The 140,344-nt window shown below is 44.3% G+C and overlaps 11 protein-coding genes and 1 long non-coding RNA gene across 28 annotated transcripts in view; 6 read left to right on the top strand and 6 right to left on the bottom strand.

Annotated features, from left to right (window-relative positions):
- Positions 1-4,735: 4,735 nt before the first annotated feature.
- LOC110537149 (serine/threonine-protein kinase SBK2) lies at positions 4,736-18,337 on the bottom strand. Of its 2 annotated transcripts, XM_036968716.2 has the most exons (5): positions 17,719-18,333; positions 17,421-17,596; positions 9,804-9,948; positions 7,024-7,226; positions 4,736-5,949 (listed from the first exon to the last, which is right to left on the bottom strand). In XM_036968716.2, the coding sequence occupies exons 2-5, from the start codon at positions 17,424-17,426 to the stop codon at positions 5,149-5,151; spliced, it is 1,155 nt and encodes a 384-aa protein (XP_036824611.1). In that variant the 5' UTR covers positions 17,427-17,596; positions 17,719-18,333; the 3' UTR covers positions 4,736-5,148. The 2 variants fall into 2 exon arrangements, with proteins under 2 accessions (XP_036824611.1, XP_090081193.1); XM_090225067.1 differs by having other exon boundaries at positions 17,421-18,337.
- A 13,739-nt stretch (positions 18,338-32,076) lies between these two features.
- epn1a (epsin 1a) lies at positions 32,077-50,475 on the top strand. 6 transcript variants are annotated; one of them, XM_036968682.2, is made up of 12 exons: positions 32,077-32,167; positions 35,433-35,542; positions 37,496-37,654; positions 43,165-43,293; positions 43,644-43,764; positions 44,022-44,182; positions 44,456-44,527; positions 45,644-45,727; positions 46,309-46,603; positions 47,155-47,313; positions 47,526-47,759; positions 47,867-50,475. In XM_036968682.2, the coding sequence occupies exons 2-12, from the start codon at positions 35,474-35,476 to the stop codon at positions 48,322-48,324; spliced, it is 1,941 nt and encodes a 646-aa protein (XP_036824577.1). In that variant the 5' UTR covers positions 32,077-32,167; positions 35,433-35,473; the 3' UTR covers positions 48,325-50,475. The 6 variants fall into 6 exon arrangements, with proteins under 6 accessions (XP_036824577.1, XP_090081169.1, XP_036824573.1 ...); XM_036968678.2 differs by having other exon boundaries at positions 32,114-32,559; XM_036968693.2 differs by having other exon boundaries at positions 32,117-32,406.
- A 90-nt stretch (positions 50,476-50,565) lies between these two features.
- foxj2 (forkhead box J2) lies at positions 50,566-54,973 on the bottom strand. 5 transcript variants are annotated; one of them, XR_016492743.1, is made up of 9 exons: positions 54,706-54,971; positions 54,065-54,468; positions 53,880-53,954; positions 53,323-53,634; positions 52,600-53,230; positions 52,289-52,491; positions 52,099-52,200; positions 51,614-51,964; positions 50,566-51,108 (listed from the first exon to the last, which is right to left on the bottom strand). XR_016492743.1 is itself a non-coding variant. In XM_090225019.1 (9 exons), exons 2-9 carry the CDS (start codon positions 54,386-54,388, stop codon positions 51,005-51,007), a joined length of 2,040 nt encoding a protein of 679 aa, XP_090081145.1. In that variant the 5' UTR covers positions 54,389-54,468; positions 54,706-54,973; the 3' UTR covers positions 50,566-51,004. The 5 variants fall into 5 exon arrangements, 4 of the variants coding, with proteins under 4 accessions (XP_090081145.1, XP_090081138.1, XP_090081135.1 ...); XM_090225019.1 differs by having other exon boundaries at positions 52,351-52,491; positions 54,706-54,973; XM_090225012.1 differs by having other exon boundaries at positions 52,351-52,491; positions 53,539-53,634; positions 54,706-54,969.
- Positions 54,974-56,488: 1,515 nt separating this feature from the next.
- isoc2 (isochorismatase domain containing 2) lies at positions 56,489-58,838 on the bottom strand. Of its 2 annotated transcripts, none has more exons than XM_021623027.3 (7): positions 58,646-58,838; positions 58,364-58,468; positions 57,675-57,799; positions 57,357-57,569; positions 57,111-57,181; positions 56,860-56,977; positions 56,489-56,652 (listed from the first exon to the last, which is right to left on the bottom strand). In XM_021623027.3, coding segments are annotated over exons 2-7 (594 nt in total). In that variant the 5' UTR covers positions 58,365-58,468; positions 58,646-58,838; the 3' UTR covers positions 56,489-56,586. The 2 variants fall into 2 exon arrangements, with proteins under 2 accessions (XP_021478702.1, XP_090081176.1); XM_090225050.1 differs by having other exon boundaries at positions 57,675-57,740; positions 58,646-58,779.
- LOC110537203 (ATG12 autophagy related 12 homolog (S. cerevisiae)) lies at positions 58,830-63,168 on the top strand. The gene is made up of 4 exons (XM_036968666.2): positions 58,830-58,965; positions 59,832-59,968; positions 62,138-62,200; positions 62,960-63,168. Exons 1-4 carry the CDS (start codon positions 58,863-58,865, stop codon positions 63,017-63,019), a joined length of 363 nt encoding a protein of 120 aa, XP_036824561.1. The 5' UTR covers positions 58,830-58,862; the 3' UTR covers positions 63,020-63,168.
- Positions 63,169-63,535: 367 nt separating this feature from the next.
- Positions 63,536-73,347, top strand: LOC110509008 (germ cell-specific gene 1-like protein). Its single transcript, XM_036968647.2, has 7 exons — positions 63,536-63,615; positions 64,646-66,043; positions 70,527-70,709; positions 70,793-70,840; positions 71,211-71,363; positions 71,547-71,658; positions 71,762-73,347. Exons 2-7 carry the CDS (start codon positions 65,848-65,850, stop codon positions 72,138-72,140), a joined length of 1,071 nt encoding a protein of 356 aa, XP_036824542.1. The 5' UTR covers positions 63,536-63,615; positions 64,646-65,847; the 3' UTR covers positions 72,141-73,347.
- A 1,534-nt stretch (positions 73,348-74,881) lies between these two features.
- Positions 74,882-87,638, bottom strand: LOC110509020 (recoverin). Its single transcript, XM_036968638.2, has 3 exons — positions 86,936-87,638; positions 78,853-78,964; positions 74,882-75,732 (listed from the first exon to the last, which is right to left on the bottom strand). Exons 1-3 carry the CDS (start codon positions 87,314-87,316, stop codon positions 75,644-75,646), a joined length of 582 nt encoding a protein of 193 aa, XP_036824533.1. The 5' UTR covers positions 87,317-87,638; the 3' UTR covers positions 74,882-75,643.
- Positions 87,639-106,135: 18,497 nt separating this feature from the next.
- On the top strand, positions 106,136-123,452 carry LOC110508973 (C-Jun-amino-terminal kinase-interacting protein 4). 4 transcript variants are annotated; one of them, XR_016492732.1, is made up of 29 exons: positions 106,190-106,345; positions 108,914-109,084; positions 109,173-109,281; positions 109,439-109,633; positions 109,815-109,935; positions 110,409-110,479; positions 110,644-110,711; positions 110,871-110,940; positions 111,034-111,209; positions 111,478-111,743; positions 112,076-112,133; positions 112,379-112,531; positions 112,648-112,687; positions 112,808-112,935; positions 113,056-113,109; positions 113,455-113,595; positions 113,809-113,944; positions 115,528-115,614; positions 115,718-115,765; positions 116,265-116,406; positions 116,613-116,655; positions 116,761-116,841; positions 116,996-117,053; positions 120,040-120,188; positions 120,287-120,458; positions 120,673-120,786; positions 120,889-120,987; positions 122,009-122,113; positions 122,187-123,452. XR_016492732.1 is itself a non-coding variant. In XM_090224970.1 (29 exons), exons 3-29 carry the CDS (start codon positions 109,183-109,185, stop codon positions 122,294-122,296), a joined length of 2,994 nt encoding a protein of 997 aa, XP_090081096.1. In that variant the 5' UTR covers positions 106,190-106,345; positions 108,914-109,084; positions 109,173-109,182; the 3' UTR covers positions 122,297-123,452. The 4 variants fall into 4 exon arrangements, 2 of the variants coding, with proteins under 2 accessions (XP_090081096.1, XP_090081092.1); XM_090224970.1 differs by having other exon boundaries at positions 116,986-117,053; XM_090224966.1 differs by having other exon boundaries at positions 113,455-113,667; positions 116,986-117,053.
- A 64-nt stretch (positions 123,453-123,516) lies between these two features.
- On the bottom strand, positions 123,517-125,771 carry LOC110508993 (transmembrane protein 238). 2 transcript variants are annotated; one of them, XM_090224996.1, is made up of 3 exons: positions 125,671-125,771; positions 125,365-125,448; positions 123,517-124,735 (listed from the first exon to the last, which is right to left on the bottom strand). In XM_090224996.1, the coding sequence occupies exon 3, from the start codon at positions 124,723-124,725 to the stop codon at positions 124,399-124,401; it is 327 nt and encodes a 108-aa protein (XP_090081122.1). In that variant the 5' UTR covers positions 124,726-124,735; positions 125,365-125,448; positions 125,671-125,771; the 3' UTR covers positions 123,517-124,398. The 2 variants fall into 2 exon arrangements, with proteins under 2 accessions (XP_090081122.1, XP_021445603.1); XM_021589928.3 differs by having other exon boundaries at positions 125,223-125,448; positions 125,671-125,758.
- LOC110508957 (coiled-coil domain-containing protein 106) lies at positions 125,665-138,648 on the top strand. The gene is made up of 9 exons (XM_036968625.2): positions 125,665-126,174; positions 126,723-126,802; positions 126,926-127,024; positions 127,214-127,444; positions 128,266-128,322; positions 128,477-128,719; positions 135,691-135,861; positions 135,985-136,288; positions 137,397-138,648. The coding sequence occupies exons 2-9, from the start codon at positions 126,733-126,735 to the stop codon at positions 137,452-137,454; spliced, it is 1,233 nt and encodes a 410-aa protein (XP_036824520.1). The 5' UTR covers positions 125,665-126,174; positions 126,723-126,732; the 3' UTR covers positions 137,455-138,648.
- LOC149984454 (uncharacterized) lies at positions 129,190-129,531 on the bottom strand. Its single transcript, XR_016492739.1, has 3 exons — positions 129,412-129,531; positions 129,327-129,377; positions 129,190-129,280 (listed from the first exon to the last, which is right to left on the bottom strand). It is a non-coding gene; the product is annotated as an uncharacterized LOC149984454 (long non-coding RNA).
- A 114-nt stretch (positions 138,649-138,762) lies between the features above and the next one.
- The window catches only part of u2af2a (U2 small nuclear RNA auxiliary factor 2a), an 11,916-nt gene continuing 10,334 nt past the window's right edge, over positions 138,763-140,344 (top strand). Inside the window, exons 1-2 of one of the 2 annotated variants that reach the window (XM_036968615.2) lie at positions 138,763-139,507; positions 140,136-140,277. In XM_036968615.2, the coding sequence (XP_036824510.1) occupies positions 139,459-139,507; positions 140,136-140,277 (191 nt within the window). In that variant the 5' untranslated portion in view covers positions 138,763-139,458. The remainder of the gene's footprint in view (positions 139,508-140,135; positions 140,278-140,344) is intronic. The other variant, XM_036968611.2, reaches the window with a different exon arrangement.

The following is a 140,344-nucleotide window of genomic DNA, read 5'->3' as shown; positions in this document are numbered from 1 at the left end:
TTTTAGAGAAGTTACCCTTTAATTCAAGTGTGCAGGCACCTAGCACTATTGTTTGGTGTTTCTGTAGCACATGAGATGGAATTTGTCAAATAAATGGCCACTGGATTGACGCAAATAACATCATGGTATCATTCTGCAGTGGGGTAAAGTACTTAGGTAGTAATACTTGAAGCTACTACTTAAGTAGTTTTGGGGGGCATCTGTACTTTACTATTTATATTTTTGACAACTTTTACTTTTACTTCACTACATTCTTAAAGAAAAGTATGTACTTTTTACTCCATACATTTTCCCGGACACGAAAAAGTACTCGTTACATTTTCAATCCTTAGCAGAACAGAAAAATGGTCCAATTCACACAGTTATTAAGAGAAAATCGCTGGTCATGCCTACTGCCTCTGATCTGGCAGACTCACTGAACACACATACTTTGTTTATTTTTTATTTATTAGAGAACAAGTTGCTTGTTTTGACAGTTGTAAATGGTTTGCTTGAAATTATGTATATACTTTTACTTTAGATACTTAAGTATATTTTAGCAATTACATTTACTTTTGATATTTAAGTATATTTTAAACCAAATACTTTCAGACTTTTACTCAAGTAGGATTTTACCGGGTGACTTTCACTTTTACTTGAGTCATTTTCGGGTATCTTTACTTTTACTCAAGTATGACAATTGGGTACTTTTTCCACCACCGTCATTCTGACAGGTAGGCTTCTTCGTAGCTAGTTAACATTTCATCTACCAGAATATGGTTAGACCTATGGTTAGACCTATTAGCATCGCTGTCATTAGTAAACCTGGACGTTTTATTTCATATTATGACGCATGTCTTACCTTGATTCAAACTAGCCTATAGCCAAAATCCCACCACAGAAAGGTGGAGGCAATTATTATTATTCTAGCAGCTAAATGCATTATCCTAATCATATTAGCAACTCATGATAGTTGTTGCATATTTAAATCCCCCCTCTTTCTAATGGATATTTCCATATCTGTCAATGAAATCTCTTGCGTGTGCGGTGCACATTTCAGAACGGTGTTTCCAGCAAATGCATTTTGGAACATTCATGGGTAGGCCTACTGCCGTGTGTACATTGCTGCTCCTAAAATGTGAATAAGTAAAAGTTTATCAACATAAGCTAAACATTCCGATCTTTTCCATCAGCGCTATAAATTGATACGATGTATAGCTCCACTACACTACTTTAATAAGTATCAGTAGGGATTAGTGCCGCGTTCAAAACTGGGAACTCTGGGGGGAAAAGAACTTCAACTGGGAAAAATCGTTTTGAACGGTCATCCAAGTCGGAATTCCAACTCGGGAACTCGAGCCTCTTTCTGGAGGTCTGACTTTCCGACCTGAAGATCACTGACGTCATTCCCAGTTGTTTTGAACTGGGAAATGTCGGGATGAAAACCTCACACCATCATAAGACACCCCTCAGAGCGCCACCCACAGGAACAGCAGAGGACCAGAAAGGTCCGTTAGACCATCAACTTGACCCCGCCCTTATACATCAAAATCAAATATTACATCACGTTATTCACAGCCTACCACAGAGAAGAGAAGCGTTTTCCCCCGCTTTTTTATGGAAACTCAAAGGAGTCATGCCTCTCTCGATACCTCCTGCTGTATAGGTAACCTCCTGCTGTACCAGTACCTCCTGTATACAGCCTCTCACGATACCTCCTGCTGTACCAGTACCTCCTGTATACAGCCTCTCACGATACCTCCTGCTGTACCAGTACCTCCTGTATACAGCCTCTCACGATACCTCCTGCTGTACCTGTACCTCCTGTATACAGCCTCTCACGATACCTCCTGCTGTACCTGTACCTCCTGTATACAGCCTCTCACGATACCTCCTGCTGTACCTGTACCTCCTGTATACAGCCTCTCACGATACCTCCTGCTGTACCTGTACCTCCTGTATACAGCCTCTCACGATACCTCCTGCTGTACCTGTACCTCCTGTATACAGCCTCTCACGATACCTCCTGCTGTACCTGTACCTCCTGTATACAGCCTCTCACGATACCTCCTGCTGTACCTGTACCTCCTGTATACAGCCTCTCACGATACCTCCTGCTGTACCAGTACCTCCTGTATACAGCCTCTCTAATAATATTTTACTGCTGCTTTTTAATTCTTTGCTATTTGCATTTTTTACTTATTTATTTTTTTACTTATCACTGATTTTTCTTAAAACCGCATTGTTGGTTTTAAGGGCTTTTAAGTAAGCATTTCACTGTAAGGTCTACCTACACCTGTTGTATTCAGCATTTCACTGTAAGGTCTACCTACACCTGTTGTATTCAGCATTTCACTGTAAGGTCTACCTACACCTGTTGTATTCAGCATTTCACTGTAAGGTCTACCTACACCTGTTGTATTCAGCATTTCACTGTAAGGTCTACCTACACCTGTTGTATTCAGCATTTCACTGTAAGGTCTACCTACACCTGTTGTATTCAGCATTTCACTGTAAGGTCTACCTACACCTGTTGTATTCAGCATTTCACTGTAAGGTCTACCTACACCTGTTGTATTCAGCATTTCACTGTAAGGTCTACCTACACCTGTTGTATTCAGCATTTCACTGTAAGGTCTACCTACACCTGTTGTATTCAGCATTTCACTGTAAGGTCTACCTACACCTGTTGTATTCAGCATTTCACTGTAAGGTCTACCTACACCTGTTGTATTCAGCATTTCACTGTAAGGTCTACCTACACCTGTTGTATTCAGCATTTCACTGTAAGGTCTACCTACACCTGTTGTATTCAGCATTTCACTGTAAGGTCTACCTACACCTGTTGTATTCAGCATTTCACTGTAAGGTCTACCTACACCTGTTGTATTCAGCATTTCACTGTAAGGTCTACCTACACCTGTTGTATTCAGCATTTCACTGTAAGGTCTACCTACACCTGTTGTATTCAGCATTTCACTGTAAGGTCTACCTACACCTGTTGTATTCAGCATTTCACTGTAAGGTCTACCTACACCTGTTGTATTAAGCATTTCACTGTAAGGTCTACCTACACCTGTTGTATTCAGCATTTCACTGTAAGGTCTACCTACACCTGTTGTATTCAGCATTTCACTGTAAGGTCTACCTACACCTGTTGTATTCAGCATTTCACTGTAAGGTCTACCTACACCTGTTGTATTCAGCATTTCACTGTAAGGTCTACCTACACCTGTTGTATTCAGCATTTCACTGTAAGGTCTACCTACACCTGTTGTATTAAGCATTTCACTGTAAGGTCTACCTACACCTGTTGTATTCAGCATTTCACTGTAAGGTCTACCTACACCTGTTGTATTCAGCATTTCACTGTAAGGTCTACCTACACCTGTTGTATTCAGCATTTCACTGTAAGGTCTACCTACACCTGTTGTATTCAGCATTTCACTGTGAGGTCTACTACACCTGTTGTATTCAGCATTTCACTGTAAGGTCTACCTACACCTGTTGTATTCAGCATTTCACTGTAAGGTCTACCTACACCTGTTGTATTCAGCATTTCACTGTAAGGTCTACCTACACCTGTTGTATTCAGCATTTCACTGTAAGGTCTACCTACACCTGTTGTATTCAGCATTTCACTGTAAGGTCTACCTACACCTGTTGTATTCAGCATTTCACTGTAAGGTCTACCTACACCTGTTGTATTCAGCATTTCACTGTAAGGTCTACCTACACCTGTTGTATTCAGCATTTCACTGTAAGGTCTACCTACACCTGTTGTATTCAGCATTTCACTGTAAGGTCTACCTACACCTGTTGTATTCAGCATTTCACTGTAAGGTCTACCTACACCTGTTGTATTCAGCATTTCACTGTAAGGTCTACCTACACCTGTTGTATTCAGCATTTCACTGTAAGGTCTACCTACACCTGTTGTATTCAGCATTTCACTGTAAGGTCTACCTACACCTGTTGTATTCAGCATTTCACTGTAAGGTCTACCTACACCTGTTGTATTCAGCATTTCACTGTAAGGTCTACCTACACCTGTTGTATTCAGCATTTCACTGTAAGGTCTACCTACACCTGTTGTATTCAGCATTTCACTGTAAGGTCTACCTACACCTGTTGTATTCAGCATTTCACTGTAAGGTCTACCTACACCTGTTGTATTCAGCATTTCACTGTAAGGTCTACCTACACCTGTTGTATTCAGCATTTCACTGTAAGGTCTACCTACACCTGTTGTATTCAGCATTTCACTGTAAGGTCTACCTACACCTGTTGTATTCAGCATTTCACTGTAAGGTCTACCTACACCTGTTGTATTCAGCATTTCACTGTAAGGTCTACCTACACCTGTTGTATTCAGCATTTCACTGTAAGGTCTACCTACACCTGTTGTATTCAGCATTTCACTGCAAGGTCTACACCTGTTGTATTCTGCGCATAAAATAGGATTGGATTTGATTTAACCGCCCCAATAGCTTTCCATAGCCCCATACACACACTGCTTGTAACTTTTTTGCTATTTTTATATAGTGACTTAAAATGAAAACTGAGTTGGCTAAAGTTTGAACTGAGGGGACTAAGCCCCCTTTAGTGCCCTCGTGGAGCCAGGTACACGTGTGGATAACCTAGTTGTTTTGCTGATTTTTGACAAAATCCCTAGGTTTGCATATTGGAAAATGTATTATTTAAAAATAACACAAGAAAAAATGTATTAGACATACATAGAGAAGCAAGACGTATATAAATACAAACTGGTTTATTCAGATATTTTTACAACATAAAGTGTCATAGAGTGATCATTATAATACTGCCTTTGTGTTGAAGGATAACTAATTCATGTATTCTCTTAAGAGGCTAGCTGCCCCTAAGCCCACATGCACACTCACGATCATGTTCAAGCACGCACATACACAGGCAGGTATGGCACATGCACGCTCACACACACACATTATATTAAGTTGCATTACACTGTAGAGAACTATTACAAGGTAAAACATACAGCAATATCAAAATACAGTTGTCTCAATTCTATCAATACAGAGTAAGAAATGTTCAGAAAAATATTCAGAATATCAACCTCTATAAAGCAAATATTGTCTTCCAAAATGTACAGTACATCTTAAAAATTCTCAAAACTGTCTAGTATGAAACACTTTATCTCTCCCCTCTTCCCTCCCTCTCCCTCCCTTCCTCCACCGTTCCTGCCTCTCTTATTTTCCTGGCCTCCTTCTCTACCTCCTCTGCTTTCCTCTTCTCCTCTCTCTCCGTCTCAATCAACCAGGGCCCACCCAGGTAGCTGAGGATCTCATCAGGGCCTCCTCGAAGCCTAGGCTGTGGGTTAAGCAGCTCCCTGAAAAGAGACATCAACAGTGGGCTGAAGCCTTCAAACTGTGGGGCCACAGGGTTCGACTTCTGATTCATCTCCAGGCTCAGGATATTGTCCTTTTCCCTTTCACCTTCACACCAAATTACTTCCTGCTCCCCTCTCAGTCCCTTGTTCCTTTCCTCCCTCTCCGTCTCGCGGTCATACCACTCCTTGTACCTCCTGTAGGCGGGGTCGTTGTGCGTGGTCTCTTCCCAGGGAAAGCATCCCGTCAGCAGGCAGTAGACCAGCACGCCCAGGGCCCAGCTGTCTATAGTGGTCTCCACTGTGATCCAAATGTTCTCCTCCTCCTCTCCATTCTCCTCTCTCTGCTCCCTCACTTTCTCAGACTCTTTGGCCTGCTCCACCTCAGGCGTGCAGAAGGGTGAGTCGTACCAGACGGCGCGGATAGTGCAGCCAGTGGGGCGGGCCAGGCCGAAGTCACCCAGTTTGACCCAGCGACAGGTGTGGTCACACAGGAAGATGTTCTCTGGTTTGATGTCCCGGTGGACGAAGCCAATGGAGTGGAGGTGTGAGACGGCACCACTCAGCTGAGACATCACACTCTGGACACACTCTTCATCTACACCCACCTGGAGACAGAGAGAGAAACAACATTATACTGTATATCATTGTTTCATAAATGGTATGACCTGGATTCCTTTTGGGTCATGGTTCAACATAGACGGCTGCTAGGTTCAGTTTACTAGTTAGGTCACACAAAAAGCTTTATGTGGGTCACGATGCAAAAATGTTTGGGAACTACTGTTCTATCACGTTGTCCTCGTCCCACCCAAAGATGCTAAATGGATCTGGGACAGCAAACACTTTGTAATTTTTCACATTTACAAGTTAGACATTTAGCAGATGCTCTTCTTCAGGGCGTCTTACAATTAGTGCTGAAGATACAGTATCTAGGTGAGACAACAACACATCACAATCGTATCAAGGACATTTTCCCTCGACAAAGCATTTACCAGCAAAGTCAGTGCTAGGGTGAAAATAGGTGGGGGGAGGGGGCACCGTGAGAGATATTTAAGATACTCTTCAAAGAGGTAGGGTTTCAGACTATAGGGTAAAAGTTGTTCCACCATTGGGATGCCAGGACAGAGAAGAGCTTTGACTGGGCTGAGCAGGACCTGCCCTCCTGTAGGGGTGGGAGGCCCAAGAGACCAGAGGTGGCAGAACGAAGTGCTCAGGTTGGGATGTAGGGTTTGAACATAGCCTGAAGGTAAGGAGGTGCAGTTCCCCTTGCTGCTCTGTCGGCAAGCACCAGGAAGGTAAGGAGGTGCAGTTCCCCTTGCTGTTCCTTGCTGTTCTGTCGGCAAGCACCAGGGTTTTGAAGAGGATGCAAGCTTATCATCCACTGTAGGTTACTGGCATAGACCGACACAAACAAAGAGTTACTAGATGGGACGAGGTGGAGGCCACTGGAGAGATTCCATTGAAGTCTTTATCATGTACTCACTGACAGAGGAAGAGGGCAACTGGGACCAGGGCAATATGGAACAGTAGAGGTGTTGGCAGACAGAGGTCAGACAGAGGAGGAATTACAATACTGGGTCTGTGTTGTGCACTTAGCTTTAGTGCTTTGACATTGAAATGAAACACCTCTCATGTATGACTGACTCAGAGATTGTATGATCAGATGTATGATTCTAACTGACCTCTGACACGATGACACTGTAGAGGTCTCCATAGAGACCAGCCTGCTGGGCGAAGACGTAGTAGCAGGGGGTGGAGAAGAAGATACCCAGGGCCCGGGTGAGAGAGGGATGAGTGCAATAAGAAAGGGAGAGGTTGTATTCACGCAGGAAAGAGAAGAGGGATGTGGACTGGCGGGGGAAGAACTTCAGAGCCATGGGAGTGCCTGATGGAGAGGAGGAGAGGCCCAAGAAATTATTTAGACATTAAAATCAAGTCAAGTACTGTCAAATACTGTCAAAGTCAAATACTGCACCAAAACATCAATAGATCAATTATAGAGTAAATCATGTTGTCATCACTGTGACCACATTGATAACATAAAAACATCCTGTCAGATTCCATATAGCCCCGGGGATGTCTAATTACATTACTTCCCTATTCCCTGGGGTTTAGATAGAGGAAATCTAATGACTGTTTATGAATGGACAAAGCCATCGATCAAGTGACAAAGTTTTTTATTTACACAAAGATACACCACGAAGATTGACAATTTTCCATTCACTATCATGGGGATCCCATTTTTTGCTAACAATGCCTGCAGTAATGTGGTCGGCCTTCAACTTCCGGGGTTTCAGGGTTGCGGAGAACTGGTTAAAAAAACTAACTAAGAAATTACATTGCCTGCAAAAATATTGTAATCAGAATACATATATTTTGAAAAACTAGATGATTACTTCTTGGATTACTTTTCAATTCAGAAAGGATGCTTGCGATAAAATACAATATGACACCTTTCTGTTTTGTCAATGACATAGCCTAGTGGTTAGAGTGTTGGGCTAGTAACTGAAAAGTTGCAAGTTCGAATCCCTGAGCTGACAAGGTACACATCTGTCCTTCTGCCCCTGAACAAGGCAGTTAACCCACTGTTCCTAGGCCATCATTGAAAATAAGAATTTGTTCTTAACTGACTTGCCTAGTTAAATAAAGGTAAAAAAATTCAGCACCCAATGAGTCTGACCTCAAGTCAGAGACCTCTATGATGACACATAAAATAAGTTTGATGGATAGTTAGTCTTCTTTTAACGCCTCTTTAGGGGAAAGTAATCAGATTACTGAGTTTGGGTAATCCAAAAGTTACAGATTACAATTTTGGACAGGTAACTAGTAACTGTTACGTATGACATTTAGAAAGTAACCCACTCAACCCTGCGTGGCTTCAATGAGAAGGGGCATTCATTCTCCCCTGAGGAAACCCCACAGCAACTCTATCCCCAAGAATGTAGCAAAGCACTTCGTAACAGCAACACTCATGCTAACGGTTGAGTTGACACTATTTAAAGACACCTCTACCCTCACTGTTCACGTGTAGTTTTATCCTCTGAACTGTAACCCCAGACCCCTTCAGACTTATATTTCACTAGAAGCAGAAATAAAATGTTATTAGTCACATGCGCCGAATACAACAGGTATATATATACCATGTGTATCCCGTACTGTGAAATGCTTACTTACTAGCCCCTAGCCAACAGGGCAGTAAAAAAAATATATATAAGAATAAGAGATAAAAGTAACAGGTAATTAAAGAGCAGCAGTATAAAATAACAATATATACAGGGGGTGCCGGTACAGAGTCAATGTGCGGGCGGGGGCACCGGTTAGTTGAGGTAGTTTGTACATGTAGGTAGAGTTATTAAAGGGACTATGGATAGATGACAACAGTGGCAGTGGTGTGGAGAGGGGAAGGGGGGGCAATGCAAATAGTCTGGGTTCATGTTCATGAGTCTTATGGCTTGGGGGTAGAAGCTGTTTAGAAGCCTCTTGGACCTAGACTTGGCGCTCCGGTACCACTTGCCGTGCGGTAGCAGAGAGAACAGTCTATGACTTGGGTGGCCGGAGTCTGACAATGTTTTACCTTTATAACAAGCCATTATACGTGTGTCGTGGACACTAACAAGCCATTATAGGTGTGTTGTGGACACTAACAAGCCATTATAGGTGTGTCGTGGACACTAACAAGCCATTATAGGTGTGTGGTGGACACTAACAAGCCATTATAGGTGTGTCGTGGACACTAACAAGTTTCACGTTTTATTAGCTGTCTGGACGGGATACACATGGTTTATACCGTCCAGCTAAATGCTTACTGCCAGGTTCATTCTCGACAACGCAACAACAATGAGAAATTATAGGAGATAAGAATACGAACATAAAGTAAGTGGCTCAACGGCCTCCCGGGTGGCGCAGTGGTTAAGGGCGCTGTACTGCAGCTCCAGCTGTGCCACCAGAGACTCTCTGTGTCTCTGACTCGCACAATTGGCCTAGTGTCGTTAGGGAGGGGTTGGCCGGTAGGGATATCCTTGTCTCATAGTGCACCAGCGACTCCTGTGGCGGGCTGGGCGCAGTGCGTGCTAACCAAGGTTGCCAGGTGCACTGTGTTTCCTCCGACACATTGGTGCCGCTGGCTTCCGGGTTGGATGTGCCCTGTGTTAAGAAGCAGTGCGGCTTGGTTGGGTTGTGTATCGGAGGACGCATGACTTTCAACCTTTGTCTCTCCTGAGACCATACAGGTGTTGCAGCGATGAGACACGATAGTAGCTACCAAAACAATTGGATACCATGAAATTGGGGAGAAAAACGGGGTAAAATTCAAAAAAAAAAAAGTAAGTGGCTCAGTAGAACAGAATAAATGTTTTAGCATAAGTATAATATCGGAAGGCATCATTTATAACGCCTGCCCACCCCATAACTCTCCAGGACCAGGGTCAGGGACCACCACAGTGACCTCTGGTGCTTTACTGACCTCTCTTCTTGTGGACGGCCAGCATGACCTTGCCGTAGGATCCCTCTCCCAGCAGCTTGACCATCTGGAAGTGGTCGGAGGTCTCCAGAGTGGACATGGACTGGGCTGAGAGGAAACATAGCTCGTCCAGTTCCTGAGCTGCAGCCTGACAGAGAAAACAAGGAAACATGGTCAAATAGGGGGAACATTTTTCTAAGGAGTTGATGTTTCATTTCCAATATCTTGTTACACTCGCAGGAATTGACTAGGTTTATAAGCTACCGCGTTGCATGGTGAATAAAAAAACAACACTGAAAATGGTCAACGAGCAGTGGGAGTAAATACTAAACACATTATGACAAATGCAATATAAATACATTTTGATTTATCAACTTGCTGATACATGTATGCTTGGGTGGATATGGTTCAGTGTCACCATAAAATGTACTGTTACAGGATGTCCATCGACCTCAGGGATTACCATAAAATGTACTGTTACAGGATGTCCAGCGACCTCAGGGATTACCATAAAATGTACTGTTACAGGATGTCCATCGACCTCAGGGATTACCATAAAATGTACTGTTACAGGATGTCCAGCGACCTCAGGGATTACCATAAAATGTACTCTTACAGGATGTCCAGCGACCTCAGGGATTACCATAAAATGTACTGTTACAGGATGTCCAGTGACCTCAGGGATTACCATAAAATGTACTGTTACAGGATGTCCAGCGACCTCAGAGATTACCATAAAATGTACTGTTACAGGATGTCCAGCAACCTCAGGGATTACCATAAAATGTACTGTTACAGGATGTCAGGCGACCTCAGGGATTACCATAAAATGTACTGTTACAGGATGTCCAGCGACCTCAGGGATTACCATAAAATGTGAGAAAATGATGAGATGAGAGATCGGATGAATGTCACATTGGAGCAACCAGAACATGCTGTATGTACATACCTACTGTCCCCTCAGTCCCCTGTGTCTATCATATCATCAGTATGATCCCCTATATACAGTTGAAGTCGGAAGTTTACATACACCTTAGCCAAATACATTTAAACTCAGTTTTTCACAATTTCTGACATGTGAAATGTCAGAATAATAGCAGAGAGAATTATTCATTTCAGCTTTTAATTCTTTCATCACATTCCCAGTGGGTCAGAAATTTAACATACACTCAATATGCAGCTGCCACCCCTGTGCTTCACGGTTGGGATGGTGTTCTTCGGCTTGCAAGCCTCCCCCCTTTTCCTCCAAACATAACGATGGTCATTATGGCCAAACAGTTCTATTTTTGCTTCATCAGACCAGAGGACATTTCTCCAAAAAGTACGATCTTTGTCCCCATGTGCAGTTGCAAACTGTAGTCTGGCTTTTTTATGGCGGTTTTGGAGCAGTGGCTTCTTCCTTGCTGAGCGACCTTTCAGGTTATGTCGATCGATATAGGACTTGTTTTACTGTAGATATAGATACTTTTCTACCTGTTTTCTCCATCATCTTCACAAGGTCCTTTGCTGTTGTTCTGGGATTGATTTGCGCTTTTCGCACCGAAGTACATTCATCTCTAGGAGACAGAACGTGTCTCCTTCCTGAGTGGTATGATGGCTGCGTGGTCCCATGGTGTTTATACTTGCGTACTATTGTTTGTACAGATGAACGTGGTACATTCAGGCGTTTGAAAATTGCTCCCAAGGAAGAACCAAACTTGTGGAGGTCTACAATTTTTTTTCTGAGGTCTTGACTGATCCAATGACGTTTCCCAATTATCACCAATTGCGTAACTTGTTGCTGCAGCAGGTGGAAGACAGTTGCCCCAGACTCACCCACCTGACATTCACTGTGTCCTTGTAACCTGAGGTGATTATGAATGAATCCCTTATTGGTCAATGAATCCCCCTGTCGATAAGAGCTAGCTGTAATTGAAATATTGGCCTCTATGACAGTATTATGAGCTGTCGGAAGACTAACGCTATTAACAGATTTAAAGACAAGTAAAACCAGTAAAGATATAAACACTGGAAGCTGAAAAGCCTCTCTACTATGTGCTCCTTTCTGGACCCGTGTCCGTGGCAACCACTGACACCCCCAACTGAACGCCCCCATATGAAGACATGTCTATATTACAATGTCACTTCACTATGCAGATACTAGTGTCAGAGTGATGTTACTGTATTTACAGACCCATAAACATTATACCATTGTCCATAGAAGTCCAACGCAACATCTGACAGCAGGTTAAATCAAATCAAAAGCAAATCAAAGTTTATGTTATGGTGAGTGAATGAGGACCCAAAAGCGAACTAACTTAAACAGAGCTTCTTTAATAACAAAACATAAGTAGGCTCAGATAGACCGGCAGATTCCGACAGGACAGGACAAGGTTACAGCAAACATGACGATAGTCTGGCTCAGGCATGAAACACAAACAAACAAGAATCCGACAAGGACAGGAGCAGAAACAGAGGGAGATATAGGGACCTAATCAGAGGGAAAAAGGGAACAGGTGGGGAACGGGGTGAATGGGTAGTTAGGAGGAGACAGGGAACAGCTGGGGGAAAGAAGGGGAGAAAAGGTAACCTGACACGACCAGCAGAGGGAGACAGGGTGAAGGGAAAGGACAGAGACAAGACAACATGACAGTACCCCCCCACTCACCGAGCGCCTCCTGGCGCACTCGAGGAGGAAACCTGGCGGCAACGGAGGAAATCCTCGATCAGCGCACGGTCCAGCACGTCCCGAGAGGGAACCCAACTCCTCTCCTCAGGACCGTACCCCTCCCAATCGACAAGGTACTGGTGACCACGGCCCCGAGGACGCATGTCCAAAATCCTGCGGACCCTGTAGATGGGTGCGCCCTCGACAAGGATGGGGGGGGGGGAAGACGAGCGGGGGCGCGAAGAACGGGCTTAATGCAGGAGACGTGGAAGACCGGGTGGACGCGACGAAGGTATCGCGGAAGAAGAAGTCGAACTGCGACAGGATTAATGACCCGAGAAATACGGAACGGACCAATGAACCGCGGGGTCAACTTGCGAGAAGCCGTCTTAAGGGGAAGGTTCTGAGTGGAGAGCCAAACTCTCTGACCGCGACAATATCTAGGACTCTTAGTTCTACGCTTATTAGCAGCCCTCACAGTCTGCGTCCTATAACGGCAAAGTGCAGACCTGACCCTCTTCCAGGTGCGCTCGCAACGTTGGACAAAAGCCTGAGCGGAGGGGACGCTGGACTCGGCGAACTGAGATGAGAACAGCGGAGGCTGGTACCCGAGGCTACTCTGAAAAGGAGATAGCCCGGTCGCAGACGAAGGAAGCGAGTTGTGGGCGTATTCTGCCCAGGGGAGCTGTTCTGACCAAGACGCAGGGTTGCGAAAAGAAAGACTGCGTAAGATGCGACCAATAGTCTGATTGGCCCGTTCTGCTTGACCGTTAGACTGGGGGTGAAAGCCGGAAGAGAGACTGACGGAAGCCCCAATCAAACGGCAAAACTCCCTCCAAAATTGAGACGTGAATTGCGGACCTCTGTCCGAAACGACGTCTGACGGAAGGCCATGAATTCTGAAAACATTCTCGATGATGATTTGTGCCGTCTCTTTAGCAGAAGGAAGCTTAGCAAGGGGAATGAAATGGGCCGCCTTAGAGAACCTATCGACAACCGTAAGAATAACAGTCTTCCCCGCTGACGAAGGCAGTCCGGTGACAAAATCTAAGGCGATGTGAGACCACGGTCGAGAGGGAATAGGAAGCGGCCTGAGACGGCCGGCAGGAGGAGAGTTACCGGACTTAGTCTGCGCGCAGACCGAACAAGCAGCCACGAAACGACGCGTGTCATGCTCCCGGGTGGGCCACCAAAAACGCTGGCGAATGGAAGCAAGCGTACCCCGAACGCCAGGGTGGCCGGCTAACTTGGCAGAGTGAGCCCACTGAAGAACGGCCAGACGAGTAGGAACGGGAACGAAAAGAAGGTTCCTAGGACAAGCGCGCGGCGACGGAGTGTGAGTGAGCGCTTGTTTTACCTGCCTCTCAATTCCCCAGACAGTCAACCCGACAACACGCCCCTCAGGGAGAATCCCCTCGGGGTCAGTGGAGGCTACTGAAGAACTGAAGAGACGAGACAAAGCATCAGGCTTGGTGTTCTTAGAGCCCGGACGATAAGAAATCACGAACTCGAAACGAGCGAAAAACAGCGCCCAACGCGCCTGACGCGCATTAAGTCGTTTGGCAGAACGGATGTACTCAAGGTTCCTATGGTCAGTCCAAACGACAAAAGGAACGGTCGCCCCCTCCAACCACTGTCGCCATTCGCCTAGGGCTAACCGGATGGCGAGCAGTTCGCGGTTACCCACATCATAGTTACGTTCCGACGGCGACAGGCGATGAGAAAAATACGCGCATGGGTGGACCTTGTCGTCAGAGAGGGAGCGCTGAGAAAGAATGGCTCCCACGCCCACCTCTGACGCGTCAACCTCGACAACGAACTGTCTAGAGACGTCAGGTGTAACAAGGATAGGAGCGGATGTAAAACGATTCTTGAGGAGATCAAAAGCTCCCTGGGCGGAAACGGACCACTTAAAGCACGTCTTGACAGAAGTAAGGGCTGTGAGAGGAGCGGCCACCTGACCGAAATTACGGATGAAACGACGATAGAAGTTCGCGAAGCCGAGAAAGCGCTGCAGCTCGACGCGTGACTTAGGGACGGGCCAATCAATGACAGCTTGGACTTTAGCGGGATCCATCTTAATGCCTTCAGCGGAAATAACAGAACCGAGAAATGTGACGGAGGAGGCATGAAAAGTGCACTTCTCAGCCTTCACAAAAAGACAATTCTCTAAAAGGCGCTGGAGGACACGTCGAACGTGCTGAACATGAATCTGGAGTGACGGTGAAAAAAATCAGGATATCGTCAAGGTAAACGAAAACAAAGATGTTCAGCATGTCTCTCAGGACATCATTGACTAATGCCTGAAAGACAGCTGGAGCGTTAGCGAGGCCGAAAGGAAGAACCCGGTATTCAAAGTGCCCTAACGGAGTGTTAAACGCCGTCTTCCACTCGTCCCCCTCCCTGATGCGCACGAGATGGTAAGCGTTACGAAGGTCCAACTTAGTGAAAAACCTGGCTCCCTGCAGGATCTCGAAGGCTGAAGACATAAGAGGAAGCGGATAACGATTCTTAACTGTTATGTCATTCAGCCCTCGATAATCTATGCAGGGGCGCAGAGACCCGTCCTTCTTCTTGACAAAAAAAAACCCCGCTCCGGCGGGAGAGGAGGAGGGGACTATGGTACCGGCGTCAAGAGCTACAGACAAATAATCCTCGAGAGCCTTACGTTCGGGAGCCGACAGAGAGTATAGTCTACCCCGGGGGGGAGTGGTTCCCGGAAGGAGATCAATACTACAATCATACGACCGGTGTGGAGGAAGAGAGGTGGCCCTGGACCGACTGAACACCGTGCGCAGATCGTGATATTCCTCCGGCACCCCTGTCAAATCACCAGGCTCCTCCTGTGAAGAAGAGACAGAGGAAACAGGAGGGATAGCAGACATTAAACATTTCACATGACAAGAGACGTTCCAGGAGAGGATAGAATTACTAGACCAATTAATGGAAGGATTATGACAAACTAGCCAGGGATGGCCCAAAACAACAGGTGTAAAAGGTGAACGAAAAATCAAAAAAGAAATGGTTTCGCTATGATTACCAGAAACAGTGAGGGTTAAAGGTAGCGTCTCACGCTGAATCCTGGGGAGAGGACTACCATCCAGGGCGAACAAGGCCGTGGACTCCCTTAACTGTCTGAGAGGAATGTCATGTTCCCGAGCCCAGGTCTCGTCCATAAAACAGCCCTCCGCCCCAGAGTCTATTAAGGCACTGCAGGAAGCTGACGAACCGGTCCAGCGTAGATGGACCGACAAGGTAGTGCAGGATCTTGAAGGAGAGACAGGAGTAGTAGCGCTCACCAGTAGCCCTCCGCTTACTGATGAGCTCTGGCTTTTACTGGACATGAAGTGACAAAATGACCAGCAGAACCGCAATAGAGACAGAGGCGGTTGGTGATTCTCCGTTCCCTCTCCTTAGTCGAGATGCGGATACCTCCCAGCTGCATAGGCTCAGCTCCCGAGCCGGCAGAGGAAGATGGTAGTGATGCGGAGAGGGGGGCAACGGAGAACGCGAGCTCCTTTCCACGAGCTCGGTGACGCAGATCAACCCGTCGCTCAATGCGAATAGCGAGTTCAATCAGGGAATCCACGCTGGAAGGGACCTCCCGGGAGAGAATCTCATCCTTTACCTCTGCGCGGAGACCCTCCAGAAAACGAGCGAGCAAAGCCGGCTCGTTCCAGCCACTGGAGGCAGCAAGAGTGCGAAACTCAATAGAGTAGTCTGTTATGGATCGATTACCTTGACATAGGGAAGACAGGGCCCTGGAAGCCTCCTCCCCAAAAACAGATCGATCAAAAACCCGTATCATCTCCTCCTTAAAGTCCTGATACTGGTTAGTACACTCAGCCCTTGCCTCCCAGATTGCCGTGCCCCACTCACGAGCCCGTCCAATAAGGAGAGATATGACGTAGGCGACACGAGCAGTGCTCCTGGAGTAAGTGTTGGGCTGGAGAGAAAACACAATATCACACTGGGTGAGGAACGAGCGGCATTCAGTGGGCTCCCCAGAGTAACACGGCGGGTTATTGATTCTGGGCTCCGGAGATTCGAAAGCCCTGGAAGTGGCCGGTGGATCGAGGCGGAGATGGTGAACCTGTTCTGTGAGGTTGGAGACTTGGGTGGCCAGGGTCTCAACGGCATGTCGAGCAGCAGACACTTCCTGCTCGTGTCTGCCTAGCATCGCTCCCTGGATCCCGACGGCTGAGTGGAGAGGATCCGAAGTCGCTGGGTCCATTCTTGGTCGGATTCTTCTGTTATGGTGAGTGAATGAGGACCCAAAAGCGAACTAACTTAAACAGAGCTTCTTTAATAACAAAACATAAGTAGGCTCAGATAGACCGGCAGATTCCGACAGGACAGGACAAGGTTACAGCAAACATGACGATAGTCTGGCTCAGGCATGAAACACAAACAAACAAGAATCCGACAAGGACAGGAGCAGAAACAGAGGGAGATATAGGGACCTAATCAGAGGGAAAAAGGGAACAGGTGGGGAACGGGGTGAATGGGTAGTTAGGAGGAGACAGGGAACAGCTGGGGGAAAGAAGGGGAGAAAAGGTAACCTGACACGACCAGCAGAGGGAGACAGGGTGAAGGGAAAGGACAGAGACAAGACAACATGACAGTTTATTGGTTGCGTAAAGCGTTCAGCAGATGCTATAGTGGGTGCAGTGAAAGGCTTGACTTGCTAGAGGCTAACGATGCAGTAAAAATGTCAAACAATACACAAATCATGAATCTACTTGTAAAAACAGTGGTTCTATGTTTATATGACTATAGTGCAATGTCATATCAGCCTCCTGTCGATGTAGTGGGGCGAGGAAGACATTGGCTGTATAATTTTTTTTTATTTATGACTATTTTGCGATGGAATTTCTCTGCAGTTGGTATAGAGGAAATTAAAATATATGACACTTTTCATACAATTTGCACAAGGACAACAATAGCTGAATTTTAAAGAAACGTCCACTTACAGTCATTGTAGAGTTTTCTCAAATGGGAACGTCTGTCTCTGTTCAGCTTGTCTGGGTCCTTGTCAGCATCTAAGTAGACTTCAACACCCTCCTGACCATTTGTAGGTCTGCTGTTGGTCTGCTGCTGTTCTGTTCCTAACTATTGTCTTTCACTGGTGATCTACTCTTTAGGAGATCTGTATCGGAGCACAAGTGGCTGTTATTGTTACTTTGTCTCTGCAGGTCCATTCGCTGGTAGTTTTTATAGCAGACACTGAGGTATATCTACCTTCCTATCCCTCAGGACCTTGGTACTTACCGTTTCTCTCTCCCTGAGAGACCACCACTTCACTCACTCTCTGTCTCCTCCCCTCTCTCTATCCCCCTCCTCCTGCTCTCCCGCTCTCCCCCTCCTCCCTCCCTTCCTCTCTGTCTGTCCCGAACACACACTCTCTGTCTCCTCCCCTCTCCCCCTCCCCCTCCTCCCTCCTTCCTCTCTCTCTGTCCCGAACACACTCTCTGTCTCCTCCCCTCTCTCTATCCCCCTCCTCCCACTCTTTGTCTCCTCCCGCTCTCCCTCTATCTCTGTCCCTAACACACACTCTCTCTCACTCTATGTTCCCCCACTTGTTTTTCCAGCAAATATGCATGTACCATAGTTGTAAGGTATTCCAACCCTCTCCCTCTCCTGTCCTTAGCCCGCTCCCTCTCAGCGTCAGTGTTAATGTTCAAATGTGCCCAATCCGACAGTCTGTCTGTCTACATTAACCCTGCAACCTATTCATTGTGCTCTCTCTCTCCCTCTCTCTCTCTCTCTCTCTCTTCTCCCTCTCTCTCTTATTCCCTCCCTGTCTCTCTCCTCCCATACACAACCACCCCCCCTCTCTCTCCCTCTCTCTCTCTCTCTCTCTCTTCTCCCTCTCTCTCTTCTCCCTCTCTCTCTTATTCCCTCCCTGTCTCTCTCCTCCCATACACAACCCCCCCTCTCTCTCTCACTCTTCTCTCTCTCTCTCTTCTCCCTCTCTCTCTTATTCCCTCCCTGTCTCTCTCCTCCCATACACAACCCCCCCCCCCTCTCTCTTTCTCTCTTTTAATTCAATTCAAATCAAGGGCTTTATTGGCATGGGAAGCATATGTTAACATTGCCAAAGCAAGTGAGGTAGATAATATACAAAAGTGAAATAAACAATACAAATTAACCGTAAACATTACACATACAGAAGTTTCAAGACAATAAAGACATTACAAATGTCATATTATAAATATACAGTGTTTTAACAATGTACAAATGGTTAAAGGACACAAGATAAAATAAATAAGCATAAATATGGGTTGTATTTACAATGGTGTTTGTTCTTCACTGGTTGCCATTTTCTTGTGGCAACAGGTCACAAATCTTGCTGCTGTGATGGCACACTGTGGAATTTCACCCAATAGATATGGGAGTTTATCAAAATTGGATTTGTTTTCGAATTCTTTGTGGATCTGTAGTTTATGTGTCGGGGGGCTAGGGTCAGTTTGTTATATCTGGAGTACTTCTCTTGTCCTATTCGGTGTCCTTTGTGAAATTAAGTGTGCTCTCTCTAATTCTCTCTTTCTCTCTTTCTTTCTCTCTCTCGGAGGACCTGAGCCCTAGGACCATGCCTCAGGACTACCTGACATGATGACTCCTTGCTGTCCCCAGTCCACCTGGCCGTGCTGCTGCTCCAGTTTCAACTGTTCTGCCTTATTATTATTGGACCATGCTGGTCATTTATGAACATTTGAACATCTTGGCCATGTTCTGTTATAATCTCCACCCGGCACAGCCAGAAGAGGACTGGCCACCCCACATAGCCTGATTCCTCTCTAAGTTTCTTCCTAGGTTTTGGCCTTTCTAGGGAGTTTTTCCTAGCCACCGTGCTTCTACACCTGCATTGCTTGCTGTTTGGGGTTTTAGGCTGGGTTTCTGTACAGCACTTTGAGATATCAGCTGATGTACGAAGGGCTATATAAATCAATTTGATTTGATTTGATCTGTGTAATCTGAGGGAAATATATCTCTCTAATATGGTCATACATTGGGCAGGAGGTTAGGAAGTGCAGCTCAGTTTCCACCTCATTTTGTGGGCAGTGAGCACATAGCCTGTCTTCTCTTGAGAGCCACATCTGCCTACGGCGGCCTTTCTCAATAGCAAGGCTATGCTCACTGAGTCTGTACATAGTCAAAGCTTTCCTTAATTTTGGGTCAGTCACAGTGGTCAGGTATTCTGCCGCTGTGTACTCTCTGTTTAGGGCCAAATAGCATTCTAGTTTGCTCTGTTTTTTTGTTAATTCTTCCAATGTGTCAAATAATTATCTTTTTGTTTTCTCATGATTTGGTTGGGTCTAATTGTGCTGCTGTCCTGGGGCTCTGCAGGGTGTGTTTGTGTTTGTGAACAGAGCCCCAGGAAAAGCTTGCTTAGGGGACTCTTCTCCAGGTTCATCTCTCTGTAGGTGATGGCTTTGTTATGGAAGGTTTGGGAATCACTTCCTTTTAGGTGGTTATAGAATTTAACGGCTCTTTTCTGGATTTTGATAATTAGTGGGTATCGGCCTAATTCTGCTCTGCATGCATTATTTGGTGTTCTACGTTGTACACGGAGGATATTTTTGCAGAATTCTGCATGCAGAGTCTCAATTTGGTGTTTGTCCCATTTTGTGAAGTCTTGGTTGGTGAGCGGACCCCAGACCTCACAACCATAAAGGGCAATGGGCTCTATGACTGATTCAAGTATTTTTAGCCAAATCCTAATTGGTATGTTGAAATTTATGTTCCTTTTGATGGCATAGAATGCCCTTCTTACCTTGTCTCTCAGATCGTTCACAGCTTTGTGGAAGTTACCTGTGGCGCTGATGTTTAGGCCAAGGTATGTATAGTTTTTTGTGTGCTCTAGGGCAATAGTGTCTAGATGGAATTTGTATTTGTGGTCCTGGTGACTCTTCTCTCTCTCTCTCTTCTCCCTCTTTCTCTTATTCCCTCCCTGTCTCTCTCCTCCCATACACAACCCCACCCCCCCACCCCTCTCTCTCTCTCTCTCTCTTCTCCCTCTTTCTCTTATTCCCTCCCTGTCCCTCTCCTCCCATACATAACCACCCCTCCCCATGCTCTGTTCTCCTCTCTGTCTTTCTCGCCCTCTCGCTCAGTCTTGAATTCCTTCCACAGTGTTTGGATTCCGTATCTAATCAACAGACGTGGTGGATTAGGACAGTCTGAATGAGCTAACAAGCTGTTTCCACCATCACTGTATCTGATGGAGTTTAGCTTCCAATGACTTCTCCTGCCAATCTGCAAGTTTCAGTAGATCCCTAATACTCAACATATCTCTGCTCTCTGGTCTCTCCCTCACTCTCTCTCTTCTTCTCTCTACCTCTCCCTCTCTCTTTCTCTCTCTCTCTCACACACACATACACTCTCTCGTCTCTCCATATCTCTCTGTCTCTCCTTCTCTATCTCACACGCATACATTCTCTTTCTCTCTCTCTCTCTCTCTCTCCATTTCTCTCACTAACAGACACTCTCTCTCCATCTCTATCTCACACACAGACACTCTCTCTCTCTCATTCTCTATCTCACACACAGACACTCTCTCTCCATCTCTATTTCACACACAGACACTCTCCATCTCTCTCTCTCTCTCTCTCTCTCCTTCTCTATCTCACACACATACACACTCTCTCTCTCTATCTCACACACAAACACTCTCTCTCTCTCTCTCTCTCTCACACACAGACACTCTCTCTCCATCTCTATCTCACACACAGACACTCTCTCTCTCTCTCCATCTCTATCTCACACACAGACACTCTCTCTCTCTCCTTCTCTATCTCACACACAGACACGCTCTATCTCTCTCTCTCTCTCTCTCTCTCTCTCTCTCTCTCTCTCTCATTCTCTATCTCACACACATACACTCTCTCTCTCCTTCTCTGGCTCACACACAGACACACTCTGTCTCTCTCTCCTTCTCTATCTCACACACATACACACTCTCTCTCTCTCTCTATCTCACACACAGACACTCTCTCTCCATCTCTATCTCACACACAGACACTCTCTCTCCATCTCTATTTCACACACAGACACTCTCCATCTCTCTCTCTCTCTCTCTCTCTCATCTCTATCTCACACACAGACACTCTCTCTCCATCTCTATTTCACACACAGACACTCTCCATCTCTCTCTCTCTCTCTCTCTCTCCTTCTCTATCTCACACACATACACACTCTCTCTCTCTATCTCACACACAAACACTCTCTCTCTCTCTCTCTCTCTCACACACAGACACTCTCTCTCCATCTCTATCTCACACACAGACACTCTCTCTCTCTCTCCATCTCTATCTCACACACAGACACTCTCTCTCTCTCCTTCTCTATCTTACACACATGCACTCTCTTTCTCTCCCTCCTTATCTATCTCACACACAGACACTCTCTCTCTATCTCACACACAGACACTCTCTATCTCTCTCTTTATCTCTCTCATTCTCTATCTCACACACAGACACTCTCTCTCTCTCTCCTTCTCTATCTCACACAGAGACTCTCTCTATCTCACACACAGACACTCTCTCTCTATCAATTCAATTCAAGGGGCTTTATTGGCATGGGAAACATGTGTTAACATTGCCAAAGCAAGTGAGGTAGATAATATACAAAAGTGAAATAAACAATACAAATTAACAGTAAACATTACATATACAGAAGTTTCAAAACAATAAAGACATTACAAATGTCATATTATATATATACAGTGTTTTAACAATGTACAAATGGTTAAAGGACACAAGATAAAATAAATAAGCATAAATATGGGTTGTATTTACAATGGTGTTTGTTCTTCACTGGTTGCCCTTTTCTCGTGGCATCAGGTCACATATCTTGCTGCTGTGATGGCACACTGTGGAATTTCACCCAGTAGATATGGGAGTTTATCAAAATGGGATTTGTTTTCGAATTCTTTGTGGATCTGTGTAATCTGAGGGAAATATGTCTCTCTAATATGGTCATACATTGGGCAGGAGGTTAGGAAGTGCAGCTCAGTTTCCACCTCATTTTGTGGGCAGTGAGCACATAGCCTGTCTTCTCTTGAGAGCCATGTCTGCCTACGGCAACCTTTCTCAATAGCAAGGCTATGCTCACTGAGTCTGTACATAGTCAAAGCTTTCCTTAATTTTGGGTCAGTCACAGTGGTTAGGTATTCTGCCGCTGTGTACTCTCTGTGTAGGGCCACTCTCTCTCTCCTTCTCTCTCACACACATACACTCTCTCTCTCTCCATCTCTATCTCACACACAGACACTCTCTCTCTCCATTTCGATCTCACACACAGACACTCTCTCCTTCTCTATCTCACACACAGACACTCTCTCTCTCTCCTTCTCTATCTCACACACACACACATACACACAGACTCTCTCTCTCTCTCTCTCTCTCAATTCAATTCAATTCAAGGGGCTTTATTGGCATGGGAAACATGTGTTAACATTGCCAAAGCAAGTGAGGTAGATAATATACAAAAGATAAATAAACAATAAAAATTAACAGTAAACATTACACATACAGAAGTTTCAAAACAATAAAGACATTACAAATATTATATTATATATATATATATACAGTGTTGTAACAATGTACAAATGGTTAAAGTACACACGGGAAAATAAATAAGCATAAATATGGGTTGTCTGTCTCTGTCTCTGTCTCTCTCTGTCTCTCTCTCTCTCTCCCTCCCTCCCTCTCTCTCTCTATCTCACACACAGACACACTCTCTCTCTCTCTCTCTCTCTCTCTCTCCTTCTCTATCTCACACACAGACACTCTCTCTCTCCATCGCTATCTCGCACACAGACACTCTCTTTCTCTCTCTCTCTCTCTCTCTCTCTCTCTCTCTCTCTCTCCCTCTCTCCTTCTGTCTCTCTCTCCCCATCTCTATCTCACACACACTCTCTCTCTCTGTCTCTCTCTCCCCATCTCTATCTCACACACACACTCTCTCTCTCTGTAATGCTCCGGGTGTCGTGGGTGTGGAGTCAGACGCAGGAAACAGAGAGTGCAATGCTGTGCTCTTTAATGCACAAACGCACCACAGGGTGCTCACAATAATAACGGCCCCAAACACGGGGGACGAAAAATGTACAACTGAAATACACGACCAGGAACAAACACGTTCCTCTACTACAGAACCGAAGGTTACAATAATGAATCCCGCACAACAAACAGGCGGGCCGGCTGTCTAATAAAGCCCAACTAATCATTCACCAACAGGTGCTACCAATAAACATACAAGGAGGGGGAGGAAAGACAATCAGTGGCAGCTAGTAGGCCGGTGACGACGACCGCCGAGCGCCACCCGACCGGGAAGGGAAGCCACCCTCGGTCGGACTCGTGACACTCTCTCTCTCTCTCTCTCTCTCCCTCTCTCCCTCCCTGAAGTGAAATCAAGTGTTGTGCATCAAAATCAATTTTTTAAAACCCATGTCCTCTGAACTCTTAGTCAGCTACAAAGTTTAGAAAAGCCTAATGCATTAGTCATCTATTTTTCATCATACAAAACATATATTTTTGGTAAGCTCTCAAAGCTACATTTCTGGCTTTCCCCTTTCTCCCTACATATCTTGAGTGACAAAGCTAACAGCTGAAACTTTACCTTACCAAACAGCTTAATACCACAGTGCCATCTACATGCCAACTCCTTTTCCCTGCTTAGCGCCAATGAACTGGGACCTCTTCTACATCTCTCTCCCCCGACACCCTCCTACTCTTTCTGTCTACTCAGATTTCCCCTGATACTACATACTACTGTACTATTATTGCTGAGGGCTCTCGCTCTCTGTGTGCTGTGTAACTAAAACACGGGCTGTTATAGCAACCACCCATTTACACTCAGGTTACTACAGCTGCTGGGTGGGGGGGGGGGGGTCCGCTCTGTGGGCTCCCCATGCCCCTGCTGTGACAACCTGCCACCACTCCACCAGGAACATGTCTCATCACTACCTATGAATGGACACCCGGCCTATTCTGCTTTAATTTAATTTAATTTCACATACATTTGAAGTCGGAAGTTTACATACACCTTAGCCAAATACATTTGAACTCAGTGTTTCACAACTCCTGACATTTAATCCTAGTAACAATTCCCTGTCTTAGGTCAGTTAGGATCACCACTTTATTTTAAGAATGTGAAATGTCAGAATAATAGTAGAGAGAATTACATATTTCAGCTTTCAATTCTTTCATCACATTCCCAGTGGGTCAGAAGTTTACATACACTCAATTAGTATTTGGTAGCATTGCCTTTAAATTGTTTAACTTGGGTCAAACGTTTCGGGTAGCATTCCACAAGCTTCCCACAATAAGTTGGGTACATTTTGGCCCATTCCTCCTGACAGAGCTGGTGTAACTGAGTCAGGTTTGTAGTCCTCCTTGCTCGCACATGCTTTTTCAGTTCTACCCACACATCTTCTATAGGATTGGAGGTCAGGGCTTTGTGATGGCCACTCCAATACCTTGGCTTTGTTGTCCTTAAGTCATTTTGCTACAACTTTGGAAGTATGCTTGGGGTCATTGTCCATTTGGAAGACCCATTTGCGACGAAGCTTTAACTACCTGACTGCTGTCTTGAGATGTTGCTTCAATATATCCACATCATTTCCCTGCCTCATGATGCCATCTGTTTTGTGAAGTGCACCAGGGATTACTCTGTTGTGGAGGGTGTCCAGAAATGTGGTCAGTGTTGTATGGGCCTAGGATTGCATGATGGTGAAGGACGCTGTTTTGACTAATAGCCACACACATTGTTATGTTTCCAACACGTTGTCCCGGTACGTTGATGATGGCACGGTGTCCGATGATATTTCTGCCGTGGCCCCTTGTTTTTGCAAGGTTGAAACCTGCCTCGTCCACATATATTAGCTCATGATGCACTGCATCTGCTTCTAGCTCCATGACTCTCTGAAAGAGACAAGACACTGTAGCACAGTATGAAAAGACAGGGATCAGTCAATATGATGTAGCACCATCCACGTCTAGATCCAGTACCAATGATAGGAAAGTATAGCTTACCTGCACATATTCATATCTCAGTTGTTTTACACAGTCTGAGTTTCTTTAGAAAGGGACTTTGTACAGCTGCTTCATCTTAATTCTATTGTGTTTCAGTAGACGAGACAGTGCAGAGAGACTCACTCTGTTTCAGTAGACGAGACAGTGCAGAGAGACTCACTCTGTTGACGTTTTGGAATATGGTGTTATCTGACATTATGTGGTCCTGCAGTTCTCTGAGTCTGCATTTATTTCCAATGACCATATTTACTGCTCCTGCTCTGGGGTGAACAGTCCACCTCTTCCACCAGATACTGGTTTTCTTGCAGCTCTGTAAAAACATTTGAATGGTTTTAGTGAGATATCCTTCTCACTATGAAAGTTCAGTACATATTACTGTACCAGTAAGACTACAGCACTTACAGTTACTTACCGGTTCTCATTTCGAAATATCCGGATGATACCTGCAACAGTATAGTGGCTCAGATTTGGTTGAACCCGTTGCCCAGCCTCCCTCATGCTCATCCCATGGTTGACAACATGGTCAACCACAGTCACTCTGATTTCATCTGTAATTGTGTTCCTGACTCCCCTTCCTCTTCCTCTTCCCCATCCTCTCCTTCTCCCCCATCCTACTTCACCTCTTCTTCCTCCTCCTCTTACTTCTTCACCTCCTCGTCCTCCTCTTCCTCCTACTCATCCTCCTCTAGTTCTCACCCCTCTTACTCTCTGTCCAATATTGACCTCCATTGTTGTCCAAACCAAATGTTTACCTGTGGCCTATTTATAGTGCTCAAGCTCTGATTTGTAAGTGAACTCATTATCTAAAAGTGTTTTCACATGTGTTAATGTGGAAAGGCAATTGGCAAAATAGTATAGCAATGTAGAGACCAATATTTACAGTTTTGCTAGAAGAGTGTTATTAAATTACAAACTGAGTGTAAAGCAGAGAACTTGCATTCAGCTTGGCACATTTGGTAAGTATGTTGCCTACAAGTGTTAATGGATTCAGAGAATGTGCATTCAGTTTGGCACACTTGGTAAGTATGTTGCCTACAAGTGTTAATGGATTCAGAGAACGTGCATTCAGCTTGGCACACTTGGTAAGTATGTTGCCTACAAGTGTTAATGGTTTCAGAGAACGTGCATTCCGTTTGGCACACTTGGTAAGTATGTTACCTACAAGTGTTAATGGATTCAGAGAACGTGCATTCAGCTTGGCACACTTGGTAAGTATGTTGCCTACAAGTGTTAATGGATTCAGAGAACGTGCATTCAGTTTGGCACACTTGGTAAGTATGTTGCCTACAAGTGTTAATGGTTTCAGAGAACGTGCATTCAGTTTGGCACACTTGGCAAGTATGTTGCCTACAAGTGTTAATGGTTTCAGAGAACGTGCATTCAGTTTGGCACACTTGGTAAGCATGTTGCCTACAAGTGTTAATGGTTTCAGAGAACGTGCATTCAGTTTGGCACACTTGGTAAGTATGTTGCCTACAAGTGTTAATGGATTCAGAGAACGTGCATTCAGTTTGGCACACTTGGTAAGTATGTTGCCTACAAGTGTTAATGGATTCAGAGAACGTGCATTCAGTTTGGCACACTTGGTAAGTATGTTGCCTACAAGTGTTAATGGTTTCAGAGAACGTGCATTCAGTTTGGCACACTTGGCAAGTATGTTGCCTACAAGTGTTAATGGTTTCAGAGAACGTGCATTCAGTTTGGCACACTTGGTAAGTATGTTGCCTACAAGTGTTAATGGTTTCAGAGAACATGCATTCAGTTTGGCACACTTGGTAAGTATGTTGCCTACAAGTGTTAATGGATTCAGAGAACGTGCATTCAGTTTGGCACACTTGGTAAGTATGTTGCCTACAAGTGTTAATGGTTTCAGAGAACGTGCATTCAGTTTGGCACACTTGGTAAGTATGTTGCCTACAAGTGTTAATGGATTCAGAGAACGTGCATTCAGCTTGGCACACTTGGTAAGTATGTTGCCTACAAGTGTTAATGGATTCAGAGAACGTGCATTCAGTTTGGCACACTTGGTAAGTATGTTGCCTACAAGTGTTAATGGATTCAGAGAACGTGCATTCAGTTTGGCACACTTGGTAAGTATGTTGCCTACAAGTGTTAATGGATTCAGAGAACGTGCATTCAGCTTGGCACACTTGGTAAGTATGTTGCCTACAAGTGTTAATGGATTCAGAGAACGTGCATTCAGTTTGGCACACTTGGTAAGTATGTTGCCTACAAGTGTTAATGGATTCAGAGAACGTGCATTCAGCTTGGCACACTTGGTAAGTATGCTGCCTACAAGTGTTAATGGTTTCAGAGAACGTGCATTCAGTTTGGCACACTTGGTAAGTATGTTGCCTACAAGTGTTAATGGTTTCAGAGAACGTGCATTCAGTTTGGCACACTTGGTAAGTATGTTGCCTACAAGTGTTAATGGTTTCAGAGAACGTGCATTCAGTTTGGCACACTTGGTAAGTACATTGCCTACAAGTGTTAATGGTTTCAGAGAATGTGCTTCAAGAATCATTGTTAGTGTTTAAGCATTCAGAATAAACTGTAATACGTGTAATGACAGCATTGTGGTACCTGTATAACAGGTTCATCTGTCCCCTGTCCTTCTGCAATTCTTGCTACTGGCAGAATAAGAACTATTTTATGTTTGCACTTAATACATTTTGCATTAAAAGGAATGGTTAGCATTTGTTATATATTGTGACCGAACTTGTTTTAACTATCATAAGATCCATCAAATAATGTCAAATAAAATCTCCCTAACACAGTCCAATCTTAGAGCATGACCCAAGGGCAACCTACCATCACTACCCCGACCCACCTTTCAAGAAACACTAATAAGGATTTTACATTGCAACTCAAGCATAAACTATATTTATTTGAAACACCAAAGCATATTTGTGTGTTTTCCTATGTGCCTGTGATCAGTGCGGGACCCACACCCTCTCAAGTGTCCCCAGCAATCCTAACAGAACATAGGGGGAGAGGGAGAGACAGAGAGAGAGCGAGAGAGAGAGAGAGAGAGAGCAAGAGAGAGAGACGGAGAGACGGAGAGACGGAGAGAGAGAGAGAGAGTTTGGTTGTCTGTGACTCCAGTAGTATTTGTGGAAAAAATATAAACGCAAAAATATAAACGCCACATTCAACTATTTCAAACATTTTACTGAGTTACAGTTCATATAAGGAAATCAGTCAATTTAAATAAATTCCTTAGGCGGTAAAATATGGAAACTGGAAATACAGATATGCATGTTTGTCACAGATACCTTAAAAAAGGTAGGGGTGTGGATCAAAAAAACAGTCAGTGTCTCATGCAGCATGACACATCTTCTTCGCAGAGAGTTGATCAGGCTGTTGAGTGTGCCCTGTGGAATGTTGTCCGACTCCTCATCAATGGCTTTGCGAAGTTGCTGGATATTGGCGGGAACTGGAACACATTGTGTTCTGTGACAAAACGGCACATTTTAGAGTGTCCTTTTATTGTCCCCCAGCACCATCTGCATCTGTGTAATGATCATGCTGTTTAATCAGCTTCTTGATATGCCACACCTGTCAGTTGGATGGGTTATCTTGGCAAAGGAGAAATGCTCACTAACAGGGATGTAAACAAAATTGTTCACAAAATGTGAGATAAATAAGCTTTTGGGATCTTTTATTTCAGCTCATGAAACATGGGACCAACACTTTACATGTTGAGTTTATATTTTGATTCAGTGTAGATAGTGGATAAAAGGAGGAGTTGTAACCCACATGTATAGCAGCTCTTATAATGGTTTTCTGATCTGTTGACCTCCATGCATTATCATGGTTCAGCTGGGTTCTGACGCTATACTATATCTCTGTAAAATAGCCTGGAGGTTACCTCTGTGTGGATGCTATATGCTACAGTAGTGTTATTGAGGGCAATTCACACAGCGACCCACAGCAGACATGCACATGTCCCAGACACACGATGTCCCAGGCTCAGAGGTGTCCTGTTGGGTTAGGGTTATTGGTAGAGGTTATGGTGTTAGAAACTGGGAAACGTGATCTCTGGACATTACCGACTGACTGTACCAAGTGTAATTGTAAAAAGAGCTCTACAAATGTGAAGGAAAAATGTGAATGATTGATGCCTGTGGATGTCACAGCGCTTGCGGGATTGTGCCTGTTGAAAGATGATTCTCTTTTATTGTGATCATACTATTCATAATGATATGCACATGAACAGGGACTCATGCCTGAAGAGGACAGGATAGATGTTTGGTGTTGATGGACATTCAGCAGGGAGGGAGTGGAGAGGTGTTAATGATTACTATTCATACCAGCAGAAACCAGAGCAACAATAAAATGACATAACACACTTCTGTGTGAATCTGAATGTGAAGAATGTGGATAAGAGGAATAGTCCCATTCACAACGAGGTGATTTATATGAGCTGATTTTATTTATAGCTCAAAATTTGCCACTGGTTTTGCTGCTAAATTTAGGAAGTGGGCCTGCAGGAACGTCAAGCGACACAACACAAGCCTAACCCTCTTGAAATCAGTGTCAGACAAATCTCAATGATTTGTTGTCTACTGTCCCTTAGTAATATATATATTTGATGATTTGTGTTGGCTAGTATTTTATCCTGTCTTATTTGATAAATGCTTTGAAATATAAGTATTGAAACATGCTTATATTACTAAAGTATATTCATATTTGATCCTTTTTTTATATAAGGGTTTCTAGGCCCGTTTGGGAAACAGTCAGGAGTCAGCTATAAAAAGACAAGCTAAGTTTATTAAGCGATCCAGGCTACGTATAGGTTTTCTTGTTTCAAACAGGATAAACTCAAAGCACATTAACGCAATTACATCCGGCCGTGATTGGGAGTCCCATAGGGTGGCACACAATTGGCCCAGCGTCGTCAGGGTTTGGTTGGGTAGGCCGTTAATTGTAAATAACCATTTGTTCTTAACTGGCTTGCCTAGTTAAATAAAGGTTAAATAAAAAATAAATAAAGAGGAAATCTGCAGTTGTAACAATAACCAAACATATTCCCAAACACTGTTTCTGTAAAAATCATAGACATAGCTATGGATACAGGACTGATCAGGACTGATCATTCAAGCATCCATGATATCAACATTGTAGTTTTATCCATGTTTTGAGGCTATACAGTGTTTGTCTACATTTACTTTGTTTACAAACATTGGAGTAAAACAAGCTTATATTTTTGGTTCTGATGGGTTACTACAGTTCAACTAAGCTCTGTAGGCACAGCAGTCTAAGGCACTGCATCTCAGGGCTTGGCACAGCAGTCTAAGGCACTGCATCTCAGTGCTTGGCACAGCAGTCTAAGGCACTGCATCTCAGTGCTTAGCACAGCAGTCTAAGGCACTGCATCTCAGGGCTTGGCACAGCAGTCTAAGGCACTGCATCTCAGTGCTTGGCACAGCAGTCTAAGGCACTGCATCTCAGTGCTTGGCACAGCAGTCTAAGGCACTGCATCTCAGTGCTTGGCACAGCAGTCTAAGGCACTGCATCTCAGTGCTTGGCACAGCAGTCTAAGGCACTGCATCTCAGGGCTTGGCACAGCAGTCTAAGGCACTGCATCTCAGTGCTTGGCACAGCAGTCTAAGGCACTGCATCTGAGTGCTTGGCACAGCAGTCTAAGGCACTGCATCTCAGTGCTTGGCACAGCAGTCTAAGGCACTGCATCTCAGTGCTTGGCACAGCAGTCTAAGGCACTGCATCTCAGTGCTTGGCACAGCAGTCTAAGGCACTGCATCTCAGTGCTTGGCACAGCAGTCTAAGGCACTGCATCTGAGTTCTTGGCAAGGCAGTCTAAGGCACTGCATCTCAGTGCTTGGCACAGCAGTCTAAGGCACTGCATCTGAGTGCTTGGCACAGCAGTCTAAGGCACTGCATCTCAGTGCTTGGCACAGCAGTCTAAGGCACTGCATCTGAGTGCTTGGCACAGCAGTCTAAGGCACTGCATCTGAGTGCTTGGCACAGCAGTCTAAGGCACTGCATCTCAGTGCTTGGCACAGCAGTCAAAGGCACTGCATCTCAGGGCTTGAGGCATCACTGGCAGCGGGGTTTGGCCGTTGTTGTAAATAAGAATTTGTTCTTAACTGACTGGTTAAATAAATTAATATATATATTTGATTTGAACACATTCGACCACACCACTTACATTTATCTTGGTCCTCAAATGTTTCTTAAACAGACTACGCACAGCACCGACGCCACATATTCTCAACCGACGCCACACATTCTCAACCGACGTCACACATTCTCAACCGACGCCACACATTCTCAACCGACGCCACACATTCTCAACCGACGCCACACATTCTCAACCGACACCCAACTTCAGGTACAATTATAGAGGTCTGACGGGTGTTTTTATAGGCTCCACATGTTCCTGCATAAAAAACAATCAATATCAAGGGTCAGTTTGACATTATGTTACAGTATAAAGCTTATTTACAAGTGTGATAAATAGCGCTACATTCCCATCCAGACAATGAAATAGGTTAGATTGTAGATCAAATGTAAACTATTTAATGCATAATGACTGTGTAGCCTCGCCCAGTTCATAAATATTAAATGATGGGAGCGTGCAAAGGGGTGCGGTCTTTCCTGTATTCGGGAACGGAACCGGAAGTTCCGCCATCTCCTTGTATCATTCGAGCTACAACAGGGTCAGTATAGACTTAATTTAGATGTTAAGTATGGTATATTGTCAACAGTTATTAAATATTATAAGTAATATTGACAGAGTGAACGTTCCATAACCATCAGTTTTATGTTAAGGATGGTGGTGTCACTCGATCAGATCATAAATACCACTCCTATTCTGTTGCCACTTGAACTGCTAGCAACAGGGTTCAACGTTATCTCATCTGTTTTATGCCGTTGGCTACTTCAGCTACCTAGCTAGGTAAATAGCAATGATTCATTCAGTGTCGTGACAGGAATACCTATATTTAGTTAGTCGGGTTTCTCTTTCACGCTTTCCCCTTAACCCCCAACACAACTGTAAAACGTTAAAATTGTTCGTAACTGAGAAAGCCAAGGAGAAGGGGAGTTAACGGTAAGTAGCTAACGTTTTCCAGCTGATAGTTGGGAGGGTGGTACCAGATAGCTAACGTTAGCCAGCCTATAGCTAGCTAACTAATTAGTTAGTGTTCCCTTTTATCTGGTTTGGATGACCTTCTAAGTTTGCCAACCAAGTTCGTTACACTTCCCATTTTGTTCTTTGAAAGTAGTCGTTTCAAGTATTTCCTGTTGTAATGTTTGCATTAGTGTTGAATTGCTGTGTAGACTGCTGTGAGAGACTGGTTAGCATGCTAACTGGGTGGGGGTCTCTGGCTCAGGAGGGTGTGTGACTGTCTGATAGCGACTAGCAAGTGCGAACGAGCGTAGTGGCCACAGTGTCTCTGACATTGTCATGATCGTTACACCGCCCTTGTTTTTCTGGCGTTAACACAAATATGGGTTGGTAGCGCCATAACTTTAAGCTTGCTAGCTAATTCAACAGTTTGGTAGTTAGCTTGCATGTTGGGATTTGATTGCTAATAATGTATCTGCCATTGAATGCACATTGTATGTCTAGTGTCAGTGAAACCAAGGAAGTTCTGATACTTATTCCACTGTAAGCTGTCCTGAATATTTAAATGGCGTTAGCTAAGCTCCTTATCAACAGTTGAACTTGACAGTACAATAACACAGCGACATACAACACCTGGACGTCTCCTGTCCTGTAGCATGTAGCTATGTTGTTGTACCGTCAAGTTCAACTGTTGATAAGGAGCTTAGCTAATGCAGTGCTCCACACTATGATGTGTAGGGTTGAGGTCATTGCCATTTTAAATTCAGCACAGGATATGTCTGTTTCAAGGAAATATCACTTTTTTTTGAAGTATTTCTCAATTCTTGAATTGGAATTTCAGATCTCTTCCTCAATTTACATAGAAGTGGCCTGCACCCTGTTGATGTGTTGAATTGTGAGAGATTTGGGCTAAGCTTGTCCCTTATCTACATTCGGTCTTGGTAGATGCCTTGTATGAACTTTGGAACGTTGCTCCAGTAATCTCTAAACTGACTTCAGGAATGGTTATCTCTCTGTGTTATGCAATCTATTAGTACTGTACAACCTGTCGTCTTCCACTCCTTATTAGTCTGCTCGGCCACACTGCTAGGGTCATTCAGCAGCACTGGAACAATTCTGTCAGAGAAGACAGTTAAATCATATAGGAATATGCTGTACCTACATATTAGATGAGTTTGTTAGTCACATACACAGGCTCACAGATGTAATTGCAGGGCACAGTGAAATTCTTAAGCTCCGTGTCCCACAGCATTGTTAAACAGTCCACATAGTACTAACAGTTCAATGGTGTCAAAATAGTGACACTATTCAAGCCTGCATGCCATGCTCATCTGACAGCATTAAGTGTGTCAGATAGTGAAAGTGAATCAAAGTAAAGTAGGGGCCTGGGAGTTTTTCATAGATGTCAACCATGCCTGTCCTGGAACTGTATGTGTGGACAAGAACATCAAGTCTGCTGCGCCCCTGCCCAAAACACTGTGCCTAATTCCAATTAAACCCTGCCTGGCTTATGTTGTGTTTGTAACAGGTGTGTGTGTGCTGCCTTTCTCTCTCTGTTGACATAAAGGAGCACTATGTCCACTAAAATTGATTGCTGGTTTCATTTCTCTTTCAAGCAATGTTTGCCTATTCATCTTGTCTCTTGATGTCTCTCTCTGATGTCTCTCTCGATCTCTCCCTCTCTCTTGATGTCTCTCTTAAGCTCTCTCTCCCTCTCGATGTCTCTCTTGATGTCTCTCTTGATGTGTCTCTCTTGATGTGTCTCTCTTGATGTGTCTCTCTTGATGTGTCTCTCTTGATGTGTCTCTCTCTCGATGTGTCTCTCTCTCGATGTGTCTCTCTCTCGATGTGTCTCTCTCTCGATGTGTCTCTCTCTTGATGTGTCTCTCTCTCGATCTCCCTCCCTCTCGATGTCCCTGTCTCTCTCTTGATGTGTCTCTCTCTTGATGTGTCTCTCTCTTGATGTGTCTCTCTCTTGATGTGTCTCTCTCTTGATGTGTCTCTCTCTTGATGTGTCTCTCTCTTGATCTCTCCCTCTCGATCTCTCCCTCTCGATCTCTCCCTCTCGATCTCTTCCTCTCGATCTCTTCCTCTCGATCTCTCCCTCTCGATCTCTCCCTCTCGATCTCTCCCTCTCGATCTCTCTCCCTCCCTCTCGATCTCTCTCCCTCCCTCTCGATGTCCCTGTCTCTCTCTTGATGTGTCTCTCTCTTGATGTGTCTCTCTCTTGATGTGTCTCTCTCTTGATGTGTCTCTCTCTTGATGTGTCTCTCTCTTGATGTGTCTCTCTCTTGATGTGTCTCTTGCTTGATGTGTCTCTCTCTTGATGTGTCTCCCTCTCTCTCTCCCTCTCGATCTCTCCCTCTCGATCTCTCCCTCTCCCTCTCGATCTCTCCCTCTCCCTCTTGATGTCCCTGTCCCTCTCTTGATGTCCCTGTCCCTCTCTTGATGTGTCTCTCTCTTGATGTGTCTCTCTCTTGATGTGTCTCTCTCTTGATGTGTCTCTCTCTTGATGTGTCTCTCTCTTGATGTGTCTCTCTTGATGTGTCTCTCTTGATGTGTCTCTCGCTTGATGTGTCTCTCGCTTGATGTGTCTCTCGCTTGATGTGTCTCTCGCTTGATGTGTCTCTCTTGATGTCTCTTGTCTCTCTCTCTTGATGTCTCTTGTCTCTCGATGTCTCTCTCTCTCTTTATGTCTCTCTCTCTGTTGCTGCTTTTCTTTTTGTCTACTTGTTTCTTCTCCTCAGTTTGGCTCCTCTCTGTGTATTAACTCACTGTACACTTTGCCCTGGCTGCTATTTGTTTTGTGTTGTATTAACTGTTTTACAACCCCTCTCTTTCTCTGTGTGGGGCAGATTTTCCGTGGAAACCGACAGCCAGACGGTTGCCAGTTGCCATGTCGACCTCATCGCTACGGCGACAAGTGAAGAACATTGTCCACAACTTCTCGGAGGCAGAGATCAAGGTTCGCTCGTCCTCTTCCCTATTTTCTCTCTTCCTCTCCGACCACTTTTCCACCCACACCTCACACCTCTATTTTTTTATTCTTCTGTTACCCATTGTCCTCTTCCTCCTATCCTCACCACTTCGTTCAAGGCCATCTCACCTCACTCTTCCCCGCCTCTGCTTCCTCCCTCTCCAACTCTTTCTTCCTCTCCTCCCTTATTTCTGTCTTAACTATTGGCACTTACCAAAGAATACATTCCACTGTGTACTCCCTGTATCTCCACCTCTCGCTATCTGGGTTAATGTAATCATGTTATCCATTCATCATGATGGTTCTGTCCAGCCTGTTTATCATCACATCATCTCCACACCCCAGAGAGTAGAAGAGATGATCAGTTAAGGTGACCTACGATCACGGCTGTGGACTTATCAGGGGTTCATTTGATTAAAGTACTTTGCATAATTGTTTTGTCTGTTTTTACATGTTTAGTCAGGAGCTTTGTATCGTAATACATTTTGTTGGCTTGAGCTTGCCAAGGGAATGAATAGTCTGTTGTCGATATAAACTACCAGTTGATTAATCAATTCATTGATCAATAAATCACACCTTTAGATTGTTCAATGTTGAGTGCTTTTGGGGCGTCAGGTAGCCTAGTGGTTAGAGCGTTGGGCAAGTATTACCGAATTACCGAGCTGACAAGGTAAAAATCTGTCCTTCTACCCCTGAACAGTTAACCCACTGTTCCCCTGTAGACCGTCATTGTAAATAAGAATTTGTTCTTAACTGACTTGCCTAATTATTTTTAAAAAAACGTCCCTGGTCTCTCTCTCCCCCCTCTGTCCCTGGTCTCTCTCTCTCTCTCCCCCCCTGTCCCTGGTCTCTCTCTCTCTCCCCCCCTGTCCCTGGTCTCTCTCTCTCCCCCCCTGTCCCTGGTCTCTCTCTCTCCCCCCCTGTCCCTGGTCTCTCTCTCCCCCCCTGTCCCTGGTCTCTCTCTCCCCCCTGTCCCTGGTCTCTCTCTCCCCCCCCTGTCCCTGGTCTCTCTCTCCCCCCCTGTCCCTGGTCTCTCTCCCCCTGCCCCTGGTCTCTTTCTCCCCCCCTGCCCCTGGTCTCTTTCTCCCCCCCTGTCCCTGGTCTCTTTCTCCCCCCCTGTCCCTGGTCTCTCTCTCCCCCCCCCTGTCCCTGGTCTCTCTCTTCCCCCCCCTGTCCCTGGTCTCTCTCTTCCCCCCCCTGTCCCTGGTCTCTCTCTTCCCCCCCCTGTCCCTGGTCTCTCTCTTCCCCCCCCTGTCCCTGGTCTCTCTCTCCCCCCCTGTCCCTGGTCTCTCTCTCCCCCCCTGTCCCTGGTCTCTCTCTCCCCCCCCTGTCCCTGGTCTCTCTCTCCCCCCTGTCCCTGGTCTCTCTCTCCCCCCCTGTCCCTGGTCTCTCTCTCCCCCCCTGTCCCTGGTCTCTCTCTCCCCCCCTGTCCCTGGTCTCTCTCTCCCCCCCTGTCCCTGGTCTCTCTCTCCCCCCCTGTCCCTGGTCTCTCTCTCCCCCCCCTGTCCCTGGTCTCTCTCTCCCCCCCCTGTCCCTGGTCTCCCTCTCCCCCCCTGTCCCTGGTCTCTCTCTCCCCCCCTGTCCCTGGTCTCTCTCTCCCCCCCTGTCCCTGGTCTCTCTCTCCCCCCCGTCCCTGGTATGTCTCTCTCTCCCCCCCGTCCCTGGTATGTCTGTCTCTCTTCCCGTCCCTGGTATGTCTCTCTCTCACCCCTGTCCCTGGTATGTCTCTCTCTCTCACACCCCTGTCCCTGGTCTCTCTCTCTCACACCCCTGTCCCTGGTCTCTCTCTCTCACACCCCTGCCCTTGGTCTCTCTCTCCCCCCCTGTCCCTGGTATGTCTCTCTCCCCCCCTGTCCCTGGTCTCTCTCTCCCCCGTCCCTGGTATGTCTCTCTCCCCCTCCCCCCCGTCCCTGGTCTCTCTTCTATCCCCCTTGTCTCCAGGTGCGGGAAGCGACGTCCAATGACCCATGGGGCCCCAGCAGCTCTCTGATGTCAGAGATTGCAGACCTGACCTACAACGTAGTGGCCTTCTCTGAGATCATGAGCATGGTGTGGAAACGACTCAACGACCACGGCAAGAACTGGAGACACGTCTACAAGGTGAGTGAGTGAGATCTGTTCAAGGTTGAGCATAACAATGGGTGACGTAGTCTGTCTGTCTGGTTTGTCTGCTCACTGTTGTATGTGTGGACATAGGAAATAGAATACTAGAATGGACATGACCAAAGATTTGTATAACTAAACCAAGATAGACCACAGCCTGTCATTTCAAATGGGAACAAATTAGTCATAGTGGGCAGAACAAGCAAGGAGGTGGGCAGAGCCAAGCACGGTCTAGCGAGATCGTATTGGCGCGTTCTAGCATGCATTTGCATATTTTCTAGCATGCGCTAACATTTTAGTTTTGGGAAGAGAACTGTATTAAGATAAATTGTTTTATCGATGAGAAAATGTGCAGAATGTCTGCCAAAATCCATCTTGTTCCATCCACTGCCGGCCACTGGGCTTCCTCTCATTACCATATTTGGTAGTGAGTGGAAATGCCAAACAGATGCTTCACATTTATACATCTGGTGAAATATCTGTCTCATTGTTCTATCTGTGACCTAAGGCTTCATATGACAGTATAAAATATCTGTCATTTTGTCCAGTGACTAGGTCAGCCAGTGATAAGATATCGTGCACATTATGCTTGTTAGCTAGCCAGTCAGTTTCAGTGGAATTAATGATTCCATGAATTTTTCAAATTAACTGCCATAGACGCGTTAAAGATGTAAATGGAACGCAGACTGGGGGATAGAATAAGGACGCCGGATTGGCACACTTTCTTCCAATCTGATCAAACAAAGTGGATATTGGTCAAATCCGTCATGGTTGATATATTGTAACATCCCCACAATGTGGTTACTTAAGTCCCATTTGGCTGTTTTCACTGCATTTAGATGTAGTTCCTTTTCAGCTTTAGAAGAAGTTGACTGCTAAATGCTAACTCATATAAACTGGTAGCATAGCTACACTACATGACCAAAAGTACTGGACACCTGCTTGTCGAACATCTCATTCCAAAATCATGGCCATTAATATCAAATAAAATGTTATTGGTCACATACACATGGTTAGCAGATGTTAATGCGAGTGTAGCGAAATGCTACAATGCATTGATATCCAACGAGTAATCTAACCTAACAATTTCACAACAACTACCTTATACACACAAGTGTAAAGTCCACAATCATCTCCTTTGTTTAGTTGATGTTGAGTGTGAGGTTATTCCACACCAATCTCGACAAACCATTTCTGTATGAACCTCGCTTTGTGCAAGGGGGCATTGTCATGGTGAAATGGGACAGGGCCTTCCCAAACTGTTGCCACGAAGTTGGAAACACAGAATTGTCTAGAATGTCATTGTATGCTGTAGCGTTAAGATTTCCCTTCACTGGAACTAATTGCCCGAACCATGAAAAACAGCCCATGATCATTATTCCATCCCCAACAAACTGGACAGTTGGCACTATGCATTGGGGCAGGTAGCGTTCTCCTGGCATCTTCCCAAACCCAGATTCGTCTGCCAGATGGTGAAGCGTGATTCATCACTCCAGAGAAGACGTTTCCACTGCTCCAGAGTCCAATGGCGGTGAGCTTTACACCACTCCAACCGATGCTTGGCATTGTGCATGGTGATCTTAGGCTTGTGTGCGGCTGCTCTGCCTTGGAAATCCATTTCATCAAGCTCCCGATAAACAGTTATTGTGCAGACGATGCTTCCAGAGGCATTTTGGAACTCTGTAGTGAGTGTTGCAACTGAGGACAGACTTTTTTTTTTTTTTTTTTCACACTACACGCTTCAGCACTCGGCGGTCCCGTTCTGTATGCTTGTGTGGCCTACCACTTCATGGCTGAGCCGTTGTTGCCCCTAGACGTTTCCACTTCACAATAACAGCACTTAGAGTTGGCCGGGTTAGATCCTCCACCAAATTTCACAGTGGGTGCGAGACCTGGAAAGGCCTACAAGCCAGTGTCTCGCACCCACTGTGAAATTTGATGCAGGATCAGTGACGATCTGGGGGTGCTTCAGCAAGGCTGGAATCGGGCAGATTTGTCTTTGTGAAGGACGGATGAATCAAGCCACGTACAAGGTTGTCCTGGAAGTAAACTTGCTTCTTTCTGCTCTGACAATGTCCCCCAACTCTGAGGATTGGTTTTTCCAGCAGAACAATGCTCCATGCCACACAGCCAGGTCAATCAAGGTGTGGATGGAGGACCACCAGATCAAGATTGGCCAGACCTGAACCCCATTGAAAACCTCTGGAATGTGATCAAGAGGAAGATGGATGGCCACAAGCCATCAAACAAAGACGAGCTGCTTGAATTTTTGCGCCAGGAGTGGCATAATGTCACCCAACATCAATGTGAAAGTCTGGTGGCTAGCATGCCAAGACACATGAAAGCTGTGATTGAAAATCAGGGTTATTCCTCTAAATATTGATATCTGAACTCTTCCTAAGTTAAAACATTAGTATTGTGTTGTTTAAAAATGAATATAAACTTGTTTTCTTTGCATTACTCGAGGTCTGACAACACTGCATCTTTTGTTATTTTGACCAGTTGTCATTTTCTGCAAATAAATGCTCTAAATGACAATACTTTTATTTGGAATTTGGGAGAAATGTTGTCAGTAGTTTATTGAATAAAACAAAAATGTTCATTTTACCCAAACACATACCTATAAATAGTAAAACCAGAGAAACTGATAATTTTGCAGTGGTCTCTTCATTTTTTCCAGATATATACAGTGGGGCAAAAAAGTGTTTAGTCAGCCACCAATTGTGCAAGTTCTCCCACTTAAAAAGATGAGAGGCCTGTAATTTTAATCATAGGTACACTTCAACTATGACAGACAAAATGAGAATTTAAAAAATCCAGAAAATCACATTGTAGGATTTTTTTATGAATTTATTTGCAAATTATGGTGGAAAATAAGTATTTGGTCACCTACAAACAAGCAAGATTTCTGGCTCTCACAGACCTGTAACTTTTTCTTTAAGAGGCTCCTCTGTCCTCCACTCGTTACCTGTATTAATGGCCCCTGTTTGAACTTGTTATCAGTATAAAAGACACCTGTCCACAACCTCAAACAGTGACACTCCAAACTCCACTATGGCCAAGACCAAAGAGCTGTCAAATGACACCAGAAACAAAATTGTAGACCTGCACCAGGCTGGGAAGACTGAATCTGCAATAGGTAGGCAGCTTGGTTTGAAGAAATCAACTGTGGGAGCAATTATTAGGAAATGGAATACATACAAGACCACTGATAATCTCCCTCGATCTGGGGCTCCACGCAAGATCTCACCCCGTGGGGTCAAAATGATCACAAGAACGGTGAGCAAAAATCCCAGAACCACACCTAGTGAATGAGCTGCAGAGAGCTGGGACCAAAGTAACAAAGCCTACCATCAGTAACACACTACGCCGCGAGGGACTCAAATCCTGCAGTGCCAGACGTGTCCCCCTGCTTAAGCCAGTAGATGTCCAGGCCCGTCTGAAGTTTGCTAGAGAGCATTTGGATAATCCAGAAGAAGATTGGGAGAATATCATATGGTCAGATGAAACCAAAATATAACTTTTTGGTAAAAACTCAACTCGTCGTGTTTGGAGGACAAAGAATGCTGAGTTGCATCCAAAGAACACCATACCTACTGTGAAGCATGGGGGTGGAAACATCATGCTTTTGGGCTGTTTTTCTGCAAAGGGACCAGGACGACTGATCCGTGTAACGGAAAGAATGAATGGGGCCATGTATCGTGAGATTTTGAGTGAAAACCTCCTTCCATCAGCAAGGGCATTGAAGATAAAACGTGGCTGGGTCTTTCAGCATGACAATGATCCCAAACACACCGCCCGGGCAACGAAGGAGTGGCTTCGTAAGAAGCATTTCAAGGCCCTGGAGTGGCCTAGCCAGTCTCCAGATCTCAACCCCATAGAAAATCTTTGGAGGGAGTTGAAAGTCCGTGTTGCCCAGCAACAGCCCCAAAACATCACTGCTCTAGAGGAGATCTGCATGGGCCAAAATACCAGCAACAGTGTGTGAAAACCTTGTGAAGACTTACAGAAAACGTTTGACCTCTGTTATTGCCAACAAAGGGTATATAACAAAGTATTGAGAAATTTTTGTTATTGACCAAATACTTATTTTCCAAAAAAAGTTACAGGTCTGTGAGAGCCAGAAATCTTGCTTGTTTGTAGGTGACCAAATACTTATTTTCCACCATAATTTGCAAATAAATTCATAAAAAAATCCTACAATGTGATTGTCTGGATTTTTTAAATTCTAATTTTGTCTGTCATAGTTGAAGTGTACCTATGATTAAAATTACAGGCCTCTCTCATCTTTTTAAGTGGGAGAACTTGCACAATTGGTGGCTGACTAAACACTTTTTTGCCCCACTGTATATATCTGGAAAAAATGAAGAGACCACTGCAAAATTATCAGTTTCTCTGGTTTTACTATTTATAGGTATGTGTTTGGGTAAAATGAACATTTTTGTTTTATTCAATGAACTACTGACAACATTTCTCCCAAATTCCAAATAAAAGTATTGTCATTTAGAGCATTTATTTGCAGAAAATGACAACTGGTCAAAATAACAAAAGATGCAGTGTTGTCAGACCTCGAGTAATGCAAAGAAAACAAGTTCATATTCATTTTTAAACAACACAATACTAATGTTTTAACTTAGGAAGAGTTCAGATATCAATATTTAGAGGAATAACCCTGATTTTCAATCACAGCTTTCATGAGTCTTGGCATGCTAGCCACCAGACTTTCACATTGATGTTGGGTGACTTGCACAATTGGTGGCTGACTAATTACTTTTTTGCCCCACTGTAGGTGTATAGAGGCCCATTATCAGCAACCATCACTCCCGTGTTCCAATGGCACGTTGTGTTAGCTAATCCAGGTTTATCATTTTAAAAGGCTAATTGATTATTAGAAAACCCTTTTGCAATTGTTAGCACAGCTGAAAACTGTTGTTTCTGATTAAAGAAGCAATAAAACTGGCCTTCTTTAGACTAGTTGAGTATCTGGAGCATCAGCATTTGTGGGTTTGATTACAGGCTCAAAATGGCCAGTAACAAAGACCTTTCTTCTGAAACTCGTCAGTCTATTCTTGTTCTGAGAAAACAAGGCTATTTCATTTGAGAAATTGCCAAGAAACTGAAGATCTCGTACAACGCTGTGTACTGCTCCCTTCACAGAACAGCGCAAACTGTCTTGGTGATGATGACATGAACCTGTATTGGGGTTAGTATCCATACAAGCATTATACACTGATTTTTACCTCAACATAGTGTGAAATGCACATAAACAATAGCCTAAATGTAGGCTAATTCTGCTGGGGGGAAATGAGGAGATTCGGGATATTCCTTCACTGCACTTTCCTGTACTCTTCCTTGGCAATTCCATTGTTTTGGTCGAGTTCGATTGACCTCTTTACCACATCTATGGCTGCTATTCTCGTCCCGTTCTGGAACTTTGAGGGTTTATGACATAGCATCTCCAGTAATTTAATATCTCTGTGGTTTCTACTGTACTGTGTGTTCTCCAGGCTATGACTCTCATGGAGTACCTCATAAAGACGGGTTCAGAGCGCGTGGCTCAGCAGTGCAGAGAGAACATCTACGCTGTCCAGACTCTCAAGGACTTCCAGTTCATCGACAGAGACGGCAAGGACCAGGTACGACGCGCTCGCACGCACATGCACACACACTGTACACACATTCCCAAACACACACTGGTACTGAATCACTACTCGCCTCTCATTCAAGGACTTTACAATGTTTTACTGTGACCTCTTAAACAAATAGAGTGAAAGCCAACAGTAACATGTTTATGGGCTGGTAAAGGCAATATAGCAGGTCACAGGGAAACACTGATGGAAATGGAACGACTGAAACAGGAATGTAGCACTTAGTTTGCAAGCAAATAACTGACATTTATCAACTATTCAGTGACACAGCTGTGTAGTTAGGAAGGTTATGCACTGAGTTGTATGTACTCATGTGCTTTCAACTGCGTGTGTGTCAGGGGGTGAATGTGCGGGAGAAGGCCAAACAGCTGGTGACACTGCTGAAGGACGAGGAGAGACTACGAGAGGAGAGGATCCATGCCCTCAAGACCAAAGAGAAAATGGCACAGACCACCAGTGGTGAGAGACAACTACATTACCCAGCCTGCACCAGCTACCAGGGGATCTGAAACAGATTGAGGAGAAAAGCAAACCATAGACAGAAATGTAGTTTTAAATTGTCTGCTGTGATACAGAGCTTCCCTGATCCTGGAAAGATGCATGTGGTGTTTGCAGGCTTTTGTTCCTGCCCAGCTCTAACTATGCCCAGATGCAAACTATAACATTTTCTTTCCCCTCCTTTCCCTGTTCTCCGTTCCCCTCATCCTGTCCCCCAGCCTCTTCGGCCCCCTCAGCTCCAGGTCTGGGGGGTGGAGCGCTGTCTCAGGGCTCTCACTCTGGAGGGGCGGACCCAGAGCAGGCGTGGCCACAGAGCTCCGGGGAGGAGGACCTGCAACTGCAGCTGGCCCTGGCCATGAGCAAGGAGGAGGCGGAACAGGTATACAGTACAGCCAGCCTGGAGCTGGTGGAGGGTAGGCAGAGCCCCCGCTGGCCAACCACACTGTTAACCTGAGGTCCTATGGCTTGATAAACGGGTTGATTTGTATAGGATATATGCACTGTACACCCTACAACCACTATACATAGAACACACATATATGGTGACACTTAACTACAGTCTATAACAGAAGTATCCGGGCATAGCAAGGTTAACCCAGGACAATGTGTGTTTCCATTCACTCACCTTTACCCTCTGACCCCTGACCCCCAGACTACTGTGGCCCCTCTGGAGGACGCAGAGCTCCGCTATGCACTCACACTCAGCAAGGAAGTACAAGAACAGGTCAGGGGGCAAAGGTCACCTGACCGGCCGATCATCATCTACCTACCTACCTACCTATCTACCTTTCTGTCTACCCAGCCGGCGGTCACTCCATCGAGTCTTAATCCCAATCAAAATTAATGATATTTATAGGAATGATCTGTTTCATTAATTCCAAACATACACATGTCAATGGGTTAATAATATAAGAGGGTAAGAAGGAAAGAAGTAGTTTTAAAAATAACTGCGCTATGATTTAATCAGTGTAAAATGATGCATGGCAAAGACTTCATAATTTGAATGACTCAATTGAACCCTTTCTGAATGAGTGATTACTCCCTTTTTTTCTTCCATTGCAAATGACTCTGTTCTGAACGCATGCTTCAAACTACACACACAATGACATACTTAAACACACTCAATTAAAGGCATCTTCCAGTGCCCGCACTCTGCAAGTTGGAGGGCAGTATTCAATCAACACCGGTATTCAGAAGTTTAGAGGCTAAGGCAAAACAACACTCTACCTTTATCATAAAGACAAACTGGGTAAAAACAACCCATGTTCTTTTGTCTCACACAGTTCTTAAGTATAGATAAAGCCTCAATGTAATTATATGACCCTGACTTCGTTCTAGAATGTCAACTTCCTTGTAGAAGCACAAGAAGAGGACTTGTTTTGTCTGCCCATTAATATTTCTGGATACAGGCAGTGGTTGAATAGAGAGCCCTGGCAGATAGTCCATGTCCACTATTGCTGGGACCCTGATCAGTTTCTTCAGAAGGTGAAAGAAGAGGAAGCTGCCCATAGCGGCTGGTCTAGAATCAGTTTTTGATTTCCTCAAGGAAGGGAGAATGTTTTCCAACTTCCTAAGTTGGGTTGAGGGGAGCTGATCTGAGAGCAGCCACTAAAGGCAGCATCTCTCCTGAAGCTTTGCATCATGGTCAGATAGTGCTTCCTGGGGGAGTGAAATGAAGTTGCTCCCTAGACACTGATCTAATGTCAGTTTAGCATTTTCTCCCCAAATGGCTTTGGCTACAATTTGGAGGTAGTAAGCTGATCCTAGATCTGTGCCTATGGGCTGGCCTGCCCTAGCGCTTGTCGCAGGTGATGACACCACAGTTGTATGTGATTGGCAGGAGGAGAGGCTGCGCAGGGGGGACGACCTGAGACTGCAGATGGCCATCGAGGAGAGCAGGATGGAGAAGGCCAAGCCAGAGGAGGTGTGTTTGGTGACGTGTGTGTACGCCAGCCATAGGGGAGGGATGGATGGGGGCTACACACACTCTTTAGACAATACCACTCAGTTCCTCTTTCTCTCTCCTGGTGTTACCTGCTGTAGTTGTGTCTCTCACCTGTGCATTCTGTGATTGGAGAGAACTGAAAGCTAAGGTAGTGTAGGCCGACACCAGAAGGGTTTCTGAACCCTATCGGGTAACTAACTGTAAGCTATGATATTTCCTACAGGAACCTTTTAGAATTAAAGTTGTGCTTAAGAACAGAGCGTTTGCCAATTATCTGACTGACATCAACAGACCACATGTTGAGAAACAAGAAACACCCCTCGCTCTCTCCCGTCCCGATACTAGTTGATCTATCCCTTTTTTCATCCTCTGCTTTTATCAAGGCAACTGTGTGTTGCCTGTGTGTCAACATTTGTTTAGTGTGTATGTTAACTGACTGTATGCTCTGATTTTCATGTTGTGTGTATGAGAGACGGACTACTCTAGCCTTGAGCTCATTGACTCTTGGTGTCTGTTCAACATCAGTGTGTTGTTATAACCTGGGTATTATCCTCTCCCAGAGTGCGTTAATGGAGCTGAGTGCTGTGGACCCCTGGGGGGCTCCTGCTGCTGCCTCTGGGGGCTCTGCCGGCCCCTCACCCCCTCCCACAGTCCCCCTCCCAGCCCCCTCTGCCTCTGGCCCCTGGGGCCTGACCCCTGCAGACCCTTGGGGAGCCTCGTCGCCTGCCTCACCCCCCAGCGTAGACCCGTGGGCTAGTGGAGGGACGGCCCCCCCAACGATAGCCCCCCCGCCAGACCCCTGGGGAGAGACAGCCTCCTCAAGAGTCAACTCCGTTGACCCCTGGGGACCCTCAGGTTAGTGACCTCTGACCTTTACTCCCCTGGCCCCGTCTACACCTGTTACCCTCATTCCGTCTCCTTGTCCCACACCCCTACCTCCACACACTGGACATCAATACATTTGGTCTATTTTCCCAATACTCTTCAAATGGCCAGCATGTTTAGATCATTTGGAATGTGACCCTCCATATCTCAGTCAGGGGTATCTCTGGTTTCAATAAAATATCTCTGTCCGTTCTTACCTCCTTTCAGGTAAAAATACTGTCTTTCCAGCTCTTCAATAGCAGTACAGATAAATGAGAGAAATTGGGGAAAGAAAGCCAAATTGGACTATTGGGATCCAGCCCAGCTCCTTGTTCCCTGTATATTGTATGATGTTGTGCAGAGTTGTATTCCATTCCTGTTCAGTTCAAGAGATGAACAATCCTCATTGAAATTAAATTCCACTTTTGAAATCTTAGATGGGAATTCCAATTCATCTTTTGAATTGACTGACTTGAAATGGTATTGACCCGACCCTGGTGTTGTATGTGAGCCAAACCCCTGCCTGTCTCCCTCCCCCATAGCTGTGACCCCCCCCAGTGTCGACCCCTGGGGCCCCTCTGTGCCCCTCTCCACCACCTCCTCTTTTGGGGGGCCAATAGACCCCTGGGCTGGGGACGGGGTTGACCCCATCATCACCTCTGACCCATGGAGCGACTCCGCCAAACACACTAATGGCACAGGTACATCCACACACACACTGACACATAATGGCAAGGACATGTGGATGAGATGCTCATTGAGCACCCCCCCCCCCATTCACCCACAAACACAGTTGTCTTGCATTCCATCCTCCCTCAGTAATACTGGTATAATGCTGTGGTGTCTAATCTGGTTAGTCACTATAAATACAGTACTCCATGTTCACCTTCACTCTCTCTCTCTCGGTCTGTAGGACACCCAGAACTGCGAGGTCAGTTAACGGGCGATAGTGCGGGTTCTCCGGTGCCCTTTGACCTCACATCTCTGTGCTCTTCACTTCCTGTCCGTAAGACCCCCGAGTCGTTCCTGGGGCCCAACGCATCTCTGGTGGACCTGGACTCACTGGTGTCTTCTAAACCCAAACCTAAACAACCTCCTCCTCCATCAATCTCCTCCTCAACACACAACCCCTTCCTCCAGACTACAGGTACTGATAACACACACATAAGCACATAAATACACACACACATTTTTAAGCACTTTGTGTTTGTAATAAATGAAAGTACATTGATTAAAGTATTCTCTCCTCTCCAGCCTCGTCTTCAGCCCCTGGCATGGCAGTCACCCCGGGCAGCACAATCTCCAGCAGGGGGGTTTCCCCGACGCCACCCCCCACCTCCAACCCGTTTGGAGCGGCCGCCCCCATGTCCTCCATCTCCCCACAGCCCTCCACACTGGGCCTCAGCAGCCTCCGCACCAGCCCTGTACCACCCAACCCCATGGCATACCCTGGCATGGGCTTGGGGCCTATGGGTATGGGAGCACCAGGCCTGGGGATGGGTATGATGCAGAGCCCCATGGGAATGTCCCCCTACGGCGGGCTCTCGCCCATGGGTCCTCCTGGGTCCTCTCACTTCATGGGGCCCGGAGGGACCCTGCCCCCACAGCTGAATTTTGGGGGGCCTACGGGGGCAGCTGGAGTGATGGGAGCCGGGGGAGCAGTGGGAGGGGCCGGAGTGACGGGCGCCAGCACCAATCCCTTTCTTCTTTGAGGGCGTTTCGGCACTCCCCGTTCCTCTTCAACACCCAATCCAGGCCCTGCCCCACCCCCTGGCTCATCTACTGCCCCCCCTTTCCCCCCCAGAGCGATCCTCCTTCAACACAAACAATTTATGTTTCCAATAAGAAACGTGTGTACATCTCTATATTTAAAGAAAATCTGAATTTGTTATTTTCTTTCAGAAGCATTTCCATGTATTTTTCTCCTAGCTCAGATGAATTTACATGTATTTATCTCCTAGCTCAGATGAATTTCCATGTATTTTTCTCCTAGCTCAGATGAATATACATGTATTTTTCTCCTAGCTCAGATGAATTTACATGTATTTTTCTCCTAGCTCAGATGAATTTCCATGTATTTTTCTCCTAGCTCAGATGAATTTACATGTATTTATCTCCTAGCTCAGATGAATTTACATGTATTTTTCTCCTAGCTCAGATGAATTTCCATGTATTTATCTCCTAGCTCAGATGAATATACATGTATTTTTCTCCTAGCTCAGATTAATTTACATGTATTTTTCTCCTAGCTCAGATGAATTTACATGTATTTATCTCCTAGCTCAGATGAATATACATGTATTTTTCTCCTAGCTCAGATTAATTTACATGTATTTTTCTCCTAGCTCAGATGAATTTACATGTATTTATCTCCTAGCTCAGATGAATATACATGTATTTTTCTCCTAGCTCAGATGAATTTACATGTATTTATCTCCTAGCTCAGATGAATATACATGTATTTTTCTCCTAGCTCAGATTAATTTACATGTATTTATCTCCTAGCTCAGATGAATATACATGTATTTTTCTCCTAGCTCAGATGAATTTACATGTATTTTTCTCCTAGCTCAGATGAATTTCCATGTATTTTTCTCCTAGCTCAGATGAATATACATGTATTTTTCTCCTAGCTCAGATGAATTTCCATGTATTTATCTCCTAGCTCAGATGAATATACATGTATTTTTCTCCTAGCTCAGATTAATTTACATGTATTTTTCTCCTAGCTCAGATGAATTCCAACAACAAATATTTTGGTTCCTTTCATTTCAGTGGGATGTAGCGGGAGGGAAATAGACGTTTATTTATTTTTATTTTGTTTTAATGCGTTTTGCTCTCTTTCAGTCCTTTCTGAAATAAAGGTGGGTGTTTGAGAGTTAGGCTTCATCAGTTATGTCACACTGATATAATATTGCATTATTGCACTGACAGAGATGGGGAGAGAGATGGGACATGGCCACTAACAAACTGAAACACAAACAAATTCCTGTACTTGCCTCTTCCTTTCTTTGTCTGAAAAGAGGAGGATTGAAGGAGGATTTGATTAAAAAAAACAACTCCTGAACAAGATTTGGACTGAAAAAGCTGGCATTAACATTTCAGCCACAATATAGTCAAATCATTCAATAGCTGTTCTATTTTTTAATTCATGTCATTTATTTCAATTTTTTTCCGCTCCTGGGAATGAATAAACAAGGAGGGAAAATTACGCAATTATGCCATTAAATCAAATGCTTATTTTTTCTTGTCATGGAAATCAAGAGGGCATCTATTGACTTGGTTGAGGAGAGCTGGAATGTGTTTTGTAAATGTGTTGTGTGGAAGAGTGTGTGTGTGTGTCTGTCTCCATTCATCCTGCGTCCTCGCTTATTTCAGCAAGATACAAATCTATTATTTTTGTTTTTAAAAATTGTCACTTGTATCAATGCTATGTAATGTTGGGATTTCAAATGAGGTATTATAAGGATCACATTTTTCTGCCAATTTTATTTCACAAATGTTTTGTATTAATCAGAAGCATTAGTCTTTCTCACTCTTTCATACAGGATGTCTCGTCTCCAGGTGTCTCGTCTCCAGGTGTCTCAACATGACTGGACCCTCTCCTTTCTGACCCTCGCTCCTACGGGGGGAGAGCTACAGATGCTTCTTTTAAAAAGACAATTCAATGAATGAACGAACTTAAACAACAGGGAACTTGATGACATGCTCCATGCTGTTTCTTTTCATTTAGTTTGATGAATTGATTGTTATTTTATATCAACTAAAAGATCTCTTTTATTGGGTAAGGTCACATTTTGTGTGGTGTTAACTGTGAACATTCACATTTGAGAAGTAAAATTTAAAAAAAGAAATAAAATAAATCCACAAAGGGTACGTTTCTTTCCAATACATTTGTCTGGTGCACTGTGTGTTTGATGTTCCAATGCTGTTGGACAGGGAGAAACTGGGACAAGAATGAATTTTCTAGTATTTTATTAACATATGAAGTCTTCTCTGTCAGTTGGAGGATATATGTATGTCCAGAAGCTTCTGTGAAGACTTCCAGATAGGGATACAATTGCAGAAAATAAGTAGGAACCAAAAACCTTTCAACCATTTCACTATAGCAATACTGCATTCAATCATAATGTACCAATGACCATCCTCACTGGCAAGAGTAGCGTGTGTGGTGAGGCAGCTGAATATAGGGTGTAGTGTTTTGTATGGGAGGCCCCTCGGAGTAGGAGGAAGTTTCCCCTAGATACTGATCTATGTTCAGTTTTGCATGTTTCCTCCCAGTGGTCCAGGTTTGTTTGGGGAGTGTAAGCTGATCCTAGATCTGTGCCAGCAGGCAACACTGATCCAGTAGACTTCCTGAATGGAATCGTGGGGCAAACCGAATCCACTCTGTCAAGCGATCAGAGAGTCCCAGTCAAAGTCATCTTGGATCTCCTCGCTGTTGTTATGGAGATGTTTCATAGGGGGACGGGGTTTAGGTTGAAGTTGGATCCCAGCTGTGTGAGAGAGTGGAGAGAAGACACTATCATAAGCCTCCTTTGTTGACAAGGAAACTACTGCACATACCTCAAACTAATACAAGGAGTACAACTTAAGTTCCTTTCAAGGCAGTTTAATATTCACTTCCCTATTAACACTTCCTGTTTCCTCATCTCCTTCACTATGTGATGTCATGATGTGACTGGGGTGGACTTTCTACCTTACCAACCCAACCCAGCTCTGTCATAGTTACATTAGTGGTAATGAGGGCAAGGAAACAGGAAGCAACAAGGAGAGGAAGCCTTTTGATTACATCAGAGTGATACTATATTTGACTAAATAATCCCAACATGTACCATTGAGTGAAGCAAAGCTTTACACTGGTAGAAAATATTACTTGTAAAAAAAAAAAAAGGCTTTGCAATGAAAACACTTGCCAAAACACCACTACTGAGTACTGGAAGTTGTAGAGCTAAAATACTGTCAATAGTTTACAAAGGTGTCTTGTGGCTGAGGTCTCACCATTGGTCTGAGGAGCTCCAGGTTGGGTCAGGTGGGGCCTCTGTACACCCTGAGTTTGGGGGTGGAGGGGCCTCCTGGGGGGCTGCCCACTGCTGGAAGGGGGGACCAGAGGGGGGTAGGCTAGGGGAGAGGGGTGGGTTAGGGTGGCCAGGGTGGGGATGTTGTGAGTAAGGGGTGGGAGGAGCAGAGATTGAGGGGAACCATGGGCCAATGGGGAGTTGTTACCGGAGGACGAGCCAATTAGGCCCTTATGAGTGAAGAAACGGTTCAACGAATCACAGAGCGAAGTGAAGAGCGTCGGCTCCAGCGCCCAATCACAGAGCTCGGCCTGGCGCATGCTCTCCAGTAGATCTGGAGGAGAGAGGGAGGAGGGGAAAAACGAATAGCAGGGAGAAAGAGGAAGATTGTCAATGTGATAACTATTCTTGTCAATAGAAACAATGGGTAGCATTGATCTATAATTATCATGTAGTTTGTTAAGTGACCTGGGTGGCTAGTGAGGTCAATGTTGGCCCAGTCCAGACTGCTGGCGACCCTAAAGCTCTCCTTCAGAGTGTCTGTAGTACTGAACCAGTCTGCTGGCACCACTACAGAGACAAACAGAGAGAGAGGTGGTATAGGTTGTCAAAGAGTTAGTTACCGTATCATATTCACACAGTGCAGTGACAAACCTACAGGCACAGTTGAATAGGTTTTTGAAGTACTAAGGTGTTCAGGTGTGGAGTTGTTATAATCACCACTGCTGTGAGACAGTCTGTCTGCCTCAGGAGGAGGCCCGGGTGCTACAGACAGTACAGGGTGAGGGGAAAGAGGGGGGAGGGTTGGGGTGTGCAGTGGGGTACTGTCATTGGTCAACACGAATAATGGACCCACGTCCGCTACAGGGAGAGAGAGCGAGAGAGTTAAACATTCACATACACAGATTCTCTGACAGCATAGACAGATATGAATAAAAACACTCATTTAGAAAGTGAGAGAGAACGTACATTGCGAGGCCACTCTCTCCCTGACGCTTCTGCAGAGGGACTGGAAGGAGGTGTAGAGGTCTGGCAGGTTCAGATCAGAGAAGGAGAAACGGAGAAGGGGATCACAGGAGTGTGACGAGGCGTAGGTGGGGGCAACAGAAAGAGATGGGACAGAAAGAGAGGGAACAGAGAGAACGGGAACAGAAGAAGGGAGAGTTTGAGGGGAGACAGAAGAGGAGACAGTAGAGTGAGGAGCAGAAAGAGAGGGGAGAGAGTGAGGGATAGAAAGAGAGGGGAGAGAGTGAGGGACAGAAAGAGAGGGGAGAGAGTGAGGAACAGAAAGAGAGGGGAGAGAGTGAGGGATAGAAAGAGAGGGGAGAGAGTGAGGGACAGAAAGAGAGGGGAGAGAGTGAGGAACAGAAAGAGAGGGGAGAGAGTGAGGGACAGAAAGAGAGGGGAGAGAGTGAGGGACAGAAAGAGAGGGGAGAGAGTGAGGGATAGAAAGAGAGGGGAGAGAGTGAGGGACAGAAAGAGAGGGGAGAGAGTGAGGGATAGAAAGAGAAGGGAGAGTAGCAGAGGCAGTAGATGGGGAGACAGTATCATGGGGGACAGGGAGAGAGGAGACAGGGGACTGGATATAGGGTGGCCGTTGCTGTGGAACCAAGGTGATAGACAACAACAGCTTATTATTTGGTTGTAAAACCCATGATCTTTATCTATTTGTTGGGACTGAACTTACTCTACCTTGCATGGTGGGGGGGATAGTTGTTGACTGAGTTCCTGTGGCGATTCTAAATACCTATAATGGTCTGTCTGTGGAGATGCTAAAGGCCTATAATGGTCTGTCTGTGGAGATGCTAAAGGCCTATAATGGTCTGTCTGTGGCGATGCTAAAGGCCTATAATGGTCTGTCTGGGGTGAATGCTGTTTCTCTGCCTGCATCACTGAGACATTGGGGACCTGGATGGACCCCTCCTCCTCTTCCGATGGATACGGACGCTTGGTTCCTCTCAGCGGATTGGGCTCTGAGGAGCCGTCCATCATCCAATAGGAACCCTGGAAACACAAGAGGTGGAGGGTTCTCACAATTTATAAGTATTACTACAAAAGTACCAACAAGTATGAAACTGTAATATATTCAGTATATTTTGAAATATCATACTTTTATCTATTTCTAGCCTATGTATCGTATTTCACAGAATACAGTGGATTACTGAGTGCACTGGGCCCTAATGTCTTCACGTGGCAACATTGTGGCCGTTTGAAACATTCACTGTTTGAATGTTTTTAGAATGACTCACCTTCCCAGGGTCACTTTGGGGTCGAGGAACCTTCCGGAAGCATTTATTGAGGGACAGGTTATGGCGGATGGAGTTCTGGGAGGCAAAATCAGCATGAACATGTATTGCAGTAACACAATCATTTTGGATAAAGGACTTTGGATAGTTTGCACATGGAGAGTTTGGATTATTTCTGATTACTGCACCTTCCATCCCCTGGCAGATCTGCTGTAGTAGGGGAACATGTCACTGATCCACGTGTAGATGTCATTCAAACTCAACTTCCTGCTGGGGGCAGCACCTATCGCCATGGCGATGAGGGTGGCATAGCTGTGAGGGGGCTTGGCTTTGGATCCAGAGGAAGGAAAGGGGACAGGGATGGATGTAGGAAGATCACTTCTCTCTCTCCCTCTCTCTTTCTTTCTCTCCCCCTCTTCTCCTCCTCTCTCTCTTCCTGATCGCAGTGAGCTGATTCCCAGCTGGGGGAGCCAGTCTATGCTGGTTAGACTGGAGTCCAAGTTAGAAGACATGCTCTCTCTGTCAGGGCTCTGAGGGTTGGAGTAAAAGCCTGCACACACTGCAACCCTCCAGGACTAGAAGTGGCCACCTGCTGTAGAATATAACACGTATAAGAACAGTTCTATAGAACAACATTACAGTAAGACTCACCACAGTAATGCAATACTGTCGTCAGCACTGCAGTTTTAGATGGTGTTGTTTACATTTCACATGTTGTGTTTCAATGGAACTATAACACTCATAGAGACTGACTTTGTTATGTGTCTTAGCACTTCAAGTGTTTGTTTACAGGTTTCTGTTTAGCTAGGAGTAAGAGTGATTGACTTACCTCTCCCTCCTTGGTCAATGAAGGCCCCAAGGCCTCAAACACATAATATTTGATGTTCTCATCAGTTGTGCAGTATACTCAGTGTCAGGTTAGTGTTATTCCTCCCTTTTTCTTTATCTCTCGCTCTCATTCCCAATCGGTTGATCCTCACCGGCTTTCTTATAGTCTTTTCTCTTTTTGAAAGTTTCAGTCTGGAGAAAAAAATGTATAGCAGACTGCTTCCTTTTTCTCTCCCTCTATCTTCCCCTCCCTTTCAGTCTGCCCCTGAATGAGGTCATCCACTCCTCCCCCTCTGTGACATCACAGATTCTGTTCCTCCTCCTCTGAAGGGTTGTCTACACCCCTTGTCTGCTTGAGGAAGTTGCCACAGTTCTAGGATTAGATTACCAGACCTTCATTCCGTGGGGTGTTAAGAATGAAAATACAAAAGTGACCAAATTTCAGTGTCTATAGGATAATTTATGAACTTTTACCTAGTCCTCTGTCTCATCTCTCCCCTGTGGACTGTAGAAGGTGGAGTGGAAGTGTCAGAGGAAAGCCCTAAATATGGTCAACGACTCCAGCCTCCCAAGTCAGACTGTTCTCTCTGCTACCGTATGGCAAGCAGTACCGATGCACCAAGTCTGAAACCAACAGGACCCTGAACAGCCTCTACCCCAAGCTATGAGACTGCTAAATAGTTAGCTAAATACTTAACCTATAGCTACCTGGAATATATGCATTTTTGCACTAACTCTTCACTCAGCACATACACTGCTGTTACTGTTTATTATCTATCTCGTTGCCTAGTCACTATATCCCTACCTTTACCTGTATGTACATATTTACCTCAATTACCTTGTACTCCTGCACGTGGATTCAGTACTGGTACCCTGTGTATATAGTTATTATTACTCATTATGTACCTTTTGTTATTATTGTTCTACTATTTCTATTTTCTTTCTCTCTGCATTGTTGGGAAGGGCCCACAAGAAAACGTTTCACTGTTAAGTCTACACCTGCTGTTTACCAAGCAAGTGACAACAAAAATGTGATTTGGAGTAGGAAAGATGTAAGCCTACCAGCATACACCTGTAGCACGCGCTCTAGCAGATATATCTCTCTGGTCACCCCCAAAACCAATTCTTCCTTTAGCTGCCTCTACTTCCAGTTCTCTGCTGCCAATGACTGGAACCAACTACAAAAATCTCTGAAACTGGAAACACTTGTCTCCCTCACTAGCTTTAAGCACCAGCTGTCAGAGCAGCTCACAGATTACTGCACCTGTACATAGCCCATCTATAATTTAGCCCAAACAACTACCTCTTCCCGACTGTATTTATTTATTTTGCTCCTTTGCACCCCATTATTTCTATCTCTACTTTGCACATTCTTCCACTGCAAATCTACAATTTCAGTGTTTTACTTGCTGTATTGTATTTACTTCGCCACCATGGCCTTTTTTTGCCTTCACCTCCCTTATCTCACCTCATTTGCTCACATTGTATATAGACTTATTTTTCTACTGTATTATTGACTGTATGTTTGTTTTACTCCATGTGTAACTCTGTGTCGTTGTATGTGTCGAATTGCTTTGCTTTATCTTGGCCAGGTCGCAATTGTAAATGAGAACTTTTTCTCAACTTGCCTACCTGGTTAAATAAAGGTGAAATAAATCAAATAAAATACAAAAAATATACAGAGCAAAGCAAAACTCACAACAGTAATATGATGTCATCAAATGGCTTCTATATATGCTCCCTTCTCCATTTACCCCCCATTTCAAAGATGATCAACAATCAGCAGTCAGCATGGAAAACAGCAGCATGGGTTTATTTCCGTACTTGTGTTCACACAGTGTTTCAGATGATTTCACAGACAACAAGAAGGAGCTTGTCTTCTCTACAGAGAGCTGAAGAAGGCCAGCAAGGCTGTGTCAGGGGATGGCTGGACCAACAGCTTCTGGATCTATGGAAGGAAACACCATCACATGAACATTCCAGATTCATCCACTGCTGGACACTATTTACAATACATAGGCTTATACAAGAGTAACGACTTGTGTAATAACATATGTAATTACCATGTAACAGGCTGAGTGTAATCACAACACTAACAGATAAGACAATAGGCAGTGTGTGTATTCTGAAAGGTGGAGGTCACATGGTACAGTACCTCTCTAAAGTTGGGGTGTTGGGCATCTTGCACTAGCTGTAGTAGGACGGCCTCTGTGGTGGTCAGGAAGGCTCCACTCTGCCTCAACCGGGACAGGGCAAACAACCGGTCTGTCTGACTGGAGATGGAAAATAATATCTCAGCACCAGAAATGTTTAACCAGTGAAAATTTGAGCATATGTCATTGAAGAAAAACAGTATTGTCATATTGAAGAGAAATAGTAGGGAACACAGGAGGGAGTAGGGAGTACCTTCTGGATGAGACGGCATCAGCCACGATATGCACCTCCATACCCTTCTCCAGCAGGTCAAAGGTCGTGCACTAATTAGTGGGAGAAGAAAAGATAGATGAGCCCTATTTACAGTAAATTCAATTAATTATGAACTTGTTCCCAAGGGTCAATCTGAACACGGCTCTTAGATGCAGGTAGGGAAAAACTGATCACAGATCTGAGCTTAGGGACCAATTCCAGTCATATCTGACCCTGTGGTCTCACCGCGATGCAGGCCTGTGTCTCTATCCCACAGAGGATGGCTATCTTGGGATCTCCCAGGGCTTTGAGCTCCTTCTCCACTGGCTCTATCATCATGGTGAACTTGGTCTTGGCGTGGGCTGTCAGGTCCCCAGCCCCCAGCTCAGGCACCGTGGGACCCAGGCCTTTAGGGTACTGCTCTGTCACTATGGGGGGGATGCCCAGAACACGGGCTGCCTGGGGTGTGGACACACACACATTGAATTTGTATTGGCTGCTATGTGGGTGGCAACAACTTTAATTTGTAATGAGCTGTATGAATATGTGTGTGTGTGTGTGTACCTGTAGCAGTCTGGCTGCGTTGCTGACAATGTTGGTGAACTGGAAGATGTTGGGTCTGAACTTCTCCTGCATGTCACACAGTAAGAGTACTGAGCCCTTTGTTGACAGTCTGCCAATCCCTGCCACTGAGAGAGCAATGTGTAGTGAGAAAATGGAGAGAATAGAAGAGTCTAGAAGAAGTACTACATCAAAGGGGTGCTCAATGGATCAGATTCAGAGGACTGTGACAGAAAACATTTGTGACAGCAAAATCATGTTCTCAACTCTTAACATTTATTTATTCAACTCAAGTCACAGACGAGACAACAAGAGGATTCAATGAATGTAATTATTTCAATGTCATGCTGGCAGGGTAGCCTAGTGGTTAGAGTGTTGGACTAGAAACCGAATTCCCTGAGCTGACAAGGTACAAATCTGTTGTTCTGCCCCTGTTCCTAGGCCGTCATTGAAAATAAGAATTTGTTCTTAACTGACTTGCCTAGTTAAATAAATGTAAACAGTGGGTATGCTCATAGGGAACTCGTATGTCACATAGCTATAGCAGATTTAGATATTTCACTGTAATGTTTTCAATGCATGTCAACTTTAAAGGAATGCATGTCAACTTTAAAGGAATGCATGTCCAGGAATGCCTATCAAAAGAAAGTATATAAACATTAAATTGGTAAAGGCAAAATAATCAAACGTACTGTTGATAGTTGATAGTGGGGGGTCGACGTGTGGAATGGTTGAACTTGAAGGTCCAACTTTCTTCAGCTACCGGACAGTTGACACCCCCTCCTTATTAGCAAAATCTAGGAACATTTTAGATTTATGACAGAGTAAACGGGGTTACACATACAGTACACAGCCAACATTCAGCATGTGAAATAAAGGACCAAGACTGTCATATAATTAGACATTGATTGCTAGATCAAGCTGAAAAATATATTGGCTAAACAGAGACAGCGATAATTGCATTGACAACACACCTCAACAATTCACGAATAGATGGAAAAACCAAGAGATCAACTGTCAACTACGACCACTGTTCACAAATTACCCTAAAACGCCCCAATTTCCAATACACCAATCGAATGAGATGCATTGAACATTGACATTGGTTTCGGCCAATAGCATGCAGCGTTTTCCCCATAACGAGTGCGTGTCAGAATCTAGTGCACACACTCATGATAAGGACTGCTGAGGATGTCTGACAACGCAGAGTCTCCTACAGAAACGCAAAAAGATGAGCCTTCAACCCCACAACAGCCTACGGAAGACTCGGGGATGGCAGACGATAAGAAAAAAAGTAAATTATGAGCGAGTGTTTGACTCACAGTTAAAATTACAGTAAGATATCGTGCTTTCTGTTTACAAGTAAACTGACCCGGAAGAGGTTGATTGACAGTTGTCTCAGTCAATATAATTGAAACAATTTTGTGAACAGCGAATCGATGGTCAGGGATGTTCATATGTTTTAAGTAGGGCGGGCGCTGGCTGAATGGTTCACGTTTGCTTGCATTTCAAACTATGTTTACCTCTTACTTTAACACATTATACACATTTTTCTTTAAGGCTGAGACATCTTCTTTTTTCTTCTTTTCTTACTACATAGAACATGCCAAAATCCACTTTCAGACATTACGGCGTGTGTCATGGTCATGGTTATAATGATTTCACAGTCCAAGATATACGTATTTTTCCAGCTGACTATAACATAGCTGCAAACCTATGATAGTTTAGGTTGCAAAATTATGTGGCTAATACATCGATCACTAGTCACTTTAATAATGTTTACATATCACTCATCTCATATGTATATATTGCATTTTATACCATCTATTGCATCTTGCCTATGCCGCTCTGTCATTGCCCCTCCATATATTTATATGTATATATTCTTATTCCATTCCTTTACTTAGATTTGTGTGTATTAGGTAGCTGTTGTGGAATTGTTTGATTACATGTCAGATAATACATGTTAGATAATGCTGCACTGTTGGAACTAGAAGTACAAGCATTTCGCTACACTTGCAATAACATCTGCTAATCATGTGTATGTGACCAATAACAGATCAGGGTATTAACTTTAGTCTAGCAGTCTATTGTTATGCTATGCAAAATATACATGTATTCTGTCTCTCTCTCATTCTCCATTCATCCTCCTCTCCCAAGTTGATGTGTTGTTGAAGGCAGTAGGAGACACCCCCATCATGAAGACAAAGAAATGGTCGGTAGAGAAAGGGAGGACAGTGCAATCACTCTCTCAATTCATCTCTCGATTCCTCAAGATGGAGGCCAATGAACAGCTGGTGAGTTATTGTGTGCGTGCTTCTCAATAGTTGTCTCTTGCCTCCTTCCCTCCAGCTAGAGGAAGTGGACAGGTGATACCTCTGGTATATGCACCAATGAAGCAAAGATATGTTTAGAACTAACCTAAGATGGTTCATCTGTGTCGTTTTACAGTGGGAGCAAGTAAAGCCTAGCACGATCCTATAGAGTATCACAGTATGAGTCATTATACCCATAAAACCTAGCGGTCAAACAGGGAAATGGTTCCAATTGTTTTTCCACCATTCATTTTTCCCATAGGGGATTTTTAGAAACACTTAAAATAAAGGCTGTGTTTTGTGTAGGCTTACTCAAATCAAAATCAAATCAAATCAAATTGATTTATATAGCCCTTCGTACATCAGCTGATATCTCAAAGTGCTGTACAGAAACCCAGCCTAAAACCCCAAACAGCAAGCAATGCAGGTGTAGAAGCACGGTGGCTAGGAAAAACTCCCTAGAAAGGCCAAAACCTAGGAAGAAACCTAGAGAGGAACCAGGCTATGTGGGGTGGCCAGTCCTCTTCTGGCTGTGCCGGGTGGAGATTATAACAGAACATGGCCAAGATGTTCAAATGTTCATAAATGACCAGCATGGTCCAATAATAATAAGGCAGAACAGTTGAAACTGGAGCAGCAGCACGGCCAGGTGGACTGGGGACAGCAAGGAGTCATCATGTCAGGTAGTCCTGAGGCATGGTCCTAGGGCTCAGGTCCTCCGAGAGAGAGAGAGAAAGAAAGAGAGAATTAGAGAGAGCACACTTAAATTCACACCAGGACACCGAATAGGACAGGAGAAGTACTCCAGATATAACAAACTGACCCTAGCCCCCCGACACATAAACTACTGCAGCATAAATACTGGAGGCTGAGACAAGAGGGGTCAGGAGACACTGTGGCCCCATCTGAGGACACCCCCGGACAGGGCCAAACAGGAAGGATATAACCCCACCCACTTTGCCAAAGCACAGCCCCCACACCACTTACTCTGGTGTGACGTTTAGATAACCGTGTAAACTTCTCTCAGACATGGTGACTTTTATCAATATATTTGCCTGTATTTACCCCCCAACAAATGAAATGCTAATTATCTGCTAATGTGGCTATTATAAAGAACTACAAGTGCCGAATTGAGGCAAAGGTAAGAATCTCTGGAGTAATTATCTAATGTTAGCTAAATGTTGTAATTAATAAATTGGCAACATTTCTTAAAATGTACCTGTTAGCAAAGGTGCCAGCTAGAGATGACGTGCAGAAGCGTGCAGGGATTTGTAGTCTTGCAGGGTGCCTAGTCTGATGACGTGCAGAAGCGTGCAGGGATTTGTAGTCTTGCAGGGTGCCTAGTCTGATGACGTGCAGAAGCGTGCAGGGATTTGCAGTCTTGCAGGGTGCCTAGTCTGATGATGTGCAGAAGCGTGCAGGGATTTGTAGTCTTGCAGGGTGCCTAGTCTGATGACGTGCAGAAGCGTGCAGGGATTTGTAGTCTTGCAGGGTGCCTAGTCTGATGATGTGCAGAAGCGTGCAGGGATTTGCAGTCTTGCAGGGTGCCTAGTCTGATGCTAATTATCATATTTGAATCTGAGGATAAATAGAGGTGAATATATTGGTAAAAGTCACCTTGTCGGAGAGATATTGACATGGTTATCTAAGCGTCATGCCAGGGTAAGCCTACATGAAACGCAGCTCTTCATTTAAGTGTTTCTAAAAATCCCCTAAGAGAAATGAATGGTGGAAAAACGATTGAAACCAATTCCCTGTTTGACCGTTCTTAACGGATGCTTCAGCTTTATAGCCCCTGTGACATGTCTGGACTACCCCTTCTGTCTGTGACTGAGGTATGAACTGGAGAAAGCATCCTGGCCCCTTGATATGCACCCACTGTGGCCTTTGATCTGGGACCATAGTGTGTCAGCTTGTTCAATGATTCTAAACACCCATTTCTCACTCTCTCTCACTCACTCACTCTCACACACACACACACACACACACACACACACACACACACACACACACACACACACACACACACACACACACACACACACACACACACACACACACACACACACACACACACACACACACACAATGGGCTTTATTGGCAAGTGAAATAGATAATAAACAATAAAAAAAATCTCTCTCTCCACACAGTTCATTTACGTCAACCAGTCATTCTCTCCCTCGCCTGATCAGGAAGTAGGAGTCCTGTTTGAAGTGAGTACTTTTCATTTGAAATCATTTCTGGAGGCCTTGGGAAATGCAGTTTTTCTGTTATCTACTTGTCCTGTGGTAAGTTAGTTGACCACCGGAGGGAGGTCTAAATGAGCAATTCCCTGTGAGATGGAGCTTATCTCCACAGTGACTACTGTTCCCTGGGGCCAGTACACTACTGTATGTGTTATGTCAATACAGGCCTGGAGTATTCACCAAGGATGTATATAAACCCTGGATTGCTGATGCTATGTATTAGCCATTGAGAGGCTAGTAACAAGGAAAATGTTTTTGTTTTATTTTTAAGGTTTAGATCATAATAAAATGTAAACGTATGCATTAAGGTGTCTGTAATATCATAAACAAGATTATGTGAGAAAAGATGTGAGGTGATTCTGAGAATTTGGTTACAAAATAGCCTCTAGCCCAAGGCTACCCCTTCAGTGTTTACAGATCAGAAGGAACTGTATAGATGTTTGGCAGAAGCTCCACTATTCTCATTGCAAGCCTGTATGACCGAGCCAGCATCACATATGACTTACTATCTAATTCTCTTCAGGCCTGTTAACGCTGGGGTAAAGGCTGAAGGTTTATCAGGCACAGTTCACCTGATCTAAGGGTCAGGGTGGTAGTGTCCACTTGACCCCATCTTGACCCATGGCCTTGACCGTCCCTATTAAATACCCGCTAAATACTTCAGCTGATGTTTTGTGCTCCCTTTCCTATTCTAAAAGAGTAACTCTTACCCTCTGTGTTTTTCAGTGTTTTGGCAGCGATGGGAAGCTTGTTCTACATTATTGTAAATCTCAAGCCTGGGGTTAACAGTTTTTAGCCCTTTTCAGTTCAAACGCATACACACACAATATTGTTTATACTCCTTCCTTGCCTAAACCAATGTTGTCATTGCTAATTTCTTGTTTGTTTTGCTGTACATAACCAAATGTAAATAAATCATGACTATATACAGTAAACCCACTCTGTCCCCTGTGTTGTCTCCAGACAATTATAGACATTAATAGGAAAATGTCAGGATTTGGCTTTGCACAGGGGGCATAACCTGTCCGACTAGGATACTTACACTAAATATAACCCCACACAGATTGAGATGAGTGCAACAATTCAAACACAAACACTGTAATGACATGACATGGGATGGTGCCAAGAGTGGGTGAAAGTTGAGTTGGGGTTAGTCAAGAAAGGTAGAGGGGGGTACTAGGGAGGGAGGGAGACTGATATGGGAGAAAGTACAGTAACAGATGGACTTAGAGGGATTACATGGATTTGGGATGGGTCTGTGACACAAATTCCCAAGAAAGACAGAAAAAGGAGGAGTGTGGCGGGGGACTCACACTCGTCCTGGAGCATGAGAGAGAGTGGGAAAGGAGGATAAAGAGAGAGAGGAGCATCTGGCTGGAGAGGTAAGGGTCAAAACTGCTCATTCTGACAAAGGGGTATTAGAGAGAGGACTAGTGCGGAGTACTTGGGTTAAACCCGGGATAACAAAAATACCAAAAAATGTGTGCAAAGTTATTGCTTGGTCAACATAAATGTCTCAGCAAATCGGAGAGGACTGAGAAAAATACGAAAGAGGATAGGAAGGAAAGCCTGTGACGGAGGAAAATTAATGTCAGCAAAAGATGGCAGTAGAAAGATTGCATTGTAGTGATGGATGTTGTCTCAAGAGAAAAATAGTCTTCTGTTTCTTTTGTAGTGAGGCAACGATACAGTTTCGATTTGGTGCCAAATTTCAGGCTAAGAATTAGTAGTTCCTAGAACTGAGTAAGCTGTTAAGAGTTTGACATGGAGAAAAGAATGATGTCCTTCCTGATGCGCTCTGTATGGTTGTTTATTTGTCTTGTACTGTCCAGTCCTTCCTTTCAAAAAAAGTATAAAAATTGCAACTGAAATGACTGAAAGAGAATGTTGCTGTTGGTAACTGAGGATTATAGGGAAAATCACATTTTATTGGTCGCATACACATTTTTAGCAGATGTTATTGTGGGTGTTGCGAAATGCAGGTATAGTGAAATGGCACTGGGTTTTTAACATACTGTAGGTCATTTTGTGTTTAGCATTTTTTATTGCCCATTTGTTATGCCAATGGATTTCAGTTTATTGACTGCTACAGAATGTGCTGGGTATTAAACCTGAATATAATGGGCTTTGTAAACAATACCTGCAAATCTGAAAAGTTTTTCACCAGACATAGCCGCGGGAAGTAGTTTGGGGGTGCGGGTTTTTGCCTGCGTTACAGGCTGCTATATCGGTCCGCTAATACAGAACTAGTAAAACTAGTACTATTTTGTTAAACTTTTTTTTAAATTCAGATTTTTCAGGGAGTCCTTCAGCACCGATACTTCCCACTGAGACTGACTTGAAGATTCTAGTGATATTACAGTGATCGGCAGTCATACTAACTGGTTAATCTGTCCTGTGTTAACATTGCAGGGATCGCACACAGTGTGAGAGAGAGACCAGGAGAGAGAGCCAGAGTGGGTTTCACACTAACACACCTAACACAAACAGATTAGAGCAGATTAACATGGATTATCAGAAAAACGATTTAGATCAGAGGCTTAACTAATGATTTCATCAAAAAAAGTAATCTGTACATTTTATTCCCTCCATTTTATTCCTACTCTACTTTAAGTCGTAAGGAGGATGCCGTGAGAGGTAGAGGCAGGCCAGAACCTCTTAATCAGGAAGTAGAAAGTTAATAACGTGGTACAGGTCACAGAACGGTATGGATTACTCCAGAACCATATGCAAACACACAGTGAACTCTTGGACCTGTACGACCCGTCACCCTAAGCATTACTGTGAGTAAGATATACTGTATCTGCCCTAAGATGTGATCATACGGAAAACACTTGTACGCCAAAGCAAAATGTATTCCAATAATATCTCTACATTTGATGATACGTTTTACGGCTGGATCTGATAGTATCTGTATCAAGTCTGTATAATCAAAACTCACTGTGGGACTAGAGTGAAAAGTTAGGCGACAGAGATCTAGACAGCATATCCAATAGCTCTAAAGTTTATGATGAAAGGCGGCTAGGGACTAGTGATCTATTGACTCCCATTACTGTTGAATGGTTAGAGTGAAGAGCCCTAGGGATCTATAACAGCATAAACCTAGAGTCCTGGTCGGACAGACATGTCCTCCTACCATCCCTTTCTTTTCTCTTGGTCTGACCCCTCTCCTCTGTTCATTTGTGCATTCTGTCCATCTCTTATTTTCCATCCCTCTTTTACCTTGACAGAATCTTATCCGACTCTCTCTCTTTCCCCTTCTCTCTCTATTCTTGCTTTCCCTTTGTCCCCATTTTCTAATCTTTTCTCTACGTTGTTTTTTATCTTGTCTTGTTTTTTACGCTGTTCTTTCTTTATGAAACTCTCTTTCACTGATTTCAATCTATCACCAGAACTGTCATCATCTTCTTCATCATCCTCTACATCACCAATAACAACCTCATCCTCACATACTGCTGTTGATACTTATATCCCATCTACCTCCCTTTGTCCATCTCTTTCACCATCCTCTTCTTCTCTTTCCCCTGCCTTGAGTCTCTACACACTTCCTCTCCTCCTGCCCTATCCCTCCTTCTTGACCTTCTCTTACCCTCTCCCCTCCTCCCGGTGTGGCCATGTTGGAGAACATGTCTCGTCGGTCCCGCTCCCTGCTGTCCCTGACCCTGACCACTCTGGCTCTGGCCCTGTCCATCCTGGCTCTCTGCACCTCCTACTGGTGTGAAGGGACTCACAAGGTGGTCAAGCCTCTCTGCCTGTCTCCGGTCAAGATGAGGAACTGTGGGCAGAACAACAGTGAACCCTACACCACAGGTATGCCACCTACGTAACTGTCACCTGTGTAATTGTGATGTCATTTCCTGTGGCACTCTCAACACACCCAGTTCCAAGAGTGTCACCCTAACTTATTGACCCACCTCTCACGGTGATCATATGTATATCCTGTTACTGTCATCACTAGTCAGCCCTACAGATCCTACCAGCCCTAAGCTATTATCTAAACGTTTGGATGTCCAAGGGAGTCTGAACTGCATTCATTTGGTTCAAGTACCCATCTAAGTGTTAGACAAGTAGAAGGACAGTGTTTCACAAGAATTACACAACTGTAACACCATGGTGACATCTGCCAGCCATTTATGACATGCTGTCTTCTGACTGTGTGTGTGTGTGTGTGTGTGTGTGTGTGTGTGTGTGTGTGTGTGTGTGTGTGTGTGTGTGTGTGTGTGTGTGTGTGTGAGAGAGAGAAAGTGTCTTCTGTATGTGTGCATGCTTGTGTGTGTTCGGTGATAGTCTGCCTTGCTCTTCATGCCCACTTGGGTTGAAACCCAATCACAACCCACATCCAAGTGCTCCCAAATGGCCAAACACCCAAAAGATGCCAGTCTGATTTTGTTTTTAACTCCAAATCAACTGTTTTCAAAGAAGTTGTCAGTTGATCATCCCAGCAGTACGTTCTGGACACTTATGTGGCCTCTTCCCCTATTCTCCCAAGGTTTATGATACTGTACATATTTCATCTAACCTTTCAAACCTGCCTCCACATCCCTCATTGAAAACAACTTTGCTCTGAGCTGTAATCTACTGGGTGTGAGGAATGCAGATGAATCCTGGGGTTTTGTTCTGTCCTCTCTGCTCCCTGGTCTGTATTGTGCATAATCCAGTGAGATTAAGATTAACACTTTATAACTCCATACATTAATCCAGTTAGAGATCTGTAGCTGCAGTGTTCAGTACGTACTGTGGCACCGCTAACCACAGCAGGAGGCTCACCTGACACACATGCTAACCACAGCAGGAGGCTCACCTGACAAACATGCTAACCACAGCAGGAGGCTCACCTGACGCACACGCTCACACTAAGCAGGAGGCTCACCTGACACACACACTCACACACAGCAGGAGGCTCACCTGACACACGCTCACACACATGCACGTGAATACACACCCACGTTCACACATATGCATGTGAATAAACAAATACACACACTTAGTAACACAGGTGGTTGATCCTGTCGGAGTTATGTTATAAATACCTTAGTGTTGTAGACAATGGGAAATAGATTTGGGAGGGAATCCATTTAGAGGGATTACATCCAATGTGAGTTTTACTACAGAGATAGGAGCGACAAGCTGACCCAGTGTCATTCCCAAGAAATGGGATGCGATTTTAATCAATCCCTACTGGGCATTCACGTCAATTCAACGTCTATTTCATTTATTTGAAATGACATGGAAACAATGTTGATTCAACCAGTGTGTGCCCAGTGGGTCACTTCTTAGAAAGGATTTATCGAAAGAATTTAGGGTTTTACTCAGAATGTTCAGTTATTTGGAAGTTAATGGTTCTGGAGCGGCAGCTAGCCTAGTGGCTAGAGCGTTGGACTAGTAACCGAAAGGTTGCAAGATTGAATCCCCGAGCAGATAAGGTTAAAATCTGTCGTTCTGCCCCTGAATAATACAGTTAACCCACTGTTCCTAGGCCGTCAATGAATATAAGAATTTGTTCTTAACTGACTTGCCTAGTTAAATAAAGATAACATTTAAAAAAGAGAGGTGAACAGAAAGATCAGATGGATACCAAGATAATATTATACTCTCTCCAGAGAGCCCAACTCAGAACCCTTACAACATAACCCTGTCCTCCCCAGAGGAAATATAATATTCTACTCTCCCCAGAGAGCCCAACTCAGAACCCTTACAACAGAACCCTGTCTCCCCAGAGGAAATATAACATTCTACTCTCCCCAGAGAGCCCAACTCAGAACCCTTACAACAGAACCCTGTCCCTCCCAGAGGAAATATAATATTCTACTCTCCCCAGAGAGCCCAACTCAGAACCCTTACAACAGAACCCTGTCCCCCCAGAGGAAATATAATATTCTACTCTCCCCAGAGAGCCAAACTCAGAACCCTTACAACAGAACCCTGTCCCCCCAGAGGAAATATAATATTCTACTCTCCCCAGAGAGCCAAACTCAGAACCCTTACAACAGAACCCTGTCCCTCCCAGAGGAAATATAATATTCTACTCTCCCCAGAGAGCCCAACTCAGAACCCTTACAACAGAACCCTGTCTCCCCAGAGGAAATATAATATTATACTCTCCCCAGAGAGCCCAACTCAGAACCCTTACAACAGAACCCTGTCCCTCCCAGAGGAAATATAATATTCTAATCTCCCCAGAGAGCCCAACTCAGAACCCATACAACAGAACCCTGTCCCTCCCAGAGGAAATATAATATTCTACTCTCCCCAGAGAGCCCAACTCAGAACCCATACAACAGAACCCTGTCCCCCCCCCAGAGGAAATATAATATTCTACTCTCCCCAGAGAGCCCAACTCAGAACCCTTACAACAGAACCCTGTCTCCCAGAGGAAATATAATATTCTACTCTCCCCAGAGAGCCCAACTCAGAACCCTTACAACAGAACCCTGTCTCCCAGAGGAAATATAATATTCTACTCTCCCCAGAGAGCCCAACTCAGAACCCTTACAACAGAACCCTGTCTCCCAGAGGAAATATAATATTCTACTCTCCCCAGAGAGCCCAACTCAGAACCCTTACAACAGAACCCTGTCTCCCAGAGGAAATATAATATTCTACTCTCCCCAGAGAGCCCAACTCAGAACCCTTACAACAGAACCCTGTCCCCCCCCCAGAGGAAATATAATATTCTACTCTCCCCAGAGAGCCCAACTCAGAACCCTTACAACAGAACCCTGTCTCCCAGAGGAAATATAATATTCTACTCTCCCCAGAGAGCCCAACTCAGAACCCTTACAACAGAACCCTGTCTCCCCAGAGGAAATATAATATTCTACTCTCCCCAGAGAGCCCAACTCAGAACCCTTACAACAGAACCCTGTCTCCCCAGAGAGCCCAACTCAGAACCCTTACAACAGAACCCTGTCCCTCCCAGAGGAAATATAATATTCTACTCTCCCCAGAGAGCCCAACTCAGAACCCATACAACAGAACCCTGTCCCTCCCAGAGGAAATATAATATTCTACTCTCCCCAGAGAGCCCAACTCAGAACCCTTACAACAGAACCCTGTCCCTCCCAGAGGAAATATAATATTCTACTCTCCCCAGAGAGCCCAACTCAGAACCCATACAACAGAACCCTGTCTCCCCAGAGGAAATATAATATTCTACTCTCCCCAGAGAGCCCAACTCAGAACCCATACAACAGAACCCTGTCTCCCTAGAGGAAATATAATATTCTACTCTCCCCAGAGAGCCCAACTCAGAACCCTTACAACAGAACCCTGTCTCCCCAGAGGAAATATAATATTCTACTCTCCCCAGAGAGCCCAACTCAGAACCCTTACAACAGAACCCTGTCCCTCCCAGAGGAAATATAATATTCTACTCTCCCCAGAGAGCCCAACTCAGAACCCATACAACAGAACCCTGTCCCCCAGAGGAAATATAATATTCTACTCTCCCCAGAGAGCCCAACTCAGAACCCTTACAACAGAACCCTGTCTCCCCAGAGGAAATATAACATTCTACTCTCCCCAGAGAGCCCAACTCAGAACCCTTACAACAGAACCCTGTCCCTCCCAGAGGAAATATAATATTCTACTCTCCCCAGAGAGCCCAACTCAGAACCCTTACAACAGAACCCTGTCCCTCCCAGAGGAAATATAATATTATACTCTCCCCAGAGAGCCCAACTCAGAACCCTTACAACAGAACCCTGTCTCCCAGAGGAAATATAATATTCTACTCTCCCCAGAGAGCCCAACTCAGAACCCTTACAACATAACCCTGTCCTCCCCAGAGGAAATATAATATTCTACTCTCCCCAGAGAGCCCAACTCAGAACCCTTACAACAGAACCCTGTCCCTCCCAGAGGAAATATAATATTCTACTCTCCCCAGAGAGCCCAACTCAGAACCCTTACAACAGAACCCTGTCCCTCCCAGAGGAAATATAATATTCTACTCTCCCCAGAGAGCCCAACTCAGAACCCATACAACAGAACCCTGTCTCCCCAGAGGAAATATAATATTCTACTCTCCCCAGAGAGCCCAACTCAGAACCCATACAACAGAACCCTGTCCCCCCAGAGGAAATATAATATTCTACTCTCCCCAGAGAGCCCAACTCAGAACCCATACAACAGAACCCTGTCTCCCCAGAGGAAATATAATATTCTACTCTCCCCAGAGAGCCCAACTCAGAACCCATACAACAGAACCCTGTCTCCCCAGAGAGCCCAACTCAGAACCTATACAACAGAACCCTGTCCCCCCAAAGGAAATGTAATATTCTACTGTCCCCAGAGAGCCCAACTCAGAACCCATACAACAGAACCCTGTCTCCCCAGAGGAGAGATGAACTGGCTAAGATCCGCCAGAGACAGCTGGACAATGCTGTCCACTACATCTGGGAGACAGGAGAGGACAAGTACACCTTCAGATACTTCCACACAGGCTTCTGGGAGAGCTGTGAGAAACACGTTGATGGTGAGAAAGGCTACAAGCACACTTTACTTTTCTCTCTCACAAAAAGTTGTAAACTGCTAATATTGTTCTAATCTTTCCTCCAGGTGAGAAGTGTCGCAGCTTTATTGAGCTGACTCCTGGCGAAACACAAGGTGTGTTCTCTCTCTCTCTCTCTCTCTCTGTCTCTCTCTCTCTCTCTCTCTATCACTCTCTCGCTTCCTCTTTGCCTGTGGTGTTTAGTTTTGCATTATGTTATTTTGAGGATGGGCTTCCCATTGATACAGTGTGTGTGTTTGGTTTTATTATCCTTGTGGGGACCAGATATGGGGAAGTTCGGACATGTGGGGACAAGGAAAAAGGCTATTTTAGGCTCAGGTTAGGTTTAGGGTTACAATTAGGGTTAGGGGGTTGAGGTTAGGGTTAGGGCTTAGGGAAAATAGGATTTTGAATGGGAATCAATTGCTTGGTCCCCACATGGATAGTAAAACAGATGTGTGTGTGTCTGTGTGTGTGTGTCTCCAGGTGTGTTGTGGCTATCGGTGATATCTGAGTTCACTTACATCGGTCTATTGGGAATGGGCTTTCTGTTGATGTGGTTGGAGTTGTTGTGTTCCCATAAGGAGATACACGCTCTCAAAATCAACGCCTATGCTGCCATCTGCACCGTACTGTCAGGTAATGCCTCTACTCCCTCCCTCCCTCCCCTGTCTTTACTGTATGAAGCACTTCTCTTGTTCATATTCTTCCATCTCCAGACTTCACCTCTTTATCTCGGTCTGCCTCCCATCCTCTAGCCAAGATGTTCAGTTAAAGAATCAATGAAACAGTAAATCAATACTTTTCTCTCTCCCCTTCCAGGTCTGATGGGGATGGTGGCCCACATGATGTACACCACAGTGTTCCAGATGACTGTCATCGTTGGCCCTAAAGACTGGAGGCCTCAGACCTGGGACTACGGCTGGTCATTCGCGTGGGTATTCATTCACACTCTTAGTAGTGAATAGTAGGGACCCTTCTTTCATAGCCCTCTCTCTCTAATGACCCCTCCCCATCTCTCTGTGGTCTCTCCTCAGCCTGGCGTGGATCTCCTTCAGCTGTTGTATGGGAGCTGCAGTCTTCACCCTCAACTCTTACACCAAGACCATCATCGAGCTACGCCACAAACAGAGGCTCCGATTGGAGGAGGCCCGCGCCGCCACCCACGCCCCTCCCTACAATGAGGTGGTTCCCGGGAGCGGGCTCTACTCTGTCAGCGGCCTATTGCAGTGCCCAGACGGGATGATTGACGTGGCGTGGGCGCCTGACGGGACTGTGATGGGGGTGGGGAACGGGGATGTACCAACTCTGGTGTTGGTAGGAGGGTGTGGGCCAGAGGGCTGTGAGGACTGTGAGAGAGAGATGGATGAGATGGAGGAGGCCATGGAGAGGGAAAGAGCTGATTCGCCTTGTTAATAAGTGATGGGTGGGGCTAAAGAGAACAGAGGAGGACTATGGGTAATGTAGTCACTTTTCAGGTACTGTATATGCACCATGAGCTCTCAAGATGGAAAGAGTAAGACCGAAAAATAGTGAGACTGAGAAAGTGGGAGGGAAATAGTTCTGACATAAGATATGAGAGATAAGGAATGCTGATATACTTCTCTTGCACTGCTTGTGGGGCAGAAGCAGCACTTGATGGACATGGGACACAGGAACTGTGTTGGCTGTAAGAGCTACAGTATCCCCTCTTTGACATTGAACAGAGATCACCTTGACATACATGGTTCGGGCTAACGCTCCTCACATTGTCATTCATTAATACAGTAGTGCCTAATGGTAAGGGATTGTTATACAGTATACATGTACACTACCGTTCTAAAGTTTGGGGTCACTTAGAAATGTCCTTGTTTTTGAAAGTAAAGCAATTTAGTTGTTCTGAGAAATGAAGGCTATTCCATGTGAAAAATTACCAAGAAACTGAAGATCTCGTACAACGCTGTGTACTACTCCCTTCACAGAACAGTGCTAACTGTCTCTAACCAGAATAGAAAGAGGAGTGGGAGGCCCCGGAGCACAACTGAACAGGAGGACAAGTACATTAGAGTGTCTAGTTTGAGAAACAGACAAGTCCTCAACTGGCAGCTTCATTAAATAGTACCCGCAAAACACCAGTCTCAACGTCAACAGTGAAGAGGCGACTCCAGGATGCTGGCCTTCTAGGCAGAGTTGCAAAGAAAAAGCCATATCTCAGACTGGCCAATACAAATAAAAGATTACAATGGGCAAAAGAACACAGACACTGGACAGAGGAACTCTGCCTAGAAGGTCAGCATCCCTGAGTCGCCTCTTCACTGTTGATGTTGAGACTGGTGTTTTGCAGGTACTATTTAATGACATTTCCAGCTATAATAGTCATTTACAACATTAACAATGTCTACACTGTATTTCTGATCAATTTGATGTTATTTTAATGGACAACAAAATGAGCTTTTCTTTCAAAAACAAGGGCATTTCTGAGTGACCCCAAACTTTAGAAGAGTAGCGTGTGTAAATGTATCCATGTTAGAAATAGTTTTACCATAAGTATCCAATACTTTCTGACCTTTGTAAATCATGCTTTCACTTCGTCTGAATGTGTCCCGTTCTGAATCTGTAAAATAAACAATCATCTCTGTGTCAATCTGAAGTGGAACTGATGTTATTCATGCAGTCTCAGCCCTGCTCCCCCTCCTCCCCTATAGGAGACATCGACCTTATCTGCATTTCTCTATCTGTCTGTGGTAGCTCTACTGTAGATCTCTCTATCTCTCTGTGGTATCTCTACTGTAAATCTCTATTTCTCTATCTCTCTGTGGTATCTATACTGTAGATTTCTCTATATTTATCCATCTGTCTGTGGTATCTCTACTGTAGACATCTCTGTATTTCTCTATCTCTCTGTTGTAGCTCTACTGCAGATCTCGCTGTATTTCTCTATCTCTCTGTTGTAGCTCTACTGTAGACATCTCTGTATTTCTCTATCTCTCTGTTGTAGCTCTACTGCAGATCTCTCTGTATTTCTCTATCAGTGTAGATGAAGGGGCAGAGACAAGTTAAATAATAATTTTTAAGCCTTGAGACATGGATTGGTTAAGTGTGCCATTCAGAGCGTGAATGGGCAAGACAAAAGATTTAAGTGCCTTTGAACGGGGGTTGGTAGTAGGTGCCAGGTGCACCGGTTTGTGTCAAGAGCTGCTGGGTTTGGTCCACCACCCAAAGGACATCCAGCCAACTTGACACAACTGTGGGAGGCATTCGAGTCAACATGAGCCAGCATCAATGTGGAGCACTTTCGAAACCTTGTCGACTCAATATTAGGGGCTGACCACCACTATGTGTGTAAAACACTGTAAATTAGCTATTAGTTCATCAATACACAAGCATAAGAGGACACAAGGCAGATAATTCCCCTGCAGCTAGACAGAGACAAATAAGAGAGAGATGGAATGAGAGATAGGGATGCAAAGATTACAGAGAATTTTCTTCTGTCTGCTTTCTGATGTTGGACAGCAGATTATGACAGTAATCCTGAGTTGGACAGAGAGAAGAAGGGAACGACTGAGGAGGGAAGGAAGGAGGGAGGAGGATGTGGGGAACAAGAAACGGCCTTGGAAATAAACATAGGAACATGGACACAACTTTGCACGCGCAGGCATGCATAATACATTATAATACACACACAGCACGTATTTTCATGGTGTCAGAAAATCCGGGATTATCTGACCATGTGTAAATATGATCAAAAACATAAGACCCTTGTCCTTTGTGAATCACATATTTGAATACATGAAGTCACTGTTTGGACAATAGGAACCGTATAGAAACCCTACTATTCTTACTGAAAACAGACCTTTTTTAGGTCACGGACTAATTTGTGGGACATCACGGACACGCACACACACATGCACACACACACATGCACACACACACACACACACACACACACACACACACACACACACACACACACACACACACACACACACACACACACACACACACACACACACACACACACACACACACACACACACACATGCACACACACACACACACACACACACACACATGCACACACACACGCACACACACACGCCCACACACACGCACACACACACGCACACACACATGCACACACACACGCACACACACACACAAAATGATTTGCAATACACAGAATTTATGAGAAAAGCTTTAATCCACCATATGCAGCGTATAACTCTTTGATTAAAACAAAAAGACAATTGCAGGATAAAAATCTAAAAGCCGCCATCACAACCATGCAAATTCCTAATGGAGAAAAGGTTTTTTGTTCTACAGATTTTCAATTTCTTTTCCCAAATACCTGTGTCCAAACTGTTACCATTTATCACATTTGCACATTTCAAGTTTTCCTTCTACAGCAACACCATTTAGAGCTTCTTAGAATAATGAAATGCATAGAATGAGCAATGGTTACCAAATGATCAAGTCCATGAGTATTCAGGACACTGCTAAACACTAGACCACCATTACTTTTTCACAATCATCTCACAGTACCAAAAAGCTATTGTAACTTCAATCTGATAGGAAAACAGCATTTAGCAGGGATATTGTATCAATATACAAACAAATAAATATACTTATGCCTCAATGTTTCTGTCGTGTTTATATTGCATCAAACACTAATTACAATAGTGGCCATCTACCTTCATATTTATCACATCTACCTTCATAAAACAGCCTCAATCCATTAGGCATACATGCACAGACAGACATGTATACCATAACCAACATAAACCCCTACTTTCTTAGAAGGTACAGTGAAGACAATTAAGACACCACCATACAAGAGTATTTACACAGAAGAGAAAGACAGAACACTAGAATACAATGACAAAGAGGAGGAGAGGAAGAAATAGTGTGTGAAGGAGAAAGAGGGGAAGAAGAAGGGATGACTAGTCAGTGATGGGTTCGTAGTGGATGAGACGCATGGCGTTTTCGTTCTCCGTCACCCCCTTGATGAACTCTCCCTCTGCCAACCGGTCTGAGGGAGACAGAGAGAGAGAAATACATCAATAAATAAAGGGAGACACACAGAGAGAAAGACAGAGACAGAGAGAAGTTGTAAAATAATTAGTGTTTGACTCCTGAGTGGCACAGCAGTCCCTGGTTCACTACAGTCCCTGGTTCGAATCCAGGCTGTATCACATCCGGTCATGATTGGGAGTCCCATAGGGCAGCGCACAAGTGGCCCAGCGTTGTCCGGGTTTGGCCGGGGTAGGCCGTTATTGTAAATAAGAATTTGTTCTTAACTGGCTGGCCTAGTTAAATAAAGGTTAAATATTTTTTTTGCAAGGAGGAATGGGAAAAAATGTCAGTCTCTCGATGTGCAAAACTGATAGAGACATACCCCAAGCGACTTACAGCTGTAATCGCAGCAAAAGGTGGCGCTACAAAGTATTAACTTAAGGGGGCTGAATAATTTTGCACGCCCAATTTTTCAGTTTTTGATTTGTTAAAAAAGTTTGAAATATCCAATAAATGTCGTTCCACTTCATGATTGTGTCCCACTTGTTGTTGATTCTTCACAAAAAAATACAGTTTTATATCTTTATGTTTGAAGCCTGAAATGTGGCAAAAGGTCGCAAAGTTCAAGGGGGCCGAATACTTTCGCAAGGCACTGTATATACCATCTGTCAGTAGTTCTTCAACAGTACATACTGTATGTGTACTGTATATACCATCTGTCAGTAGTCCTTCAACAGTACATACTGTATGTGTACTGTATATACCATCTGTCAGTAGTTCTTCAACAGTACATACTGTATGTGTACCATATATACCATCTGTCAGTAGTTCTTCAACAGTACATACTGTATGTGTACTGTATATACCATCTGTCAGTAGTTCTTCAACAGTACATACTGTATGTGTACTATATATACCATCTGTCAGTAGTTCTTCAACAGTACATACTGTATGTGTACTGTATATACCATCTGTCAGTAGTTCTTCAACAGTACATACTGTATGTGTACTGTATATACCATCTGTCAGTAGTTCTTCAACAGTACATACTGTATGTGTACTGTATATACCATCTGTCAGTAGTTCTTCAATAGTACATACTGTATGTGTACTGTATATACCATCTGTCAGTAGTTCTTCAACAGTACATACTGTATGTGTACTATATATACCATCTCTCAGTAGTTCTTCAACAGTTCATACTGTATGTGTACTGTATATACCATCTGTCAGTAGTTCTTCAACAGTACATACTGTATGTGTACTGTATATACCATCTGTCTGTAGTTCTTCAACAGTACATACTGTATGTGTACTGTATATACCATCTGTCTGTAGTTCTTCAACAGTACATACTGTATGTGTACTGTATATACCATCTGTCAGTAGTTCTTCAACGTTACATACTGTATGTGTACTGTATATACCATCTGTCTGTAGTTCTTCAACAGTACATACTGTATGTGTACTGTATATACCATCTGTCAGTAGTTCTTCAACGTTACATACTGTATGTGTACTATATAAACCATCTGTCAGTAGTTCTTCAACAGTACATACTGTATGTGTACTGTATATACCATCTGTCAGTAGTTCTTCAACAGTACATACTGTATGTGTACTGTATATACCATCTGTCTGTAGTTCTTCAACAGTACATACTGTATGTGTACTGTATATACCATCTGTCAGTAGTTCTTCAACGTTACATACTGTATGTGTACTATATAAACCATCTGTCAGTAGTTCTTCAACAGTACATACTGTATGTGTACTGTATATACCATCTGTCAGTAGTTCTTCAACAGTACATACTGTATGTGTACTATATATACCATCTGTCCGTAGTTCTTCAACAGTACATACTGTATGTGTACTGTATATACCATCTGTCAGTAGTTCTTCAACAGTACATACTGTATGTGTACTGTATATACCATCTGTCTGTAGTTCTTCAACAGTACATACTGTATGTGTACTGTATATACCATCTGTCAGTAGTTCTTCAACGTTACATACTGTATGTGTACTGTATATACCATCTGTCTGTAGTTCTTCAACAGTACATACTGTATGTGTACTGTATATACCATCTGTCAGTAGTTCTTCAACGTTACATACTGTATGTGTACTATATAAACCATCTGTCAGTAGTTCTTCAACAGTACATACTGTATGTGTACTGTATATACCATCTGTCAGTAGTTCTTCAACAGTACATACTGTATGTGTACTGTATATACCATCTGTCAGTAGTTCTTCAACAGTACATACTGTATGTGTACTATATAAACCATCTGTCAGTAGTTCTTCAACAGTACATACTGTATGTGTACTGTATATACCATCTGTCAGTAGTTCTTCAACAGTACATACTGTATGTGTACTATATATACCATCTGTCAGTAGTTCTTCAACAGTACATACTGTATGTGTACTGTATATACCATCTGTCTGTAGTTCTTCAACAGTACATACTGTATGTGTACTGTATATACCATCTGTCAGTAGTTCTTCAACAGTACATACTGTATGTGTACTGTATATACCATCTGTCAGTAGTTCTTCAACAGTACATACTGTATGTGTACTGTATATACCATCTGTCTGTAGTTCTTCAACAGTACATACTGTATGTGTACTGTATATACCATCTGTCAGTAGTTCTTCAACAGTACATACTGTATGTGTACTGTATATACCATCTGTCTGTAGTTCTTCAACAGTACATACTGTATGTGTACTGTATATACCATCTGTCAGTAGTTCTTCAACGTTACATACTGTATGTGTACTATATATACCATCTGTCAGTAGTTCTTCAACAGTACATACTGTATGTGTACTGTATATACCATCTGTCAGTAGTTCTTCAACAGTACATACTGTATGTTTGCTGAGCAAAGAACATAATGACATAAAAACCTTTCCTCTCATTGCCACAACAACGCAAGTCACAACAACCTATTGTGTGTGTGTGTGTGTGTGTGTGTGTGTGTGTGTGTGTGTGTGTGTGTGTGTGTGTGTGTGTGTGTGTGTGTGTGCGCGTGCGCATGAGTTTGTGTGTTTGTGCGTGTGTTTGTGCGTGAATGTGTTTGGGTGTGCGTGCATGCATGTCTGTGTGTTTGTCTCTTACCGTTGTCTGGTTTCTCAAAGTATCCCCACAGTTTGTTGGCTCTCTTCTCTGGTGTATTCTCGTCGGCTGGTAACTTGGGCAGATCTTCCTTGGGGATTAGGTTAAAGATGGCCTGAGAGTGAGAGAGAGAGTGAGAGTGAGAGTGAGAGTGAGAGTGAGAGAGAGAGAGAGAGAGAGAGAGAGAGAGAGAGAGAGAGAGAGAGAGAGAGAGAGAGAGAGAGAGAGAGGAAAGAGGGAGTAGGGGGAGAGAGAAAAAGAGAGAGGGAGAAGAAAGAGGGGGTAGGGGGAGGGAGAGAGAGAGAGAAGAAAGATGGGGTGGGGGAGAGAGAGAAAGAGAGAGAGAAGAGGGGGTGTGGGAGAGAGAAAAAGACAGAGAAAGAGGGGGTAGGGAGATAGAGAGAGAGAGAGAAGAAAGAGGGGGTGGGGGGAGAGAGAGAAAGAGAGAGAGAAGAGGGGGTGTGGGAGATAGAAAAAGACAGAGAAAGAGGGGGTAGGGAGATAGAGAGAGAGAGAGAAGAAAGAGGGGGTGGGGGGAGAGAGAGAAAGAGAGAGAGAAGAGGGGGTGGGGGGAGAGAGAGAAAGAGCGAGAGAAGAGGGGGTGTGGGAGAGAGAAAAAGACAGAGAAAGAGGGGGTAGGGAGATAGAGAGAGAGAGATGGTAGGGGAACAGATCAAGTAAGATTGCATAGACTTCTTTTACATGATATATATATACAGTACTAATCAAACATTTGGACACACCTACTCATTCCAGGGTGTTTCTTTATTATTGTAGAATAATAGTGAAGAGATCATACATGGAACACATGGAATTATGAAGTAATCAACAAAGTGTTAAACAGAAAGTGTTAAACAAATCGAAATATATTTTAGATTTTAGATTATTCAAAGTAGCCACCCTTCGCCTTGATGACAGCTTTGCACACTCTTGGCATATGTGTCCCAACTTTTGACTGGTACTGTATCTACAAGTTCAGAATACTGTATATTACATATGATCTGCTGGCAACCGTTTATATGTAGTTATTGACCACTAGAGGAACCCATCTGACCACTAGATCAACCCATCTGACCACTAGAGGAACCCATCTGACCACTAGAGGAACCCATCTGACCACTAGAGTAACCCATTTGACCACTAGAGTAACCCATCTGACCACTAGAGTAACCCATTTGACCACTAGAGGAACCCATTTGACCACTAGAGGAACCCATTTGACCACTAGAGGAACCCATCTGACCACTAGAGGAACCCATTTGACCACTAGAGTAACCCATTTGACCACTAGAGGAACCCATCTGACCACTAGAGGAACCCATTTGACCACTAGAGTAACCCATTTGACCACTAGAGGAACCCATCTGACCACTAGAGGAACCCATTTGACCACTAGAGGAACCCATCTGACCACTAGAGGAACCCATCTGACCACTAGAGGAACCCATTTGACCACTAGAGTAACCCATTTGACCACTAGAGGAACCCATCTGACCACTAGAGGAACCCATCTGACCACTAGAGGAACCCATTTGACCACTCCTGTGTGTCATTTTTACCAGTTAGCTTGTCTTGTCTTCTAATATTCACTTTCACTTACATTATCTTTGGAACTACATCAATTGGCCACATTATTTTAAGATTTAATCTACGTTAATTGAATGGATGTTTAGTAAACTTCCTGGGACACATCATATTCAGCTCCCTGAGTCAGATATGTGTTCTGCCCTACCAAGCACAAGAGCAGTAACTGCTTATAGAATGAAACTGAGAAAAATCACTTTTAAATTGTCCAGCCAAATGACTTGTAGGCAGATAATTGGTGCTTTGGTTATCTGTTGTCTTACTGTGAGTTTTTTTTATTTTATTATATTCACCCCGACCCTGACCTCTGACATGACCTTTGGCCCTACCTTTGGCCCTACCTTTGGCCCTTTACACTACATGGCCAAAAGGATGTGGACATCCCTTCAAATTTGTGGATTCGGCTATTTCAGCCACTCCCGTTGCTGACAGGTGTATAAAATTGAGCACAGAGCCATGCAATCTCTATAGACAAACATTGCCAGTAGAATGGCCCGTACTGAAGAGCTCAGTGACTTTCAACGTGGCACCGTCATAGGATACCACCTTTCCAACAGGTCAGTTCGTAACATTTCTGCCCTGTAGAGCTGACCCGGTCAACTGTAAGTGCTGTAAGTGGAAACGTCTAGCAGCAACAAGGGCTTAGTCACACAAGCTCACAGAACGGGACCGCCTAGTGCTGAAGCACATAGCTACATAGTAAAAAATATTCTGCCCTCAGTTGCAACACTCACTAACAAATTCACTCACTAACGTTTGTCGGAAGCTTCATGAAATGGGTTTCCATGGCCGAGCAGCCACAAACCATTCTAAGATCACCATGCGCAATGCCAAACGTCAGCTGGAGTTGTGCACGTGTCCACATACTTTTGTAGTCTATGTAGTGAATTTCTATGTGTCATACAGTGTCATATACTGTAGTAGTAACCACAGCCCAAAGCTCAGTGAAGCCAAGGTAAAAGGCAGTAACTGACTTGAGTGACTGTTGTTACTGCTTTCTGTCCTTGGTTTCACAGTAACTTTTTCCAGTTACTGCAAATATGACCCCCCCATTTTCTCCAAAACACAACACAGTGGAGGCAGGATATTTGTCCAGGTGACAAAGCATGCAGTTACTGCTCTTTTGGTTTGTAGGGCAGGTGATGACACCTGCATGAAGGAATGACCTGCAGTATGTATTACACACATATCATGGGCTATTTGGCCAATCAAGTGCTATTTCAAAATTAGGTGATTTTGCAACGACAATCAAAATAAAATAAATCCACTGTAATAACAGATTCTAGACCTATGATGTAAATGATTCTCTATAAAGTCAATAGTCAATCAGGGGCCATCTGAGTGTAACTTTAGAGTCAGGCCTTAAAGCTGTGACCCACATAGAGACAGGAACCACTCATCTCTCACACTTAAAACACCCAGATTAACGTGGATTATCGCCAAGACCCAGGCCATAAGGCCAAACACTGAGATGTCCTCCTCCTTTTTCCCCTCCCTCCCTCCCTCCCTCCCTCCCTCCCTCCCTCCCTCCCTCCCTCCCTCCCTCCTCTGACCTGTTTGGTTTAGGCTGAGTATTTCCTAAAGTTGATTTAGTGTTTTACCCCCTAGGCCTAATCCTAGATTTGGATTGGGTGAAATTATCCTAGATCTGTGCCTAAAGACAACTTTTACCAGAGAGGGGTTGGTTTGGCAGGCTATTCAGTACAACCTATATAGTAAAGCCAGTTTCAGACAGACAGAGACAGGCTCATCTCAGGGCAAAGGTACTGGACACTATTTACAGTGCCTTGCGAAAGTATTCGGCCCCCTTGAACTTTGCGACCTTTTGCCACATTTCAGGCTTCAAACATAAAGATATAAAACTGTATTTTTTTGTGAAGAATCAACAACAAGTGGGACACAATCATGAAGTGGAACGACATTTATTGGATATTTCAAACTTTTTTAACAAATCAAAAACTGAAAAATTGGGCGTGCAAAATTATTCAGCCCCCTTAAGTTAATACTTTGTAGCGCCACCTTTTGCTGCGATAACAGCTGTAAGTCGCTTGGGGTATGTCTCTATCAGTTTTGCACATCGAGAGACTGAATTTTTTCCCATTCCTCCTTGCAAAACAGCTCGAGCTCAGTGAGGTTGGATAGAGAGCATTTGTGAACAGCAGTTTTCAGTTCTTTCCACAGATTCTCGATTGAATTCAGGTCTGGACTTTGACTTGGCCATTCTAACACCTGGATATGTTTATTTTTGAACCATTCCATTGTAGATTTTGCTTTATGTTTTGGATCATTGTCTTGTTGGAAGACAAATCTCCGTCCCAGTCTCAAGTCTTTTGCAGACTCCATCAGGTTTTCTTCCAGAATGGTCCTGTATTTGGCTCCATCCATCTTCCCATCAATTTTAACCATCTTCCCTGTCCCTGCTGAAGAAAAGCAGGCCCAAACCATGATGCTGCCACCACCATGTTTGACAGTGGGGATGGTGTGTTCAGGGTGATGAGCTGTTTTGCTTTTACGCCAAACATAACGTTTTGCATTGTTGCCAAAAAGTTCAATTTTGGTTTCATCTGACCAGAGCACCTTCTTCCACATGTTTGGTGTGTCTCCCAGGTGGCTTGTGGCAAACTTTAAACAACACTTTTTATGGATATCTTTAAGAAATGGCTTTCTTCTTGCCACTCTTCCATAAAGGCCAGATTTGTGCAATATACGACTGATTGTTGTCCTATGGACAGAGTCTCCCACCTCAGCTGTAGATCTCTGCAGTTCATCCAGAGTGATCATGGGCCTCTTGGCTGCATTTCTGATCAGTCTTCTCCTTGTATGAGCTGAAAGTTTAGAGGGACGGCCAGGTCTTGGTAGATTTGCAGTGGTCTGATACTCCTTCCATTTCAATATTATCGCTTGCACAGTGCTCCTTGGGATGTTTAAAGCTTGGGAAATCTTTTTGTATCCAAATCCGGCTTTAAACTTCTTCACAACAGTATCTCGGACCTGCCTGGTGTGTTCCTTGTTCTTCATGATGCTCTCTGCGCTTTTAACGGACCTCTGAGACTATCACAGTGCAGGTGCATTTATACGGAGACTTGATTACACACAGGTGGATTGTATTTATCATCATTAGTCATTTAGGTCAACATTGGATCATTCAGAGATCCTCACTGAACTTCTGGAGAGTTTGCTGCACTGAAAGTAAAGGGGCTGAATAATTTTGCACGCCCAATTTTTCAGTTTTTGATTTGTTAAAAAAGTTTGAAATATCCAATAAATGTCGTTCCACTTCATGATTGTGTCCCACTTGTTGTTGATTCTTCACAAAAAAAATACAGTTTTATATCTTTATGTTTGAAGCCTGAAATGTGGCAAAAGGTCGCAAAGTTCAAGGGGGCCGAATACTTTCGCAAGGCACTGTACCTCCACATCCCTCCCACTTTGCCCATGAGCCTGGCCTGCCCGGTCCCTGTCTCTCAGTCTAAACCCACAGCCTGGCCTGCCCAGTCCCTGTCTCTCAGTCTAAACCCACAGCCTGGCCTGCCCAGTCCCTGTCTCTCAGTCTAAACCCACAGCCTGGCCTGCCCGGTCCCTGTCTCTCAGACTAAACCCACAGCCTGGCCTGGCCTGCCCGGTCCCTGTCTCTCAGTCTAAACCCACAGCCTGGCCTGCCCGGTCCCTGTCTCTCAGTCTAAACCCACAGCCTGGCCTGCCCGGTCCCTGTCTCTCAGTCTAAACCCACAGCCTGGCCTGCCCGGTCCCTGTCTCTCAGTCTAAACCCACAGCCTAGCCTGCCCGGTCCCTGTCTCTCAGTCTAAACCCACAGCCTGGCCTGCCCGGTCCCTGTCTCTCAGTCTAAACCCACAGCCTGGCCTGCCCGGTCCCTGTCTCTCAGTCTAAACCCACAGCCTGGCCTGCCCGGTCCCTGTCTCTTAGTCTAAACCCACAGCCTGGCCTGCCCGGTCCCTGTCTCTCAGTCTAAACCCACAGCCTGGCCTGCCCAGTCCCTGTCTCTCAGTCTAAACCCACAGCCTGGCCTGCCCAGTCCCTGTCTCTCAGTCTAAACCCACAGCCTGGCCTGCCCGGTCCCTGTCTCTCAGACTAAACCCACAGCCTGGCCTGCCCGGTCCCTGTCTCTCAGTCTAAACCCACAGCCTGGCCTGCCCGGTCCCTGTCTCTCAGTCTAAACCCACAGCCTGGCCTGCCCGGTCCCTGTCTCTCAGTCTAAACCCACAGCCTGGCCTGCCCGGTCCCTGTCTCTCAGTCTAAACCCACAGCCTAGCCTGCCCGGTCCCTGTCTCTCAGTCTAAACCCACAGCCTGGCCTGCCCGGTCCCTGTCTCTCAGTCTAAACCCACAGCCTGGCCTGCCCAGTCCCTGTCTCTCAGTCTAAACCCACAGCCTGGCCTGCCCGGTCCCTGTCTCTCAGTCTAAACCCACAGCCTGGCCTGCCCGGTCCCTGTCTCTCAGTCTAAACCCACAGCCTGGCCTGCCCGGTCCCTGTCTCTCAGTCTAAACCCACAGCCTGGCCTGCCCGGTCCCTGTCTCTCAGTCTAAACCCACAGCCTGGCCTGCCCGGTCCCTGTCTCTCAGTCTAAACCCACAGCCTGGCCTGCCCGGTCCCTGTCTCTCAGTCTAAACCCACAGCCTGGCCTGCCCGGTCCCTGTCTCTCAGTCTAAACCCACAGCCTGGACAGATTTAATGATTAAGATTATTGTTAATTAAGATGCTTCCTGCACAGTTCTCACAGCCACTCCTACACGTCTACTTATTTATCTACAGTAGTGTAGTGGGATGTAAACGTAAGTAAACACGTTTTTTTTTGCACAACAGTTTGTCCACCGTTTGGGGAAAAATGCATTGAAAGTTTAGAGGTGTTACTTTTTCACAGCGACCGGCTATTTAACCACCTATTTTCCCCCACAACACCCATGTTCACATTTCTGAGCTAATATGTGTATCAACACCGAAAGAGATGCCATCACAATATCAACCTCAACCAGACACCTCTAAAAACTATAGTCTCCATGTGTTACGTTGGTTGACTCTGCCCTAAAGGTTGCAGCTGGGATAGAAAAAGGCTGATAGAAATGACTGTTGGTCTTGGCCAGTGTTGCTCAACATTGATCCTGTGCCAGGGCACCCACTAGGTATGCTGGATTTCACTCCAGCTCGGCATCACATCACCTGTGTGAACACAGCCCATGTTGTCTAGAACAGGGTTTCTCAACTTAACCCCCTGTATGCAGTTGATTTTTTTGTTTACCAATTACTCCCATTAACAAGGCTTACTTGAATTGGCAGACCATCATTTATCTTAATATAGTCATTTTAAAATAGTTTACTCTCAACGTCATTTATCTCATTGGTTCTAAGAGGATATATTAATTAGTATCTTGGGCAGCTTTTACACAGGCAAATCGACAAATCAAATCAGCTCTGAAAAAGATCTGCTGTGAAAAGATCTGATGAGTTTGTCAAAAGACAAATTAGTGGAAAAATATCAGAATTGGGCTGCCTGTCTAAACGCAGCCATAATTAGTGATGTGTGTTACTTAGTTAGTTGATTATCTACAGACTACATACTTTAGTATAGCACAGAAGCATGGGGACCACAGTAAGTACAGTAGCCTACATTTTCTGGATGCTAAATCATTAATCTTGTGGATTATCAGGAAGGATTGGGTGGCTGAAATGGGCAAGAGCTCTACATTAGCTAATTGATGATTAGGACTGAGACTGAACGCAGGAAGTCGGCGGCACCTTAATTGGGGAGGACGGGCTCGTTGTAATGGCTGGAGCGGACTAGATGGAATGGTACCAAATACATCAAACACATGATGGTTTCCATGTTGATGGTGCCATTCCATTACCTCATTTCCAGCCACCCCCACCTACATGTACAGATGACCTCGACTAACCTGTACCCTGCACATTGACTCTGTACCGGTACCCCCTGTATATAGCCTCGTTATTGTTATTTTATTGTGTTACTTTTTATCAATTTATTTGGTAAATATTTTCTTAACTCTTTCTTGAACTGCATTGTTGATCAAGGGCTTGTAAGTAAGCCTTACACAGTAAGGTTGTATTCGGCGCATGTGACAATCAAAGTCTGATTTGATTATTATGAGCTGTCCTCCCCTCAGCAGCCTCCAATGGAACCTACATACCGAGGAAAATAAGGGCACTTTTGACCACAGACTGACTTCTGATGATATTCAATATATAGACAGGACCTACATTTAAGAAAAGCTATATTCCCACAAGTCCATCATTTGTTCTCCTAAAAAAAGCCTCACTAAATTGTATGGCTTGTTTTCTTCTGTCAGTTTGGAGGTGACGCACTATTCCCATGCCACATACTGTAAATGGTAGAAAAACCTTTGAATGCCTATATCCACAATTTCCCCTTGTCCCATCTTCAAAATGATCATCACCGTCATTGATGGTTGTTGTAAGAAGGTTCTTCTACCAAGTGGTTCAAGGTTAGAATCCGTCCTTGATCTCTCACCTGGCAGATGACTTCCACTTCTGTCTTGGTGATGTATCCGTTCTTGTCCACGTCGAACAGTGAGAAGGCCCACTCCAGCTTCCTCGTCGTCTTCCCACTGGAGGTCATGTGCAGTGCAATGATGTATTCCTTGAAGTCCAGAGTGCCGTCCTCGTTGGTGTCGAATGAACGGAACACATGCTGAGCGTAGGTCTTGGCTTCGCTATCGGGGAAGAAGCGCGCGTAGATCGTCTCGAACTCCTCTGGCGAGATGCGTCCGGTGGGACACTGCTTCTGGAAGTTCTCGTACCACTGGCACAACTCGTTCTCCGTGAACTTGGTGTTGAGCTTCAGGTCCTCCAGGATCTCCTTGGAAATAGCACTGCTCTTGGCGTTCCCCATCGTATTAGCCTGTACTGGGATCTCTGAGTTATGGTCGAAAGCTCTCTGAAGTAGTGCCAACAAGGACAATCAGATCTCTACAATGACTGAAGTGTTACCCAGTGTACCACTAGGAACCATGCATCAACGAAAGCCTTCAATATCAGGGAGAAAGAACAGAGAGGGAGGCAGAGCAAAGAGTCATGACCCAGCTGTGTCAGCAGTAGAGAGAGTGTGAAGTGATGTGTTAGGGATGAACTGTTGTCATTCTGATGGGTGACGTAGATAGATAGATGGAGTAACGAAGGAGGGGGGTGGAATTAGACTGCTACCTTTGGCGACTGGATTAATTCAGTTAATTCAGGATTTAAGGTGGCTGAGCTTTCCACTCAAATTAACTTTAATTTCCATATTCTCTTTTGCCAAACCATCTCTCTTCTTGTCTGGTCTGTGTGTCGGCCAAGGCCCTGTTATCATTAGAATTAAAATTTCTCAATAAGAGCCAAATCCTAACTTTAAAGACGTGTAGGTAACTCAAACCCAATTTAAATCAATGCAGGATTTACTTGAAAGTACAAGTTAGGTACGAGACGTCAAGGGAGAATTTGTCCTTGCTTGGTTACCACATGACCTAGCCAGGAGAAAGACTGGATCATAGACCCAATAGAGACACTGTATAAGATTGTTAGTTGTAACAATGAGTTCTATATTCATCTGTTGAGCAAAAACTGAAGTTGTCTGAACCAGTTTCTAGTCTATTATGTAAAGCAAAAAATAAGTCTCAAGCATCATGGTGGAGGACACAAGTCTGATTGGTCACACTAGTAAATTACTATTCTCTCTTTTAAGACTATTAAAGTAAGCGGTAGTTGATTAAGGTTTTGAGTCTGTATGTTCTAGTAAAGACACTTAAATGGGTTTAGCTAAGCAGGTCCTCCTAATTCTAAACCAGCCATCTGTACAGGCCTTTTATAGGAAGTTCAGCTGCCCCTGAACACTTCCTTCCTTCACCTCTCTGTCTCTGCCTCCTTTCCTCCTTCACCCTGTCTCTGTCCCCATTCCCTCCTTTACCCTGTCTCTGTCCCCTTCCCTCCCTCACCTCTCTGTCCCTTTCCCTCCTTAATGTCTCTATCCCCTTCCCTCCTTCACCCCTCTGTCTCTGTCCTCTTTCCTCCTTTACATCTGGACCTTTCGTTCTCTGCTACTCCATCCTATCCATCTCCTCCCTGCTCCTGTCCCCTTCACTTGTTTTATTCTGTCCCCTCATCCTTCTCCTCTGTACCCCTTCTCTCATTCCTCTCCTCCACCTTGTCTCCTTCCCTTCTGTCCCCTCTCTGTCTCCTCCACCTTGTCTCTTTCTCTCCATCCTGCACATGCTTTTTAGGAAGCTCGGCTCCTAGATGTTTATCCTCTCTCTGGCTTGTCTCTCATCATGCCTTTGTTTTGTCTCCACAGCAAGTGTAAACATACAGTACCAGTCAAAAGTTTGGTCACCACTACTCATTCAAGGGTTTTCTTTATTGTTAATATTTCCTACATTGTAGAATAATAGTGAAGACATCAAAACCATGAAATAACGAATATGGAATCATGTAGTAACCAAAAAAGTGTTAAACAAATCAAAATATATCTTAGATTCTAGATTCTTCAAAGTAGCCACGCTTTGCATTCTCTCAACCAGCTTCACCTGAAATGCTTTTCCAACAGTATTGAAGGAGTTCCCACATATGCTGAGCACTTGTTGGCCGCTTTTCCTTCACTCTGTAGTCCAATTCATCGCAAACCATCTCAATTGGGTTGAGGTCGGGTGATTGTGGAGGCCAGGTCATCTGATGTAGCACTCCATGACTCTCCTTCTTGGTTAAATAGCCTTTACACAGCCTGGAGGTGTGTTGGGTCACTATCCTGTTGAAAAACAAATGATAGTCCCACTAAGCGCAAACCAGATGTGATGGCGTATCGCTGCAGAATGCTGTGGTAGCCATGCTGGTTAAGTGTGCCTTGAATTCTAAATAAATCACAGACAGTGTCACCAGCAAAGCACCCCCACACCATCACACCTCCTCCTCCATGCTTCACGGCGGGAATCACACATGCAGAGATCATCCTTTCACCTACTCTGCGTCTCACACGGCGGTTGGAACCAAAAATCACACACTTGGACACATCAGACCAAAGGACAGATTTCCACCGGTCTAATGTCCATTAGTAGTGGCTTCTTTGCAGCAATTTGACCATGAAGGCCTGATTCACGCAGTCTCCTATGAGCAGTTGATGTTGAGATGTGTCTGTTACTTGAACTCTGTGACGCATTTATTTGGGCTGTAATTTCTGCGGCTGGTAAATCTAATGAACTTATCCTCTGCAGCAGAGGTAACTCTGGGTCTTCCTTTCCTGTGGCGGTCCTCATGAGAGCCAGTTTCATCACAGCGCTTGAGGGTTTTTTCGACTGCACTTTAAATTTTCCGGATTGACTGACCTTCATGTCTTAAAGTAATGATGGACTGTCATTTCTCTTTGCTTATTTGAGCTGTTCTTGAGATAATATGGACTTGGTCTTTTATCTTCTGTATACAACCCCTACAACCCCAACCCCTTGTCACAACACAACTGATTGGCTCCAATGCATTAAGAAGGAAAGAAATTCAAAAAATTAACTTTTAACAGGGCACACGGGTTAATTGAAATGCATTCCAGGTGACTACTTCACGAAGCTGGTTGAGAGAATGCCAAGAGTGTGCACAGCTGTCATCAAGGCAATGGGTGGCAAATTTGAATAATATCAAATCTCAAATTTGTTTAACACTTTTTTGGTTACTACATTATTCCATATGTGTTCTTTCATAGTTTTTGATGTCTTCACTATTATTCTAGAATGTAGAAAATAGTAAAATAAAGAAAAACCCTGGAATAAGTTGGTATGTCAAAACGTTTGACTGCTACTGTAAATCTCTTAACATGTCCTTCCCTTCTCCCTCTTTAAGTGTTTGTTTTGACAGAAGTATTGCTGTAACGCCCTGTAAATCCCGTATGGTGCTTTTCCATTGAGACTTACCATCACACCAGTGGACCATCAGTGTTTTATGTTAATGTCAGCTCTAGTGTTGTTGTGTTTCCATCAGAGTCCTATACTACAAATCAGGTTTGAGGAGTTATCGAGGTAACTTTGGTCAACTCTGAGTTCAACTCGGGATAACCGGTACCACAAAAGTGGCTCACCTTTTAGCCAGTTACATTTCTATGGCAACAAATCCTTCAAAACGAACCTGCTCAGGGACAGGTTAACTCCATTTCCCCTGAATGATGTGTCTGAGCTGCGAGTTGAGGACCAATTAAATCAGGTTCCCTCCGTCTCGCAAAGATTGTGTCATTCTCCCCTTCATTTGAGGAAGATGACTGATTAATAAAATATTTAATCAAAAGTTTTTTGTGCAAAAAAATAGTCATGTTAAAATACCTATCAAATTACACATTTAATAATGAGAGAATGCATTTGAAACTTCATGCACAGTAAAGCTTTTGTATGACAATACCATTATTTAATCGCTAGGAGTGGGGAAAAAAGGTTATTGTGCATTGATAAGCACACCAAAGACGGCATTAACGATCAAATAAAGACGTCACTTCAACACTCCTATTTCACACCGTAGCCTGAACTTAGATTTCAGCAGGCTGTGGCTAAAGTCAGCGGCAGGGGGACAAGACATATTCATCGTCGTAGTACGGATAAAGCCTGAGCTGGAATGTGAAGCTAACTTAGGATAGCTAGCTTTAGAAAACCCTGGGTCTAGCTTGTTTCGTAGTATACCACTCAGGAGTGTGACACCTAAGACTATAATTAACAACCTCTGCATCATTCAAGACTATTGCTTTGTGAGAAGGTGTCAAAGTTCACAGTTAGCCAATGTTATGTAAATGCACCAGATTTAAAGTACCCAGGGCCTTGCCTCCAAATTAGAACAAGTCCGCTGGAGCCATGGCCCAGTGAGACACGGGGTTCCCGGCCTGCGTAAGTGGAAAAGTCTGAGCCTTTTTGGTACAACACTGAGGCAAATCCTTGTTGAAAATGAGTCATTACTGTCTCTTTCCCCACTCTGTCTGTCTTTGTTTTGTCTGTGATAGGAACATGTATCCCTCTTTACTAACTCCTACCCACCTGGACCCCCATCTCCGTCTCTAAGTCTCTATTTTTCTTGTGGTAGTGTAGTTTGTCCTTCTCCTACCCCCTTTCCTCCTCACACATTGATTTGTGCCTGTACTATGAGTAATAAGGTAAGGAATTGTCCAAAAATTCAAAATAAATGAACCCACACAGCCACTATGTAACAGATAGGTAATAACACAAGTCCAAATGTAGTGTTGCAAACATCATGCTGCTTCTAACCATATTCCATGCAACTTCACCATTGGTTTACATGTCCTACCCTGACCCTTTCACAGGGTTGACCATTTTTGTTCATAAAACAGCCATAACTCCGCTTGTGACGGGGGAATGGAAGCTTGTTTTGTGCAATAGTGAGGGGCAATCGAATGCAAGCTTCACAAACAAAATCTAGCTTATCTATGGGTAAAAGGGTTGACGTGTTATGCTCAACTCAATCAGTTTTCCACCACAAAACACCAGAAAATGGCCAAACAGAGTAGAACCAGCTCACCTATTTTTACACTATGATTTGACTATATAATGCTCAATGTTTCTTTGAATAAAAAATGAATAGTTTCACCACATCAAAACAAGTGTTACTCATTAATCACATTAAATGAATAATAATCTTCAGTAATTACTTTGTCAAATAATCAAAATAACCAGGACTTTACAACGATGGTGAAAACTTGGGGAAATGTTGGGGTTAATTGGGTTAAAATCTTCCTAGAAGTCAGAAAAACATGACGTGGGACATGCCAAAATTGGGATTTTCATTACTATTGAAATGTTGACCATAGTTGAATTTAGTTACAGCAGTATGTAACCCAACTGTTGAGTGTTTTTATCAAAATGTACACACAATGTCACAAGGACATTAAATGCATTCGTAGAACAACCTTTTACATATTTGGGTTGGGACGATCCCGAATTGCTTCAATAATCACAAAGGTTGGTAAAATAACAGTATAACGGAGAAAACTTTTGTTATTTTGGATGTGGAAGTGTGAGTTGACAATGTTTGTTCCTCCTATGCCTTTACTGTAGGCCATCTATAACCATCCCTCTTTCTCCTGTCCTAATTAACCCTTACATCTGATTCTTATCTGTTCCTATCTAACTCTGTCAAAAGAGGATTTTCTCTTCCCTATAAATATACCCAGTGAGCTTATTTATTGGATTACCCCTGCCCCGCCCTGCTCCAGTCTGAGCCAATTACCATCACCCCCATCACTCAGAGAATTACTACCCCTCCCCTCCTCACAAAAACAATCCCTGGCCTCTGAACTGTATTCTCTGAGCTTCTCCAGATAGAAGTTACCCACAGGCCCAGTGTAGGTTCCTAACCTGGACATACCCACAGGCCCAGTGTAGGTTCCTAACCTGGACATACCCACAGGCCCAGTGTTAGATCCTGACCTGGACATACCCACAGGCCCAGTGTAGGTTCCTAACCTGGACATACCCACAGGCCCAGTGTTAGATCCTGACCTGGACATACCCACAGGCCCAGTGTTAGATCCTAACCTCGACATACCCACAGGCCCAGTGTTAGATCCTAACCTGGACATACCCACAGGACCAGTGTTAGATTCCTGACCTGGACATACCCACAGGCCCTGTGTTAGATCCTGACCTGGACATACCCACAGGCCCAGTGTTAGATTCCTGATCTGGACAACCCACTGGCCCAGTGTTAGATTCCTGATCTGGACATACCCACAGGCCCAGTGTTAGATTCCTGATCTGGACAACCCACAGGCCCAGTGTTAGATTCCTGATCTGGACAACCCACAGGACCAGTGTTAGATCCTGACCTGGACATACCCACAGGACCAGTGTTAGATCCTGATCTGGACATACCCACAGGCCCAGTGTTAGATCCTGACCTGGACATACCCACAGGACCAGTGTTAGATCCTGACCTGGACATACCCACAGGACCAGTGTTAGATCCTGACCTGGACATACCCACAGGACCAGTGTTAGATCCTGACCTGGACATACCCACAGGACCAGTGTTAGATCCTGACCTGGACATACCCACAGGACCAGTGTTAGATCCTGATCTGGACATACCCACAGGACCAGTGTTAGATCCTGACCTGGACATACCCACAGGACCAGTGTTAGATCCTGACCTGGACATACCCACAGGACCAGTGTTAGATCCTGACCTGGACATACCCACAGGCCCAGTGTTAGATCCTGACCTGGACATACCCACTTTTTGTGAAAGTAAAGTCATCTGCTGTAACTAACAATTACAGCAACAGCTCTAATGCTGAATTTTCACCTCAACCCACAGAATCAAAGACAGCAGAATCAAAGAGCAGAATCAACAACGTCTGGGTCATCAAGACAGTTGCTTTGTGAGAACGTGTTAACCATAGAAAGGTGTTAACCCTTGTTCACAGTAACCATTGTTATGTAAACAAAGGCTGAAAAGTATCAGTGGCCAGGCCTTGGCCCCAAGTCAGTGTAGGACCGTTGAGGCCATGGCCCAGTGAGACACAGGTGCCGGTCCGTGGAGATAGATTCATACAAGTCTGAGCCCTTTGGGTTAAACACTGAGGGAAATCTCAGGTGGAAACATGGCATTATTATATGTGCTTCATGGCTTCAGATCAATATTGGCACATTTCTGGGAATGTCAGAGTTTGTTCGTAAACAGTCGTATTAGCTACCATGCCAGGAAACCCCTGCGTTACACAAGCAGTTAATTGAGTCAACGTGCGAGTACGTCTGTCCGTCTGTCTGTGGTAGGGATGTCTTCTGGTCTTCAGATAGACGGGAGCCTCATTCTGTGGCCTGGGAAGAGGATCATCGTGGGTTCTTACTGACACATATAGGTAATACGGCTGAACCTCCGTGACCTCTCCATCTGTGTCACAGGTCTGCATTGGCCAATAACAACATTCAGGCCGTTTATTTTTCCTGACCGTAGCAAACCGCAAGAAGCAGTACACTGAAAAGCATATTCCATACAACTACTGCACTTATAAAGTCTCATTGCCTCAGGGTCAATATAAGCAGCTATAAACCTAAAAATATGGTGGAAAAAAGGGGTGGAAAAAAAGAGTTTGGAGGCTTTTTATGAACATACTCAAATTCACCATTGCTAATGTGATTTCTTTTCAGTAGAATAGCGCAGAAAGGGCACTTAAAGAGAGTAAGTGATATTGGAAACAAGGACAGGGAAACCTTTTAAGAACTAGAAAAAACAAACTCTAGGTCTACCCAAACAATGCCTTGGTGGGACCCAACCCAAACCTTCAGAGAGAGAGAGAGAGAGAGCGAGGGAACGAGGGAGAGAAAAGGGAAGGGGTCCAAGATAAATACCAGTTAATGGGTCATAATGAGGCTTAATGACAGACGAGACCTTCCTACTGAATACAGAGAACAGCAGAAACAAACAATTGATAACAACAATCATAACAACTATGCCCGCCTCCGTCTTTGTAGGCGTCACATGATAAAGGTGACAAGCAATGACTCGTCTGCTCCCATTTCTTGAGAATCTCCCCACAGAGAAAGTCAACACAGTTTGGCCTTTACTGAAGATGAGAAAACCCATACATTTGGGTTCTTGAGCAATTGAATGATTTTCATGAATGTAAAGGATGTCCATAGGCCAACATTTTACACATCAACCAATGTGCTCTTTGGTCCAATATTGATAGGAAGCCAATAAGGTGAATATTTATTTTTATCTCAAATTAAATAGTTTTCTTTCTCTTTAAAAGCAGGGTTTTTTTCTCTCTCTTTATTTAATGCTTGAGTTAAAGCTCTAGAGTCATGTAATATTGATTAGGGACTCTATAGCCTGATTGAAACACTGTAAAGACAAATACGGATATGAAGATATCCTGAAGCAATAAAGACAAAATCCTCACATTACATAGACAAGAGTGATCTTGTCTATGTAATATCTTGGTTTGTTACTGGTTGTTGTCACTGATCAATTTCATTATATTGCAGCACGATCATATCATTCAAAAGGAAAAACTGCAGACGAGATGAACACCTCCATCCATGTGCTTTAACTGACTACTTTGTGGCACAGGACTGGACATAAGACAGGACACGAGACTGGACATAAGACTGGGCACGAGACTGGACATAAGACTGTACACGAGACTGGACATAAGACTGGACACGAGACTGGACATAAGACAGGACACAGGACACAAAGCCAAGAGAACACCAAAACAAAGAGAAACGTACAAAAGGAGTAACAATACGAAAGAGACATCTAAAAGATAACAACAAAGATGGACACCCTGGATCCCTCCGCTCTCGCAGGTACCACCTCCGCTGTGACCTATGACTCCAAATCAGAGATGGTGACCCTACCAGGAGGGATTGTCTCCGTGGCAGGCATCACTGTGATAACCGGGGGCGCTGAACAGTCTTGTGGCTCCTGCATGCTAGCCTTTGGTGTTTGGGGCACTCTGATTGGCCTAAGCGTGGTTGCCCTGGGAATCTGGGACCAATCAGTGCAGGTCGGGGGCCGGACCTCGGACCTCCTGGGGCTGGGATTGGTGGTTCTGGCTATCAGTTTTGGGGTTGTGGGCAGTGTGGTGGGCTTTCGCTTCCTGACGAAGAGGGGGAGCGAGATAATGAGGGAGGATGGGAAGGTGGTGCTCATAGGGGAGAGAGGGAGGAGAGGGAGGATGGGAAGGTGGTGCTCATAGGGGAGAGAGGGAGGAGAGGGAGGATGGGAAGGTGGTGCTCATAGGGGAGAGAGGGAGGAGTGTTATAAAAACTGTGACTGTGTAAAAATGAAAAAAAGAGAGAGGAATATGTTTTCAAGTCATGATTATTGCACAGTCACACTAATATTTAGTGGAAGAAAAGTCATGTTTTATATGTATGTTATGAATTTGTTACACACCATAAACATTTATTTTGGTTGAGTAATTTTAAGATAAGATATTTTGACAATCTCTGGCTCCGTGTGTAAACGCCAATTCTATCCCCTCTTGTTATGGTGTCACATAGACCTTTATCTCTCTCTCTTTTCCCTCCTTCATCTTCCTCAATCTCCCTCTTCAATCTAGGTGGAATGCAACAGGAAAGGGTGACGATGAGCGGTTTCCTGTGGAAAACAAAACACAATTTTCTATGTGATGCAAGTATTTTAGAAGATTAATTTTCACATGGTCAGTGCGTGTCACTCTTCACTCTTTCTTGAGTCAGACAGGTTCACCGTTTGTAAAACATTGCATAACATTTCCATTATAAAATCAAATCAAAGTTTATTGGTCACGTACACAGATTTGCAGATGTTATCGCAGGTGCAGCGAAATGCTTGTGTTTCTAGATCCAACAGTGTAGTAATACCTAGCAATAATATTCCAGAAGCAAAATATATATACTGTACATGATTAGAATACAGTATATACAGTACCAGTCAATAGTTTGGACACACCTACTCATTCCAGAGTTTTACTTTATTTTTTACATTGTAGACTAATAGTGAAGACATCAAAACAATGAAATAACACATATGGACTCATGTACAGTGCCTTGCGAAAGTATTCGGCCCCCTTGAATTTTGCGACCTTTTGCCACATTTCAGGCTTCAAACATAAAGATATAAAACTGTATTTTTTTGTGAAGAATCAACAACAAGTGGGACACAATCATGAAGTGGAACGACATTTATTGGATATTTCAAACTTTTTTAACAAATCAAAAACTGAAAAATTGGGCGTGCAAAATTATTCAGCCCCCTTAAGTTAATACTTTGTAGCGCCACCTTTTGCTGCGATTACAGCTGTAAGTCGCTTGGGGTATGTCTCTATCAGTTCTGCACATCGAGAGACTGAAATTTTTTCCCATTCCTCCTTGCAAAACAGCTCGAGTTCAGTGAGGTTGGATGGAGAGCATTTGTGAACAGCAGTTTTCAGTTCTTTCCACAGATTCTCGATTGGATTCAGGTCTGGACTTTGACTTGGCCATTCTAACACCTGGATATGTTTATTTTTTAACCATTCAGATGTGCTGTGTTGCTTTTACGACAAACTTGCATTGTTGCCAAAAAGTTAAATTTTGGTTTCATCTGACCAGAGCACCTTCTTCCACATGTTTGGTGTGTCTCCCAGGTGGCTTGTGGCAAACTTTAAACGACACTTTTTATGGATATCTTTAAGAAATGGCTTTCTTCTTGCCACTCTTCCATAAAGGCCAGATTTGTGCAATATACGACTGATTGTTGTCCTATGGACAGAGTCTCCCACCTCAGCTGTAGATCTCTGCAGTTCATCCAGAGTGATCATGGGCCTCTTGGCTGCATCTCTGATCAGTCTTCTCCTTGTATGAGCTGAAAGTTTAGAGGGACGGCCAGGTCTTGGTAGATTTGCAGTGGCCTGATAATCCTTCCATTTCAATATTATCGCTTGCACAGTGCTCCTTGGGATGTTTAAAGCTTGGGAAATCTTTTTGTATCCAAATCTGTCTTTAAACTTCTTCACAACAGTATCTCGGACCTGCCTGGTGTGTTCCTTGTTCTTCATGATGCTCTCTGCGCTTTTAACGGACCTCTGAGACTATCACAGTGCAGGTGCATTTATACGGTGACTTGATTACACACAGGTGGATTGTATTTAGGTCAACATTGGATCATTCAGAGATCCTCACTGAACTTCTGGAGAGAGTTTGCTGCACTGAAAGTAAAGGGGCTGAATAATTTTGCACGCCCAATTTTTCAGTTTTTGATTTGTTAAAAAAGTTTGAAATATCCAATAAATGTCGTTCCACTTCATGATTGTGTCCCACTTGTTGTTGATTCTTCACAAAAAAAATACAGTTTTACAGTGCCTTGCGAAAGTATTCGGCCCCCTTGAACTTTGCGACCTTTTGCCACATTTTAGGCTTCAAACATAAAGATATAAAACGGTATTTTTTTGTGAAGAATCAACAACAAGTGGGACGGTTGGTTGGAACCAATTATCTCAAATTTGGACTCATCAATCCAAAGGACAGATTTCCACCTGTCTAATATCCATTTGTCACGATCGTCATAATGAGGAGACCAAGGCGCAGCGTGGTAAGCGTACATAACTTATTTAATGAAAGAACGAACACTATACAAACTATACAAAACAACAAAACAAACCGTGAAGCCATTTGACTAGTGCAAACAGGCAACTAAACATAGAATAACAACCCATAAAATACCCAAGGAATATGGCTACCTAAATATGGTCCCCAATCAGAGACAACGATAAACAGCTGCCTCTGATTGAGAACCAATCTAGGCAACCATAGATATATAAACACCTAGACTACAAAACCCCCTAGACAATACAAAAACTAAACAAACCACCCTTGTCACACCCTGACCTAACCAAAATAATAAAGAAAACAAAGATAACTAAGGTCAGGGCGTGACACCATTGCTCATGTTTCAAGCAAGTCTTATTATTGGTGTCCTTTACTAGTGGTTTCTTTGCAGCAATTTGACCATGAAGGCCTAATTCATACAGTCTCCTCTGAACAGTTGTTGTTGAGATGTGTTACGTGAACTCTGCGAGTCAATTATTTGGGCTACAATATCTGAGTCTGGTAACTCTAATGAACTTATCCTCCACAGCAGAGGTAACTCTGTGTCTTCCTTTCCTGTGGTGGTCCTCATGAGAGCCACTTTCATCATAGCGCTTGAAGGTTTTTGCGACTGCACTTGAAGAAACTTCTTGAAAGTTCTTGAAATTTTCCAGATTGACCATCATGTCTTAAAAGTAATGATGGACTGTCGTTTCTCTTTGCTTATTTGAACTGTTCTTGCCATGATATGGACTTGGTCTTTCACCAAATAGGGCTACATTCTGTATACCACCCTTACCTTGTCCCAACACAACTGATTGGCTCAAACGCAGTAAGAAGGAAAAAAAAATTCCACAAACAAACTTTTAATAACAATGCACACATGTTAATTGAAATGCATTCCAGGTGACTACTTCATCAAGCTGGTTGAGAGAATGCCAATAGTGTGCAAAGCTGTCATCAAGGCAAAGGGTGGCATCTTTGAAGAATCTGAAATATAAAAATAATTCTCACACTTGTTTGGTTACTACATTATTCCATATGTGTTATTTCATAGTTTTGATGTCTTCACTATTATTCTAGAATGGAGAATAGCAAAAATAAAGTAAAACCCTTGAATGAGTAGGTGTGTCCAAACTTTTGACTGGTACTGTATATATAAAGTGGGTAAATGAGTATGTAACATTATTAAAGTGACTACTGTCCAATGACTCTATGTACATGGGGCAGCAGTCTCTAAGGTGCAAGGTAGAGTACCGGGTGGTAGCCGGCTAAAACAGTGACTAAAGTTCAAGGCAGGGTGCTTGGCAGAGGCCGGCTAGTGGTGGTTATTTAACTGTCTGATGGCCTGGAGATAGAAGCTGTTTCTCAGTCTCTCGGTCCCAGCTTTGTGGACAGTGCAATTGCAGTACCAGGCGGTGATACAGTCCGACAGCATGCTCTCAATGGTGCATCTGTAGTTTGTGAGGGTCTAATAGGCCAAAGACAAATTTCTTCAGCCTCCTGAAGTTGAAGAGGAGTTGTTGCGCCTTCTTCAGTACGCTGTCTGTCTGAAGGGACTGTTTCAGGTTGTCTGTGATGTGTACGGCAAGGAAATTTTGACCCTATCTACTACGGCCCCGTCGATGTGAATGGGGGCGTGCTTTCGCTGCTGTCTCCTGTAAGTCTACGATCAGCTCCTTTGTTTTGTTGACGTTATTTTCCTGGCACAACTCTGCCAGGGCCCTCAAATCGTCCCTGTAGGCTGTCTCACCGTTGTTGGTAGTCAAGCCTACCACTGTTGTGTCATCAGAAAAATTGATGATTCAGTTGGAGACGTGCAGGGCCATGCAGTCATGGGTGAACAGGGAGTACAGGAGTGGGTTGAGCACAGATTTTATTGGTCACATACACGTGTTTAGCAGATGTTATTGCGGGTGTAGCGAAATGCTTGTTTTTCTAACTCCGAAAGCACAGTAATATCTAACAAGTAATATCTAAACATTTCACAACATGTATCCAACACACACAAATCTAAGTAAAGAAATATAATTAAGAATATATAAATATATGGATGAGCAATGTCAGAGTGGCATTGACTAAGATACAGTAGAATAGAATACAGAATATACATATGAGATGAGTAATGCAAAATAAGTAAACATTATTAAACTGACTAGTGTTCCATTTATTAAAGTGGAAAGTGATTTCAAGTCTATATACATAGGCAGCAGCCTCTAATGTGCTAGTGATGGCTATTTAACAGTCTGATGGCCTTGAGATAGAAGCTGTTTTTCAGTCTCTCGTTCCCAGCTTTGATGCACCTGTACTGACCTTACCTTCTGGATGATTGCGGGTGAACAGGCAGTGGCTCGAGTGGTTGTTGTCCTTGAGGATATTTTTGGCCTTCCTGTGACATCGGGTGCTGTAGGTGTCCTGGAGGGCAGGTAGTTTGCCCCGGGTGATGCGTTGGGCAGACTGCACCACCCTCTGGAGAGTCCTGCGGTTGCGGGCGGTGCATTTGCCATACCAGGTGTCACACCCTGATCTGTTTCACCTGTCCCTGTGAATGTCTCCACCGCTCCCAGGTGTCGCTTATTTTCCCCAGTGTATTTATCCCTGTGTTTCCTGTCTCTCTGTGCCAGTTCGTCTTGTATGTTTCCAAGTCAACCAGCGGTCAACCTGTTCGCCTGCTTTTTGCATTTCTCCTTTTTCTAGTCCTCCCGGTTTTGACCTTTGCCTGCTTCTGGACTTTGTACCCGCCTGCCTGACCATTCTGCCTGCCTTGACCACGAGCCTGTCTGCCACTCTGTACCTCGTGGACTCGGATCTGGTTTTGAACTTTTGCCTGTCCACGACCATTCTCTTGCCTACCCCTTTGGATTAATAAACATTGTAAGACTCCAACCATCTGCCTACTGTGTCTGTATCTGGGTCTCGCCTTGTGTCATGATACCAGGCGGGGATACAGCTCGACAGGATACTCTCAATAATTGTGCATCTGTAAAAGTTTGTGAGGGTTTTAGGTGCCAAGCCAAAAAAGGTTAAAGCGGCGCTGTTGCGCCTTCTTCACCACACTGTCTGTGTGGGTGGAATATTTCAGTTTGTCAGTGATTGTGTATGAACTTGAAGCTTTCCACCTTCTCCACTGCGGTCATGTCGATGTGGATAGGGGGGTGCTCCTTCTGCTATTTCCTGAAGTCCACGATCATCTCCTTTGTTTTGTTGACATTGAGTGGGAGGTTATTTCTCTCCGGGAAGAAGGGCAGAGGTATATGTTTCATGATTAACGACTCATGATGTGATTGTGATAACATACAGGAAGTCAAGTCCTTCTGTTCACCCAACCTAGAATACCTCACAATCAAATCCTGACAGTATTTTCTCCCAAGATAATTTTCTTCGGTTATAGTCACAGCCGTGTATATCCCCCCTCAAGTCGATACCACGATGGTCCTCAAAGAACTTCATTGGACTTTATGCAAACTGGATAGAACATTTTCTGGGCTAGGGCAGTGTGCAGTGCAATGTTGATTGCGTCGTCCGTGGATTTGTTTGGGCGATATGTGAATTGTAGTTGGTCTAAGGTGTCGGGTAAGGTGGAGGTGATATAGTCCTTAACTAGCCTATCAACGAGCAAGAAAAAGTATGTGAACCCTTTGGAATGACCTGGATTTCCACAGAAATTGGTCCAAAAATGTGATCTGATCTTCCTCTAAGTCACAACAATAGACAAACACAGTGTGCTTAAACTAATAACACACCAATTATTGTGTTTTTCTTGTCCACATTGAATACACAATTTAAACATTGGAGATTGGAGATGTTGGTTAGAGCAGCCCTGCAATATGAAAAAAACAATCACAAGACGTGAGTTTGCTATTCACATGAAGCATTGCCTGATGTGAACAATGCCTTGGACAAAATCTCAGATTAAGAATCTTTGACTTGCATAAAGCTGGAAAGGGTTACAAAAGTATCTCTAAAAGCCTTGATGTTCATCAGTCCATGGTAAGACAAATTGTCTATAAATGGAGAAAGTTCAGCACTGCTACTCTCCCTAGGAGTAGCCGTCCTGCAAAGTCGACTGCAAGAGCACAGCACAGAATGCTCAATGAGGTTAAGAAGAATCCTAGAGTGTCAGCTAAAGACTTACAGAAATCTCTGTAACATGCTAACATCTCTGTTGACGAGTCTACGATACGTAAAATACAAGACAAGAATGATGTTCATGGGAGGACACCATGGAAGAAGCAACTGCTGTCCAAAAACATTGCTGCACATCTGAAGTTTGCAAAAGAGTATTCGGATGTTCCACAGCACAACTGGCAAAATAGTCTGTGGACAGATGAAACTACAGTTGAGTTGTTTGAAAGAATCACACAACACTGTGTGTGGAGAAAAAAAAGGCACAGCACACTAACATCAAAACCTCATCCCAACAGTAAAATATGGTGGAGGGAGCATCATGGTTTGGGGCTGCTTTACTGGCTCAGGGCCTGGACAGCTTGCTATCATCGACAGAAAAATGAATTTCCATGTTTATCAAGACATTTTGCAGGAGAATGTAAGGCTATCTGTCCTCCAATTAAAGCTCAGCAGAAGTTGGGTGATGCAACAGGACAACGAACCAAAACACAGAAGTAAATCAACAACAGAATGGCTTGAACAGAAGAAAATACACCTTCTGGAGTGGCCCAGTAAGAGTCCTGACCTCAACCTGATTGAGATGCTGTGGCATGACCTCGAGCGGTTCACACCAGACATCCCAAGAATATTGCTGAACTGAAACAGTTTTGTAAAGAGGAATGGTCCAAAATTCCTCCTGACCGTTGCGCAGGTCTGATACACAACTACAGAAAACGTTTGGTTGAGGTTATTGCTGACAAAGGAGGGTCAACCAGTTATTAAATCCAAGGGATCACATACAGTGCCTTGCGAAAGTATTCGGCCCCCTTGAACTTTGCAACCTTTTGCCACATTTCAGGCTTCAAACAAAGATATAAAACTGTATTTTTTTGTGAAGAATCAACAACAAGTGGGACACAATCATGAAGTGGAACGACATTTATTGGATATTTCAAACTTTTTTAACAAATCAAAAACTGAAAAATTGGGCGTGCAAAATTATTCAGCCCCCCTTAAGTTAATACTTTGTAGCGCCACCTTTTGCTGCGATTACAGCTGTAAGTCGCTTGGGGTATGTCTCTATCAGTTTTGCACATCGAGAGACTGACATTTTTTCCCATTCCTCCTTGCAAAACAGCTCGAGCTCAGTGAGGTTGGATGGAGAGCATTTGTGAACAGCAGTTTTCAGTTCTTTCCACAGATTCTCGATTGGATTCAGGTCTGGACTTTGACTTGGCCATTCTAACACCTGGATATGTTTATTTTTGAACCATTCCATTGTAGATTTTGCTTTATGTTTTGGATCATTGTCTTGTTGGAAGACAAATCTCCGTCCCAGTCTCAGGTCTTTTGCAGACTCCATCAGGTTTTCTTCCAGAATGGTCCTGTATTTGGCTCCATCCATCTTCCCATCAATTTTAACCATCTTCCCTGTCCCTGCTGAAGAAAAGCAGGCCCAAACCATGATGCTGCCACCACCATGTTTGACAGTGGGTATGGTGTGTTCAGGGTGATGAGCTGTGTTGCTTTTACTCCAAACATAACGTTTTGCATTGTTGCCAAAAAGTTCAATTTTGGTTTCATCTGACCAGAGCACCTTCTTCCACATGTTTGGTGTGTCTCCCAGGTGGCTTGTGGCAAACTTTAAACAACACTTTTTATGGATATCTTTAAGAAATGGCTTTCTTCTTGCCACTCTTCCATAGGCCAGATTTGTGCAATATACGACTGATTGTTGTCCTATGGACAGAGTCTCCCACCTCAGCTGTAGATCTTTGCAGTTCATCCAGAGTGATCATGGGCCTCTTGGCTGCATCTCTGATCAGTCTTCTCCTTGTATGAGCTGAAAGTTTAGAGGGACGGCCAGGTCTTGGTAGATTTGCAGTGGTCTGATACTCCTTCCATTTCAATATTATCGCTTGCACAGTGCTCCTTGGGATGTTTAAAGCTTGGGAAATCTTTTTGTATCCAAATCCGGCTTTAAACTTCTTCACAACAGTATCTCGGACCTGCCTGGTGTGTTCCTTGTTCTTCATGATGCTCTCTGCGCTTTTAACGGACCTCTGAGACTATCACAGTGCAGGTGCATTTATACGGAGACTTGATTACACACAGGTGGATAGTATTTATCATCATTAGTCATTTAGGTTAACATTGGATCATTCAGAGATCCTCACTGAACTTCTGGAGAGAGTTTGCTGCACTGAAAGTAAAGGGGCTGAATAATTTTGCACGCCCAATTTTTCAGTTTTTGATTTGTTAAAAAAGTTTGAAATATCCAATAAATGTCGTTCCACTTCATGATTGTGTCCCACTTGTTGTTGATTCTTCACAAAAAAATACAGTTTTATATCTTTATGTTTGAAGCCTGAAATGTAGCAAAAGGTTGCAAAGTTCAAGGGGGCCGAATACTTTCGCAAGGCACTGTACTTTTCCCACCCTGCACTGTGAGTGTTTACACGGTGTGTTCAATAAAGACATGAAAACGTATAATTGTTTGTGTGTTATTAGTTTAAGTAGACTGTGTTTGTGTATTGTTGTGACTTAGATGAAGATCAGATCAAATTGTATGACCAATTTATGCAGAAGTCCAGGTAATTCCAAAGGGTTCACATACTTTTTCTTGCTACTGAGAGTACAAAACACTGAGTGAGCTCTTTCATGACATAGACTGACCAGGTGAATCCAGGTGAAACCTATGACCCCTTATTGATGTCACCAGTTAAATCCACTTCATGTCTCAATTGTCTCAAGGCTTAAAAATCCTTCTATAACCTGTCTCCTCCCCTTCATCTAGACTGTCTGGATTGTGCATGCATGCCATTCAGAGGGTAAATGGGCAAGACAAAAGATTGAAGTGCCTTTGAATGGGGTATGGTAGTAGGTGCCACGCGCACCGGTTTGAGTGTGTCAAGAATTGCAATGCTCAACCGTTTCCTGTGTGTATCAAGCATGGTCCACCACCCAAAGGACACCCAGCTAACTTAACACAAATGTGTGTTTGCCTCCCTCTGCTGGAGAATGTACTGTACTCATTCTTCACGCCCTTGCTAGCAATACTCAAAACTAGTTTCATTTTCTATAGTTCATGCGAAGGCTTATGAATTGCCTAAGAGTACTGACACATTTCCTTTACTTCCCAAAACCATTTGTCATTACAGTAGTCACTCATGTTACGCAAAAAGGACACTTTTCCTGCAATTTCAGCGCATAGTCAGCACGATTTTCTGTAAACACAACTGGATCTGGTTAATATACAGTAGCCTATGGAATGACTGCGTAGAGGAAATTGGATACCTGGCCACGTTTTTGCAAACATCTGCTGGTCTTTGCAGTGTTCAGTTGTTCACATAGTTATACTGTACTTGATTAACCACTGGGAAAAACAGTCAGTGAAAAAAGGAGTGAAAGGTCATATTACGTGAAACGTTTAGACAGGTATTAGAGAAGGTCACCTGACAACCCTTCAACGTTCCCCTCATCACGTGTCATTGTTCAAGTTAGGAACTTGTTTTTACTCACAAGACCAGCCATGTCCCGCCTCTTTTACACGGCCGTTGGACACTGAGAACAGCCTATCACTCCGATAGGCCAGAATAGGAATTCGGTCAACTGAGTCTAAATGAAACCACATCCCCTTCTTCAAACTCGCTGTAGGAGTAATTGATATCTTCTTCAAAGTAAACGACTGGAATATTACCCGTTTCAACAAATGATATACAAGTTTTGGGAACTAAAGAGACTCAAAGGTGAGTTAACATATAAAACGTTTTGGTTCAGTTCTCCCGAACTACAGTAGGCTGAACAGTTGGCCAAATGAAATGAAGGTGATCTCGTAAAATCTATAAGGTGACTGTTGTCAGTCAATGGTTTATTTATACCGCAAACGCCATCATGTTATTGCACTTCAGACCGGCTAGATCGAGTTGGTGTTTATTGCTTAGGCTGCATCGTCGATTATTCTTTGGACGTCCGTCTGTTCCTGTCATTCAATATCGTGTGTGTGTGTGTGTGTGTGTGTGTGCGCGCGCGCACGTATTTGTAGTACTACAGTACCCAGCAATACGAACGACCTATTCAGCAACAGGTGGTAAATGTTTGTACAGTCTGAATCGTCTTGGAGGACAGACAGCCTAATAATCTGACAGTTACTTTATTTTTATGTTTTTATTTTATTTCATCGTTATTTAACCAGGTAGGCCAGTTGAGAACAAGTTCTCATTTACAACTGCGACCTGGCCAAGATAAAGCATAGCAGTGCTACACAAACAACACAGAGTTACTCATGGAATAAACAAACATACAGTCAATAATACAATAGATCAAGTATATATATACACAATGTGTGCAAATGAGGTAGGATAAGGGAGGTAAGGCAATAAATAGGCCATAGTGGTGAAATAATTACAATTTAGCAATTAAACACTGGAGTGATGTATGTGCACAAGATGAGTGTGCAAGTAGAGATACTAGGGTGCAAAGGAGCAAAATAAATAACATTATGGGGATGAGGTAGTTGGATGGGCTATTTACAGATGAGCTATGTACAGGTCCAGTGATCTGTGAGCTGCTCTGACAGCTTGTGCTTACAGTTAGTGAGGGAGATATGAGTCTCCAGCTTCAGTGATTTTTGCAATTCGTTCCAGTCATTGGCAGCAGAGAACTGGAAGGAAAGGTGGCCGAACGAGGAATTGGCTTTGGAGGTGACCAGTGAAATATACCTGCTGGAGCGCATGCTACGGGTGGGTGCTGCTATGGTGACCAGTGTGCAGATAAGGCGGGGCTTTACCTAGCAATGACTTATAGATGACCTGGAGTCAGTGGGTTTGGCTACGAATATGACGCGAGTGCCAGCCAACGAGAGCATACAGGTCGAAGTGGTGGGTAGTATATGGGGCTTTGGTGACAAAACGGATGGCACTGTGATAGACTGCATCCAATTTGCTGAGTAGAGTGTTGGAGGCTATTTTGTAAATGACATCCCTGAAGTCGAGGATCGGTAGGATAGTCAGTTTTACGAGGGTATGTTTGGCAGCATGAGTGAAGGATGCTTTGTTGCGAAATAGGAAGCCGATTCTAGATTTAATTTTGGATTGGAGTTGCTTAATGTGAGTCTGGAAGGAGAGTTTACAGTCTAACCAGACACCCAGGTATTTGTAGTTGTCCACATATTCTAAGTCAGAATGTGGGCAGCGATCGGTTGAAGAGCATACATTTAGTTTTACTTGCATTTAAGAGCAGTTGGAGGCCACGGAAGGAGAGTTGTATGGCATTGAAGCTCGTCACACAGTGGCCAAAGAGGGGCCAGAAGTATATGGTGTTGTCTGCGTAGAGGTGGATCAGAGAATCACCACTTTAGAATCACCACTTTAAAATAACAATGAACAAGAATTAAACGTCATCAGTGATATACGTATCCAGGGACAAGGCTTGCCAGACATTGGTCTAGGTTACTTGGGATCCACTGCCTGTAGGTGTGAGGCATAGACCAGGGTAGTGGGTACTGTCATGTGTTTTGATCCCCAGTTAGGAGCCTGGTGGTGTGAGGCATAGACCAGGGTAGTGGGTACTGTCATGTGTTTTGATCCCCAGTTAGGAGCCTGGTGGTGTGAGGCCTAGACCAGGGTAGTGGGTACTGTCATGTGTTTTGATCCCCAGTTAGGAGCCTGGTGGTGTGAGGCATAGACCAGGGTAGTGGGTACTGTCATGTGTTTTGATCCCCAGTTAGGAGCCTGGTGGTGTGAGGCATAGACCAGGGTAGTGGGTACTGTCATGTGTTTTGATCCCCAGTTAGGAGCCTGGTGGTGGTAGAAGGAGGGATCTGTGAGGAGGACAGGTGTGCCTGCTAGGGCAAATCAGGGTGGGAAACACGGAAAGTCGTGTGTGAGAATTAAAAGGAGTAGGCTTACTACCCGTGCATGGAGTCATTTTGCTTAGTAATGCTAAATGTTAAGTCATTCCAATTCTGTATACTGCCAGGTCACTTGTCTAAAGGCACAACCTGTTGTTGGAGAGAGCAACAGACATATGTAAAAGTAGACAAGACTCATAGTGTGAATAAAGTAAACAACTCGATACACACTGTAGCACTTCTATGTTTAGAGTTCACATTCTAGCCCTCACAGTGAGAGACAGGAAACAGAACAGAAAGAGAAACAGATGATGGTGGTTTGATTGTTGTAAAGGGGGTTTTACTTCTAAAAAATAGTCATGTAGTATGTACCTGCAAGCCTATATTTCCTCAAATGAAAAAAAACTAACATTTCCACTGACATTGTAGAAATGATTATGATTCTGTTTTTTTCTCTCTCTTTCAGAATGGGCACCAACCCCCGCTGACATCAGCTTCATCTACAGCTAGAGCAGAGGAAGGGGCATCAAGGGGAATAGGGGGGTCATTTTCTGTAGAAATGGAGGAAGGACCATGTACAGTGGAGAGATGGATGAAATGGGAGTAGACATGAGTGTGAGAGGTCTAGATAAACTAGGTGGGTAGGTATTTATATATGAGGAAGAAGTGTATTGACAGACACACAGTTCATATACTCATATCAGCTGAGACCCATTAACTTATAGATAGAGAGGGATGGAGTGTGGAGAGAGTATCCTGTGTGGGTCTGGGGAGCTGGATCTGGACCCTGACATTGTGAGTGAAGAGGCTGGGAAACTGTACTCAGAACTACAGGTAAACACACATCACATCCACCACTCAACTGCTTTCTGTCCTATTGCCCCTTTCCTGTCTCTCTATCTCCTAGCTGGCTTTTCATTCCTCTGTCTCTTCTCCATCACCACCCACACTCATCTGATGCTACCCCCCCATCCCTCTTTCCCTGCTACAGACAGTGATAGAGACCCATGGCGTAGGGGTTGTGGAGTCCCTGGTGCCCATCCTAGTATGGGTCCTGGAGGGTCTGGCCAGCTGCAGAGCCCAGCTCCGAGAGAGGGAGGAGGAGGCCGAAAGAGAGAAAGGAGAGCGAGATGAGCTATTGGAGAGATACCAGAGTGAGAAACTACTGAGGAGAGAGAGCCAGGAGGTGAGAGGGGATGGAAGTGTTTATGGTTTATCATTTTTGAAAATGAAAATGTGATATGGGGTCAGGGTTTGGGTTCTATTATTTTTCAACTCAGTCAATTCAGGGTGTTGATTAAAATTCATAAATAAAACGTTTCATGTAGTTTAATGAATTTTAATAAATGTTTGTTTTTTGCCTTTAGCGGTATCTGGAGTTGGATGACCAGATTGAGCAGGAGCGGAGGATGATGAGGGGAAGAGAGAAGGAGAGAGAGAGGAGGGAAAAAGAACTGGAGAAGAAGGCCAGAGAGCAGGCTGACCAATGTGAGTGTCTGACTGGGTCTGGGTGTCCATCGCTTCCTCCCTCTATCTCCCCCTTTATCTCTCAATTTCAATTCGAAGGGCTTTATTGGCATGGGAAACATATGTTAACATTGCCAAAGCAAGCGAAATAGATAATTAACAAAAGTGAAGTGAACAATCAGAAATGAGCAGTAAACAGTACACTCACAGAAGTTTCAAAAGAATAAAGACATTTCAAATGTTCTATTATCACTATGTACAGTGTTGTAACAATCTCTATCTATTTCTCTCTCTCTTTATGCTTACCCTCTTCATGTCCGTGTAGATTATTTTACATTCACATCCTTCATTCCCATCTTTTGTGTTACAAACTGAGGATGTTTGATAAGACCATGGCAAGTAGGCTACGGCAGAATCTGACTGGGACCCTGGTCATTGAGACACACTGTACTGTATGTGATGCTAATTGCTACTGTGTGTTGTTTCTGTGACAGTGGTGGCCTTGGAGGAGCAGAGGGCTGGACTGGGCAGAGAGTTGAACACACTGAAGCACACTCACAACAAGGTCAGACAACAGCATGTTTAGACTGACGAGGCTGTTTGGGACTCAACCTCTGTGTACTTTTCTATCAGTAACAGCTGCTGTCCATCATTGTGGAAATGTATTTTATTATCCCTGCTGTCCTTCTGTTTCTATCTCCATTTTCACTTTCTCTCACTCTCTCTCAGTTGGTGCTCAGTTATAAGGATCTGCTGGAGAGGAAAAGGGATCTAGAGAGAGAGGGATCTCCACTAAGGTTAGCCACCACTCAATTCAGTTAATATGACTACAACAACATGGAATGGTATGCAGTCTTTCCATTCTAAAGATACCTCTTTCACTGTGGTTCATTCATTTGATGGTTTCTGATTTTCACTGCGTTATGATGTTACAATTGTTCCCTGTCTGTCTTTAGTAACCATGTGCGCTCCAAGAATTCACAATCTACCCAGGGCCAGTCAGAATCCTGTGTTAGCGGACAGGAGGTACGTTCTCTAGATTTGATAACCTCTCTACTGTCTTGTAGCAGTAGTATTTTTCTACGGAAGTTGTCCTTACCGACTCCTCCCCTTTTCCAGCTAACTGATCAAAGGCCAGAAACACCTCCTTGTTCTGTCCTGTTGGAAGAACCGGTAACCAAGGACGATAGAGTGATTGACATTGTCGTAAAGCCAGACAGAGATGCGTCCTTCATCAATGACATCATAAGCTCCACCCCTGAGCTGGCGAAGTTTCATGGCCTTATGAATGCCAGGTATGTCCTGTATGTGTGCACTTACAGTGCAAGATGAACTGGACTGACTTTATTGCATTACCAAGAAAGCTTTTCTTTTACACATTCATAACAATAAACCAACACAGCCACAACTAGTTAACTGTAAATCAGACTACTTCCCTTCACAGGTCTGTCATGGTTCAGAAAGACTCTTGATGGGACATCTCCCCAACACACACTTTACTGTTGGACAAACTGACACTCACTGCCCCCTCCCAATCTTTTCTCTGTTACCCATGTTCCCTAGCACCCCGGTCCGAGCAGACGCCAAAGAGCCAATCAGAGACAAGACCAGCATGGGGGAAGAAATTAAGGAGGTGGAGGAGAAGGAAGGAGAGAAGAAGGAGGAGGAGGAGAAAAAAGAGGAAGGAGCAAAGCAGGAGAAGGAGGATGAGGAGGAGGATATGGATAGTCTGGAATGGGAGCTGAGGAACACGGAGTCTGTGTTCTCAGAGCTGTCTGAGCTGAGTCAGGAATACATAGAGAGTGTGGACCAGGGGGCCAGTGTCAGAGGTACGGCCATTAGGCAAGGGCACACCTACGCCCCCTGTTTGCAGTGAAACACTGCACTGGTTGTTCACATAAGATTAAATGTATGCCCTTTGCTCTCTTAACACATACAACCTCATTTTACAGCCAGAGGAAGGCTAGGGGGAAAGAGCTGAGGCAGATGGAGGGGGTATCTTAGGCAGTGCTGGGCAGTAGGCACAAGTTAGAGTGGACTGAAGTGTCAATGTCATGAGAACTGGCATGAGCAATTAAAAGCTAGTTGTTCTGTAAAGGGTTGACTTAGGGTTACGGTATGGGTTAATGCTATTTGTGGTTTATTTTTCTTGTCTGTGCAGGCAGCACCGACCAGTTTGAGGAGATTCTTTCTCAGTATGAGGAACTGAAACACACCCAGTAAGTCCCCGTGTTTATCCCACCGTTATTATTACTACTATGACTAGTCCTGTGTGACTAACTGTGTGTGTAGGGGGCTTACCATTCACTATGCCTCTGTTTCATTTAGATACGTTGACAGAGTGCACATTGGGCCTGAAGTAAAACGGAGCACAACGGGTCCTTTGTTTACTGTATTTACTCACTTTTACATTCTGTCATTCATTTTCTCTCTCACTCACTCTTACATTATCTACCTCTCCCAGTGAGTTAGTGAATGCTGCCCGGAAAGCACTGATCTCTCGTGTGGAGGAGCTGACCAATGAGAGGTCAGCTCTTAAGGTGGAGGTGACTTCCTGCCAGGAGACTGTCACCCGATTGGAGGGAAGAATGAAGGAGATGGAGGAGGAAACCAAGAGGTACACAACTCTAGTTTCAGGTTGTTGATGGTTGGCAGAATGAAACGAAGGTATACAAACAATATTTGTTCATGTGGTGTGATTCATTGATTGCGTGTGTTTCTGCTTTTATGTAGACTTCGGAAAGAACTGGAAGCAAATCAATCAGATGATGATGTAAGAGGGCTTTCTTTGTGTTGTCTCTTTATATTCTGCTAATATATTTGTTGTAACTTTTTTTTGTTTCTCTAATGGACTTGATGTACTCTAACTAGAATGTTAATCTGTTACCCATAGTCCTCTCTGCCCATATCGCTGCGTCGGTTCTCTCGTTCGGAGATGTCCCGTGTTGTCATGGAGAAGAACCAGTATAAGGAGCGTTTGTTTGAGCTGCAGGAGGCTGTGAGACGCAGTCAGACCATTCGGTAACCATACCTGCCTGTCTCCCCCATAGAAGTAGACTGACAGTTTCATAGTCCTGTAGAAAAGGGAAAAGGGAATAACTAATTTCTCTCAATCTCACATCAGTCATCCCTTCTTTTCAGGGCAACCCAAGAAGAGAGAATCACTGAGAGAGAGAGGACTAGTGTGTGGAGAAGGTGAGAGTGAGGGAGTGAAGAATCAGGAAGGAAAATATAACTTTTTAATTGGGCAATTATTGCAGTAAAGAAGTCCACAGATACTGTTAACCACTTTCTTCACTTTAAACCTTGAGCTGCTAACAGGCACACAACCACACATATTTGGCCTGGCTCTGACCCCTGACTTCACAACATTTAGCTCAATAGCTGTTCATATTTATCTGTGGCTACACAGTCTATAGCCCAAGCACATGACCAGAGTGCCTATGGGAAAGTTATGTGTAAGAGTTATTGTATTCCTGTGAGGTGGGCAGAGCTTCTGGTCAATTGCAGTCAAATTAACCATCTCTCTGTCCATTCAAGATTCAACCGTTTGTTTGGCCTGAACAAGAACCCCTTGGTTCCGTCTGCTGCTCTAGCGCTGACCCTGCCGACGTCCCCGTCCCTCACTCATTCACCAATGGGGTCTCCACGGCAATTGGCTGTCAGTACGACTCAGACAGTGTACGTTGATATGATGATAATGGGATTACATGTCTTTGGAGCTCTTTCCAACAGCTCAAAGTGCTTTACATTGTAAGGTTTGAAGTGAACTCACCTCATCTACTACCATAGGTTACATTAGTAACTATCATAAAGCAGCACATCTTTTTAAACCACTCTCTCACCTACTGCCCCCTCTTCCCCTCTGTTCTTCCTCTTCCCGCTTCCTCCCAGTGGTGCCTCCCCTGCTACAGCCCTGTCTCCGCGGGTCAGGAGGAGGGAGCTGTACAGAGACATCCGCTCCCATGTCTGGGGAACCCTGGGAAAACGCCAGGTTCATGGCTGGAGCATGCCGCTGTCTCACACACAGGTGAACATGCATACACACACATACAGTGCCTTCAGAAAGTATTCACACCCCTGGACTTTTCCACATTTTGTTGAGTTACAAAGTGGGATTAAAATAGATTTAACTGTAATTTTTTGTCAACGATCTACAAACAATAATCTGTAATGTCAAAGTGGGAGAAATGATCATATTTGAAACATTTATGGAAAATAAAACACTAATCTATCTTGATTACGTAAACGTAAATATTCCACCCCTGAGTCAATAGATGTTAGAATCACATTGGGCAGCGATTGCAGCGAGATTATAAATAGTATTTTTGGCTAAGTCTCTAAGAGCTTTGCACACCTGGATTGTACAATATTTGCCCATTTATTATTCTTTTGAAACTTCTTCAAGCTCTGTCAAGTTGGTTGTTGATCATTCCTAGACAGACATTTTAAAGTTTTGGCTTATTTAAGTCATGTAGGTTATTGTGTTTTAGGTTATTGTCCTACTGAAAGGTGAATTTGTCTCCAAGTGTCTGTTGGAAAGCAGACTGAACCAGGTTTTCCTCTCTGATTTTTTTCTGTGCTTAGCTCTATTACATAAATGTTTTTATCCTTAAAAACTCCCTCGTCCTTGCAGATGACAAGCATACCCATAACATGATGCAGCCACCACCATGCTTGAAAATATGAAGAGTGGTACTCAGTTATGTGTTGTTTTGGATTTGCCCCAAAACATAATGCTTCGTATTCAGAACAAAACATTTCTTTGCCACAAAATGGTTTTATTTACCGCATGTTTTCCAGTATTACTTTAGTGCCTTATAGCAAACAGGATACATGTTTTGGACTATTTTTATTATGTACAGGCTTCCTCATTTCTCTCTGTCATTTAGGTTAGTATTGTGGAGTAACTACAATGCTGTAATATAGAGTAACTACAATTTTCTCCTATCACAGCCAGTAAATGTTTAAAATCACCATTGGCCCCTGAGCGGTTTCCTTCTTCTCCGGCGACTGAGTTAGGAAGGACACCTGTATCTTTGTAGTGACTGGGTGTATTGATACACCATCCAAAGTGTAATTAATAACTTCTCCATGCTCAGAGGGATGCTCAATGCCTGCTTTTTTTTTGTTGCATCGGTGCTTAAAATTCACAACTCTACTGAGGGACCTTCCAGATAACCTTATGTGTGGGATACAGAGATGGAGTGGTCATTCAAAACAGGATGCACACCGAGTGAATCCATGCAAGTTGTGTGACTTGTTAAGCAACACTTTTACTCCTGAACTTATTTAGGCTTGCCATACCAAAGGGGTTGAATACATATTAACTCAAGACATTTCAGCTTTAAATGTTTTTATTTATTTGTATAATTCCACTGTGACATGGGGTATTATGTGTAGATCAGTGACACACACTCTCAATTGAATCCAATTTAAATTCAGGCAGTAACACATCAAAATGTGGAAAAAGTCAAGGGGTGTGAATACTTTCTGAAGACACTGTAGGTAAACACAATATTTACTTCAGAGGTGAAAATACTCACACAGACTGTGGAAGAAGACACAAACCTTAATCTGGTACATACAGTATATTGTGTGGGATTATTGCAGGATTCCTCAGAGCCGACCCCTGAGCCCAAAGATGTGCCTGTCCTAGTGCAGCTCAGACTGATGGACCAGAGAGATTCTACAGCTAAGGTAGGACATACTATTCAGAAACATGTCTACAGTCAGTGCTATGGTTTTTAACCCAGACAGTCTTTTCCCAGAAGACAGTCCATAACTTGTGTTTTCTCTCTAGCTAAACTGTGCTGTTGCTGTTACACCTGAGATCTCAGGCGAGACAACGGTAAGGTGGTCATTACCGTCAAATTACTAGTTCTAGTCACAGTAGCTACCACTTGCAATACCATCTAACCACCATTTTCAGACCATGTCATGCCAATGGTTTTCTCAATGCCAAATTGACCAACTAGCTCTTACTGGCACTTCTTGTAGATCTGGGAGGTTTGATAGGTAGAATCAATAGGGTAGTAGCTCCATGTCCACTGACAGGCTAGATGGAACCATGTTGTTTAGCATACTGTTTACACCCATCCAAACCGTTTAGGTCTACACACAAACACCTAGTGGGTAGGGGTTAGGGCAGTGTTTCCCCAGCTCGGTCCTGGGGACTCCAAGGGGTTTTAGTTTTTGGTTTTATATGAATCCGCTGTGCAGTGCTAGGGCAAAAACCAAAACGTGCACCCCTTGGAGTCTCCAGGACCGAGTTAGGGAAACACTGGGCTAGGGATTGATCTGTCATTTCTCAATAGTAGGCATCACTCCTCTCTCTTCCATCCACTCAGTGTGCAGTGTGGGTGGTCTCTGGTCCCGCCTCCAGTAGTGATGTCACAGTGATCAACCCTGCACGGTCCAATACGGTGCTGGATCAGTTCAGCTTCCCGCCCACCTCGCCCGCCCTATGCATCTGTGCTGTGCCCCCTACTGGTCAGTGCTATCTATTACTCTCCGGGTAAAAGGTACCCTTAGGCACAGATCTAGGATCAGCTTACCAATTTTAGATTTCTGTAGACTTGTTAACCATAGCCACCATCATTTCCAAATCATCACTCAACTAGTTATTTCCATTAGCATTGCCAGTGTTTAAAGCATTGTTATCGCTTACCGTCTCTGTTCTGTTTCTGTGTCATCAGGTGAGACCTCAGGAACTGTGTGGATTGGAACTCAGGAAGGAAGGTGAGGTGTGGAGATCAGAACCATGCTGTTCCATGATATGTTAAACAATTAACAGTTGCTCATTCTCCCTCTCCTCTCTTTTTCTCTTTCTTCCTCCATTCCCAGTGTATTGGTACACTCCGCGTCCACAGCTAGAAGGCGCTGTCTGCAGTCTATCTCTCTGTCTGAGGGTGTGCACTCTCTCACGTGAGTACTCCTGTACCCAGTCCGATATAGACCACAAGCCCCTACAGTTGGACACTTGGATGACTAGATCTGAAAGGATAATTGTGTACCAGTTTGAATATTGCATGTTTTGTCTTTGTTTACTTTCAACTCTAAACCTTTCAGGTATTCACAGGGTCATGTCATTGCTGGATTAGCCAATGGGACGCTTGCATTCTTCTCGCACAACCCAGGTAATTCCCCCTCTCAGGTTACTGTCAGGATTAGGTCAGGTTACTGTCAGGATCAGATCAGACTGCTGTCAGGATCAGGTTCCTGTCATGATCAGGTCAGGTTACTGTCAGGATCAGATCAGACTGCTGTCAGGATCAGGTTCCTGTCATGATCAGGTCAGGTTCCAGTCAGGCTCGACAGTAGCTCAGGTCAGGCTGCTATCAGGATCAGGTCAAGCTACTGTCAGGATCAGGTCAGGTTACTGTCAGGTTCCTGTCAGCATCAGGTCAGGGTACTGTCAGCATCGGGTCAGGCTACTGTCAGGATCAGGTCAGGATCAGATCAGGCTACTGTCAGGATTAGATCGGGCGATCAGGCTACTGTCAGGATCAGGTCAGGTCAGGCTATGGTCAGGCTATGATCAGGATCAGGTCAGGTTACTGTCAGGATCAGGTTACTGTCAGGATCAGATCAGATTCCTGTTAGGATCAGGTCAGGTTACTGTCAGGTTCCTGTCAGGATCAGGTCAGGGTACTGTCAGCATCAGGTCAGGCTACTGTCAGGATCAGATCAGGCTACTGTCAGGATTAGATCGGGCGATCAGGCTACTGTCAGGATCAGGTCAGGTCAGGCTATGGTCAGGCTATGATCAGGATCAGATCACTTTACTGTCAGGATCAGGTTACTGTCAGGATTAGGTCAGGATCAGATCAGGCTACTCTCAGGATCAGGCTACTGTCAGGATCAGGTCAGGCTAGGCTACTGTCAGGCTACTGTCAGGATCAGGTCAGGCTACTGTCAGGATCAGGTCAAGCTACTGTCAGGATCAGGTCAAGCTACTGTCAGGTTCCTGTCAGGATCAGGTCAGGCTACTGTCAGGATCAGATCAGGCTACTGTCAGGATTAGATCGGGCGATCAGGCTACTGTCAGGATCAGGTCAGGCTACTGTCAGGATCAGGATCAGGTTACTGTCTGGATCAGGTTACTGTCAGGATCAGGTTCCTGTCAGGATCAGATCAGATTCCTGTCAGGATCAGATCAGGCTACTGTCAGGATCCAGTCAGGTTACTGTCAGGTTACTGTCATGATCCTGTCAGGTTACTGTCAGGTTACTGTCAGGCTCCTGTCAGGATCAGGTCAGGCTCCTGTCAGGCTCCTGTCAGGATCAGGTCAGGCTCCTGTCAGGATCAGGTCAGGCTACTGTCAGGTTACTGTCAGGATAAGGTTACTGTCAGGATCAGATCAGGCTACTCTCAGGATCAGGCTACTGTCGGGATTAGATCAGGTGATCAGGCTACTGTCAGGATTAGGTCAGGCTGCTGTCAGGATCAGGTTCCTGTCGTGATCAGGTCAGGTTCCAGTCAGGCTCCTGTCAGGATCAGGTCAAGCTACTGTCAGGCTATTGTCAGGATCAGATCAGGCTACTGTCAGGATCCGATCAGGTTTCTGTCCGGATCAGATCACTTTACTGTCAGGATCAAGTTACTGTCAGGATCAGATCAGGCTACTCTCAGGATCAGGCTACTGTCAGGATCAGGTCAGGCTACTGTCAGGATCAGGTCAGGTTCCTGTCAGGATCAGCTCAGGTTACGGCCAGGTTCTTATCAGGATCAGGTCATGCTCCTGTCAGGATCAGGTCATGCTCCTGTCAGGATCAGGTCAGGCTCCTGTCAAGATCAGGTCAGGCTCCTGTTAGGTTACTGTCAGGTTCAGGTCAGGCTACTGTCAAGAACAGGTCAGGATCAGATCAGGCTACTGTCAGAATTAGGTTGAGTGATCAGGCTACTGTCAGGATCAGGATCAGGTTACTGTCAGGATCAGGTTACTGTCAGGATCAGGTTGCTGTCAGGATCAGATCAGATTCATGTTAGGATCATGTCAGGCTACTGTCAGGATCCAGTCAAGTTCCGGCCAGGATCAGGTCAAGTTACTGTCAGGATCAGGTCAGGTTACTGTTAGGATCAGGTCACGATCAGGTCAGGCTCCTGTCAGGATCAGGTCAGGCTCCTGTCAGGATCAGGTCCGGTTCCTGTCAGGATCAGGTCCGGCTACTAGCAGGTCAGGCTACTGTCAGGATCAGATCAGGCTACTGTCAGGATCAGATCAGGTTCCTTGTCGGATCAGATCACTTTACTGTCAGGATCAGGTTACTGTCAGGATCAGATCAGGTTCCTTGTTGGATCAGATCACTTTACTGTCAGGATCAGGTTACTGTCAGGATGAGGTCAGGATCAGATCAGGCTACTCTCAGGATCAGGATACTCTCAGGATCAGATCAGGCTACTGTCAGGATTAGATCAGGCAATCAGGCTACTGTCAGCATCAGGTCAGGCTCCTGTCAGGATCAGGTCAGGCTACTTTCAGGATCAGATCAGGTTCCTGTTTGGATCACTTTACTGTCAGGATCAGGTTACTGTCAGGATCAGGCTACTGTCAGGATTAGATCAGGCTGCTGTCATGATCAGGTCAGGCTACTTACTGTCAGGATCAGGTCAGCTTACTGTCAGGATCAGGTCAGGCTACTATCAGGATCAGTTCAGGATCCTGTCAGGCTTCTGTCAGGATCAGGTCAGACTAGTGTCAGGTTCAGGTCAGGTCACTTTCAGGATCAGATCATGTTACTGTCTGGCTCCTGTCAGGATCATATCAGGTTACTGTCAGGATCATATCAGGTTACAGTCAGGATCATATCAGTGCATATGAAGGAAAGGAGGGAAGAAGTGGTACCATTTAAGTTTTAGATACAGTGGTTCTGGTTAGAAGGGATACAGTTTATTTCAGAATGGACCTTTCGTAGCAGGTTAGGACAACTTATGCAACAGGTTAAGAGAATTAGCGTAGCCGGTTAGGATGATTAGGTTAAGTTTAAGAAAAGGGTTAGGGTTAGCTAAAATGCAAAGAAATGATGTCAACTTGACATAAACCGTATTCCATCTATCCATAACCACATACAACCTGTGATTTGTAAGAGACTGATGACTGATAATCACCACTATATTTGACAGGTGGATGGGATCTCCAATCACATGAGGTTTTGCCTCTGGGATCAACTCCACTGCAGCCCATTCGCTGTTGCCTAGCGAAGGGTGCGTACTTATGGGTAGGATATTGGAATCGGGTTCATGTGGTCGATGTCGAGAATAGAAAAGTGGAGGTAAGAGTTTGACGAACCTGAAAATATTGTGTGTTTGTGAATTCAGAATGGTTTGTACTTTGTATTTTTTTTGTCTATTTCCCACCTCTCTCTTTCAGCAAACTTTAACCGTCTCGGAGCGCAGTGAGCAGCAGGTGCGTTTCCTGTGTGCGGCAGGAAGTGGTGTGTGGACGTCCTGCCGGCTCGACCCTACACTTAGGCTTTTCGATTGGTCCACTGGCCGGCTCCTGCAGGATGTGGATCTGACCCCTCTGGTCACCAAAACACTGGGTAGGAGCAGGAACAGGATTCTCAGTTCATTAATCTGTTTATGTTTATATTGCTGATGTGAGCATGTAATGGCCCACATAGAAGTTAATGTACAACTTTTAATACATTTTCTTCAATTTTGCTTCAATCCTTACCTCCTCAACCCAAAAACGGAAACCACTCTGCTTGAATGGATAAGCTCCTGACTGTTGGTCTCTCTGTCTCTCTTCTCCAGGCCCTGCCTTCTTGTCTCTCTCCCCGCTGCAGATCTCCTCCCTCACCGTCATCTCTGGCCGGCTGTGGGTGGGAACAGGAAGTGGCGCCATCTTCTCCATCCCTGTGTCTCTCAGTGAGTACTAACCTCTGGCCCCCACAACAGAACAGAATCACCTGAAAGATAATGCCCTTACACTGGTCATATGTCAATTGTCTTCTTCTCTGCGTTCCATAGGTTCAGAGTCTGCCTCTATACCATACTGCTCTTTGGCGGCAGCACAACTGTGTTACCATGGACACCGCCAGGCTGTCAAGTTCATCATTGCTGCACCTGGTGAAAATCTCTTATCGTTGTTCATTCATTCACTGTTGTGTAACAATGCAGTTATTCTACAGTAGGGCTATTCAAATGGCCGCCCCTGGCCCTTTGATCAATTCTGAACTTTAATCAATGATCTGAAAAAAAAAAACCCTCCAAAAGCCCACGTTCAAGGTCAAAATGACAAGCACTATAGTGGTTGTCTATAGTGTAGTTTCTAGTGTTTTTTGTGGTTTCTAGCGCCCATGTGGCATGTTGATCATTTTTTCTTCATGTGAATTTGTCTCTAGTGTTTGAACGGTTTAAGCTACAACATATTATGACCCCATTCCTGAAAGCTACGACTCTCAGCAACACTACGTGCCTTCTGTTTCCCTCGCTGATGCTCACAAGGACTTGTTAGAAGGGAGTGGGACAAATAAACACACCTTATGACTGTGAGAAATGAATTCAAAGCTTCCGTCCCTCAGACTGGAATTTGGCATCACCTGATTTTACATATCTTTGTGTTCTTTATTAAGATGCTTAGTTTTCAGATTTTAAAATGACCTAATTACGTGTAAGAAGCTTTTACTAGTTAAAATAATGAGCGAGTTTTGTGACTTCCTTTTCAATGATGAGCCTCGACTCACGTTCGTTGAGCGCCCTCCACTTCTTTCCTAATTACTTTTAGCAACATTTAATTTGAAGAAAGTTGCTTTTTTGGTCATGTGCGTTGCTTTTTTTATACAGTTCTTCCGAAGATGAATTGCATGTGGAAAATGTCTGTCCCCCTTAAAATGAACCTTTCTACCTTTCTATCTGGCCCCAGTAGGAATGTAGTTGAATAGCCCTGTTCTACAGTATTAAATACTATGCAGTTATTGCATAGTTATTAGACAGTATTATATTGTGAGACTATGTAGTTATTACATAGTTATTAGATAGTAGCACAATATAATACTATGTAGTTATTGCATAGTTATTCGGTAGTATTATATTGTGATACTATGCAGTTATTACATGGTTATTAGTATTCTATATCTGTGTTCCCCAGGCTGTGTGACCAGCTCCTCTACAATAGGAGGCGGTGCTGTGACTCTAGTCTCTACCTCTCAACTCATTCTCAGTGGAGGAGAGGGCTACATCAACTTCCGCATCGGTGAGTTGAGGACATCACGTGGTTGTCATTAGTGGTTGTCTGACTGACTCTGTCTCCCTCTTACCTTTCCCAGGCGACGACGCGAATGACGGTGCGCCCGAAGCTGCCCCGCTGCGATCAGACCGCAGTCACATGATCATCTGGCAGAGCCCCACCCCCTCCCTGCCCAGCGCCGCCCTTTGACCACACCCACATCTAGTCTAGAATGAGACATGGAAGGATTAGACAGAGATGTCATACAAGAGACCAGGAAGTACAAATGGGAGCCATGTTTTAATGGGCTTCATTCACTAGGAGTTCCATTTGGATTTTTGTTCTAGAATTTTGGAATTAAATTAAGACATCGCAGCTTAATCCTTCTTGTCTCATTCTGTTATTCAGTTGCTACCCTCACCCCCTTGACTAAACCTTTCACCTGGTTAACCCAGTCTCCTCTGTGTGCCTTAATGTGATTTGACAATCGTTGCTGTGAGATTGGTTATTGTACAATGTTTTGTGTTTTTTTGTGAAACATGTTTCCTCATCATGGTAATCATATATGGGCAGCAGGTAGCCTAGCGGTTAAGAGCGTTGGGCCAGTACCCGAAAGATCGCTGGTTTGAAAACCTAAGCTGACTAGGTCAAAAATCGGTCTGTGCACAAGAGCAAGGCGCTTAACCCTAATTACTCCTGTAAATCACTCTGGATAAGAGTGTGTGCTAAATGACTCAAATGTAAATATCATCATCACTGTAGCAAAGTATTTTACAGTAAGAGTCATCATCTCTGACTTTTGGTTGGTCAGTTAAGAATGGTTTGGGTTTGTTTTAACCACAAAACATGCACACTCAGTAGCATATCATTCCATGACGTTGGCACAAGGCATTATACCCTTGTTCAAACTCGTTTACATTGATACTGAGATGTAGTGTTGAAGCTGCTGGGTTCATAATAACTATTCTTGCATAAGACCCTGGCCTTCAGTTCCCATTGCATGCTGGGTAAATCTGCAGCGTAATTGCACTTTATTATCGTGTGTGTGTGTGTGTGTGTCTTAAATCTTTTGAAATGATTGGCTAATCCTCTTAAAGATCCCAGAGAAATGATCTTATGTCTGCTCGTTATGACTTTGTGAAACACACATGGTTTGTTAAAACAAAAAAATGTAAGTTTTCATTTGCAGAGCGATAAGGGAGTGGAAGTCTCAAAAGATACTTAAAGTATTTTATGCCGGTTTTGAAAGTGTGTTTGTGTGTGTGAATCATGTCTGAAAATGTTCATCATAACTGGACTCTATGCAAGATAATCTGTATCTACTTAAATCTATGAAAAATAAACTTTGGGAAATACTTTCATAAAAGATCTGTTTTCAAATCAATATAATGTAATACTTTTCATCCCAAATCTTCACAAATGACCTATGGTAAGTTATTTTATAGTTTTAATACAATTTTATAATTTAATACAAAAACCCTATTATGATTCAAAGAACCACAAAACATGGATTATTATGAATATAAAGACCAATTATTTACAGATTCAAGCCTAAACAAACCAACCAAGTGAACTATGAATAGCCTCCATGCTTGATTGTTTAAAATCCTATTCAGACAGTCTGTACAATTCTGTTATCTACCGGAGGTGTTTCAGCAAAGGTCAAGTCACAATAAAAAGCAATGACCGACTGTTTTTACATCTTGCAATTGACACTAGTGAACTAGCAGTATGTAAGTCTCTTCCAACCATGGAGGCGGTGGAACTTGGGTTAAAGAATGAGGGAGTTCTATAAAAAATGTATCTTAAAAAATGTAATCTTATTCCTGCCCCAGGTGAAGCGGGTTAGAGTTGATTACATTAGTTTTGGAAACAGGCTCCCTCCCGGTCTTGAGCCCAGTGCCCCGTTTTGGCCGACGGCGAAGTCAGCTCCTCCAAAAAAAGTGACAGGTTAATCACATGGAATAGTGAGTAGGATTCTGGGTTTTTACATACACAAATGATTGCTTTTTGATAAAAAGACTATCTGCCTTCAAACTAGTTTGAAAATGTGAAAATATGCTGCCTTGATGACAACATGAACTAACGGCACAGATTACTGTTAGGTTTGAGAAGGGTGCTCCTCCCAACCCCGCTTTTGCCTGTTCACATCACGGGCCATAGCCTGGTTCATTTAACAGCACTCCCTCAATGCCAACAATACTGCTCCCAGACCCCCAGGTAGTTTGACTATCAGGGGCCGATAGTCTAATGGAGACAGTGAGGACCCTCCCCTACAACCACACCCTTCTCCTACGCCTGACCATGAAGCATCATGAGGGGCTACTGTGGCTCCTGGGGAGTCGTATCCTGCGGCTGAGGGAGCGGGCCAGCCGGTCCATGGCACCCATGGTTCCCCCTAGCTCCTTCCTGGAGGTCAGGCCCTCAAGGTTCCCGCTGTACCACATGACCCATCCTCCCAGGGACATGAGCATCAGTAGAGCCCCAGAGTACACCAGCAGGTCCCCAAAGTCCTGTCCCTTAATCTCTAATGGGGCAAAGACCCCCACCAGCAGAGCAGACACACCTAGCAAGTCCATCAGTATGGCAAACGCCAGGGCCAGCTTACAGTGGGACAGACCATCATAGTGCTGCGCCATGGTCACTCACCTGGGGGACAGAGAGGTGGGGGAGGTGAGGTGTGTGGCACATTGACAGACATAAATCTTGTGCATTGACATTGCTCAGAGTAAAATCACAACAGAGTCACCTCTGGCAATGATAGGGAGTTCACTAGGCCTACTGGTCGAGTGGGAGGATATTGTATGAACATAAACATGACACCATGGCGTGTATGTTCTGTAGCTATTAAAGTACAGGTATGTATGAAATAATGTAACCATGGTCAAATAACTACAGTATGTTATTTAAATATTTACTGTGTCTGTGTATTTAGGCCTACACTTAAAAAAAAAAAAACGTTTTATATAACATTGTAGGTTCCTACAATACTCTTCAATGTTTCTTTATTCATAGGAAAAACAGGTGCCACACCTGAGCGCTATGATACTCCCAGCACAACCAAGACACTTTTGTGTTTCGATGCCCGTTAAAAAACGGATTTAAACACAGAAAAACATAACAGATTAATACTCACCTCATCACAGGTGCAAATGCGTTTTGATTAGTATCTTTTCAATGTTTATCTCTTAAAAATGTAAGTAGAATCCACTCAAACTGTATCTTTCCGGTTCTTCACTGGCAGGTAAAAACAGTGACTCATAAATGAATAATGTTACCTGACACCTCTCCACTCCCCCTTCACCTGAACTTTTCTGCACTGACGAATATCATTGGTCCGGTGTCCTTTGGTAAGAGCAGCACTAAACGAAATCAAGAAAAACCTGTCAAACAATATTTTACTTTTCAATTATTTTCACACTGACATTTATTTTGGAATATGAAATATAATGTATATACTAAACAAAAATATAAATACAACATGCACAAATGTCAACGATTTTACTGAGTTACAGTTCATATAAGGAAATCAGTCAATTGAAATAATTGAATTAGTCTCTAATCATCTGAGACCAGCCACCCACATCAACTGTCCGTCCAGGTGGCTGGTCTCGGATGATCCTGCGGGTGAAGAAGCCAGATGTGGAGTTCCTGGATTGGCGTGGTTACATGTGGTCTGCGGTTGTGAGGAACGTTGGATGTACTGCCAAATTCTCTAAATACGAAGTTGGAGTCGGATTATGATAGAGAAATGATAATTCAATTATCTGGCAACATCTCTGGTGGACATTCCTGCAGTTAGCATGCCAATTGCACGCTTGCTCAAAACTTGAAACATCTGTTGCATTGTGTTATGCGACACAACTGCACATTTTAGAGTGGCCTGACTGTACAGCAGCGCCTTTTCGTTACAAACTACATTTTGGGAAATATTAGACTCTCCCTTAGGTAACCGGAAATGACGGCAAAGGACGTAAACAAGACTTGTAAAATAAACGCTAAATTGTTATTGTTCTAGCTAGGTACGAAAGTGGACAGAATGAACGGGATTTACATATGAAATACGGTGTTATAACGACTGAATAACGGTTCGTATATCATTGATTTGTAGAGAACTCCACCAGAAAATAGTTTGTGCGTGTAAGAAGCAGTGAGCTTGCTACTAGTAAAATAGCTAGCTGCGGACTATCTAGCTAGCCTGTGTAAGATGAGTCCTTATGGCAATTTGATGTGTAGCTAGCTAACGTGTCCATTGTTTATTATAACGCTACATCTTGCAAACTAGCATGTCAGCGACGAACATCGTGTATAATGTGCTAATATAACTTTCTAGTACGCTCGCAAGTGTAACGTTAGACAAAGGGGAATAACGCGATAATAAGTAGGTCATTTATTCTGCATCTCAGCTGAGAATTGCCACACAGTAACTACTTGTAATTACATTTCTAGTGACATAATTGCATCCACGAATGATTAGTTAGCAAGCTGAAGGCAACACTTCGAAGTTATTACTAAACTGACTGCATACTTTTACATTTGCAACAAAACATCGTCAATGGGAATTGTTATCCATCATTGGATGTTGTGTGCCAAATGTAATGCATGAATAAACCTGTATTGTTTCTGTACAATGAAGGGTGCACGAGATGCAGGAGGGAAATATTAATGACGCTTTGCCTACCTCCAAGAACCACACAGGCTCCCACCCCATGCAGAGTAAGATTGTGAAACCTTCTAAAATCTGCATCATTGATATAGATGTGTATTAACCTATTCATGACAAAGTGATAACAGTTATTTATCCATAATAATGCCTACTGTATATTTCTCCCTCTGTAGCTCTGAAGAATGAGGATGCCTATGAAATCTCCATTCCCTTTGAGGAGAACAACTTTGAGCAGCAAGGCTTCTTCAATCAGAATGAGCAGAGTTTTGAAGGTTCATATCAAAGCTTTGATTTCCTACTAGATCAGAACCCATATCATAGATGAATGTAGTTGAATGACCATCTGGAAGGACAGTCCAGTGAGTCCACTCACCTAGTTTCTCCGGTGTGAATCAGTTAGTGATTAAGATTAATCCTGATATTCATTCCCTGACCCTTAACTTCCTGTGTGTGTTTCTCAGAGTCGCCCCCTCCCTCGGGTGCCCCCCCACCAGGCAGCTCGTACCTGCTGATAACCAACCTGCGGACGCAGCTGCAGATCTCCCTGGAGAAGAACTCGTGGCTGCACAAACGCATCGATGACCTGGAGGAGGAGAGGGACTTCTTGCGTTGCCAGCTGGACCGCTTCATTTTCTCTACCAAGACCCAAGGCCATCAGAACCAGGGCCCCTGCGAGAGCCAGTACAGCAACGGTGAGAGAGGGGCATGGAGAGGTTTTGGGAAGGAGGCTGGACACAACCATGATGTAGAAAGATGTATTGTGATTAGAGAAGTTCTACCATGCTAACCACACCACCCATGTTGCGTGCACGAGCGTTGCTAAATACATTTACACATGTTATTCAATGATTTCATCCCAACTGCTTGTGCGCCTCAACCAGCGTCTGCTTAGCCAGGCGCTAAAATAGAACTTGGTTCTATTTTAGACGCTTGATGTGCTGCAAGACCCGCCTCTCCCATCTCATCATTGGTTTTTAGGAGCATATACCCATGTGGGTGATTGAAAGATGGAGGTCCACACCACCATTTGGTGGTGGTAATCTACTTTAAATATGGTTGCCAACCACCATATAAAACTCCACAAAAGAAGAAGAATGAACAAACAGCCCCTTTTTGTTTGTGGATTAATTATCGGAGTAGAGAACACATGATTTTGTATGACTCAATATGGGTAAAAATTATAAAAAGATCCAGCAAAAAAAAAAGGACCATATGCATTCCATGTAAAATAACATCCCAATGTTTATTTTCTAGGACAAATTAGCTAGCAACAGCAAGCTAGCTAAATGTCCATGAATGTTTCATGTGTGTTTCAACCTGTCCCCAAATTAATATAGTTGGTTCACAGTTGGTTTGGTATTTTAACCTGTATGTCATGAACGTGTCTCGTGGGGATAGACAAAATCAGCAGGTAGACGCACGCACGCGTGGAGCCGGTTTGTCAGCATGTAAGACAACATATTTTTTACAGGCATAGATTTATTCTCGGGAACCGTTGTTTTTCCACTTGCAGGCTATGACTCTAGACGTTTTGAATGGAAGCCGAGGAGAGAGGGGGAGCGGCCAGCTGGTAAGGATTGCTTTATGACCTCACTAGTCCCTTGTTGTTCATGATACATGTATCTAGATTCAGAGCATATTCTATATATTCTCATCACCTCTCACCACTACTGGTCTCAGTTCACTGATCACTCTCATTGATCTCCTTTTGTTAACCCTTTCAGAGCAGAAGTCCGAGTCACAGCGTTTCACATCTCGTCAGATATTCCAGCGAAGACCATCCCCCACTGCCATGGCCCCACCCAAAAACCACACTTCCAGCACGATAGCCAATCAGATGGCCGCGATGAGCTCGATGTTCAGCTCCGGGGCCTCCCAGAGCCTCTTGCAGGGGCACAGCAGTGGCAGTAGCAGCGCTATTAGAGCCACCATGAGTGACATGAATGCACACGGGAGCGTAGGGCCAGGTAATGGGATCCAGACTAGAGGTTGACATATGAACAGGACTCTTACAGGTGCCAAAGGATTCTGGCAGGAATGGGAGATTCCTCCCGAGTAGTGCAGTGGTCTAAGGCCCTGCATCGCAGTGCTAGCTGTACCGCTAGAGATTCTGGGTTCGAGTCCAGGCTCTGTCGCAGCCGGCCGCGACCGGGAGACCCATGATTCGGCGCACAATTGGCCCAGCGTTGTCCGGGTTAGGGGAGGGTTTGGCCGGCAGGGATATCCTTGCTTATGTATATTTGAGCAATTCCATTTACTTTTGATACTTTTGATACTTAAGTATATTTAAACCCAATACTTTTAGACTTTTACTCAAGTAGTATTTTACTGGGTGACTTTCACTATTACTTGAGTCATTTTCTAATAAGGTATCTTTACTTTTACACAAGTATGACAATCGGGTACTTTTCCCACCACTAATCAGGACAGTACAGGGGAAAAAATGGACAGTACCAGATGGGACAGGAATAAATGTTCACTTCCGTGACAATCTCTAATCCAAACTATGAGCACCTCTTGTCTAGCACCTCTAGTCTAGCACCTCTATCCGCTCTAGTCTAGCACCTCTACCACCTCTAGTCTAGCATCTCTAGTCTAGCACCTCTACCACCTCTAGTCTATCACCTCTATCCGCTCTCTAGTCTAGCACCTCTACCACCTCTAGTCTAGCGCCTCTAGTCTATCACCTCTAGTCTATCACCTCTATCAGCTCTAGTCTAGCACTTCTAGTCTAGCACCTCTACCACCTCTAGTCTAGTACCTCTAGTCTATCACCTCTATCAGCTCTAGTCTAGCACCTCTACCACCACAAGTCTACCATCTCTAGTCTAGAACCTCTATCTCCTCTAGTCTATCACCACTAGTCTAGCACCTCTATCACCTCTAGTCTATCACCAATATCACCCCTATCAGCTCTAGTCTAGCACCTCCAGCACATCTACTCTAGCACCTCTATCACCTCTAGTCTTTCACCTCTATCACCTCTAGTCTAGCACCTCTATCAGCTCTAGTCTAGCGCCTCTGTCACCTCTAGTCTAGCGCCTCTGTCACCTCTAGTCTAGCGCCTCTAGCACCTCTATCAGCTCTAGTCTATCACCTCTGGTCTAGCACCCCTATCAGCTCTAGTCTAGCATCTCTATCAGCTCGAGTCTGGCACCTCAATCACCTCTAGTCTAGCACCTCTATCACCCCTATACGCTCTAGTCTAGCACCTCTATCAGCACTAGTCTAGCACCTCTATTGTAGCACCTAAATCACTTCTAGTCTAGCACCTCTATCACCTCTAGTCTAGCACCTCTAGTCTAGCACCTCTAGTCTATCACCAATATCACCCCTATCAACTCTAGTCTAGCATCTCCAGCACATCTACTCTAGCACCTCTGTCACCTCTAGTCTATCACCTCTAGTCTGGCACCTCTATCAGCTCTAGTCTAGTACCTCTATCAGCACTAGTCTAGCACCTCTATCAGCTCTAGAATGTCACCTCTGGTCTAGCACCTCTATCACCTCTAGTCTAGCACCCATATCAGCTCTAGTCTAGTACCTCTATCAGCACTAGTCTAGCACCTCTAGTCTAGCACCTCTATCAGCTCTAGAATGTCACCTCTGGTCTAGCACCTCTATCACCTCTAGTCTAGCACCCATATCAGCTCTAGCCTAGTACCTCTATCAGCTCTAGTCTAGCACCTCTAGTCTAGCAACTCTAGCACCTCTAGTCTAGCACCCATATCAGCTCTAGTTTAGCACCTCTATCACCTCTAGCACGTCTAGTCTATCACCTCTATCACCTCTAGTCTAGCACCTCTATCACCTCTAGTCTATCAGCGCTAGTCTAGCACCTCTATCATCTCTAGTCTATCACTTCTAGTCTATCACTTTAGTGAAGCACCTCTAGCACCTCTAGTCTAGCACCTCTAGTGTAGCACCTATTGCATCTCTAGTCTAGCACCTCCATCAGCACTAGTCTATCACCTCTATCACCTCTAGCACGTCTAGTCTAGCACCCATATCAGCTCTAGTTTAGAAACTCTATCACCTCTATCAGCTCTAGTCTAGCACCTCTATCAGCTCTAGTCTAGCACCTCTAGTCTATCACCTCTATCACCTCTAGTCTAGCATCTCTATCAGCTCTAGTCTAGCACTTCTATCACTTCTATCAGCACCAGTCTTTCACCTCTAGTCTAGCACCTCTATCAGCTCTAGTCTAGTACCTCTATCACCTCTATCAGCTCTAGTCTAGCACCTCTGGTCTATCACCTCTAGTCTAGCACCTCTGGTCTATCACCTCTAGCAACTCTATTACCTCTAGTCTAGCACCTCTATCACCTCTAGTCTAGCACCTCTATCAGCTCTAGTCTAGCACCTCTAGGCTAGCATCTCTATCAGCTCTAGTCTATCTCCTCTATCATCTCTAGGTTATCACCTCTATCACCCCTATAGCTCTAGTCTAGCACCTCTATCACCTCTATCAGCTCTAGGCTAGTACCTCTATCACCTCTAGTCTATCAGCTCTGGTCTAGCATCTCTATCAGCTCTAGTCTAGCACCCCTATCAGCTCTAGTAGAGCACCTCTATCACCTCTTTCAGCACCAGTCTTTCACCTCTAGTCTAGCACCTCTAGTCTAGCACCCCTATCAGCTCTAGTCTAGCACCTCTAGTCTATCACCTCTAGTCTAGCACCCCTATCAGCTCTAGTCTAGCACCTCTACCAGCTCTAGTCTATCAGCTCTAGTCTAGCACCTCTTTCAGCTCTAGTCTAACACCTCTATCAGCTCTAGTCTAGTACCCCTATCAGCTCTAGTCTATCAGCTCTAGTCTATCACCTCTCAGCTCTATTCTAGTACCTCTATCACCTCTAGTCTAGCACCTCTGCCAGCTCTAGTCTATCAGCTCTAGTTTAGCACCTATTTCACCCCTATCAGCTCTCGTCTAGCATCTCTATCACCTCTATCAGCTCTAGTCTAGCACCTCTATCACCTCTAGTCTATCACCTCTAGTCTGGCACCTCTATCAGCTCTAGTCTAGTACCTCTATCAGCACTAGTCTAGCACCTCTATCAGCTCTAGAATGTCACCTCTGGTCTAGCACCTCTATCACCTCTAGTCTAGCACCCATATCAGCTCTAGTCTAGTACCTCTATCAGCACTAGTCTAGCACCTCTAGTCTAGCACCTCTATCAGCTCTAGAATGTCACCTCTGGTCTAGCACCTCTATCACCTCTAGTCTAGCACCCATATCAGCTCTAGCCTAGTACCTCTATCAGCTCTAGTCTAGCACCTCTATCAGCACTAGTCTAGCACCTCTATTGTAGCACCTAAATCACTTCTAGTCTAGCACCTCTATCACCTCTAGTCTAGCACCTCTAGTCTAGCACCTCTAGTCTATCACCAATATCACCCCTATCAACTCTAGTCTAGCATCTCCAGCACATCTACTCTAGCACCTCTGTCACCTCTAGTCTATCACCTCTATCAGCTCTAGTCTAGCACCTCTATCACCTCTAGTCTATCAGCTCTAGTCTAGTACCTCTATCAGCACTAGTCTAGCACCTCTATCAGCTCTAGAATGTCACCTCTGGTCTAGCACCTCTATCACCTCTAGTCTAGCACCCATATCAGCTCTAGTCTAGTACCTCTATCAGCACTAGTCTAGCACCTCTAGTCTAGCACCTCTATCAGCTCTAGAATGTCACCTCTGGTCTAGCACCTCTATCACCTCTAGTCTAGCACCCATATCAGCTCTAGCCTAGTACCTCTATCAGCTCTAGTCTAGCACCTCTAGTCTAGCAACTCTAGCACCTCTAGTCTAGCACCCATATCAGCTCTAGTTTAGCACCTCTATCACCTCTAGCACGTCTAGTCTATCACCTCTATCACCTCTAGTCTAGCACCTCTATCACCTCTAGTCTATCAGCGCTAGTCTAGCACCTCTATCATCTCTAGTCTATCACTTCTAGTCTATCACTTTAGTGAAGCACCTCTAGCACCTCTAGTCTAGCACCTCTAGTGTAGCACCTATTGCATCTCTAGTCTAGCACCTCCATCAGCACTAGTCTATCACCTCTATCACCTCTAGCACGTCTAGTCTAGCACCCATATCAGCTCTAGTTTAGAAACTCTATCACCTCTATCAGCTCTAGTCTAGCACCTCTATCAGCTCTAGTCTAGCACCTCTAGTCTATCACCTCTATCACCTCTAGTCTAGCATCTCTATCAGCTCTAGTCTAGCACTTCTATCACTTCTATCAGCACCAGTCTTTCACCTCTAGTCTAGCACCTCTATCAGCTCTAGTCTAGTACCTCTATCACCTCTATCAGCTCTAGTCTAGCACCTCTGGTCTATCACCTCTAGTCTAGCACCTCTGGTCTATCACCTCTAGCAACTCTATTACCTCTAGTCTAGCACCTCTATCACCTCTAGTCTAGCACCTCTATCAGCTCTAGTCTAGCACCTCTAGGCTAGCATCTCTATCAGCTCTAGTCTATCTCCTCTATCATCTCTAGGTTATCACCTCTATCACCCCTATAGCTCTAGTCTAGCACCTCTATCACCTCTATCAGCTCTAGGCTAGTACCTCTATCACCTCTAGTCTATCAGCTCTGGTCTAGCATCTCTATCAGCTCTAGTCTAGCACCCCTATCAGCTCTAGTAGAGCACCTCTATCACCTCTTTCAGCACCAGTCTTTCACCTCTAGTCTAGCACCTCTAGTCTAGCACCCCTATCAGCTCTAGTCTAGCACCTCTAGTCTATCACCTCTAGTCTAGCACCCCTATCAGCTCTAGTCTAGCACCTCTACCAGCTCTAGTCTATCAGCTCTAGTCTAGCACCTCTTTCAGCTCTAGTCTAACACCTCTATCAGCTCTAGTCTAGTACCCCTATCAGCTCTAGTCTATCAGCTCTAGTCTATCACCTCTCAGCTCTATTCTAGTACCTCTATCACCTCTAGTCTAGCACCTCTGCCAGCTCTAGTCTATCAGCTCTAGTTTAGCACCTATTTCACCCCTATCAGCTCTCGTCTAGCATCTCTATCACCTCTATCAGCTCTAGTCTAGCACCTCTATCACCTCTAGTCTATCACCTCTAGTCTGGCACCTCTATCAGCTCTAGTCTAGTACCTCTATCAGCACTAGTCTAGCACCTCTATCAGCTCTAGAATGTCACCTCTGGTCTAGCACCTCTATCACCTCTAGTCTAGCACCCATATCAGCTCTAGTCTAGTACCTCTATCAGCACTAGTCTAGCACCTCTAGTCTAGCACCTCTATCAGCTCTAGAATGTCACCTCTGGTCTAGCACCTCTATCACCTCTAGTCTAGCACCCATATCAGCTCTAGCCTAGTACCTCTATCAGCTCTAGTCTAGCACCTCTAGTCTAGCAACTCTAGCACCTCTAGTCTAGCACCCATATCAGCTCTAGTTTAGCACCTCTATCACCTCTAGCACGTCTAGTCTATCACCTCTATGACCTCTAGTCTATCAGCGCTAGTCTAGCACCTCTATCATCTCTAGTCTATCACTTCTAGTCTATCACTTTAGTGAAGCACCTCTAGCACCTCTAGTCTAGCACCTCTATCAGCACGAATCTATCACCTCTAGTGTAGCACCTCTATCATCTCTAGTCTATCACCTCTAGTGTAGCACCTATTGCATCTCTAGTCTAGCACCTCCATCAGCACTAGTCTATCACCTCTATCACCTCTAGCACGTCTAGTCTAGCACCCATATCAGCTCTAGTTTAGAAACTCTATCACCTCTATCAGCTCTAGTCTAGCACCTCTATCAGCTCTAGTCTAGCACCTCTAGTCTATCACCTCTATCACCTCTAGTCTAGCATCTCTATCAGCTCTAGTCTAGCACTTCTATCACTTCTATCAGCACCAGTCTTTCACCTCTAGTCTAGCACCTCTATCAGCTCTAGTCTAGTACCTCTATCACCTCTATCAGCTCTAGTCTAGCACCTCTGGTCTATCACCTCTAGTCTAGCACCTCTGGTCTATCACCTCTAGCAACTCTATTACCTCTAGTCTAGCACCTCTATCACCTCTAGTCTAGCACCTCTATCAGCTCTAGTCTAGCACCTCTAGGCTAGCATCTCTATCAGCTCTAGTCTATCTCCTCTATCATCTCTAGGTTATCACCTCTATCACCCCTATAGCTCTAGTCTAGCACCTCTATCACCTCTATCAGCTCTAGGCTAGTACCTCTATCACCTCTAGTCTATCAGCTCTGGTCTAGCATCTCTATCAGCTCTAGTCTAGCACCCCTATCAGCTCTAGTAGAGCACCTCTATCACCTCTTTCAGCACCAGTCTTTCACCTCTAGTCTAGCACCTCTAGTCTAGCACCCCTATCAGCTCTAGTCTAGCACCTCTAGTCTATCACCTCTAGTCTAGCACCCCTATCAGCTCTAGTCTAGCACCTCTACCAGCTCTAGTCTATCAGCTCTAGTCTAGCACCTCTTTCAGCTCTAGTCTAACACCTCTATCAGCTCTAGTCTAGTACCCCTATCACCTCTAGTCTATCAGCTCTAGTCTATCACCTCTCAGCTCTATTCTAGTACCTCTATCACCTCTAGTCTAGCACCTCTGCCAGCTCTAGTCTATCAGCTCTAGTTTAGCACCTATTTCACCCCTATCAGCTCTCGTCTAGCATCTCTATCACCTCTATCAGCACTACTCTAGCACCTCTAGTCTAGCACCTTTATCAGCTCTAGTCTAGCACCTCTATCAGCTCTAGTCTAGCACCTCTATCAGCTCTTGTCTAACACCTCTATCAGCACTAGTCTTTCACTTCTAGTCTAGCACCTCTATCACCTCTAGCCTAGCATCTCTATCACCACTTCCACTAGCCTAGCACCTCTATTACCTCTCGTCTAGCACCTCTAGTCTAGCACCTCTAGTCTAAAGTTGTTTTTTTTCAGGTCTTGTTTGTCTGTTCAGATTCCCTGTCCCTCCTGGGGGAGGCCGAGGAGTTCCTGGAGCAGGATGGCTACATGAACGAGGAGGAAATGATTTCAGGAGAGGAGGTGATGTCAGAGGGCATGAGCAGCGGTGGGCACCCAGGGATGAAGAGGAGGCGGGTCTTCCGATTCACCAGGGAGAGGCAGAGAGGTGAGGGACAATGGCAGCCATGTTACTCATGCCATGTTCCAATGCTTTGGAAATGCTTCTTTCCTTCCTTCCTCGAAGTAGGCCTAATCAATCCCCACTTCCCTCCATCTCCTCCCCTTCTAGTCAAAGACGCTGCAGGGGTTCTGTTTCGCTACAAGAAGATCCTGTTGACCTACCAGCGGCTGAAGAACATGTCTAAGGCCTTTCAGATCCACGGCGTAGACCGCAACACGGTGGCCTCCACCACGCCCATCGCTGAGATGCTGCTGGTGGCCCCGGAGAAGGTGGCGGAGGTGGGCGAGTTTGACCCGTCCAAGGAGAAGCTGCTGGATTACGCACGGCGCTGCTACGTTGCCCTAGACGAGGAGACGCTAAGCAGGGTGCAGGCCCTGAAGAAGAACAACCTGCTACTACCCATCTCCTACAGGTTCAGACACTGATGGGGGGAGGGATGCTGGGGACGAGGGGAATCTGGAGGCCAAGGGGATGAGGGGAATCTGGGGGCCAAGGGGATGAGGGGAATCTGGGGGCCAAAGGGATGAGGGGAATCTGGGGGGATGAGGGGAGTCTGGGGGATGAGGGGAATCTGGAGGCCAAGGGGATGAGGGGAATCTGGGGGATGAGGGGAATCTGGAGGCCAAGGGGATGAGGGGAATCTGGGGGGATGAGGGGAATCTAGGGGCCAGGGGGATGAGGGGAATCTGGAGGCCAAGGGGATGAGGGGAATCTGGGGGCCAAGGGGATGAGGGGAATCTGGAGGCCAAGGGGATGGTGGGGTGCTCTGGGGGGAGGAGGGCTTCATTTTGTCTTGGAGAAGAGCATGGTGGGACTTTTGGAGAAGGTCATCACTCAACCATCTCCCTAAGATTCAGACATTTATGGAAAGTTAAGATTTGTGTATGGGAGCACTGGATATGTAGGGGAGGTTGTTGCCCATCCCATCCCATGTTTTCTATTCTTAACTATTTGTTCAGAATCCTTTTGAAGCTGAGGTAATGAACTATAGCATTCCTTATTTCTGACCAGAGTACTATTGAACTTTGTAGTACTTTATTTCAGTGCAATTTTGACACGTAGGGCCACATTTTGCTCATGCCAAAAATTGGTGCTATTGTCTGAAGAGGTCGTGCTACTCCCAAATACTTACATTAGCAGCATGAAGGTACAGTGACCAAATTGTAGATTTGTAGCATTCCAAACTGGCTCTTTATTTTCATCATACTTGAAATAAGTGCCATGCTGACTATTTGAGGTAATACGGACTTTTCTGACAATCATCTATTTTGCGCTGTCAGAATTTCACCTTTTAGTGTCTTCATGTAAAAGTGGTGTCATATTCTGCACCCTCACAACAGCAATGTCAATACTATACATCTTTATTTACAGATAAATGTTTGTTGTTTGGATAACATTTCTGTCTTTTTCCTAGCACTTCAAAAACAAATTTATTATTTGTGCACTTAAATGATGACCTTATTTAGATATTTAAAAAAGCCCACACCCAGTGATTTTGGATCTGTCTCTCATTTCTCCAGGTTGAAAGGAGGAGAGGATTCTCTTAAAGAGAAGGAAACTCACGCGACCACAAACTGAACAAAGCAAAGAGTAGTTGCACACTCTATTGCTCAGATTCAATCCTTTAGTAGAATCATTCCAGTGTTCTGTCAGAAAGCTTCCAGGTTCTGAAACAAAGGAAGTTAGCTAGCTGACTGACCACTGGTGTTGTGTCTGCACCAGAACAACAGAATAAGCAGATATTCTTTGCTTTGGAAGAAGGATGGGGACAGTTTTGGGGACAGTTCTACTGTGAGGCTAAGCTGTTGCACCACAAATACATCACTTTTTTTTTGTTGCACCAGAATATATTCTGTCACTGTAAAGTGCCACTGTAGCATACAGTTGTGAGATGTGTCATTTGACTGAAGTGTGGTGTAGTATAACATCACGTACCCTTTGTACTGTGCTACGAAGATGAGTTTTTTACTATAATAGTAGTACGATTTACTGTGCTATTTCACCATCAGTTGAGATTTGTGCTTTCTTTTTTCAGTCCTCTACTGCAATACTTTGTTTGCTTGGGAATAATTGATTACAATTAGATTGCATACTATTAGGTTTCTCTTTTTTGTGTTCCAATAAAGCTCAGTGATTTCCACAAAAGGGACAAAATACAAAATGTTGATTTTTATTTGAACATGTCTATGTAAATCAATATCAATCACCAGTTCCCCATTACAATTGCATGTGAAATTAACTCTTGTTGGTCAGTTATTTAGACAGAGCTGTTGTTGAACTCAATAATGATGTTAAAAAAACAATAGCAGTAGTATTGGCGATGGTGTAATATAGTGGTATATTGTGTGTGTGTTATACTGAAACTGGTACAAGGAATTGCTGAGACACCAGGTTGTCTGAGTGTGTGAAAGGGTACCTCTCACTTTAAACTTCATGTCTTACTTATTCACAACACAAACTCTCCCAGGGACGGGTATCAGTGTGTACAACTGCTGAAATCATGTTATGTTCCAACACCTTTTATACGGGTCAGAGATGTCATTTTGACTTTAATAAGGAACCAATCATTTACTGAAAGGTAGCGTACAACCTGTATCATTTAAGATACCGGTATCTGTGTGCAGAATTTCCAAAATGTTTAATATTGTATTTCTCTTCAAGAATAATGAGGAGTAGCCTGTAATTCAAAAACTGATAATGTTTGGTTGATTATACAAATTGTATGGACTGTAAAAATAAAAATGCCATTAAAGCATTTGATTTCTTAAAAAATCCTGATTTGACTTATGTTTCTCTCTGAGTGTGTGGAAAGGGAGATGCTAGAGGAAAAACATATGCAGTGGCCCTGGGTCAAACTCCTTTCTGTTGTAATCACAGATCTGAGAGGTTGTTCCTGAAATCAATAAAGGGAAATCTAGCTTTCACGTATCCAATGCCAAAATGTCCAATGTAATAACTTGTTTGGTGCTAGAGCAAAGAGAATATACTGTATTTACATGTTTTGCAGGTTGAATAACAGGCCCAAAGGGGGCGCTAAAAGTAAAAGGTGTATATCAACTTCCGGTGTCACGGGGTGCCTGGGAGACGAAACGCAAAAAGCGGGCATACCGGACATATTCCGTATTTTCTCATTGTATACATTTAATTGCAAAACATATATATTGGGACGATTTCAAACACCAACAGGACAGACGGCATAACATTGGATGTGCAATTGTACCAGCATATCCGTATTCACTCGATTTGCTAACTAGTTAGCATTAGCTCACTACCACGACTCCTTCAAGAACAGGCCCCAGCCTGGACTTTGCTTTAGCTATCTAACTAGCTAGCACAATATAACGCGATTTCTTCGTCAATGTTATGGTCTTAGTGTAAACTAGAACCACATCTTTATAACTCACTTGGAGTTGTTCATGTTGATGTGTGGTTCATTTAGATATTTCTAAACCGCTGCATTGCCGTTGTGTATCTAGTTAGCAAGTGTGTTGTGCACTTTTTCGCTAGCGACCGCGCCGCATTCCCGTCCATTTTACAGTCACAACTAACTAGCTAGCTAGGGCTAGCAAATAAGAAACGGCGATGTCGGATTTCGACGAATTCGAGAGACAACTGTCTGAAAACAAACAAGGTAAGCTAGCTAGTTAATCACTTATGTTTTATAACCAGGTTCTAAACTAGTTAGTTAGCAATCAACATATCACAACACAAGCGCGCGCGCTGGCTAACTAGCTAGTAGGAACGTTGGCTGCTGGAGTCCACACTGTCGCAGCTGTCGTCCCAGGCACATTCGTGTGGCTATAACTAGCTATCCCATTGTTTAAAAGTTTTTTTTTTGTCACTAACCGTCCCTGTTTTGAACCAGCTGACGTTTTCCAGCTCTGTATATGTTGAAGTTGTCAGTTAAAATATTATCTCTTGGCCATACAGTAGCTATATCCTATGAAAGTAAACACGTAACGGTGTCCATCCTCTTGCCCCCTGTACCACCATCTTCTCTCCTCCCCATCTCTATGGTCCTCTGTAGCTCAGTTGGTAGAGCATGGCGCTTGCAACGCCAGGATAGGGCGCTCGATTCCCGGGAACACCCGTACGTAAAATGTATGCAAGCATGACTGTAAGTCGCTTTGGATAAAAGCGTCTGCTTAATGCCATAACTATATTATTTTAACTCAACCGTTTTCTCTCCCCCTCTGTTTTTTTTTCTTCCTTCTTCCTATTGTTTCACCGTTCCTTCCCCTTTCTTTCCCTTCCTCCAGCGGAGAAGGACAAGGAGAACCGCCACCACCGTCGCTCCCCCTCTCGCAGCCGCAGCAGAGAGAGGAAGAGGAGGAGCAGAGACAAGGACAGACGCAGCAGGGATCGCCGTGGAGACAGCAAGGAGCGCAGACCGAGACGCAGGTAACTACAGCATTGTTTTACTGCACACTCTCAGGTGTGTAAGAGCCCTAGTTACGTGCAGGTACTA

Source organism: Oncorhynchus mykiss, chromosome 3, assembly GCF_057628025.1.
Source record: "Oncorhynchus mykiss isolate SJ-2025 chromosome 3, ASM5762802v1, whole genome shotgun sequence".
Classification (NCBI taxonomy): Eukaryota; Metazoa; Chordata; class Actinopteri; order Salmoniformes; family Salmonidae; genus Oncorhynchus; species Oncorhynchus mykiss.
The sequence above is the reverse complement of the archived record's forward strand: the minus strand, read 5'-3'. Positions and strand labels throughout refer to the sequence as shown.

Coding starts and splice junctions, on each gene's coding strand:
- LOC110537149 (XM_090225067.1), bottom strand. Junction 7,227..9,803: donor GGCCGTCCACAAGAAGAGAG/GTCAGTAAAGCA, acceptor CCTCTCCATCAG/GCACTCCCATGGCTCTGAAG. Junction 5,950..7,023: donor ACAGTGTCATCGTGTCAGAG/GTCAGTTAGAAT, acceptor CTCTGTCTCCAG/GTGGGTGTAGATGAAGAGTG.
- foxj2 (XM_090225019.1), bottom strand. CDS start 54,388: ATGTCTTCTAACTTGGACTCCAGTCTAACCAGCATAGACTGGCTCCCC. Junction 53,635..53,879: donor CCCAAAGTGACCCTGGGAAG/GTGAGTCATTCT, acceptor TTGTGTTTCCAG/GGTTCCTATTGGATGATGGA. Junction 52,201..52,350: donor CAGACTGTCTCACAGCAGTG/GTGATTATAACA, acceptor TTGTCTCTGTAG/TGGTGCCAGCAGACTGGTTC.
- isoc2 (XM_021623027.3), bottom strand. Junction 57,570..57,674: donor ACGCAGCCAGACTGCTACAG/GTACACACACAC, acceptor TCCACACCCCAG/GCAGCCCGTGTTCTGGGCAT. Junction 56,653..56,859: donor AACACCCCAACTTTAGAGAG/GTACTGTACCAT, acceptor TTCCTTCCATAG/ATCCAGAAGCTGTTGGTCCA.
- LOC110508973 (XM_090224966.1), top strand. CDS start 109,183: ATGGAGTGTGGAGAGAGTATCCTGTGTGGGTCTGGGGAGCTGGATCTG. Junction 113,945..115,527: donor TGCCGCTGTCTCACACACAG/GTGAACATGCAT, acceptor GGATTATTGCAG/GATTCCTCAGAGCCGACCCC. Junction 120,988..122,008: donor GTTCATCATTGCTGCACCTG/GTGAAAATCTCT, acceptor TGTGTTCCCCAG/GCTGTGTGACCAGCTCCTCT.
- LOC110508957 (XM_036968625.2), top strand. CDS start 126,733: ATGCAGGAGGGAAATATTAATGACGCTTTGCCTACCTCCAAGAACCAC. Junction 128,323..128,476: donor AGAGGGGGAGCGGCCAGCTG/GTAAGGATTGCT, acceptor TAACCCTTTCAG/AGCAGAAGTCCGAGTCACAG. Junction 128,720..135,690: donor ACACGGGAGCGTAGGGCCAG/GTAATGGGATCC, acceptor TTGTCTGTTCAG/ATTCCCTGTCCCTCCTGGGG.
- LOC110537203 (XM_036968666.2), top strand. CDS start 58,863: ATGTCTGACAACGCAGAGTCTCCTACAGAAACGCAAAAAGATGAGCCT. Junction 58,966..59,831: donor GGCAGACGATAAGAAAAAAA/GTAAATTATGAG, acceptor TCCTCTCCCAAG/TTGATGTGTTGTTGAAGGCA. Junction 59,969..62,137: donor TGGAGGCCAATGAACAGCTG/GTGAGTTATTGT, acceptor CTCTCCACACAG/TTCATTTACGTCAACCAGTC.
- LOC110509020 (XM_036968638.2), bottom strand. CDS start 87,316: ATGGGGAACGCCAAGAGCAGTGCTATTTCCAAGGAGATCCTGGAGGAC. Junction 78,965..86,935: donor AAGTGGAAGTCATCTGCCAG/GTGAGAGATCAA, acceptor TCTCACTCTCAG/GCCATCTTTAACCTAATCCC. Junction 75,733..78,852: donor CTTTGAGAAACCAGACAACG/GTAAGAGACAAA, acceptor TGTCTCCCTCAG/ACCGGTTGGCAGAGGGAGAG.
- LOC110508993 (XM_090224996.1), bottom strand. CDS start 124,725: ATGGCGCAGCACTATGATGGTCTGTCCCACTGTAAGCTGGCCCTGGCG.
- LOC110509008 (XM_036968647.2), top strand. CDS start 65,848: ATGTTGGAGAACATGTCTCGTCGGTCCCGCTCCCTGCTGTCCCTGACC. Junction 71,364..71,546: donor CATCTGCACCGTACTGTCAG/GTAATGCCTCTA, acceptor CTCCCCTTCCAG/GTCTGATGGGGATGGTGGCC. Junction 71,659..71,761: donor GACTACGGCTGGTCATTCGC/GTGGGTATTCAT, acceptor GTCTCTCCTCAG/CCTGGCGTGGATCTCCTTCA.
- epn1a (XM_036968682.2), top strand. CDS start 35,474: ATGTCGACCTCATCGCTACGGCGACAAGTGAAGAACATTGTCCACAAC. Junction 43,294..43,643: donor ACAGAGACGGCAAGGACCAG/GTACGACGCGCT, acceptor CGTGTGTGTCAG/GGGGTGAATGTGCGGGAGAA. Junction 47,314..47,525: donor CAAACACACTAATGGCACAG/GTACATCCACAC, acceptor CTCGGTCTGTAG/GACACCCAGAACTGCGAGGT.